Consider the following 121,896-nt stretch of genomic DNA (forward strand, 5'->3'; position numbering starts at 1 on the left):
GATCACCCATCCTGATAGCATTCATAAACTTTCCCCTGCCTTTATACTTGAAATCTTCCCTTTTCTCTTGAATCTTCTCTGACAAATTAGAAAAGCAACTAAATTCTGCCTGACCCCGTTCATTGCTGAAATACACAGCTCCCACATCTGTCACGTTTATCACCATCCAATATATTCTTTTCTTACACAGAACATTAAGGTGTCTTGTAAAATTTATTTATGAGGTTCTCCCATGTTCCTCGTCTCTGCCTTTGTATGTCTCCAGCTGTTAAGTGTTTTCTGTTTAATACCCCTGGAAAACAGAGTAGAATTACATAACTCATGCTTTAGTTGGCAGTTTCTACAAGCCATTGTAAGTGGGTTAATACACGCCATTTTAGATGATTGTGACACAACACTTAAGGGCTGAAAGAGTGGGAAGAGAAGAAACAATGACATCACAGGAAATGAAGAGAATGAAGAGTTTCAGTCCAGCACTCAGCACGGCATGAAGTAAGGAGATGCGGATGGTGGCTGTCGGGAGGCTGGCATTCTGAGCACATCTGTGTCACCAGCAGGCCCGTGACATTGGTCATATCAGGGACTCAGCTTTCTCCTTCATGGAATGAAGGGTTTGGACCAGAGGCTCCAGTTCGAGGTGTCTCCCAGCTTAGAATGCTCCTTGAGTCAAAAGTAGCCTGGGAATGACTGGGACATTGGAAACAGACTTGGTCACGTGGAATATTTCACAGAATCTCACCCCTACCACTGCTTCCCCAGCTAGCAGTGTTTGTGATGAACACATTAACTTTGCTAAGGACAAGACTGAAACAATATTTTAAGAACCAACAAAACCTAGTTCAGAGTGAGTCATTGGTCCTGACTATAGTGGCTCAACTGACCACAAAAGTTTGTGAATAATCTATATGGTGTCCTTAAGACATCTGCACAAACCTTTTATTTCCAGTGCTTTGAACAGAAATAAACAGTCTTTAATCCAAAGTCTAAATTCCACAAAACAGATGAAAATTTAAAGTATAAGCACGGACTCCCTGGCTGAGTGTCTCTTGCCTGTGTGCCCATGTGAGTGGTCAGTTAAATGCCTGGTCTCCATTATATAAGTAGTAGGAAATCTTTGCATATAAAAATAGGGCAAGTTGTGCTAAAGTAAAACTCGTGTTCTGGAACTCTTAATGTGCACGTAATTGTAATTACTGCTTAGGCTTGCAAGCTAAATGATTTGCTAATGGCAACTAAAATGTGACATGCCCCCAGAAGAAATAATTGATTCATAACTTGGGAGGGTCCGAGTCAATTGTCCTCAGCCAAACGCTTACATATTTTTTCTTTCTCTCCCTAAACCTTGCTTCTGCAGTGAAGAATAGGGATAGTGTTGTTGTGAGGACTAAAGGAAACTAGGGCATAGCACTGTAAACCCTTCAGAGTTCCCGGCACCGTTGCAATTACGCATTTGTTTATATCATCACTTGCCTGCTCTCTCCCTGCTAGACTGTAAGTTCCAGGAGGGCAGGGGTTTTGTCACCTTTCGCTCAGAGCCTGGCATGTAGCAGGGAGTCAACATAAATCTTTTGAATAAAACATGTAAATCATTTAGAGTCACTGGAGTCAAATCCCCGGGCTTGGCTCCTGTGTTCTTGGACAAGTAGCTCTTCGGCCTGTGCCTTCGTTTCCTCGTCTATAAAGGAGGATAGTGATGGTATCTACTTGATTGAATAACTGTGAGAGTCGAGTGGGATTATATACGCAAAGATCTTAGAACAGTGTCTGGTACATAGAGAAAAATCATTAAATGTTAATGATTTTTAATCATTAAAAATCGATGATAGTTGATGTGTCATAAGCACTTCATAAATGACAGTTCTTATTATTTACTATCATTTTTGAAACAGTGTTTGCCCTTTGAAATAGCAGTTATATGGAGGTCCTCAGTTACGTGTTCTACTATACTAGGACGGCTGCTTTCCCTTTGTATGCTATGCCAGGCACAAGTGTGGACACAGCATGTCAAAGGAAACACCAAAATGATGTTCACAATGGTACATGGGTCTCTAGGGTCCAGGGAAAAGTGACAAAATGTTTTCCCACCTCTGTATGTTACAGGATCCCTCTCCCACCTCCTGGTACCCTCCCCTCATCTCTACTTCGCCGGTTGTCCCAGGAAGTCCCCAGCTTGCAAATCAACCTCCCATCACCTCTACCTCCCATCACCTCAACCTCCCATCTGTCTCTACCCATCACCGTTAAAGGATGCTTTACAGCAATCTATTCTCTTGTGGAAATAATTTATTGCCAGAAAGTAAATGTTAAAAGCCTATATTTTTATATTCAGGGCAGGAAGGGAAAATAAGAAAAAAGACTAATTCTAGATCTTGCCTTTACTAACTGAGTCACTTCTGGTAAGTTACTTGATTGATTGTGTCTCAGAATAGTATAAGTTAGACGGGAATAATCAATATGTGATCTACCTCTGGGCTTATGAAAATTAAATGAGATAAGCGTGCAAAGGACTTAGTTCCAATTAAGACAGGAGAGTTTCTAAATTGTGAAAAGAACAAATTTTGCCACCCTTCCAACTCCAGTCATTCTGAGTGTCCAAATTGATCTGGGAGATCTAGCGAGGGTTTTTTTCCTTTCCCTAGGGACTCCACTTTTAAATGGTGGGGCTACTTCCTATCCTAGGACAAAGGAGAGGTGGAGAAGGACACACACACACTTTCTTTTCTTTTTTGTCCTCTGACCTTTTCTCTAATATGTAAGTAAAATTTGAATAATGCTATAATTCCATTCCAGTATTTTCTATATACTCTTCTTTAACTGAATAAGGTAATCAACTCTTATCCTTACCCTCTTCCCTAATTTTCTGAATTTAATGACTCTAGATTTGAATTTTACAGCATTTCAGGAACAGGTTTTTTCCCATATAATTTGAGGTTCAATTTCATTTATTTGAGAATTGATTGTTGTTAAAAATCTAATTGTTTTCAATAAGCAAAATCACTTTGACCCATTTTATATATATATTTTTTACAATTAAGGAGCATTCACTTTAGTATTCATAGTTCTTTGAAGTATAACACTACGCATTACTATTTCTTGTTTAAACACGGTCTAGCAAGATCAATAGTTACTTGTAAAAAAAAAACATGGGAGAGGGATTAGCATGACATTTAAAGAAGGCAGTATTCCAAAGAACGTAATTGTAAAACATGACAACAGTATCATAGATCTCCTCAATGCAAAAGCACAATTAATATTAAGAAATATATGCATAATCTGATCCATTTAATTCTGATAGGTAGAGTATATAAAAACATTGCTAACCTATAGTAAATGGTTGAGATGATGGGGTAGATGATCTGAAAAATAAAGTGAAAAGCTCAGAGCATTTTATAAAGCTTGCCAAAGCAAACCTAGTTCTAAAGAAAAACATTCAGGCAAATTCCCAAGTTCAGGTCTTAATATACCTTTTATCCTATTAGAAGCCATTCCTTTGCTGAGCATTGAAAAGACAAGATCTGAGAGGTGCTTGATTATTCCACAGGGTGCTAAGGCCTTTTTAAAAAGGTACTCAAAGACCTAAGCAAATATTACCTCTGAATTTTGTAAATATTTTTTGCCTTACTTATTTGTCTGAGCAAAATCGTATGTCCTACTAACAACCCTAACTAGATACAACTTTTAACCTAAAGAAAAAAAAAATTGGAAAGTAAAAATGTGCTTTGGGATTTAGTTAGAATTGAAAATCCATTTCCTTTCTGTGTAGTAATGACTTTTATGGGGCTTTATAACAATAGGGTTGGTTTAAAATATTTAAAGCCATGGAGAATAATTGGACAGTCTCATACCACGCTTTATACAATATTCTTTGTGTTAAAATAATTTCCCTTAAGCCCCTTCCTCTTCCCATCGTCTCCCTACCTCCTTTGTCAGGAGTGAACTAATCAGAGAGAAACTGCTTGACTGTGTAGCCCTGAGAGTTTGATTCCGAGAGGACAGATGCTGGTCTCCCAGTTCTGGAACTTTCTACCTGTGTGACCTTGGACTAGTGACTTAACCTTCTGAAGCCCAGTCTACTCATCTGCAGCAGGGTACCCACTTCCCAAGGTTGTTGTCAGAATTCAATCAGATGGTGGGGATTTTGCTAGCAGGAGAATGCTTTCCTTCACTGCCCCCAGCTGCAGTTAACTTTCACTCTGACGTAATGTTGCTATCGGTCAAAAATAAAACGGGCCTTGGTCGCAGCATGAGGACTTCTTAGTCGCGGCATGCGAAGACACGGCGCAGCCAAAATTAAAAAAGAAAAAATTGGTGAATGTTAGTGTACATAAATTTTTTAAAAATAAAATGAGGGACCTCCCTGGTGGCGCAGTGGTTAAGAATCCACCTGCCAATGTAGGGGACACAGGTTCGAGCCCTGGTCTGGGAAGATCCCACATGTCACGGAGCAACTAAGCCTGTGCACCACAACTACTGAGCCCACGTACCACAACTACTGCAGCCCACGCACCTAGAGCCCGTGCTCCGTAATAAAAGCCGCCGCAATGGGAAGCCCGTGCACTGCAACAAAGAGTAGCCCCTGCTCACCGCAACTAGAGAAAGCCCACGCACAGCAATGAAGACCCAACATAGCCAAAAATTAATTAATTTTTAAAAAATTTAAAAAATGAGCCTTGGGACATGGATAAATGGATGGGGTCAGAATACAGATTCCAAATTCCACTGTCACCACGGAGAAGGAACAGAAGGCAGGGCCTTTGAATCCCTACACCTTATATACATAGTAAGCACTAGATGCGGGTATTTTTGAATGGTCTTCTGGTAGATTCGATAGAAATAAGGTACCCTGACTAGCATGAAGCTGGTGAAGTTAAAAGATGGTAAAGAATGATGGGTTAAGAGCAAAGGATGGGAATCAAGCACGCTGGGATCAGATCCTAGCTTTGGAGTAACTTTGGACAAAGATGCTAATTTCTCTGAATCTGCATTTAAATCTATTTAAATCTGATCATTCTTCTCCCTCTCCATCCCCCGCCCCACTCACATTCCCAGTCACACAAAACAGTGACAGCTACCCCTCTAGATAGCTTCACCTTGCCGTTAGGATGAAGTGCCAAGCACGGCCCACGAGATCTGGTCCCTCTCACCCTTCTATCCCTGCTTCTCTTAGCTCCAGCAATAGTGCTCTTTTTCAGTCCCCTCGAAAGTGCTGTCTGGCCCTGTCTTGCCCCTGTGTGATCCAACAACATCTTGTCTCATCTGCCTGGAAGGATTTCATCCCCAGCACCAGTACCTCCTCCCCCATTAAGTGAATAACCCTGAATGTCTAGGCTTAAACATCATTTTCTGAGTGAGATTTAACCTCCCACCCCACCCTAGGTTAGGGCTCCTCCTGTGCTCTTTGTTTCCCTCTTTCTTCAGTCTTGCTGCACTGTGATATCTCTTCCCACCGCATTAGACTCCATGAGATATCCGTGTACAGGTAGAGGGTGGATCCAGCGTAGAGCAGGGAGCATTGGGTTTACCTTGTTCTCTACTGCAGTCCCAGAGTCCAGCCCAGTGGCTGCTTGTAACACACACTGACTGGATGCGTGAAGGACTGAGTATCAGGAGACTGAGATCTCCTCCCAGACTTGTGAGGGCTAAAGGAGATGATGTCTGTATCAAGTTCAGAACCACTCTTGGCACCTGGTAAATATCTCAGCCATTGTTGGCTATTATCATTAATAGAAATGTTTAAGGGATGAATTTGTTTCATTTCTGAATTCTTTGGTGGGCACTTCTCCAGATGGGAGAGTTAAAGGAAGATAAGCAAGCTGCCCATTGGTACCCATTCTTCTAAATACAATTGGAGAGTTTTAGAGCAGAACAAGATGAAACAATGTGCCAAACCAAAACTGGAGCCAGGACAGAAAAGGGCTTTGATGTGATGGATCGAGTGTAATTGTATGTTTGCCTGCACCTCGGGTCTGGCTATGCTCCAGGTGCAAACATCCATAACCCAGTCCATCAACCAGATGTTACCAGTTTGGAGAGTTTTTTTTTTAAACAGAAATAGGATCTATGCCTATAGAAACCTACATGTTAGCACCTGGAAAATGACTGTAGTCAATATCATATAAAAATACAATTTGCAAAAGATAATTATGGAATCCACAAGACTCTTATACCTGAGTCTTAAACTTGAGTAATAAAAGGTGAATACTGTACCTCTAGCTGGAATTTAAAGATAGGATTTTCATAATGGAGACCAGATTATATAAAATTTGATGTAATAAAGTTGTATCTTCTTTTATTAAAAATTATAAATAAGTGTGAGACTTCTTTTATTTTCAACTGACCAGGCCTCTTAAGTTACAAACTTTGCTGAAGTCTAACATGGGTAGGATAGATGCTGATGATTCTTAGTATTGGAAGAAACTTCATGATTCAAAAAAATGAAGTCATAATGTTGGTATGTCATGTATCAGGACTGATGTTTTAAAGGGGAACTTTTAATTCCATCTTCTATGACTGGTCCAAAATTTCATGAGTATGTTGCAGGGGAAATGAAGGAACATTTGGAAAGGGGGAGAAAAATCTATCTGCTACCTCTTCTAAACTATTAGCTCTCTACTACTAGTAGCCTGAGACTGGCTTTTCTCTGAGCATCCCTAATTGAGCTTCTGTTAATAGACTTGGAATATAAGTTAGGGATATGTTTGGCTGCAAGTAATAGAAAACCCAAACAATAGTAATTCAACAAATAGGGGATTCTTTTTCACACATTACAAAAATCCAGAGTTAGGTGATTGCTGGCACTGTTTGCAGCTCACAATGCCATGAGGGACCCAAGTCATTCTATGTTTCTGCTCTGCTATCCTTATAGCCTCATGTTTCAAGACGTTCCAAGATGTTTGCCATAGTTCAGACGTCACATGTGCTTTGAAAGCAGGAAGAGAGTGTTATCTCTGTCTCCTTTTAACAGGAAATCAGAGGCTTTATCAGAACTCCCAGGCAAATATCTACTTGTGTTTTATGGGCTGGGAAAGAGAATATTTAGCTGGACAAGTGTTTAGTGAGGAAAAAGAGGGAAGTGGATATTGGATAAGAAACTGACAGTGATGCTACACTTGGCTTGGTCTTCACACTATCCTGGTTGCCGATGGGAGGTGGGGAAGGGCACTGACACTCCTGTGTGATCTGTCATGCTCTCTTAGTAGGGCTGGGTGAATAAGTGAAGATTGGACAGGCCATTTGGAAGCAGGGAGCTTCCAAATCTGAGCTCAGCTAGCAAAGGAACTCACTAATAATATTTTGCTTGTCTAATATTTTAGACTTTCAAATTCATGATGTTGGGCTTCCCCGGTGGCACAGTCGTTAAGAATCCTGCCAATGCAGGGGATATGGCCCTGATCCGGGAAGATCCCACATGCCACAGAGCAACTAAGCCCGTGTGCCACAACTACTGAGCCTTTGCTCTAGAGCCCACGAGCCACAACTACTGAAGCCCCCGTGCCTAGAGCCCATGCTCCGCAACAAAGAGGAGCCACCACAAGGAGAAGCCCGCGCACCGCAAGGAAGAGTAGCCCCTGCTCGCCGCAACCAGAGAAAACATGTGCACGGCAACAAAGACCCAGCGCAGCCAAAAATAAATAAAAATAAATAAATTTAAATAAAAATGATGATGTTATTTCGATTAAGGTAGATAGCCATTCTGAGCTGAGCTAGATGCTTTACTACACAGAAGACGAGTGACTAAGTAACCATTCACGATGGTTCCTAGGTGACTCTGTGTGACTGTGTGTCCCCGTACTCTAGAAAATAGCTGGATCTTCCTGATGTCCAGCGTGGCATCTCTTGCCAAGTCGGAAAGAGATCTGAAAATTCCCATTCCATTCCATTTGCGGAAGATACCACAGCATTTCTTCTTCCGACCCTAATGGGAAGCACATGGAGATCACTGAACATTGGGAGCTCTTTTTTGCTCAAATTATGTTTTTTAAGCAAGGGCTATGATAAAGTAACCTCTAAACATGACCCTGGCAAAAGTCAGTAGCCTTGCTTATTCTGGCCACGTTCCTGGTGCAATCCAGGGTTCTGGGAAGATTTACTTTAATTACAACCTCTTTCACCCTTTTTCTCTCCCTCTTACACTCATGATCTCTTACATAAAATGTGTTAGAGTTACCAAAACTGAAAATTTCATTCTTGAGCTAAATTAGGTAAATGTAATTTGCACTTGGCTTCCTTTCTCTCAGAAGATCTGGTCAAATTAGCATGTTGTACTGTTTTTCTAAGACACACATAGCTTAAATTCTCTTTCTGTAGTTTTTACGTCTCAGTAAAATTTTTGTTTTTGGTGGCAAGGATAATAAAGAGACATTGTATCTTCTAAATTTCTGTAGCCATACAGTGTCCTATGAAGAATATTTTTTAAAGACTTTTTTCTTAGGATACTAATAAATTCTCATAAGAATTCGTTCATTTCCAAAATGTTTTCCACAGAGCTTATATATAAAAGTTAAAATTCATATTAATTAAATCAAAACATAAGAAACACTACATTCTTCATGAATCATGAAAATATTATCACACATTAAAACACCAGATCGAAAAAGGGTTTTCAATTGTACTGTATTACTTAGCACAAAATGTGTAAGCCATAATTTTTGCCTTCAGTTCAACAGCCACTCAGTGTAACAAACATTAATTGAGCACCTTATGTATGTGCAAAGGCACTCTGCTCTGATTAAGAACTGGACACCACAATACCTGCTGTCAAAAGACTCATTCCATTAAGAGGAAACAGATGCATAAACAAATAATTACAATGCGATGTGATAAAACACAATGATAAAAAGATATACAGGGACAGGATTTAGCCCCGTTGGTGGATGCTAAAGAGAGGGCATTGGAGAGAGTTCAGAAGGAAGGCGATGCCTGATGCAAAGGCATCTTTCATCAATCAAGGCATTCTTGATCGCAGGAGAGGATTCTGGGCAGAGGGAAGCCAAGTAGGACTCTGTAGTAAAAGTGCAGGTAAGGAGAACCCAAACTGAGACAGTGCTGGAGGAGAGAGATGGCGGGAGATGAGTTTGCAATACTTAGGAGGTTAAACTGAATATCTTAGCAATTTGATTTAGTATCTTCCCAGAAGGTTACCAGAGATGATACTTATTGATGGTTCATCAAGATGGTTTTTACTGGTATAGTCTTTTCAATAGATAACTGGATTTGAAACAAAGTTTTGACAAATACTATATAGGCATAATCTGTTTTCATTTGAATATTACATGTATATAAATTTCTAAGACTATATGCAGAAATAGTATCTTTCCAAGGCATTTTTTCTTGGTACATAGCAATGGACTAAGAGCAAAATAAGAAAATGACATAATATTTGGTGGGCATGGAGGAGAAAAAACACACTGGCTTCTCACTGGTCAAGTCTTGTTTCTGCCTGCATGAAGGAGTTCCTTAGTTGCTTGGCCATTTACCACTGCATATTAGCAGAAAAGCTTAACCAGCCTTGCCTATAAATGGCCAAGCAACAAACTGCCTCATTCATTCATTCTGTTGACATGTTCTGAGTCCTCGGAGGCTTAGAGCCAGGGATAGAGAAATCAAGAAGTTGTAGCCTTTGCCCATGAGAGAAAGGGGGATGTAAACAGATACTCTTAGTATGGTCTGACAAGCACTTTATTAAAAGTGGGAGTGGAGTCCTGTGAGGATGCTGGGAAGTGAACTAACTTCCTGGTGCAGGGACATGTGATGGCATTTCAAATATAGGGAACGACGGGAGACTATATTATTGTTTCTAATTATTTGTTTCATGTCCCTAGTATAGGGAGAGATATACAGGGACAGGAGAGGTTTATACTTCCCCGCCCCAATTAAGGTCACACTTGGCCACGTGACTTACTTTGGCCAATAAAATTTGAGTAGAAGTGTTTTGTGCCACTTCTGAGCAAACCCTTAAAATCCATCATGACATTCCAAAGAAACTCCTTTCTCTTTGCCACACGATAAAACCATTTCCAGAAAGGGACTGCTCATTTAGTGTGGATCTCAGAGTAAAGAAGACTCCTGGAGTAGAGCTGAAGCTACCCTGAAGACAATATGTAATGTAAGTAAGAAATAAACCTGTGTCGTTGAAAAACCTCTGAGACCTGGGGATGGTTGTTATAGCATCATAACTTAGGAGAGCTGACTAACACAGAAGCAGAACATGCAAAGGTGCAGAATTATCCCTGGGTATGGAGTGTTTGAGGAATGGTGAGAAGTTTAGTGTAGACTCAGCGTTTAAAGCCTAGGTGGCCAGAAATAAACCCAAAATGGTAGTTAGGAAGAGATTTTTGAAGGGTCTTAGAGGTCCTGCTAAGAAAGTTGAATGCTATTCTTTAAATGGTGGAAAGCCAGTAGAAGTTAAGGAGTGACGTGATAAGATTTGCTTTTTAGGAAGATGAGTCTAATGAGAGTGGAAAAATACTGTTACCAGTGAAATTAGCTAAAAAGTTGTTATGATACTAGAAACTAGCATTTATTGTGTATTTACTCTGTGCCAGGCATTTTGTATGTATTTACCAAAGCAATCTTCACAACAACCCCACTTGGTAGGTACTGCAATGATCCTTCCCTGTAGAAGAGGAAATTGAAGCACGGAGAGGTTAAATAACTTGGCTTGGTCAGTCTACAAGAAGCAGTTAGAGCCAGAGTTCCATCCCAAGCTGTCCGGGTGCCAGAATCCAGACTCTTCACCGTGACACCACACACTCAGAATCCAGGCAGATGGGGGCCAGCATCTGAGCCAAGGCTGTACTTGGAGACAGAGAGGAAGTCTCAAGTCTCATACTTCTGAGATTGCACAGAATGTGGGCATGAGTTGGAGCTCTGGGTAGAAGAAATGGGGAGGTCAGAGATAACGTCCCATTTTATACTCAGGAGACTAAATAGGTAGTGAAACAATGAATGGAAACAGGGAATACAAGAACAAGTTTGGGAGGAAAATGAAGAGTTTTGTTTGGGATACATTCATTGTGAGGCCGATATGCAGCAACAGGTGGAGATGATTCGTCAGCACTTAGAATATGGTACCAAAGCAGAGGAGCAAGGTGGAGACAGATCCAGGTGGGGCAGAAGGCCAAGAGAGTGGACTCATCCATCTTGGCAGGTGTAGAGTGAGTTGAGAGAAGGGCAAGGGAAGAATCAGAAGAACCCAATAATTTAAGGAGTAGATCAGGAGGAAGAGCCAGGGGAAGACTGAGAGGCAGTGATACAGGAGAGAAAAGCATCAGAGAACAGAGGATGCGTTTTCATAAAGGTGTTCACCAACAGTGAACACCATAAAAGTGTTAACACTGGAAAAATTGGGAGATGGCCACAACCATCTCTGCTTGTGTCATATGCTCCAGCCAGGCAATGACTGAGAAACAAGAACCTCCACTTACACAGCAGCAAAAACCTCATACGTCACCAGCATCCCAGTGGAGGTGCAAGGATGCATTGGGTGGAGGTAGAGAGAAAGCAGGAAATGATCTCCCCCATCATGACACTCATAGAATTGAGTACTTTTATGCTTATTAATAGCTGCAGAAATGCTTATGATCTTTTAAAATGACAGGTTCCCGCAAATGGAAAAAAAGTGCATTGCTTCAATTTACAGGAATTGCCTAATTCCAAACACGGTAATGAGAAATATTTAAAAGTAAAATCTTTTCTGGAACACTCTCATCATACCTGGAAGAACCGGCTTATTAGATTCACTCCTTAAGTGCTCTCCAGTAACGCTACTAAATTTCAACAGCCTGTAACTAGTTGGAATAACATGAAGGATATTTGCATAGACTTAGTAAAATACTAAGGTTTTTTTGATGACTTAGTAAAATACCAGAATTTTTTAAACGCATGAATAGCTTGAAGCTACACAGAAGTTACTACACAATATTTGGCTAGGAACATCCCACATGCATGCTTTGTAGTAGAGGACGAAGAAAATGTTATTTTTTCTACCACACCAATGACGTCTTTGTCCAGTGAACTTCAGATTGTTGAGGTGTGTTGAGATGGTGTTCAAAAAGGCATCCATGGAAAGAAAGCTTGGAAACATGGGGTTAAATGATCTTAACTTTTTTTTTTCCATTGCAGGACTTCTGCGAGTCTTTAGCAGCTCCAGGGAGGGCTCGAGTAAGCAGCAGTCCCCAGACTTACCCGACCATAGATCCCCCCATTATTTTTTTCAAGAACACATGAAATTCTTTATCAAATGTCCTATGTGGTGGATTATATTTCTGTTCAAAATGTTTGCTGTTCCTCCCTTTAGTATCCTCTTCTATAGGATTATCCTTCCCTACTCCACTGAACACAGGAATGGTGATGTGACCTGCTTTGGTCAATGGAATATGGCTGCAAGTAACGTGTGTCACTTCCAAGCAGAGACTTTAAGAGCCAGCCTGCAGTCACCCTCTTCTCTTTACCTTCCATTACAAGACCGACTCAACTATGTCCTAGAGAAAGGTTGTTCCAATAGCCCTGAGTTCTGGAATGTCCTGTGTTGGAAATGGAAATGCATAAGAAATAAACCCTTCAAGTTGTAAGCCATTAATATTTTAGGTTATTTGTTACCACAGTGATGTTAGCCTGAGCTGACCACATCTGGCCTCTAAGCATTTATAAATTACCTGAAACTTACTGCTTTTTATAGGTGCGCCCATTCAGTTTCAGTCTTACCAATGATGAGATGTTCTTTGAATTATTCTTTAGGTTCAGACAGTAACACTTGAAGTTTTATTAAATATTTTATATATATATATATATATATATATATAAAATATATATATGCAATAAGACTTAAAGCAAACGGTGCTCAAACTCTTGTATGCCTAGAAAATTACCTGGAATTTCATCCAAAATGAACATTTTGAGACCTAATTCCCAGAGATTGTGATTCAGTGGCCCTGGAATGTGTCCAGGGAATCTGAATTTTAAACCAGTCTCCCAAGATATTACCAGTGCAGGTGGTCTGTCAGCCACAATTGAGTGTGTTGCTCTAAAGCCACTCATTTAATTACCAGTTGTATGATAACATGTGTTTAAAGAAATGCCATTTCAATTTAAAGAGGCACCATAGAGACTCCTCTTTTGTATTACTAGATGCATGTATAATTAGTTTCATCACATTTTAGTTTATATGCATTATATTTCATTATATTTTACTGAAAAATATTTTGTGCACAAAATGCTACTCTGTGCTTGAATGCCTGTAATATTCAAAAAGCCTGACTCTAGGTAACCCTTGACTCTTCCAAAGAAATCAATCTGCTTGAAAAAATTAAGTTCTGTTACCTATGAAGATCAAGCACTTTCAAGTTGCAAGTGACAGAAACCGAATTCAAACCGCCTGAAGCGAACCAAATTTATTGGTTACAGAACTAAAATGTTCATGGTGTTGAGGGAATGAAGTTTAGTTGCTGGTTGAGCATGGTGGACATGTTGGAACTGGAGACCAGACCTGCCTTTGGGAAGGTGTTGGGAGTGGGAGATGTTGCAGGTAAAAGGGCAAAATGAGGGTAGTGTGTAGGTCCTCGTGGGAGGAAGACCCACCAGGCAGGGCACTACCTGGAGGGTCTGGGGACGGGGGCAGGGGGGAGTCTAGGCAGGTGATTTGCACCAGAGAAGTTTGGCAGGATGTGATCAGGTAGAAGTCCTGGAAGTTGGACAGGGAATGACCAGCAGGTAAGGAATAGGGAGGTAGACAGAGTAAAGAATGTGAGCCAGAATCAGGGTTTCACTTATAGTTGGATCTAGATGCTCAAAAGATAGCTTCAAGTACCTGGGGGTTTTTTTATTTTTGTTTTTGTTTTTTTTCCATCTCTCAGCTCTGCTTTCCTCTGTGTTAGCTTCACTCTCAGGCAGATTCTCCCATGAGGAACAAGATGGTGGCCACCAATTTAGTAATCCCCAAACTGGGTCTCATTGGTCTGGCTTGGGTCAAGGCCAATCTTTGACCCAGTCATTGTGGCCAGAAGTGCCCTATTGGGCCATGTGTTCATCTCTGGAGACAGGAATGGGTTACAGCTATTGAATCACAAATGTTCCCCCAAAGAAAAAAGTTCCTGCTATTCCCAGCAGGAAGGGGATAATGAAAACCGGGCAGGGAAAATTAAATCTGTCTACCATAGACTTGATGATACTTCTCCTGCTCTGGATCAGCAGTCTGACAGGGAAGGGAACTCACACACTGGATTTTCCTTTCCCCCAAAGGGGATTTTTTTTTTCTAAAATGAATAAAGCAAGCAATTTTATTCCAAAGTGTTTGATTTAAGCAACCTGTGCCTATTCCTTCTTGGGAAAATATCAGAAAGGAACCCAATGTTACAGACTGCAGTTAGGTCTAAGTGCAGTCATAGGAACCTGTGTTTTCTACTTCAAGGTTGCGTGTTAATGAATTTTTTCCACTAGATATGTTGAGCCGACATACCTAATTAATTTTGCTTGAAATTCACAATTATTTAGTTTGATGGAGGCCAGATTTTCTATAGATGCATAAAGTTTAAGGGGAAAAAATGCTGGCAACCTCTTCTCCCTTTAAGTCAATTACCAAAGGCTGAGATCAGAGCTGTTTGCTACAGAGTTCTCAAAATATCACAGAGAAAAGCAGTTCAGTCTTTATTATGACCTTTACTGACTCACTTATGAGTATTAACCAAGATGCTCTGCATCAAGTCTCTTGACAAAAACAGGTTTTGGATTTTGCTGTGTCTTTCTATTTATAGCTTGTATTTTCACTTATTCATTATCAGGGAACAATGTTAAGGTAAGGAAGTTTATAAGTAAAGTTGTTTCTCCATTACCCTTTTCCTTTTACCTAAAGAAAGCTTCCTCTGCTTGTCCCCCTGGTATAATTAGGCTCCCTTTCTCTTATTTTTGTTTGTATACTGTGTTAGTATGTTGCCTTGTATACAACGAGTGTTCAATAAATGTCACTAATTAATGACTCAACACAGGATCAACATGTTTTGCATTATGCCACCATTCACTGAAGCACTGTGGAGACGTTTCTGAGGCAATTTGGAACTCTGCCAAGATCTAGATATTTGGGCATTTTACCAGAGACTTGGGAAATTCCAAACATGAGATTTTTTAAAAAAAATATCGCTTCCTTTTTTTAAAAAATGAAAACATAACACTTTTATTTGTTAATGCTCAAAACATAAAGGGAGCACAATTAATAAAATGACATGTATTTAGGAAGACTATTAAACTCTATCTAGATGTTGACAACCTTAGCACTCAAGATTTCAACATCTGACTGCAGAGAAGTAGCTGCAACGTGTATAATCCATACATAACTTGTGTGATCACAGAGATTGAGCCGTTTCTGCCCTTTCTCACGTCACATTTCCTCCTCTGCAGGCCTGATACAGTAACAAGGGTATTTATCATTTTCAGATCAGTGTAGAAAACAGAGAACCAGCCAGAAAAGCAGACTCTTGTCCCGCCCCCGCAGCCTCCTGGCCATTGTGAGGGGGATAGATGGCTGTCCTCCCGCATAGCGCTCAAGCACTGAAAAGTTCAAGGGCATGGAGGGCTTATGTCTGTCAGCTCCTTCCTTTGGTAGCTTGTAGGAAAACTGTTAGAAGTCATCATGGGAAGAGAGAGGAGGGAGGAGGGAGAGTGGGTTGGCGGGATCTCATGGCCAGATGTCCAGAAACCAAATCATAATCATCTTTTCAACTAGTGTCCTTGAATTCCTTGAGCTATTCATGATTCTTATAACCTCGAGTATCTGTTTATGTCATCAGTGTCCGTTCAAATCATGGATTCCATGGACAGGTTGATAAATGATCTTCAATTTTATCACAGGCAAACGCATTATGGTTCCAGCAATGGTTTTGTTTGTGTGAGCACTTAGGGAATGTGTCCACAGATCTATTTCTAGGTAAAAATTTAGTTTTAAGAGTGCTGCCTTGCCAAGTTTTACAGGTTTCTACTTTGGGTATATGCCCCAAATGCCTCCCCCCAACAGGCATGCAAGTGAACCAGAGGTAGAAATATTATGTGTCTGGTTACTTGATTCTTGCTTATCACAGGCAACTAACTACTAACTACTAACACCAATGCCTAACTAGCACCCAGATCAAGAAACAGAACGTCATCGGTGTCATGAAAACCATCACCATTTCCTACAATCTCCAATCATTACTCTTCCAAGAGTAGCCACCATCCTGACTTGTAATACTATAAATATAGTATAAATACTATAAATTAGTTTGCCAGTTTTTGAACTTTTTATAAATAGAATCATATAATACGTACTTGACTTTTTTCCCTCAACATTATGTTTGTAAGATTCAGTATTCACATACTGTCACGTAAAGTTGAAGTCCACGCTAACGTTATTGTGATGTCTGCCAAGGAAACTGTCTGTTGTCATGTTAACGCAACAAAAACGATGACCAACCTTGACTCCAAGTTCTCCTTCACTTGAGGCATCTTGACTCTTGGCATTTACAGTTGTTCGATTACTGAACGGTATCAGATTTCTATGGCTCTGAGTGCTGGCTCGCATTACAGTTAAGTGGAAGCAAGAAAACTCCGGCAGCCTTTCATGGAAAGAAAGGCCTGCCACAATTTCAGGTTTTGTGGTAAACAAACAGAGAAACGAGAGATGTCATCTCTTGAGTTTTCCAAGATTTTGACAGAAGGAAGTTGTGGAGTTGGGGACATCGGTAGGTCATGTCAGAACGGGGGATCAGACCCATCTCTACCTCTGGGAAGGTGGTAGGTGAGGGTGTTGCTGGGAGAAGAGGAGGGATGAGGACAGTGTGCAGGTTCAGGGCAGGGAAGGAGAGGCAACAGAGGGTCCCAACACCCAGAGAATCTAGGGACAGGAAGGTGGTGATCCAGACAAGTAGCCTGCACTAGGAAGGTGGATGTGAGGGATGAGGAGGTGAATATCCTGGCAGGTGGGCTAAGCATGACCAGAGGTGGTGGGAAGGAAGGAAGTAGTCACAATCAAGAGTGCTAGTCAACCAAAGTCATGGTGCCATCTGGAGTTAAGGGGTAGACCCTAATCTTGGGGGATGGGGGTTACAAGAAGAACAGTAAGACAGAAGAAGCACAGTGATTAAATCCTAAAGCACTCTGGATGTCATTTGAATGTCAGACACTGAACTGGGCTCTAGATTGTATTCATTTATTTATTTATTCATTCATTTATTCAACAAGTTTTAATTGAGCATCTACTATGTGTCAGGCACTGTTCGAGGCATGGGATAGAGCAGTGAAGAAAACAAAATTCTTGCCCCTTTGGATCTTATATTTTCATAAGGGAGACAGGCATCAAACAAAATAAATAAACTTTTTGCCAGGTTATCAGGCAATAAGTGCTCTGGAGAAAGATAAACCCAGGTGGAGAGACAGGGAGTATGGAGGATTCAAATTTTAAATAAAGAGGCCAGGGAAAGCCTCACTGAGAAGGTGACCTTTGGGCATATCCTTGAAGGAGGTGAGGGGGTGAGCCCACAGATGCCTGGAGGGGACTATTACAGGCAGAGGAAACAGCTGGTGCAGAAGTGAGTGAGAGCGTGTCTGGTGTATTCAGAGGACAGCAAGGAGGCCAGATGGCTGGATTTGTACAAGTGAGGGACAGAAAGGAAGTTGAGAGAGAAAGCCGGTGAGGGATGTAGGTGAGGAAATCATCTAAGCCATTTTAAGCCGGTCGTTCTCAACTGGGGTCAATTTGTTTCCCAGGGGACATTTGGGAATGTCTGGAGACATTTTGGGTTGACACCACTGGGGGCTTTTTTTTTTTTCCAAGTGAGACTTTAAACAATTCAAAGTGAGCTCTTTATATGCACAGGAAGCTCCCATCTGGGCAAATAGTGGCCAGCAGGTTGGACACTAGCATTAGATTTCAAAATAGTCTCTGTAAATTGAAGTAGTCAGAAACAAACAAATATGAAGTTGTTTCATAAAACCTGTTATTGAAGTCTATTATACATAAAGAACAGTGTACACATTATAAATGCACATACTGATGCATTTCCACAAGCAAAACACCAATACCTAACTAGCACCCAGATCAAGAAACAGAACGTCATTGGTGTCATGAAAACCTTCACCATTTCCTCCAATCTCCAATCATTACTCTTCCAAGAGTAGCCACCATCCTGACTTGTAATACTACAAATTAGTTTGCCAGTGTTTGAACGTTTTATAAATAGAATCATATAATACATACTTGACTTTTTTCCCTCAACATTATGTTTGTAAGATTCACCCATACTGTCACGTAAAGTTGTAGATTGTTCATTCTCATTGTCATATAATATGCCATTGTGTGAAGATAAAATAGTTAGTCTATTCTACTTGGATGGGCATTTGGATAATTTCCAGTTTCAGGTTATTACGAGTAGCGCTCTATGAAAATTCCAGTACATGCCTTTTAGTGAACACATGTACACATCTCTGGTGGGTATACATCTAGGAGTGGAATTGCAGGGTTGTAGGAGAGAAAAGATGTCTTAATAAGATGAAATGTAGCATATTATAGCTAGACCAGTAAACAAGTTGTATAAATATGATAGGGAAGATTTGGATTAGTTCAAGAATGAAAGAAAAAGCCCAGAGCCCAGGATAGAAAACACTGCGACAGCAAGGATGCAAAGTAGAATGTAGTTGAAGCTACAGAGAACAATGTGTGTAGATAGGCATGTAACTTGCAGAAATCAAGTGGCAGCCATGTGGGGTAGTAAGGGGCTTGGGTAGGAGTCAGAAAGACTTGAGTGTGAACCTCGCTGTACCAAATATGACTGTGTGACTTGGGTGCATCACTTGACAGCTCGAAGCTTTGACTTTTCCATTGCAGGAAATACAGGCTGTTGAGAAGATTAAATTCATTCATTCAATACCTATTGAGTGAATACCTACCTATGTGCAGGGTACTGGGGACTCAGCGGTGAACAAAAAAGAAGGGTCCTTGTCCTCATTGATTGTACTGGGAATAATACACTGAACGATGATCAGTTAATTACAATTATGGTAAGTTCAATGAAGGGATCCAACCTAGTCTGGGGGTCAGGGAGGCTTCTCTGAGGCCAAGCAGACATGAGCCAGGACAAGGGTTGGGGTGAGAATTGCAGGCAGATGAAACAGCACAAGGGAAATCTAAGGAGGGAAGAAGCTTGGCAGGTGTGAGGAAAAGAGCCAGTGAGTGTGCAGACAGAAGGCACACGGAGGAGCAGGGAGAGATGAGATGGGGGGCAGGCAGACTTTTTAAGTGATGAAATTTATAACAATTGATTTTTTTTTTTTTTTTTTTGCGGTACACGGGCCTCTCACTGTTGTGGCCTCTCCCGTTGCGGAGCACAGGCTCCGGACGCGCAGGCTCAGCGGCCATGGCTCACCGGCCCAGCCGCTCCGCGGCACGTGGGATCTTCCCGGACCGGGGCACGAACCCGTTTCCCCTGCATCGGCAGGCAGACTCTCAACCGCTGCGCCACCAGGGAAGCCCAACAATTGATTTTTAAAGGTTTTAAACTGAAAGTAAGGAGAGAGCTGGGAAATTGACAAAATCGGATAAGTGCAAAGATACAGATTGATTTGTGCATTTCCATATTTATCCATGAATTCATTTACATTTATGGGATGTGGGACTACAAAGTGAATCTCATAGTGTATGAAATTATTTGAGTATCCATAACTATTAAATGGATGAATACATAAATAGTAATTTATGAAGTTAACACAACTTGAAAAAAATCTGTTTAATATTGTTTAATTCTTTTTGCGCTGATATTAACTTAGTTTGAGTAGATCTCCACTCTAGTAACAGTAGCTAATATTTATTGCGTTACTGTGTACCAACTTCCATTCTAAGCAGGAAGTAACAAGTATATATTCTCATTTAATCCTCATCCCAACAGTCCAGGGAGGTATGTTTTATTACTATCCGCGTTTTACTGATGGGGAAGTAGACACTGAAAGGAACACTGACCCACTTGCCTGAAATCACCCAGTTAGTAAGCACAGAGGCAGGATTCACACTCAGGCAGTCTGATTCCAGCCCAAAAGCTCTCAATGACTACTCTTTATAGCTTCCAGAAAGAGGTCACAAACATGCCAACACGAACATCTGGTCGGTTGGATTGCTCCACTTCTCATTGTAAATTAACAAATTAACATTGTGCAGTACACATTCATCTCTGGCGAGTTGATTAGCATGACTCGATTCCCTAGGGCTTCATCCCCTCATAGTGGACTAAGAAGGCTGAGCGTTCAGACTTGCCAATCCAGCTGTGGATCCATGACTGCACCTCAGGAGAGTGATAGGTGTAGAGATTGGGGAGGGTCCAAATCCTGCTGGCCTTGGAGGCCATGGAAGTGTTTCACATTGTTCTCTTAGTGCAGAAGGAAGCAATATGATTGGTTAGGAGGTGGCTGAAATAGTCTGGGTGAGAGATGCTGGCCAGTGTGATGGCAGTCAAAATGGAGATGAAGTGAGGGATTCTAAATAAAAGGACTCACAAAATGCTTGGCATGTAGTAGGCACAGTGTAAGGGGTGGATATTGTTAACAATGAAGGCAAGATCATTTCAATCTAGCAGGCCAAATTTCATGGATCGGAAATTGTTGTCTAAAGCCTGGCATTGAGAAAGATGTCGTACCTCTTTCAGATCTGCATGGAAAGAGTTCTTTGATGGATTGGAGATGTCTGCCATGAGAGCTGGATCAGCAGCTGGTAGCACATATGCAGAGGAGTGCTTTAATAACGACCTTCAAGTACAGATAAGATTCTTACACTGATGATTTTGAGTCATTTTTCTCTATAAAAATAATATTAAAATATAACATGAAATATTATATGATATGAAAGATAGGCTTAAACTATAAAAGGATTTCTTTTTAATTAAAAAAAAGCAGTACCTAATGGATGGTGGATTATAGAGGCTTACAGAATTGACCTTGGGTTCAGAAATATTCACGGACAATGCACTGCAAACAGAGGGTTCCAGAGGCAAATTAATTTGACTTAGGTCAAATACTTTATCCCCTTGTGGAGATCCATGATGCATGTCAGCAAGTTAAAGGTTCAGGAAATGAAGCACACTGCAAGAAACCTCTTTAATGCTCTTGCACCAGAATTTTCCAAATTGATGTGACCGTGGAAATTTTTTTTCATCTAACGCTTATTAACATTAACAGAGAAACATGATAACATCTGCACTGATATTGTGTTATAATAACATGATGCTGTGCTACAAAAAATTTGGAATGCCATCTTTTTTGGTCCTGGATTTTGTGGAGCTCAATCAGTGGGAGAAAGAGAGAGAGGGAGGAAGAGACCAGTCTGCAGCATTTGCTTGTTTTTAGAGAACCATTCTCACTTAATAAGAATTGGTTGTATATATGGTCGTATGTTGATTGTATATTGATTGTATATGTATGACTTTGCGACTGACAATATTTAACCTTTGGCTGATAAAGGTCAGTTCCTAGCCTGAACCCATGTTCTGAAGTCCCTTGAATTTGAATGACCCAGCAGACACACAGATTCCACAGATGTGGGCCAGTCTCAGAACACTAGGGCTGATTCATTTTAAAAGTTTCCAACTTTCAGTTCACTGCTTGGTACATAAAAGGCACTCCACAAATATCTTTTGAGTAAATGAATGAATACGTAACTGAATAATAATGGACACTATTTGTTCTCACAAGAAAAGCTAAGTATGAAACTACTAGGTATTGTACCAAATCAAGGAGAAATTTTCAATTAAACAATAAGTCTGAGAAATAAACAACGTTTCTTTTTTTGTTCTATGGAGAATTAGCAAGTTAGATCTACTTTTGTTTGAGTTATACATACTGAAGAAAGTAGTGTCGTTGGGCAAAAACTAGTTAATGTTATTGAGTAACTTTGTCCTTTAATAACTGGGATATGTTTATATTATCAATTAGACAAGTCACATAATCTCCTTGTTTTCTTGTCTCCTGGACTAGGTGATCTCTAAAGATCTTTTCAGTTCAAAAGTGTCTGTGAATCTGTTCACTTAAAAATGTTATGCCTTGCGCTTGCAACATTGGAAAAGTGCATAATATTCATTATAAAACCAGGTCTGAGTCCAGATTGAAAGAGCCCCAGGAAAGCAGAGAATTCCAGAATATTTTGCAAGAATATCCTCACTCATTAAAGGAATGTTCATAAGAGGAAAACAAGAGCTCTGTTAACAGATTTCCCTGCAGAAGAGCTGTGTGAAGGCCCCTTCACTAAATATATCATGCTTAGAGAGGCCAACGGTCTCCTCTGTGGCTGTCTTGATGAGCACGGGTAAGCACGGGTCAACAAGGGCACTGGTGTGACACAGACCCTATTATAAGCCAACACTTATATGTGCTTATTAGGTAGCAGCCACTGTTCTAAATGCTCTAGTTATGCTAATTCGTTTAATCCTGACAACAACCCTATGAAGTAGGTGTAATGATTATGAAAATGAGGATTTTACAGATGGGTAAACTGGGGCATAAAAGGTTAAATTTGCCCGGGATTATGGACCTAGTAAGTGATGGAGCCATATTTGAACCCAGGTAGTAGAGATCTAGAAGTCCTGCTTGACCACTCTGCTCTACTGCCATCTCAGGATATTGTCTAGCCTTTGATGAAAGCTGAAATAGTCCAAGTCACCCCACATTTATGGAGAGCCCACTCTGCTAAATGCTGCTGGGGACTGAGGGGGGTGAAATGATGAGGACTTCATTACTGTGCTTACCCAGCTAAGAAATAAGCAACTCTGTCCCGGCAGAATGGAATGAATTACTAGAATAGAAATTCTGGGGAAAGAAGAAGGTAGAATTTGAGTGAGCCCTGAAGGATGTAATTTTGATAAAGTGGGAGGAGAACATTTCAGGTTCAAGCAACAGCATGGATTATATGGTGTGCCAAATGGGCTTGTCTGCATAGATTGTGAGATGGGCAGTAGGGAGATGATGGGTGGCTTTTAGAAGGTTCTGAACACTGTGCTAAGGAGACTAAATGTAATTCTATAGGCAACAAGGAGCAATTTGGCTTTTTTTGTTGGAGTATAATTCTGGAGATAACATGGTGGATATAGCCTAAGCAGGAGGAATGAGAAATTAAATCAGGGCAGTTTCAGTAACAAATGTAAAAAGGGATGGTGTAGTGGATATTGTGATATAGTGCCCAGACCCCTCTTCAGGAACAAAGGTCTTACTCTCTAAGTCACCGGGAATGCTGCCATCAGAGAGCCCTCAGCTGTCAAGACCCTTTATCCAAGGTCATGCCCTCTTGCCGGGATGACCGACATCCAGTGACTGATTGCTGCAGGGGTATAAAGGCCCCTACCCCTCACTCCAGCTGGGGACAGCTCTGAAGGATCATCCCAGCTTCAGAACTCCTTGCATTGCAGTTGAACTTTTTTCTCTGCCCAATCCTGCCTCCTTCCTTTTCTCTTCGAAAGGCTGTTATCCCAAGAGCACTCCCTAATCAACCTCCTCCTTCCTGCCTTAAGTCTTCATCCTGGGAAACTCAACCTGCTTCCAATGGCTGCATGGTGCTTTGCAGGAACAAAACCCACAGTTGGGCATCTCTGCGGGTATGAAGCAAGTGAAAGAGAAGGCAAGTCAAAGATGCCCAAACAAGGTAGCTAGAAGAATCACGGTCTAAGCTATCATGGTGTCTCCACTGGACAACTGTAAAAGGCCCATTAATGACCTCCCTGTTTCTCTTCTTGACCATCACAGGGATGACCCACTCTTCACACATATGCCAGAGGGATCACATACAGAAGAAAATAAAAAGTCCTTATCCTCCCTACAATGCACCCCCTAACCTGGCCCCCTGATGCCTCTCCAACCTCTCCATGCTTCCCACGCTACCCACGTTCCAGCCACCCTGGCCTCTTTGCATTTCTGGAACATTCAGCCATGCACATATTGGTCCCCAGATATTCCCTAGGTTCCATCTCTCATTTAATTTATACCTCTTTGTTCAAAAACTCCTTCTCTGGGAAGCCTCCCCAGTTACCCCATTTAGAATAGCAACCTCTGTCATTTTCTATCCCTCAAACCCACTTTATTTTTTTTCCAAAGTACTTATTTCAAGTTGACATTGACATTGCATTATTTACCTATTTGATGGTGTGTTTTTTGCTCTAGAATGAGAGCTCCATGAGGACAAGAATTGTGTCCTTCTCTGTTATATCTCTGGCCAGGAACATAATTTGTGTATAAGTTAATGAAAACCAGGGACATAGGAGGAGTGTACTTTCAGTAGAAAGAAAAATGAGTTTCATTTTGAATATGTTGAATCTGAACAGTCTTCAGAATAGTCACATCAGAAGTTTAGAAGACAGTTACCAATTCAGGTTTCTAGGTAAAGACAGAGAAGTGGAAGTTCCTCAGAGTGTCCAGTACCCCGTAAAGTGAATGGGGGAGAATAAGCTAGAACAGCAGTTCCCAAGTTGCTCTGGGGAATATTAGTCTCATGAGAGGCTCTTTGAAAAAAAGAATAGCATGGCCATATTCTTTCAATGGAACAGAACCCAATCCAAACAGATGTAATAAAAGAAAAATAAATAAATAAGCAAAGAAAGAGACAGAGACAGAGAGAGAGACAGAGAAAGGAAGGAAGGGGAAGGGGACTTAATGGCTCACGTAACTGCAAAGTCCAGAGGCTCAGGCTGGTCCAGATCCAGGGACTCAAAGAGCAATACCAGAACTTGGTCTCTCTTCACCTCTCAGCTCTGTCCTTGTCTTCTCTGAGTTACTGCACTCTCAGCCAGCCTCCTTTGAAATGGACCAAATGGCAAGTAGATCACGAGAATTGGTTCCAATTCCTTCAGTCAGCAAACCCAGCTAAACACACTGCCTCTTCCACAACAGTTTCCCCCCACCAAAAAAAAAATTCAAGGAATCAGACCTAAGGAGCTGCTGGCTTGAGTCATGCACCCAGAGGGATGTGTTCTGATTCTGAGTCTGGTATGTATCTGATATGGTGAGCTAGAGGCCCCTACAACTCAGCTCTGTACATCTCTTCCCAACTCCACATTCAGTAATTTCACTTGGTAGCTTGAAACTGGCCACGGTGGTATTTACACCATGGAAATTGGCAAATGCTATAAATCAAGGCTTTTTTTCTGTGGAGAATTGGTTGTTAAATACTTACCAGCACATCACTCATCTTATGACCATTTCTAAAGCAAGGCAATGGGAAATGAACCCCCAGAACTGAAGGACTAAGGATGGGGTAGGGGTGGCTCTCTAATGGGAAATCAGGATATTGTTACAGAAAGATGGGAGAATGAATGTTGGGCGGTGTCCTCTACACCGTATATTATGTTATATTGTATTATCACATTGCTTCACATCACATTATATTATAATTGGAGATCTGTAATGAACTAATGGCTCTACAATGGCCTATAATCTAAAAAGCTGTTTGACTTTATTTAACCCATTGTCACCCAAACTTCTCTGATTAGGGAGTCCCTTTTCTCATAAAACTCGGATTAACTTCTTAACATCTTTGGAAACTAGTGAGCCAGAGTATAGAGACAGCAGATAAGGGAACTAAGAATAAAAATAATATTAACATGTAGATCTATTGCTGTGTTAGTGGCTGGGAAAAACAAAACAATTCTTTTGTTTCCCTCTCCCTTGAATAGCAATTAGAAAATACCTAAAGTAAAGAAAGCGTTGATTTAAAGCCAGCTAAGATGTATGCATATTTTATTTTGACTTTTAGCCAATAAAAAAGGTTTAAAATCAAAGGAACAACAAATTTCCTATATATTTTAGGCTGGATAGTACATGTTAATTTCTAATACTTTTGTGAGCTGTAATTAACCTTGGGTCTTTGAGAAATCAGATGTTAAGGTTTTAAGCATTTAAGTATGAAACTTAATCTAGTGATACGATAGGAACAAAAAATGAAAAACAGAGAGCAATAGAAAACTATTTATATTTAACTAATAGGAAATTGATTACCCTCTGACTATGTTTTGAAAGGGTCTTACAACGCAAACTTCATGAGGATAAGGGCTCTGTTTGTTTTGCTCACTGCTGTATCCTTAGCACTTGTATGTAGTAAGCGGCTCAATGAATATGTATTGAATATTGAATTTAAAAATCTAAAATTGATGACAGAGGAATGTCTTTATCCCATCTTATGTTTCCTCATAAACCTGCCCGTCACGCATCCCTTCATTTAGGATTGATCTTCCTTCCACAGATCTCCACGGCCATCTAAAAGATTTTATGTTTTTTCATGCTCTCTCCCCAACCCCTTTTTTGCCCTACATTGCAAACTTAGTAAGGGTTGCATTTCTACCATTTGCAGGAAAGGAATCGTCATTGATCAATCTTCACTCATATTTATTATACTGAAAACTGTATTTGTGAATTATTGATATTCTTTGTTCTTTAACTGAAATTTCTTATTTCCTAAAGATGGACAAATGTACTGAAAATCCAGGGTTCAATAAATATAATTCTTGTGTAATTCTAAGAAACTCCTAGCAAAACTGCTGTGTGTAAAGATGTTGTCGTACGGCAGAAGCAAAACCTACACTCTCTTTAAATCCGTTGGAAGCATCTGGGGATGCTCTGGCTGTTGGGGTTTTGAATACAGAGACACTTTCATTTGGAGGGAAGCCGTAACCCCACAGAGGTAAACGGTAGTGTGAAAATCTGATCGTGGGGTCTCAGTGCAGAGGGGAGAAGCTTGGGGACAGTGGGATGGGTCAGGCCCTGCAGACACAGTCCTGTACGAGATGGCAGAATGCAAATAATACCCAGAAGAAATAGCACATCATCTATCTCACTGAGTAATAAAATCCGAAACAGAGATGTAATGAGAGAAAGAGTTAGATTCATGCCGACAGAGGCAGAGGAGAGGAGCAAATTGCGCTAAGGAGAGACTGGAGAACATTCAGACCAGGCCTTCAGGTTGAGAAGGGCTCTGTATAGCACTCGGTCAAAGCTCAACTTTGTCAGAACCTCACCTACAGCAGCAACAAATTGTAGGTGAGATCCTAGTGAAGCTCCTGAAACTAGAAGCGGCAAAAGGGTTAGCAGTCAGACTGGCACCGATAGTGGAACACAGCGTCCAGTAATTAGGAGTGTAGGTTTTGGAGGCAGACTGCGGGGGCTTGAATGACACGGTTGTCAACGTCCCTGTGGCCTCCTTTGTAAATGGGGTGACAACCCTCCCTGCAACTCACAGGGTTGCAGAGAGGATGGAGTGAGTTGGTACACGGTACCTGGCACTCTGTAAGTGCTCAATAAATGCTCATTGCTGGTATCTAGCAAGTAAGTGTTCTGAACCCTACTTTTAGCCAGTGTCTTCTAAATCACTATAATGACTTTCGAATTAGACTGGAATTCAAATCTTTATTATTTTACTTCTTTGAGCTTCGGTCTCTTCACCTGGAAGTGGGACTAATACCTAGAACACAAAGAAAGTGCCCAGAGCTGAGACTATTCATGTTAATCACCAATCAATACTCATCTCTCAACTTGAGGGTCACAGGTACACCTGTTTCTCTTTCCTAGCGTTAAGAAAAAAATCTAGCGAGCTTAGATTAATCGATGTAGTCCAGGTTAGGCCTATCTAGGTGGGTAGAATGAGATTCTATGAGCACTCGGGTTTGAATTGGATGGTATCTTAATTTAGGTAGCGTTAAGGTTTCTGTCAGCTCTTTGAGTGTAAGATTCTGTGATTAAACAACCAGAAAACCCAGATTTCTTGGGCATGTCACAGAAAAGAATCTCAGAGCTGCAGACTTCTTTGAGAGTGGTGTCCTCAGTTACCTTAAGTTCCAGCAGGGAAATCATCAACAGCAATGTCGCTGTTGGCCGGAGCTGCCACAGGGATGGCCACTTCTGTTTTCCAATATGAGACCCAGTCGGTGTACCAGATTAGGTGCCCAAAGGAAACTCCAGGGACATTGCAGTTATTAAAATTAATTATTTAACTGACTTGTTATTTTTCAGCTACCCGATGTTAGAGACCTTCAGTTAATTCTGCTGGCAAATGTGTAACCATTGAAAATTCTCCACAGTCAGAAACTGGAAGCAAAAACTCACTCTCTTTCGGTTTTAGATTTTTTGGTCTTGTACAGTACATTGAAGGCTGTGGATTAAGTGCACTAGTTAGAATAATACATTCAAGGATTTAAGGAATCTGGGTCTGATTTCGAACCACTCCACTACCTCTGGCTTGACCGCAGCTCAATTCCTTAATCTTTTGGCTTCTTTTTCCATCTGTGCAAGATGCCGCTGGCAACACACTGAGTGCAGTAGCTGCAGGAACAAATTAAATAATGGGCCTAATATCGCCACCGAGATTGGAGTAAATAGCTCTTTTGTGGGATCCATTAGCTCAACTGAGAATATGAGCACAGGATTCTGGGTCTATGATGGACTATAAGGAATAATAGCATCAATTTGAATGTCTTGTGTTGCCCCTCAGTGATTCTAGACAACACATAAAGAATATAGGGAAAGAAAGAGAAAAGCAAGGACAGAGGAGAGAGCTTGGTAAGTCAAAAGGAAGAGATAAAAGTTGAAGGGATGGAGGACCGAGAGATAAGACGTGTGATGTGAGTGGACACATATGCAGAAAAGAGAAGATGGGAGACGCAGGAAGAGAAACAGGAAAGTGACTGAGTGAGTGGACGGCAAGGATTTGAAATGAAGTTTCAATCAGACAGCAGTTCATTGGGACCTAAAGGGAGGGATGGAGAAGGGGGCAGAGCAGAGGGGGCAGGCAGGGTTTATTCCAGAAAGAGAGGATTTGCTAGTGGCATCCTCTCCTGCCTTCAGTGGCTCTCTCCACACTCCTGGTATTCCCTCCCCAACCCTAGGCTCCGGCTCTGGGAGTTAGCCTTAACAGCTTAAGACTTTTAACCTCTCAGAAGTATGAGAATTTTAACAGGATTCTTGAGGTGACAGGTCTTAGGACCCAGGGAGTTAACTAAATGTTAGTCTCTCGGGGGAAAGGACCCCCCTTACTCAGTGTTTCTCAAATCAAACAATTTCTAATTCCTAACCTTTACCCATTGAGGATAACAGGATTTATAACCACCTCCCTACTACATGTAGCCCCAAACAGGCTCATCTACCTGCTTTGATAGATTTAGAAGTGGTAATAATGATACTATCTGTAGCTAATATTTACTGCTGACTTTTTGTCAGGCACATACACCATGCATTCTTCCAAGAGGGATTTGAGGTGGTATACCATGAAAGACATTATAAGAGGGGAGGAAAAACTATTATGTACACCCCTTGCCTGAGGAAAACTATAGAATATTCAACGCAGCACGGTAAGAGGTTTTATAGAAATTAACTCATTTGTCCTCTCTGCCACCCTCTGATAGGTACTTATAATTAGTCCTTTTTATAAAGAAAGAAACTGGGAAAACCAAGATTTGATATTATGTCCTTTGCTTGCCTTCGTAGGGCAGAATAAAAAAAATAATAACTCTATAGGAGTCTCACTACTTACTTTCAACAATAGCAATTTCAAAGTTATTCACCAGAAAAAATATATCAGCTCTGCCTGTCATCAAAAGATGGCCAAAACCAGTGATGCGTTGTCCAGTGTCCCTGTTAACTTAGACGTTTGAATATCCATCATATAAGGACCCTTATGACAAATTCCTCTCCAAGCTTGAGCTAGAAAAGACTTTCTCCTAAATAAATTCTGCTTTATGATTCCTTGCACTTGACAATGAGAGTTACAAAAACCTTCATTTCCCCTATTTCATTTGGCTATGGGGAAACCTGGAGCTAAGTTTTGTGCTAAGTTTTAAGGTTGGTTTGTTTTTGTTTTTTTGTTTAATATTTGTCTTTCATTGTAAACCACCTTAAGTCTCTTTGAAAGAAGGCACAGTATAAATAAGCAAAAGACAAAATGCAATCCTGTTGTGGCCATGATGGGGATATAATAATTTACCAAAATAGTTTACATAACACCCCTGAAATCTTTCTATTTGAAAGAGAATATTTTAAACAGAATCCGGGGAAGATAATATCTTTCATGGTGTCTATCGCATTTTTCATGCCCCTCAAATAACATTCCAAACCACTTTGGGTAAAGAACATAACATCTAGAGAAAATTAGATGATTATTCTCATGTATCTTCCTGTCATATATCTAATTAAAGTTTTGTATCTTGTCCAAAACTGCGCTCTAAAATAAACCAATTTAAATCTACATTTATTAGTCAGGCTTAAAATGAAGCACAGCTTCACTCATTTCAACTATTCGCTGGCTAATAACTATGCTTAATTTGTAGATTTTTATTTGTTTCCAAAATTGCTTCCAGGAACAAAGCCATATCTTGTCCCACTGATTGGTAAACAGTAGGCATGTTAGATCACACATCCCAAGAAGCCTGCGTATGGGCCAAGATATGAGTAATTTAATAACAAAATCCCATCATCTTACATTTGCTGCTTTTGTGAGTGATTGATCCTTTCAAAGGATAAAGCCTTTCATTTCCAGAATTTTCATTACAGGTGTGATTATGATTTTTCTTTCACTTAAAGATTTTTTTTTATATTTAAGCATTTCAAATGAAATCTTATTTACAAAAAAATTTTTTTTAATGAATAAAACAGAAATGCAGGGAGAAAAGAAAAGCCAATAGCTAGAAAGAAGAGCACAAATCTTGGGCATAAAATAATTAACAAAGAAATCAGCAGCTCTGCTTATCCAGCAAGTAGTTTAAGTTCAACATTTTTGCTGCTTCATTCCCATTCAATTTTAGCTTATTATATAATCTACCTTCTTACTTCTAATTATGTAATCATTTCCATTTCATTCTTCATTTGTTCAACAAACATTGAATGAGAACTGTCAGACTCTTCATATTATACAACATAAACTTCAAATGAAACAACTTTATGTTCTGATACTTAGTTTGCAACATCTTAGGTTTTTTTGTAAAAAAAAAAGTAATTATTATATAAAATAGTATTTACAACATAGACTGGTCTATGACAAGGGAAATAAAAATGGTGTCAATCCGTGGCAGGCGAAATTGAGTTGAAATTCCTTTAAGAATCCACAGTGATTAATTCACCTTTTAAACAATAGTTAAGGAAATTTTACTACTATCAACTCAGATAGCAGGACCATATCAAGTACTGCACACTGAGTTTCTGGTCATAATCCGAAAATTACTAACATATTTTTAAAGCCCCGGTTTTGTTATGGAAATATAAAATCCATTATTTCTCATGAAAAGTGTGTCTAACACCGCTTTTCAAACCAGACCTCAGACCTCAGCATGGTGCGGGAACCGAGATGCTCCTTAGAAGCTGTGGCAAGTTCCTGAGTTTCCTAACCTATGAAATGAGGGTATACGTTGGAGGCAATTAGCTAATCAAAGCATAAGCTTTAAGGCATCTTTCCAGCCCCACATCCAAGACCCTGGCAGGAGACCTAGCAATACATTCAGGTGGTCATGTTTTCGTACAGCTGGCCAAAGTAAGATATTTTAAGCACCATCAGCTGAGATTGAGGTCTCTTTCTATTTGGATGTTCCCTTTGTTACTTTCCCTTGGGTTGGGTAGTGCTGGAGCAGCTTGAGTGTGCTATATTGTTTTGTTTTTCGTTTTCCTTTGGGAGGACCACCCAAGTTGTGTAAATTTCTCATAAAACCTGCATCAACCCCTAGGTGTGATAACAGTACCTATTTTACAGGTGTGTTGTGCAGATCAAATGAGGCGACAGATGGTGCCAGACACAGTGTGTATCCAATAGATGCTAGGCATTATTATTCCCCCAAATGTTTCTATGTCTCTCTCTCTTTTTTTTCTTTGTATCTTTTTCTCTTTATATATATATATATATATATATATATATATATAAAACAAAGTCACAGAAGTTAGCGTTCTATGTAATATGCTTAAAATTAACTACAATTTTTTCCTATGAAAGGAATTTCTCAACTCCATGTAGGGGCTGCATCACGATTTTCTTAGACCCTAGGCACTTGTGCCTTTGTTGAACCCCTTCATCCATTAAAAAATTTAAAAATAAGATAAGTTTCCCAAACCACCAAGGACTCAAGAACCAGGGTAACGGAAAAAGCAACGTTGTACATCTTAAACAGGGGTTCCAGTACACATAGTAGAAGACTGTTTTGCAAACTAGGTCTTAGGGATAATAGGAAACATTTAGTTTTGGCGTTCAGAATATGAACACAGATGAAGCTGGCCCTTAGAAGACTAGTGGGGACCATGTCTTACTGTGAAACACATATTTTCATTTAGGGAGCCTACTTTTCAATCAATGTACTTGCTGGTGTTTTGCGCCCATTTTAGTTACATTATCAACAGGGAAATGTTATCTCAGAAAATAAGCTTCGTTTTGCTAATTTAGAGATTGCTCTGGAATTTCATCCAAAGGTCTCTAAAAAACACGTTGGCCTTGGTGCTGGTGCATCAAATAAATCACAAATGAAACAAACAAGCTGGCTTCCTATTGAAGGTGTGTCTGCAGAGCCCTGTGACTCTGCGTGCCAGGGGCTCCATCTGGCACATTTCTGAACGTTGCAAAATTAATTGTGTCGAAGAGAACATCATCAAACGCGTCCGGCATAGAGAGTAAACATCTTCAAACCACGATTCTGCGCCATCAAACGCTCCCCAGCTAATTACATTTGGTGCATTACTCTGGAAGAAAATCGAGGCCAAGTGAAACTGCGGAAATGGGAACAATGCAAGGAGGAAAAATCTCACCCCATTAAGGGATCCGTTTTTTCTCCGCACAAATAAGCCCACCACGCCTTGGAGGCAAGACTAGATGGCTCCAGGATACTCTCAGAATGCTCCCGCGGGCCCCCTCGGGCTGAGGGAGCCCTGCATCGGGGAGGAGGAAAGTGGCCTGAGTGGCAGCGCCCCAGCCATGGGGGCATTTTAGGTAACTCATAAAATCTAAGCCATCGCTCCCCCTACCCCCGCCCAGGCGTAGAGGCTGGTTTTCGTGTGCCCTTACAAAGGAAGCTAAAACACGGCCCCGCGTCGTCCTGTCCTCTATGCAATGTCTGCAAAGCGCACTGACAGCGTTTTGGGAGCTGCTCTCCGCACAGGGCCGCCGCGCGCTAGGCAGGCTTTCCCTGAGCATTTGCACCAGCTGGGCCGCTCCTCTCCCCGACTCTTCCATGACCTCCCGAGATTGGCCTCGCGACTGGACTCTCCGCGGAAGCACCTCCCTCGGTGCTCGGCCCCCGCGCGCGGCCGCTCCCCTCCTGCTCCCAGGGGCGGCCCCGCGGCGAGCGCCGGACGCGCGCGGCCCCGCCGCGGGGGGCGGTGGCGGGGGCGCGCGGAAGGCTTCCGGCGGGGGCGCGCGGGCGGCGGGGCGGGGCCGGGGCCGGGGGCGGGGCCGGGGCAGCAGCGCCCCCCGCCGAGCGGCGTGCAGGCACCGCCCCCGCGCGCCGCAGTCCCCGCTGGAGCGTCTCGCCACTGGCCGTGGCCGTTACTGTTGCCTCCGCGCGGCTCTGGCGGCGGCGGCGGCTCTCGGGGCTCGCGGAGGGCAGCGGGCCGACCCTCGCCCGTGGCCGCCTGGTGCAGCCCAGCGCTGGGACCGGGGAGGCAAGACGGCGGCGGCGGAGGCGGCGGGTTGTGCCCGGCCCCCCTCCTCTACGCCTCCAGACCCCGCGCGACTGCGGACTCCTGGCAGCCCCCGGGCGGCGGCCGAGGCGGCCAAGCTGACGGCCGGGGATGGCGAGATAGCGGCGCGGGAGCGGCTTGTGAGTACGGAGAGCGGGTGGGCGCGGCGCAAGGCGCGGGTAGTGGGAGCCGCGGAGCCTGGAGCCCAGTCCCGTGGGCGCGTCGCCGCGAGCGCCCGGCGGCCCGCGGGGGGCGGGGGGCAGCGCTCCGGCCGGCTTCGGCCCGGGTGTCGGGGAGCGTCCGAGAGGAGTGACCGGGAGCGGGGGGTGGGGCGCGCCAGGTCGCGCCGCTCTCCAAGCACCCTTGGGCCACCCTCGGCTCCCAGAGGACGCCGACTCCCCGGCTGCGAACTTCTACCCCACGTAGGGCAGCGAGTTCTGAGGCCACAGCCTACCTGGGGGATGGGAAGGAGCTTGAATTTTTATTTTTGTTAAGGAATGTAATCAACCAAGTGATTTCGTGACCCCGTGCCTCAACTTTTCATTAAACTAGTTCTCTGTCCCTTCCGTATTCATGGTGTATTTGATTCACCTGTATTTTATGTGCTTGTATCCGAAGGCACTATACTGATGAAAACCAGTTAAAGAGTTGGCGATCAAAGTTAGGCTTCGTAAAGGATGACACTTTTAATGCGTCATTTCAAAAGACAGAGCTGGAATCCTGAGTTGTGTCTGACAGAAAACTCTGTGCTTCAAATGCTGTGAATTTACGCCTTGAATAACATGATTCTGGCCTCCACCGTCCGCGTCCCCACCTTTGGCTACCAGAAATATATGAGGTGTTTTATTTGCGGTTGGTTACCTGTGTGCTCCTTTTTGTATGGGTGTGTTATTGCAGTCAAATATTGATACAGCATATATACTGATACCGAATGGTGTTTGTATGGAAATGAATTTTTTTGCATTTTTTTAATGTGTTCTTTTAAGATACATTTTTCAACAGAAAGGTTTCAGTTTAAAGTTTGCCTTCTGATTTGTTCGTTTTCAGTTTCAGATTTGTCTTTAAAAAAAAATTTGCTTGGAGTAAAATTAAGTGACTTAAAAGTATCATTTAGTCAGGGGTCCCAAAATGATTCTTAAGTTAAATTTAAAGCAAATTCCCCTCCCCAGAAGAGAAAAATTAAAGCGTTCGTTTAGTGCAAATGATGCTTGCCCCTTCCCTTAAATGCTGATTTTGCCACAGCTCTGAACTCACATTTCACTAGTATCGGAGGGTTCCTCGTCTAAGCCTGGCAGGGGAAAGGAAACCTAAGTATAGCGTGTGTTTTTAAAAACACTGTGCTCTTATTTGTTTTTTACGTTGACTTTCTGTTTTAGAGCCAAGGGGAAACTGTTGATTTGGAGGCTTCATTAGGTAGGTACAAGCTCGATTTAGATTTCCCTTCCAAGGGTTGAACTGAGGCTTATTTGCTTTGTAATAGGTGAGATCACAAGTGCTCCTCTCTAGTTAGTGGAGACTGGGATTCTTTTCTGGGAAATAAGGATCAGGAACTTCGCTGTTGAAGAGAACAAACTTTTGTGATTTTTGAAAGCTTTTGCTTATTGATGGTCCTCACTGAACAATATGTTGGCAATAGTATAAATTATTATGACATCAAGATTTATCATATTAATTTGTGGGACAGGCAACCTGTGCACACTGTAGAAGATTCAGTATGTATAAAAAGCTATAGAGTGGGAAGTATACCTCTCTCCCCACCTCCAGGCCTCATTGCACCCTGTTCTCCCCAGGACCCAGGGTTACTAACTCCTGTGTATATCTTTCCAGATAAAGCCTATGCTAGTATAAACATTTTGTATGTGTTCTTTTTATTTGTGTTTCCACAAATGAGGATGCATTGTATACTCTGTTCTGCACCAGCTCCCTGCCCTCCCCTCTCTGCGGAGTACTAAATCTTGGCAGTCTCTACATCAGTACCTAAGAGATGTCTCATTCTCTAACAGCTGCTGAGTACTCCATTAAGGATGAAACGTAATTTATTTAACCTCTTCTTCATTGCGGTAGGTTGTTTCTACTATTTTGCTGTAGAATTATTGTAAAACATTAGTTTTTGAGGTTTTTAAGTGGATTTCAATTATTCCCAAAGACCCAAAGGCAGTAGTAACTTACTTCTTTGCATCATGTCCAGGAAATATATGCCCCTTCTCTCCAGTGTACACCCTTTCCTTTTATATAATTTCAAAGCAGTCCATAAGGATCTTTGGTGTCTTTGTGGTGAAGCATGAGACATCAAGGCCAGTTACTAAGGTCATACTCCTTGATTAACACCTTAGCTCTTTGTTTCAACAAAAGAAATAAAAGAATAGATGTAAGTTGTTAAGAATAATCTGTAAGAGGGCTTCCTGGTGGCGCAGTGGTTGAGACTCCGCCTGCCGATGCAGGGGACACGGGTTCGTGCCCCGGTCCGGGAAGATCCCACGTGCCGCGGAGTGGCTGGGCCCATGCGCCACGGCTGCTGAGCCTGCGCGTCCGGAGCCTGTGCTCCGCAATGGGAGAGTCCACAACAGTGAGAGGCCCGCGTACCGCAAAAAAAAAAAAAAAGAATAATCTGTAAGAAAAATTCTTAAGAGTTTGAATATTTTGAACATGGAGAAAAGGCTTGTAACTTTGATTAAGTTGAAGATAAAGGCAGTTTATCAGTTGTAAAACTTGTTTGCCATTAGGCACTAACATCCCTGCCTTCTGTAGATTATCACCAGTATCTCATATTTTAATGTTGCTATAGTATGGTTATAAATTGTACACTTTGGGAGAAGGTTATTCATAACTTTTAAGAGGGACTATGCTTTTAGAAAATATTTGGCCCTTTTAAATTAAAATTTGAGGTCTCTTAAGAGTGCTTTTAAAACAGAGTAAATTGTAGAAGTAAGACTAATGCTAGCTAGCACTTGAGCCAAATACAGTATATAATTTGAATATTAGCCAATGTTAAGCTTTATATTTCCATTATGCTTATTTCTGAGAATGATTTTAGGACTAATGTAAGAAACTGTAATAATCCTTTTTTTTTTAACTGACCAAACAAACCTTTTCACATTTAAGGTGTTTTCTTTTTCCTTTGTTATTCAGTACCTGTCGTTGTGCTACAAAACTGCTAATATTGCATCTGTTATATTCCAGGCAACTTTCTAGCAACTAAGAATATAGCAGTGCACAGGACAGACAGATCCCCTTCTAATGAGTTCACATCTTAGTGAGGGAGGTGGATAAAAAGCAGAGAAGCAATAAAGGCAATAACATTAGAGAGTGATAAGTGCTGGAAAAGTGGTAAAATAGGTTTGCTCTGGCAAACAGGGGCAGGGTAGGGGCTGCTGTTTTAGACTGAGTGGCCCTGGAAGCCTCTCTGAGGTGGAGAGATTTGAACTGAGAGTTGAGTGTGTTTTTGGAGAATGGTGACTTCAGGCAGAGGGAACAGCACATGCAAAGGCCCTGCAGTGGGGCTGAGCCTTGCACGCCAGAGGAACAGAGGGCTGCCTGTGTGGCTGGAATTTATGATGAAAAAGTGGCTGGCAGGAGAGAGAAGTCACTGGGATTAGTGTCCTGGGTATTTGCATATGTCAAGGAACATTTATAGAAGTGGGAAGGAGACCTTGGGTGGTGGAGTTCCTCCACCTGCTGGAAGCTCCAGGAGGGCAGGCACTGATCTGCTTGTTCCTCATTGCTTCCCCCGTGCCAGGAACAGCCTTGGTCAGAATGGGCTGTGAATATTTATAGAATTAATGAATAATTAGAGAGTTTAAGAAATAATCTTGCCTGGTTTTGGTCAAAATACCTAGATTTGGGAGTCTTCTAGTTGAGTTTTCCATCTTGGCTCTGGCCCTTGACGTTACCAAATCTGGTCTACTGTTAACACATCCTCTCAAATTGTTGCTTTAAGTCAGTTGCATTTGATTTCTATTCCCTGAAATTAGAGTATGAAGCCTTAAAAGCATGCCTAATTTTCCAGGACATTATAGTGATTTCTGAGTAATTTAGTTAAAAGTTCCATCTTTGATTTTAGTAGATTAGCCATTTGCCTAAGGGTAAAAATTTCAGAGATACCTTTTTTGGTATAGTGAATGTTTGAATCCTTTTGGGCAGATGACAGACTAATGAGCACATAAAATGTATGTATTTTATGCAGGTACTTTTATTCTCACAGGAAGAATGTGTGTGTGTTCTATTTTAGGGAGTATCAGGAACTGTGGTATTTCCTCTTCCCAACTTCTAATCTGTTTGTCATTCTGAATATATGTTCCTTTATATTAACTGAAAGCTTGGGAAATGAGTTTTGTGCCAAGCAATTGTTGTAGATGCCTAATTAGAATCTGTTGTTTTTTTCTGAACTGTGACTTTTGAGGTCCTGTTCCATATCAGGAGTTGTGATCTTGCAGAATGAGGGGGGTTGATTTTTTATTTCCTATCCTAATTGGTTGATACCTGAACCCAATAAGTTGTTCCCATATAAGATAATTTTATCTTCCAGCATTCTCTCTTAAGCTCTGTGCACATGCTATGTAAAGGATGGATTCTGTGACTTTAAAATCTTAAATCAAGTTACCTTTGTTTTTCGTCACTCTCCTTGCAGTGAAAGGTCTTCAGGCAAATTGCGGAAGCCCACAAGCATCTGTTTTATAGGTCACTGGTACATTGAGGCTTAGATGCTTGAGTTAAAGTACTTTTATTACTACCTTTACCTTTCCTTTGTGAACTATAGAGATGCAGCAGGTCCAGATTTGTCTTACATTGCCTAAAGTTTACGACACATACACATTCCTCACCAGTCCTTGCTGCTGCTGCTGCTGCTCGTGTGAGCAAAGGTTGTGCTTATCAAATACTGTTTTATGCGTTTATGTTGGAAGTTGAAGAAAACCTTCTGGTGGGTGAATTTTTCACGTACTTTTGCAGAGAGGTGAGAAAATCTTGCCTCTACCCATTCTTCTGGTTTGTAGGGCAGGTACAGAGGAAGACTTGGAATCAGTACGTGCCGGTAGCTGAGAATCTGTATCTGTATTATTAAGTGGCAGTATCCTGGAAGACCACAAGAAGGCGCTAATACTCCCATAAAGTGTGTGGCTCTTCCCTAAGGGTGACTTGGGATACTGCGGCCCCTTGCCTTCTTCTCACTGCTTGCAGGAGCAGCCTTCTCCAAGGAAACGCTGGATCGGAGGACAGTTGAAACAGCGGTGGTGGGAGCATGGGGTGGAAAATAACAAGGGGTGGCAGAAGTAATGCTTCCCATTTCTCATATTGAAAATGCTGGTGGGGCAGTGAATTGTAGACATTCTGTAGACAGAATGTGCCTTTGACTTGGGGATGAGGGTAAGCTGGAGAGAGGTGAGACTCCACCATCACGACTTAGTGCTGCAGCTGCCAGCGTGCCACCTTAAAGCTGGGTGCCAGCCTTCCCAGTCCCAGGCTTGGAGACCTGCCGCCACACCAGTGGGTCCTGTTTCATGTTTCATGCTGTAGTATTTATAGTGCAGTTCAAAAGCGAAGGAGGCAAGAACATCTTAGGATCCTTTTCAAACACGCAGTTAAAATTGGGAGCATAAGTCTTCATCTAACACGAACCTTATCCTGTATCATTCCTTGAAGTTACCGGGATCACCAGAGTTTTACTGTAGATGTAAAATTTGGGAGGAGAGGGCTGAGAGCTTCATTCTGATTTCTAAGGAAGGACTATATATAGTCCTGTATATAACTTAAAATGCAAAGCATTTACGAGTAATAGGAGCTTAAGCATTCAGACAAAACCAGAGAAGGTATAGAATTTAAGGGGCAGAAGGGGCCTTGGATCATCTGGTCAACTTTAAGTTTACTGATAAACCAAGCCCCACAGGTGTTCTAATTTGCCTAAGAATCCAGTAGTTCCAGACTGGTGTTTGTGACCACGATTTGCTGATTCCTAACTGCAGGGTTCTGAGCTCCCCTCTGGAACAGCAGGAAATTTGTGGGGTTCACTGCTGTGTCTCCATAGAACAGTGCCCAGCCCAGATATTTGTTGAATAAATGAATACATAAGAGAATTTTGAGTACTTAAGATTGCACATTAGCTGTAAGATAATACTTATAAAATTTGAAAGAATACATGATTTCACGAGTTTCTTTTCTTGTTAAACAATAGAGCATGTTGCTATTAAAGCCCAAACTATTAAGCCTAATATTAGCCAGATGGGCAAATGAAGATGTGTTTTACTTACCAGCTTGGCAATTTTCAGAGCCTGGTGTCACTAGATCTTGTAATGTTCATTCTGTTCAGTCTGCTGGGATCCGTGTCATTTAAGTTTTATATTTTGTATTTGAAAACATATGTACTTTAAAATTTAGCATTTGTTGTCTGAATTGTTTGCTATTTTTCTAGATATGTTTTATCAATAGTTTCACTATTTTTAAAACTTAGAGCCATATAGGGATTTGGTTGGTTACAAACAAATCTAGCTAACCATTAGGTTTTTGGGGATTGTCACTTTCCAATGCTGCTGGTGGGTGTTTCAATTGTTATAACTTTCCAGGAGGGCAATTTTGTTTATTACTCACCGAAAGCCTCAAAAATGTGCCATGTCCCTTAGTCAGGCATTTCCACCACTAGGAATTTAAACTAAGGAAAAAAAATAAAGTGTGTGCACAGAGACCAGTCTATAGCAGTGGTTCTCGCCTACGCGGTGCCTGTGGGCACCGTATTCCTGTCAGTAGCTTTCTCCCCGCACAGTGATTCTTCACTTGGCGGGAAGTCCACATAGTGGGGTGTCTCAAATTGCGAGGGGTGGGGTGCTCCCCCAAGCTTGGAAACTCATCTCCAGATTCTGGTGACCTCCACAAAAAGTACACCAAAAACCCAATCTTTAGTTTGCAAAAATGATTTTTGTAGCTTTCTTTATGATAGTTATAAGCTAGAAACAACTTAAATGCTCAATAATAGGGAGATGGATTACATAAATTGTGGTATATATCAATACTTGTAATGAAAAACCCTTTCTTCATTGACAGTGAGGTAAGAAGTATTTATTGATTTGGAAAGATACTCAAAATTTGTAAAGTGAAAAAGCAGATTGCAAAACAGCACTTGTAAGTGGATCTAAGGTTTTTTTGTTTGTTTTTGGCGAAAGAGGTAGAGAGAGCGAGCGAGTGAGCAGGAGTGTGCAGTTTTCTACCTGTTACGTAGGAAAATGCCGGGAAGACTATACACCAGATGTTAGGTGAGAATATCTCCTTGTGCTGAAATTACAGGTGACTACTATTTTTATTTTCCTGAATTTCCAACATAAGGAGCATATTATGTAATAAGGAGAATGAGAGCAGCTTCCTTTTTTCACTTACTGGTTAGGCAACCCACAGAACTTGGACAAGTTCTGTGTCTGATTTCTTACCTGTAAAAGGGAATAATAATATCCACCTCATCGTGCCTGCGAGTAGTATGTGTTAGATAAATGTTACCTTTCCCTCACTATTCTGTTATGATTAAGGCCAATATTCCTACTAATATAGGATTTCTAAGCAGAATAACATATCAACTGTTGTAAGAAGCACTTTATGACATTCTGACAAAATATTTCATTGCTTCTGGTCACTGAGAAGTATTTTGTTGAGTTATTATTTACTTTAAAACTGAAATGCTTTCCAGTGCCAAGAAATTTTATTTTGAATCAAAAGCTTTTTTTTTTCTTCTTTGTTTCCTTCTGTTATCGGTTTCCATAGTTCTGTATGATAAGTTCTCAAAAGTCAGGGTCCGATCTCTTTTCCTTTTATAGAGTTGTTAAAATGAAATGTGATTCATTCATTCAGCAACTATTAAGGGCCTTTTTTTCCCCAGGCAGCAGGTAGGCATCAGATATGCAGCAGTGGGCAGGGCAGACACGCCCCCACTACTTGCATGACAAGGAAAGTGACCAGAGCACTTCAGGGCCAGGAGGCACACCCACTCAGTAAAAGGTGTGTTACAGCAGCTGACAATCAAGTGGGCCTCATTTCCTCTCCTGCGATTTTAAAAGAAGCTATGTTGTGATGTTACTTTTCAGTGAACACAAATATTGCCTCTTGCTTGTTCTACCAAGTACAGGAGGAGCAGACTAGGTTATTTCACCTTGACATTTACTGATGATTTAGTGATGACTTGCATTATATATCTGTGAGAATATCCTGGGCTAATAGTATTAAAATTGCTACTCTATATCCTCTGTGAAGAATATGCCTTTTTGAGATTATCTAGTGTAAAATTACTGCTGTGGGTTCCTACTAATAAATTTAGGGTGGATAGAATTTATCGATACCCCATTTGAGAAATTCCAGCACGCGGTCTCACTGAAGATGAGGGCAGAAAGCCTGCAGTTTAAGATTTCCATTTGACGGTATATAAGAATACATTAATTTTGTAATGTGTTCCTTGTGTAGGGACAGTTTTGGCAGCAGCTGTAAATGTTTTGATATAAAGTACACCCTCAGTGTTCATGAGAAGTGTCTCGGGACCCTTATGACAAATACTGACCTTGCATTTTATTTCCCTGATACAGCCTAATAAAAGAAGACAGTTTCATAAATCATTTTTTCTTGTTCCTGTGTAGAAAGAATGTAGAAGTCATGTCACAGGTTGGAGCCACTAGCAAAGCCAACATTTTATTCTTTCTTTATCTCACATTTTTTCCATCTACACCATTGCTTTCCATGGCCTATTCCACTCCATTGGCCTCCGCTGGAACCAGCAATTAGCTTTCTTTTTTTTAGTGGTGGTGGGGGGATCTCTTTTCACAAAGAAGTACCCTTTATCTCTCTTGAGATGTACTAAGTATGTAATAGTAAAGGGAGAGCAACCAAACTGTGTTGACCTGCAGACCTTAGGCTGTTGTCTAGACGTAGAGTTTCGCTAACTTACTCTTTCTCAAATGCAAGCTTCAATAAAAGTACAGGTGACGCTGTTTTGGAACTTTTCAGCTCACTTACAAATAGTCAAAGTTGTGATTGCTGTACTCACGCATTCCATGGGCTGTATTGCTGGGATCAAAAACTCAAATGCTTACAGGGACAGAAGAGGTCACAGACATTGCTGAGTGGGTCTGATCTGCCTTTTGTCTTTATGCTTCTGATAAAAACATAAGGAATATTTTACCTCTTAATTCTGCTACAAGATAGACAACACTGATAGTCTAGATGAATGGCAACTGAAATTTGTCTCAGTTTTGGGGACCAATAAGGAAAGACACAGAGGAAGGTTGGATCTGGAGCAACCTTGAGCTGATGTGAGCTGAGTTTTGAAGGGCGAGTTGGTGTTTGCTAAATGGACAGGGAGGAATGGGGTGGGAAGGACATTCTGGGTAGAGGGTAAGGTGTGCAGTGACACAGAGGACAGCAGAGCCTGCCGTGTTTGTTGGGACTCGAGCACAGGGCCAGTGTGGGTCAGAGGGCAAAGGTAGGTGGGACTGACGTTAGGTGGCTTGGAACAGCAGAGAGCCTCATGCCATGCTGACAGCTGGCACCTTCTCCGTAGGCCAGGGAGAGCCATGGAAAATTTCAGGCATGTGAGACCGACGATTCAGAAGCGGGCCTCCAGCTTGTGTCATGGAGGCTTGGGAATCCGGAGACCAGGGAGCAACCTGGCAGGAGTGCAGAACAAGGGGAAGAAGCCCCAACAAGGCCCTAGCCAGGCTCGGCCCTGGAAGTTTGTCTTTACTTTCCTAATAATGTTGAGGCATTATTTCCCAATAGTGACACGTGCAGCAGTAATGACTCTGCTCTTTCCATGCTCAATCCATCATGCCCTTTTCTTAAAGCTTTTGATTAAACTCAAATGGTGAGAAAGCATTCAATGTGTTTAAAGCTATCAAACACAGATCTACTGATGCCTTACCCTTATGTTGCTAAAAGTTTGAGAGATCCTAAGTGTGGGTGGTTATAAAACAGCGAGTAGGTGAAGTGGGAGTGATGAAGTAGCCGCTTGAGCTAAAGATGTTGGTCAGAGGGCACAAACTTTCAGCCTCCAGACATTTGGCCTGGAGTTTGGATGAATGATGAGACTTAGATGGAGATGCTGCTCAGAGCCAGGTGACTCATGTGAGAGATGGACTGTGGGAGGCCCCTGCCAGAGGCCATGGCATTAATTAAGTACTGATGTGAACGACCTATGCCAGAGATGCTGATGAGGGCCTGCCAGAGCAGTGGGAATGGAAGTAGGGGTAGGTTCTAGGGCAGAGTCAAGGTGTGTTTTGGAGGTAGAACTGGTGAGTAGGTGGGAAGGGTGAGAAGGAGGATTAGTTGAGTGTGACCCAGGAGAGACTGGTGCCATGAATGGAGATGGGCTTGTCAAGGGGCAGGTTTGGAAGAGAAGGTGAGTTTATTTTGCACATGTGGAGTTTTTTGAGAAATCTGTGAAATATCTCAGTGGATATGTAGCATCAAAATATTTTGTCAGAGCAGAAGCAAGAAGAACTATAGTCCTGCAGCCCTGTGAAACTAAAACCACATTCACAGAAAGATAGACGAGATGAAAAGACAGAGGGCTATGTACCAGATGAAGGAACAAGATAAAACCCCAGAAAAACAACTAAATGAAGTGGATATAGGCAACCTTCCAGAAAAAGAATTCAGAACAATGATAGTGAAGATGATCCAGGACCTCGGAAAAAGAATGGAGGCAAAGATCGAGAAGGTGCAAGAAATGTTTAACAAAGACCTAGAAGAATTAAAGAACAAACAAACAGATGAACAATACAATAACTGAAATGAAAAATACACTAGAAGAAATCAGTAGCAGAATAAATGAGGCAGAAGAACAGATAAGTGACCTGGAAGACAGAATGGTGGACTTCACTGCTGCAGAACAGAATAAAGGAACAAGAATGAAAAGAAATGAAGACAGCCTAAGAGACGTCTGCGACAACATTAAGCACAACAACATTCGAATTATAGAGGTCCCAGAGGGAGAAGAGAGAGAGAAAAGACCGGAGAAAATATTGGAAGAGATTATAGTCGAAAACTTCCCTAACATAGGAAAGGAAACAGCCACACAAATCCAGGAAGGGCAGAGAGTCCCATACAGGATAAACCCAAGGAGCAACATGCCGAGACACATAGTAATCAAATTGGCAAAAATTAAAGACAAAGAAAAATTATTGAAAGCAGCAAGGGAAAAACAACAAATAACATACTAGGGAACTCGCATAAGGTTAACAGCTGATTTCTCAGCAGAAACTCTACAGGACAGAAGGAAGTGGCATGACATATTTAAAGTGATGAAAGGGAAGAACTTACAACCAAGGTTATTCTACCTGGCATGTTTCTCATTCAGATTTGATGGAGAAATCAAAAGCGTTACAGACAAGGAAAAGCTAAGAGAATTCACCACCAAACCAGCTCTACAGCAAATGCTAAAGGAACTTCTCTAAGTGGGAAACACAAGAGAAAAAAAGGACCTACAAAAACAAACCCAGGGCTTCCCTGGTGGTGCAGTGGTTGAGAGTCTGCCTGCTGATGCAGGGGACATGGCTTAGTGCCCCGGTCCGGGAAGATCCCACATGCCGCCGAGGGGCTGGGCCTGTCAGCCATGGCCACTGAGCCTGCGCGTCCAGAGCCTGTGCTCCACAATGGGAGAGGCCACAACAGTGAGAGGCCCGCGTACCACAAAAAAAAAAACAAAAAAACCCGAAAACAATTGAGAAAATGGCAATAGGAACATACATATGGATAATTACCTTAAACGTGAATGGATTAAATGCTCCAACCAAAAGACAGAGGCTCGCTGAATGGATACAAAAACAGGACCCGTATATATGCTGTCTACAAGGCACCCACTTCAGACCTAGGGACACATACAGACGGAAAGTGAGGGGATGGAAAAGGGTATTCCATGCAAATAGAAATCAAAAGGAAGCTGGAGTAGCAATACTCATATCAGATAAAATAAACTTTAAAATAAAGAATGTTGCAAGAAACAAAGAAGGATACTATATAATGATCAGGGGATCAACCCAAGAAAAACATATAACAATTATAAATATATATGCACCCAACATATGAGCACCTCAATAAATAAGGCAACAGCTAATAGCTACAAAAGAGGAAATTGACAGTAACACAATAATAGTGGGGGACCTCAACACCTCACTAACACCAATGGACAGATCATCCAAACAGAAAATTAATAAGTAAACAGAAGCTGTAAATGAAACGATAGACCAGATAGATTTAATTGATATTTATAGAATATTCCATCCAAAAACAGCATATTACACTTTCTTCTCAAGTGCACACGGAACATTCTCCAGGAGAGATCACATCTTTGGTCACAAATCAAGTCTTAGTAAATTTAAGAAAATTGAAATCATATCAAGCATCTTTTCTGACCACAATGCTATGAGATTAGAAATCAATTACATGGAAAAAAACGTAAAAAACACAAACACATGGAGGCTACAGAATACATTACTGAATAACCAAGAGATCACTGAAGAAATCAAAGAGGAAATCAAAAAGTACCTAGAGACAAATGACAATGAAAACACGATGATCCAAAACCTATGGGATGCAGCAAAAGCAGTTCTAAGAGGGAAGTTTATAGCAATATAATCCTACCTCAAGACACAACAAACATCTCAAATAAACAATCTAACCTTACACCTAAAGGAACTACAGAAAGAAGAACAAACAAAACCCAAAGTTAGCAGAAGGAAAGAACTCATAAAGATCAGAGCAGAAATAAATGAAATAGAAACAAAGAAAACAGTAGCAAAGATCAATAAAACTAAAAACTGGTTCTTTGAGAAGATAAACAAAATTGATAAACCATTAGCCAGATTCATCAAGAAAAAGAGGGAGAGGACTCAAATCAATAAAATTAGAAATGAAAAAGGAGAAGTTACAACAGACACCACAGAAATACAAAACATCCTAAGAGACTACTACAGGCAACTCTATGCCAATAACATGGACAACCTGGAAGAAATGGACAAATTCTTAGAAAGGTATAACCTTCCAAGACTGAAGCAGGAAGAAATAGAAAATATGAACAGACCAATCACAAGTAATGAAATTGAAACTGTGATTAAAAATCTTCCAACAAACAAAAGTCCAGGACCAGATGGCTTCACAGGTGAATTCTCTCAAACATTTAGAGAAGAGCTAACACCCATCCTTCTCAAACTCTTCCAAAAAATTGCAGAGGAAGGAACACTCCTAAACTCATTCTATGAGGCCACCATCACCCTGATAGCAAAACCAGAGAAAGATACTACAAAAAAAGAAAATTACAGACCAATATCACTGATGAATATAGATGGAAAAATCCTCAACAAAATACAAGCAAACAGAATCCAACAACACATTAAAAGGATCATATACCATGATCAAGTGGGATTTCTCCCAGGGATGCAAGGATTCTTCAATATACGCAAATCAATCAATGTGATACACCATATTAACAAATTGAAGAATAAAAACCATATGATCATCTCAATAGATGCAGAAAAAGCTTTTGACAAAATTCAACACCCATTTATGATAAATACTCTCCAGAAAGTGGGCATAGAGGGAACCTACCTCAATATAATGAAGGCCATATATGACAAACACACAGCAGATATCATTCTCAATGGTGCAACACTGAATGCATTTCTTCTACGATCAGGAACAAGACAAGGATGTCCACTCTCACCACTATTATTCAACATAGTTTTGGAAGTCCTAGCCATGGCAGTCAGAGAAAAAAAAGAAAAGGAATACATATTGGAAAAGAAGAAGTAGAACTATCACTGTTTGCAGATGACATGATACTATACATCGAAAATCCTAAAGATGTCACCAGAATACTACTAGGGCTAATCAATGAATTTGGTAAACTTGCAGGATACAAAATTAATGCACAGAAATCTCTTGCAATCATATACAATAATGATGAAAAATCTGAAAGAGAAATTAAGGAAACACCCCATTTACCACTGTAACAGAAAGAATAAAATACCTAGGAATAAACCTACCTAGGGAGACAAAAGACCTGTATGCGGAAAACTATAAGACACTGATGAAAGAAATTAAAGATGATACCAACAGATGGAGAGATATACCATGTTCTTGGATTGGAAGAATCAGTATTTTGAAAATGACTATATTACCCAAAGCAATCTACAGATTCAGTGCAATCCCTATCAAATTACCAATGGCAGTTTTTACAGAACTAGAACAAAAAATCTTCAAATTTGTATGGAGACACAAAAGACACCGAATAGCTAAAGCAGTCTGGAGGGAAAAAAACAGAGCTGGAGGAATCAGACTCCCTGACTTCAGACTATACTACAAAGCTACAATAATCAAGACAATATGGTACTGGCACAAAAACAGAAACATAGATCAATGGAACAGGATAGAAAGCCCAGAGATAAACCCACGCACCTATGGTCAACTAATCTATGACAAAGGAGGCAAGGATATACAGTGGAGAAAAGACAGTCTCTTCAATAAGTGGTGCTGGGAAAACTGGAGAGCTACATGTAAAAGAATGAAATTAGAACACTCACTAACACCATACACAAAAATAAACTCAAAATGGATTACAGACTTAAATGTAAGACTGGACACTATAAAACTCTTAGAGGAAAACATAGGAAGAACACTCTGACAAAAATCACAGCAAGATCTTTTTTTGATCCACCTTCTAGAGTAATGGAACTAAAAACAAAAGTAAACAAATGGGACCTAATGACACTTCAAAGCTTTTCCATAGCAAAGGAAAGCATAAACAAGACAAAAAGACAACCCTCAGAATGGGAGAAAATATTTGCAAACGAATCAATGGACAAAGGATTAATCTCCAAAATATATAAACAGCTCATGCAACTCAATAGTAGAAAAACAAACAACCCAATCCAAAAATGGTCAAAAGACCTAAATAGACATTTCTCCAAAGAGGACATACAGATGGCCAAGAAGCACATGGAAAGCTGCTCAACATCACTAATTAGTAGAGAAATGCAAATCAAAACTACAATGAGATATCACCTCACAGCAGTCAGAATGGGTATCATCAGAAATTCTACAAACAACAAATGCTGGAGAGGGTGTGGAGAACAGGGAACCCTCTTGCACTGTTGGTGGGAATGTAAATTGATACAGATACTATGGAGAACAGTATGCAGGTTCCTTAAAAAACTAAAAATAGAATTACCATATGATCCAGCAATCCCACTACTGGGCACGTACCCAGAGAAAACCATAATTCAAGAGGACACATGCACTGCAGCACTATTTATGATAGCCAGGACATGGAAGCAACCTAAATGCCCATCGAAGGACGAATGGATAAAGAAGAGGTGCTACATATATACAATGGAATATTACTCAGCCATAAAAAGGAATGAAGTTGGGTCATTTGTAGAGACGTGGCTGGATCTAGAGACTGTCATACTGAGTGAAGTAAGTCAGAAAGAGGAAAATAAATATCGTATATTAACACATATATGTGGAACCTAGAAAAATGGCACAGATGAACCGGTTTGCAGGGCAGAAATTGAGACACAGATGTAGAGAACAAACATATGGACACCAAGGGGGAAAGCGGCAGGGGGTCAGGATGGTGGTGTGATGAATTGGGGGATTGGGATTGACATGTATACACTGATGTGTATCAAATGGATAACTAATGAGAACCTGCTGTATTATTAAAAAACCAAAAACAACAACAACAACAACAAAAAACATTAATGAAACACTAAGGACACTATGAACCAAGAAAGTTTGGGGTATAAATTAGAGGACAGATCAAGTGCTTAGGGATTCCAGTATCATATTTTAGTCTGCCTTGTGCATGCAGGAGAATAATACTGAAATTCAACCTTTGCTATGTTATAAGAATCTAGCTTATGTTTTTCTGAATGTCCTAGGAATTTTTTGTACACTGTCATCCAGATTTTTTGTTTCTCGGGATCCTGACATTCCTCTCTGTCAGTTTTGGTCATCATTCCGGCGAGGACTTCCCTGTTCATTCAAGAGCCTGTTCCTTATCAACTTCAGCATGTCATAACAAATTGGAGCACATCACTCAGGTGCTTAAAACCCTTTGAAGGCCCCTGCTGCTCCAGCATCAAGTCCCTGCTCTGCCTGGTAGACCAGGCCCTTCCAGTGGCCACCAGTGGGCTGCCTCCATGCCCTCCACAGTACAGCTGAAGACCGGTGGCTCCCCAAACTTCCTCACTCCCACAGGCCTCAGGCCTCTCCTCAAACCACAGCTCCAGGGAATGGCTCTTTCCACCCACCAACACTCTCCACTTGCCAACGCTTCCCATCTTTCAGAGGCCCCTGGAAGCCCCACCCCACCGAAGAGGGACATCTATCCACTCATGTCTCACCTCAGCTCTGCTATAATAGGAGTGACTTCAACAGCCTTCAAGAAATGTCAACAAGTGTCTATCAGACAAATGAACTTGTTTCTTCCTTCTATCACAAGGGTGAAATTATAGTAAAGAAACGACCTGAAGAACATTCCTTCTTGTTCAGAAACATGTCAAGAGATTTTTAACATGAAAAAAAGCATGATTAAAGGTCACCTTCAAAAAGAACCAGGAACAGCTCCATTCCCCAGTCCACACTTCCCCACACTCTCTACTATCAAGGGTTATCTTTTTTTTTTTAATTTTAATCTCTTCCAACTGCTAGCCATAAATCTCATTTCCTTGCTTATGTAATCAAAATACATTTTCATGTTTATTGGTGATTTACAATGCTTTACACTGCTCATTCTGTCTTTTGTCTACCTTTTAAATTAGGCATTAATCTGTTCCTTACTGCTCAATTAGAAAGAAATATCACAATGTGCATATTAACTGTGTTATATACATTGCAAATATATTTCCCAGTTTGTTCTCTTACTTTCTAGCGAAGTCTCTGTTTGACTTTCATTAAGTCATATTTCTCAATTTTGTCCTTTATGGTTTCCGACCATAAACTTTTCTCATGTGAATATTTTATAAATTGTCACCTATATTGTCTTCAAGTACAATTAAGCCTTTTAACATTTTAAGGTTTAATCCATATAAAATTAATTCTGGTGAACAATATGAGTCAGGGGCCCAGCTTTCCCCTCTTCCCAACAAATGCTACCACTTGTCCCAACACTTTTTATTAAATAACACAATCCTTCCTCCACTGACTTGAGATGCCATTGGGACCCCATTACTTCTCAACATCCTTGGTGGAACTCCTTTAACCCACTGCTCCTTCACCCCACATTCCTTCACTGAACAGCATCCTCTACTTTTGTGGCTTTAACCATCACTTATAACTGACGACTTCTAAATACGTATTTCCAGGTATCTTCCCAGTTACTGTTTAACCATCTACTGGACAATTCCTTACTTATCTGCACAAATTCACTCAAATGAGGTCCTTCAGGAATGACAAAATATACAATTTTTAAATTTGTTTATTATTTTATTTTATCCAGCAGGTTCTCATTAGTTACCCATTTTATACATATTCGTGTATACATGTCAATCCCAATCTCCCAATTCATCACACCACCAAACCCCCACCCCTGCCATTTCCCCCCGCTGGTATCCATATGTTTGTTCTCTACATCTGTGTCTCAATTTCTGCCCTGCAAACCGGTTCATCTGTGCCATTTTTCTAGGTTCCACATATATGTGTTAATATACGATATTTATTTTCCTCTTTCTGACTTACTTCACTCAGTATGACAGTCTCTAGATCCAGCCACGTCTCTACGAATGACCCAACTTCGTTCCTTTTTATGGCTGAGTGATATTCCATTGTATATATGTAGCACATCTTCTTTATCCATTCGTCCTTCGATGGGCATTTAGGTTGCTTCCATGTCCTGGCTATTGTAAATAGTGCTGCAATGAACATTGGGTGCATGTGTCTTTTTGAATTATGGTTTTCTCTGGGTATATGTCCAGTAGTGGGATTGCAGGATCATATGGTAATTCTATTTTTAGTTTTTTAAGGAACCTCCATACTGTTCTCCATAGTATCTGTATCAATTTACATTCCCACCAAGTGCAAGAGGGTTCCCTCTTCGTCACACCCTCTCCAGCATTTGTTGTTTGTAGATTTTCTGATGATGCCCATTCTTCCTGGTGTGAAGTGATATCTCATGTAGTTTTGATTTGCATTTCTCTACTAATTAGTGATGTTGAGCAGCTTTCCATGTGCTTCTTGGCAAACTGTATGTCTTCTTTGGAGAAATGTCTATTTAGGTCTTCTGACCATTTTTGGATTGGGTTGTTTGTTTTTCTAGTATTGAACTGCATGAGCTGTTTATATACTTTGGAGATTAATCCTTTGTCCATTGATTTGTTTGCAAGTATTTTTCCCATTCTGAGGGTTCTCTTTTTGTCTTGTTTATGCTTTCCTTTGCTGTGGAAAAGCTTTGAAATGCCATTAGGGCCCATTTGTTTACTTTTGTTTTTATTTCCATTACTCTAGGAGGTGGATCAAAAAAGATCTCACTGTGATTTATGTCAAAGAGTGTTCTTCCTATGTTTTCCTCTAAGAGTTTTATAGTGTCCGGTCTTACATTTAGGTCTGTAATCCATTTTGAGTATATTTTTGTGTATGGTGTTAGTGAGTGTTCTAATTTCATTCTTTTACATATAGCGCTCCAGTTTTCCCGGCACCACTTATTGAAGAGACTGTCTTTTCTCCATTGTATATCCTTGCCTCCTTTGTCATAGATTAGTTGACCATAGGTGCGTGGGTTTAATCTCTGGGCTTTCTATCCTGTTCCATTGATCTATATTTCTGTTTTTGTGCCAGTACCATATTGTCTTGATTATTGTAGCTTTGTAGTATAGTCTGAAGTCAGGGAGTCTGATTCCTCCAGCTCCGTTTTTTTCCCTCCAGACTGCTTTAGCTATTCGGTGTCTTTTGTGTCTCCATACAAATTTGAAGATTTTTTGTTCTAGTTCTGTAAAAACTGCCATTGGTAATTTGATAGGGATTGCACTGAATCTGTAGATTGCTTTGGGTAATATAGTCATTTTCACAATATTGATTCTTCCAATCCAAGAACATGGTATATCTCTCCATCTGTTGGTTTCATCTTTAATTTCTTTCATCAGTGTCTTATAGTTTTCCGCATACAGGTCTTTTGTCTCCCTAGGTAGGTTTATTCCTAGGTATTTATTCTTTTTATTGCAGTGGTAAATGGGAGTGTTTCCTTAATATCTCTTTCATATTTTTCATCATTAATGTATACGAATGCAAGAGATTTCTGTGCATTAATTTTGTATCCTGCAAGTTTACCAAATTCATTGATTAGCCCTAGTAGTGTTCTGGTGACATCTTTAGGATTTTCGATGTATAGTATCATGTCATCTGCAAACAGAGATAGTTTTACTTCTTCTTTTCCAATATGTATTCCTTTTATTTCTTTTTTTTCTCTGACTGCCATGGCTAGGACTTCCAAAACTACGTTGAATAATAGTGGTGAGAGTGGACATCCTTGTCTTGTTCCTGATCGTAGAAGAAATGCATTCAGTGTTTCACCATTGAGAATGATGTCTGCTGTGTGTTTGTCATATATGGCCTTCATTATATTGAGGTAGGTTCCCTCTATGCCCACTTTCTGGAGAGTATTTATCATAAATGGGTGTTGAATTTTGTCAAAAGCTTTTTCTGCATCTATTGAGATGATCATATGGTTTTTATTCTTCAATTTGTTAATATGGTGTATCACATTGATTGATTTGCGTATATTGAAGAATCCTTGCATCCCTGGGAGAAATCCCACTTGATCATGGTATATGATCCTTTTAATGTGTTGTTGGATTCTGTTTGCTTGTATTTTGTTGAGGATTTTTGCATCTATATTCATCAATGATATTGGTCTGTAATTTTCTTTTTTTGTAGTATCTTTCTCTGGTTTTGCTATCAGGGTGATGGTGGCCTCATAGAATGAGTTTAGGAGTGTTCCTTTCTCTGCAATTTTTTGGAAGAGTTTGAGAAGGATGGGTGTTAGCTCTTCTCTAAATGTTTGAGAGAATTCACCTGTGAAGCCATCTGGTCCTGGACTTTTGTTTGTTGGAAGATTTTAATCACAGTTTCAATTTCATTACTTGTGATTGGTCTGTTCATATTTTCTATTTCTTCCTGCTTCAGTCTTGGAAGGTTATACCTTTCTAAGAATTTGTCCATTTCTTCCAGGTTGTCCATGTTATTGGCATAGAGTTGCCTGTAGTAGTCTCTTAGGATGTTTTGTATTTCTGTGGTGTCTGTTGTAACTTCTCCTTTTTCATTTCTAATTTTATTGATTTGAGTCCTCTCCCTCTTTTTCTTGATGAATCTGGCTAATGGTTTATCAATTTTGTTTATCTTCTCAAAGAACCAGTTTTTAGTTTTATTGATCTTTGCTACTGTTTTCTTTGTTTCTATTTCATTTATTTCTGCTCTGATCTTTATGAGTTCTTTCCTTCTGCTAACTTTGGGTTTTGCTTGTTCTTTTTTCTGTAGTTTCTTTAGGTGTAAGGTTAGATTGTTTATTTGAGATGTTTGTTGTGTCTTGAGGTAGGCTTGTATTGCTATAAACTTCCCTCTTAGAACTGCTTTTGCTGCATCCCATAGGTTCTGGATCATCGTGTTTTCATTGTCATTTGTCTCTAGGTACTTTTTGATTTCCTCTTTGATTTCTTCAGTGATCTCTTGGTTATTTAGTGATGTATCGTTTAGCCTCCATGTGTTTGTTTTTTTTATGTCTTTTTCCCTATAATTGATTTCTAATGTCATAGTGTTGTGGTCAGAAAAGATGCTCGATATGATTTCAGTTTTTTTAAGTTTACTGAGGCTTGATATGTGACCCAAGATATGATCTCTCCTGGAGAATGTTTCGTGTGCACTTGAGAAGAAAGTGTAATCTGCTGTTTCTAGATGGAATGTCCTATAAATATCAATTAAATCTATCTGGTCTATTGTGTCATTTAAAGCTTCTGTTTCCTTATTTATTTTCGTTTGGGGTGATCTGTCCATTGTTGTAAGTGAGGTGTTAAAGTCCCCCACTATTATTGTGTTACTGTCAATTTCCGCTTTTATAGCTCTTAGCAGTTGCTTTATGTATTGAGGTGCTCCTGTGTTGGGGGCATATATATTTATAATTGTTACATCTTCTTCTTGGATTGATCCCTTGGTCATTATGTAGTGTCCTTCCTTGTCTCTTGCAACATTTTTTATTTTAAAGTCTGTTTTATCTGAGTATTACTTCTGCAGCTTTCCTTTGATTTCCATTTGCATGGAATACCTTTTTCCACCCTCTCACTTTCACTCTGTATGTTTCCCTAGGTCTGAAGTGGGTGTCTTGTAGACAGCATATATATGGGTCTTGTTTTTGTATCCATTCAGCAAGCCTGTGTCTTTTGGTTGGAGCATTTAATCCATTCATGTTTAAGGTAATTATCGATATATATGTTCCTATTACCCTTTTCTTAATTGTTTTGGGTTTGTTTTTGTAGGTCCTTTTCTTCTCTTGTGTTTCCTACTTAGAGAAGTTCCTTTAGCATTTGCTGTAGAGCTGGTTTCGTGGTGCTGAATTCTCTTAGCTTTTGCTTGTCTGTAAAGCTTTTGATTTCTCCTTCGAATCTGAATGAGATCCTTGCCGGGTAGAGTAATCTTGGTTGTAGGTTCTTCCCTTTCATCACTTTAAGTATATCATGCCACTCCCTTCTGGGTTGTAGCGTTTCTGCTGAGAAATCAGGTGTTAACCTTATGGGAATTCCCTTGTTTGTTATTTGTCATTTTTCCCTTCCTGCCTTCAATAATTTTTCTTTGTCTTTAATTTTTACCAATTTGATTACTATGTGTCTCGGAGTGTGTTTCTCCTTGGGTTTATCCTGTATGGGACTCTCTAGCCTTCCTGAACTTGGGTGGCTGTTTCCTTTCCCATGTTAGGGAAGTTTTTGACTATAATCTCTTCAAATATTTTCTCTGGTCCCTTCTCTCTTTCTTCTTCTGGGACCCCTATAGTGAGAATGTTGTTGCGTTTATGTTGTCCCAGAGGTCTCTTAGGCTGTCTTCATTTCTTTTCGTTCTTTTTTCTTTATTCTGTTCCGCATCAGTGAATTCCACCACTCTGTCTTCCAGATCACTTATCCATTCTTCTGCCTCAGTTATTCTGCTGTTGTTTCCTTTTAGTGTAATTTTCATTTCAGTTATTGTATTGTTCATCTCTCTTTGCTTGTTCTTTAATTTTTCTAGGTGTTTGTTAAACATTTCTTGCATCTTCTCAATCTTTCTCTGCATTTTTTTCCAAGGTCCTGGATCATCTTCACTATCATTATTCTGAATTTTTTTTCTGGAAGTTTGCCTATCTCCACTTCATTTAGTTGTTTTTCTGGGGTTTTGTCTTGTTCCTTCATCTGGTACATAGCCTTCTGCCTTTTCATCTCGTCTATCTTTCTGTGAATGTGGTTTTAGTTCCACAGGCTGCAGGATTGTAGTTCTTCTTGTTTCTGCTGTCTGCCCTTTCTCATTTATGTTCTTATAGTACCCCCAGGTCAAAAGAAGTAACCTAACAGTTCTTTTTATGAAGTAGTAGGTCCAGTCAAATTAATGAGTATTTATGACCTGACACTTTAGTAGCAGTGTGAGAAAATAATGCATATCAACGTAAAGGAAATAATATCTTTATTTTATTCTTAAGAAGCCACGTATATGTTCCTGTTTGGGTACTGCACAGCTTCTCACACCTTGGAAACAGATTGGGCACTGCCACTCTTGTTTCCACCTCTACATTGATTTTTGGTTGGTACTTGTGTTTTATCATAGCATCCAGCAAGCCTTCCCTGCCACTTCACAAAGATATGACGTCATTGAGAGGAATGTGGCATGACCTAGTGTTGAAACCAAACTACCTTTAGCTATGGGTTCGCATAGTGTTGGATAGATGTCACTGTGTTTCCTCTGAAATTTTAAAATATGCTATGGTACCCCAGTTCATTTGCTTCTGTGCCTTGTGGCACCTTAGTGCATGGTTTGGGAATTACAGCTCGAACTTAGCTTCCCAGTGTTGGCAGTACTTGGGTTAGTGGTGAAGCCTGGCAATCAGAGCATAGTGTGCAGACATATACATATTCATTTACATCTTGGTGTTCACTCACCTGTCAGCCAGCTTGAGCTTCGAGTGCTGAGGACCAGGATCTGTACTTGGACACTGATGGGGTGCGGGGAAGGGGGAAGTGCCTTACAGTGAACAGGGAGACAGCATTTCCTCTTAAGGAGCTTATAGTCTGTTGGAGGAATTACAGAATTGGAAAGAGATCAGCAAACTTTCTAGTAGGGGCCAGGTCGTCAGTATTTTAGGTTTGCTGACCTTGCAGTCTCTGGGGAATCTGTTCAGTCCCAACATGAGGATGTGAAAGCAGCCTTGGGCAGTATGTAAACAAATGGGTGTGGCTCTGTTCTAGTAAAACTTTATTTACAAAAGCAGAGGTGGGTCGAATCTGGCCCACAGGTCACAGTTTGTGCAACCTCTGTAATAGAGATGTAATTAAAGTGTCCTGGAAGCAGAAGAAGGAGCATCAGACCTTTGGGGAACGGGAGGGTATCACAAAGGTGATAATGAGCTCTTCCTGACTCCCACCAGCAGTCTCCCAGGTGAATTGAGGAGAGGGTGGCAGAAAGGAGTACAGAAGGAACTCCAGGCAGAAGGGAAAACGTGCAAATGTAAAGAGTCATGAAGGGGTCCAGCAGCTTGGAGAATGGAATCAATTTTAGTGTAACCTGGAATGAGATTGGAGGGGAGGCACAGGGCTTCTTTCCTGGGTTAAAAGTTTCATGGATCATTTTTCTCATTTTTGGTTTTCTGCCTCATTTTTTTGGTGAATCATGTCCTCTAGTAGTCTCCAGAGAATGGCTGCAAGGAAGAAATATCTTTGGAGATCTGGCATGTCTTTATAAAATGTATTTTATTCTCTCACTTAATTAATAGTTTGAGTATAGAAGTCAAGCGTGAAAGTGATTTTCACTTGGCTTTTGGAAGACGTTCTCTTTAGCTTTCAGTGCTAAGAAGTCTGTGTTTTCCTCTCCTCCCTGCCTCCCCTCTCCTCCCCCAGAGTGTTTACTGACCACACACCCAGTATCTCCTGTACACCCGTGGCCCGCTCTGGAGATAGTGCCGTCACCTTCCCCGTGTGACAGTAGAGGGTTCGTGGGGCTCACAGGGCAGTCGCAGAGTCCTGGCTCAGGGAGCTGCTCCCACGTTGCGCTCATTCCTGGGCCCTGGGTGGGACCTCCCCCTCCCCCTCCCTGGAAGCTTTTCAGAGCTTCTTTTACACAGTTATTATGGGTGCTGTACTGTGGAAGGAGTCTTTTTAAATTCATTGTGCTGGGTACTTGGTGGCATCTTTGAGGACTAGATTTTTTCAGTTGAATATGGATTCTGTCTATGTTCTTGTTATTGCAGTTGTCTCTTAATCGGTCTCCTTTAAACACCACTTCCTTCAAGCTTCCCTCTTCCTTCAAACCTTTACGTCTCCCTACACAGTCTGGTCTCCATCTGCCTTCCCAAACTGAGCTTTCCAGTCCGGCCAGGTTGGGGTTTTCCATAGGTACATCTCTCATTTTACTTAAATCCCCACACTTCACTTTAATAATACAATAGAGTCTACCTACCTGCAACGTTTCTGTTCCTGGAGAGCATTCCTCAGAGGGCAGTGCTTGAGGAACTTAAGCTCTTGTGAGTAGGAGGATAGGAGTGGGGAGTGGAATTAGGAGAGTGGTTGCTGGTCAGAGTTTTTTAATGATTTTTATGTTCCCTAACAGGAAACAGTGAGGAAAAAAAAAAAAGGGACACTATGGAGGTGGGACTCGGCAGTAGGACACTGTCTGCTTTCCCACCTGGTTGCTCGGGGTGGCCACCCAGGCACCTCCTCTCCTATAGGCTCAGCGAACTACTTGCACATTTATTTTGCTGTGCTGTGATTAAGCAGCTTTTCTCCTTCCAGTGTTTCATTCCTCTGTGTGTTAATGGCAAGGGAGTTACCTCACTGTGGCGACAAGAATAGAGGCTCGGAATGAAGATGCTTTGGGTCGTCTTTGCTCACCCCTCTGTGCCTGAGCAGGTGTTTCTCAAGCCCCCTTCCAGGCCGGAGTAGATTCTCACCAGCAGAACGCGCTCACTCACTCTCTGTCATGTTCCTGCTCCCTCTCTGCCCACCTGTCTCCCCTCCACCCCCCGAAAAGAGAAAACAAGCGTAACAACTAAACAAAATACATCAGGACTGCAGCTTCTGACGCTCCTCTGCCTTCAGCTTCACTTTTCTCCACTCTTTTTTCTAACTACTGTATCCTCAGCAGAAAAGTCCAGAACCTCACGTAGCCTAGAGGCAGAACTGTCAAAGCCGATGAGAAAGCAAACAGAGCACCTGTGTGCCCACTTTCAAGGGAGGGACCACGCTTATGTGGTTGGTGGCTGAGCCCCGGCCGCTCAGACGCCTAAGACAGAGGGCAGGATACACGCAAAGACACAAGAACTAACAAGCAGAAGACAGATTTTTTTCTTTGTGTTCAACAATTTTATACGTTGGTTCTGCATGATCAGTTTCCCTAAACTGAAGGATTTATTGACATTTTTGAATCCTTTAAAATAATTACATTGAGCAGGATATGAACCTGGTAGCCCTTGGGCAGGATGCAGCCTGAAGGCGTATTTTGTTTGGCCTTTAGAATGTATAAAAATATGAGTTAGTTGCTTATGTTTACAGATTTGAGTATTTCATGTAAAATCCCAGATTTCTACCTAGTCTTGAAAAAGGAAAATCTGGCAAAGCAAGGCCCATTGCTGCCACCTTTAGAGCAGGTGGCTGTCCCCACCAAGGACACAGGGCTCTGGTTGGCACCTGCCTGAGTAGTTTCTTCCCTGTCTCACCCCTTTAGAAATTTACATTTGCATTCTTCTGATGTCAAAAGACAGCTACTCTAATTTTGAAAATTAGCTCCTGAAATTTGATAAAAATGTGCTTTCCTCTAAAGAATAAGCCATTGGTGGGAAAAAAGTAAGTTCTGACAATGCATCTATCAGGAGGGAGCAGGGACAAGTTTTATGGGTCCCTGCTTTCCTGGAGGTGCACGGGAGGGCTCTGTTCATGTATTGTTCCGGCCTCAAATAAGTCCATTTGATAGAGGAGTCAGATCTATTACAAGCATAATATAATATGGCCTAATGACTTGCTCAAAGTTTTCTGTGTAAATGTTATAACAAGAAAGTCCTCTTTATCATCTTGCCTGTTTTTAGGTAAGCTGGCCTTGGCGACAGTGCCACTGATTGTTCTGTTCCCAAGCACCCCACCCTGACCCTCGCAGACCTGCTCAGTCATGTCCCTCATGGGTGGGGCTGGCACTGTTGGCACAGTGCTGCTGGCACTGCTGACCTTGTGCTTGTGCCTGCCAACAGGAACAGAATATCCCAGCGTAACTTGGGGAGGTCTCTCCTAGGTACTCTGGGCAGAGCTTGCCTCCGTGCCACTCCGGTTGAGGCTGAAGCTGGGGAGGTTGGCGGGGGGTGGATTAAGTGATCCGCACTCAGTCACACCGCTAATTAGTAACGGAGCCAGGATGAGAGCCTTAGTCCGCAGTACCCAGTCCCTAGCTCATCCTCAGCTGCCCTCATCCCCCGCCTGCCACTTCATGGGACACACTCCTCTTTTCTAGACAACTGTAAACTTGTAGTGAGGGATTGTCTCATTTCAAGATAATGTTTAGACAGTCAGTGAATATGGTTTCTGATTATTTTGGTCATGGTTTGGTCTCCTTTATTAAGTTATTCCTGTACACGCCACGTAATTCTATAACTTTAGCAATTGGCATTTTAGACTTTCCATGAATACATTTTCATTTTAATAAGTAAGCTCTGTGAAACTGTGATTGACTAGGAAATTATTCATCCAGAAAATAATTGTGAACACTTTTGAAATGTATGCTTGTGCCTCGTGTATGTTTGGTCATGATCATTTGTGCTATTGGGATTCACTTCCCAGGTTTGTGACAGTGCTCAGCAGTAGCCAGGCAGCCATCTTGCTGTTTGCTTTCACTAAGAAGCATGTTTCTTGAATCCTCTTGTGGGGTTCCAGTTATCTAGATGTTCGATCACCTTTCCTTTTTCAAGTTCCTGTTTCTCATATCTCTTCTCACATTTTCTATTTCTGTCTTTTGTGTATTCTGAAAGATTACTCAATGTTTTATCTGTCATTAGAAATCTTTTACTATCAGTCAGTGTATGTAATGTGTAAGAGTTATTTTTATTTCTGATTATTCCTTTTTCATTGCATCCTCTTCTTGTTTTTATGACTGTGCCATGCCCGCTCAGAGAGTACTATTTAGAGGTGATTTTCTTTTTGTTTTTCTTTTTGTTTTTTACTTTTCCTATTTCTCACATTATCCCTATTTCCTCTGGGAGTAATCTTTATTTTCCTTTTGGTGATCCTGTTTATCCTGAATTTCCCTTCAATGATTTAGGCTTTCTTATATGTTTTATGATCCTTAGTTGTCTATTCCAATATAAAAATGAGGCAATATTAGGTCTGACAAGGAGTTTTCAGCACATTCGGAGGACTTGTTGTCTGGCAAGCTTCATTCAACAACAGTGGATGCGAACATCATTACTCGGAGGAATCCCTCAGGGTCAGGTGTGGAAGGCTTTCCTCTTTGACACCCATGTCTTTGTTAGCTGCTCTGTGTCCTCAACAATTCTTTTATGTTCTGTAGGAGAACATTTCTGTTGGGAGTGGGGTGTAGGAGCGTGTCAGAGTTGACTTCTATAAACAAAGCTTGGAATCCTTGAGCTTCAGCCCATGAATCACTGCATCTTCCTTCATGCACGCACAGAGGATTTAAGTGGCACCATATCCATCCAGTATTGTTTTTCCACCAAATCTAGTAGTCATGTTTGCCTTCTCTCTTCTCCCTATACCTCATATAATACACAAAGTACACTTACAGCACGTATATGTTGTTGGCACTATTCCAAGTGCTTTGCATATATTTACTCATTTAATCTTCACAACAAACTTATGAGAAAAATACAGTTATCATCCCTGCTTTACAGATGGGGAAACCAAGGCACAGAGCGGTTAAGGTTACACAGTAGGTGCAAAAGCTGCAATTCAGAGCCTGTGTTTTTAACCACCACTCTGTCCTGCCTATAATGGATTGATAAGACCCTCCATCTCTTGTACAGATCCTGAATCTGACCACCTATCACCACCTCCACTCTTGAAAACCTTAGCAGAGGGTCCTCACCACTGATTATTTCATTTGGACTCCGGTTCCTCTGCCTCTCTTCTCCCCTAGAGTCCGTTCTCCATGTAGCAGCTAGAGAAATCTTCCCAAAGTACAGATCGGTTCATGGATCTCCCCTGATTAAAACACTCCAGCGGCTGCTGCTCATCTCGACCTGTTAAAGCCCTTATCCTTTTGATGACCAAAGGCCCTCTGTGGCCTGGCCAGCCCACCTCCTGTCAGCCCCTCTTCCTGACCTTTGAACCTGGTAAGCTGTCCTTGTCTTAGGTCCTTGTATTTGCTCTTGCTACTCTTTCCCTGATCTTACCATGTCAGTCTTCTCATCAGTCAGATCCCAGCTCAGATGCTAGACCTTCACTCACACACTGTCATGCACATTGACTTACTCGAGTTTTTAAAGTTCGTATCAGGACCTTACTTGTTTATGTATGTGTCTCTAGAACTAACGTCTAAGCTCCTTGAGGGCAGGGACTTCGTCTAGCTCGGTGTTGCACCTTTGGTGCCTGGAGCAGGGCCTGGCACTCGCCAGGCTGATGGGTATGTTGGGCTGACCAATGCCTCCCTCCGCTGAAGCCCCTCCCTACCACCCGCCAGATGCAGTCACCGCTCGTCTGCGCGCTCTCAGTTTTCAACAGAAATGTGTTGAAATCTCTCGTCTACTGATAGTCCCTTCCCCATTATAGTTGTTGAAGTGTTTGTTACACTTTAGTCATTTGTATGTCATTGTCAATATTTTTGTCACATCTGCAATCCCCCATATGTGATTAATGACCCTAATTTTTTCTTTAAAGTATTTAAATTTATGTAAAATAGAAACTTAATATCACAGTGTACATGGAAAAGAAAACCAACATTACTTGTCATGAAGAAGTGACTATAAAAGTTAATATATACTAATTAAAATTAAAAATGCCATCTCACATATCACTTAAAATTGTCAAAACCTCAGTTTTATGCACTGCTATTCTATACTCTAGCAGTACTGGAGTGTTGATAAAATGTGCTCAGTTACAATCTTGAATTTGAAGCCTATCCTGACCCTATAATGGATCCTGGAGCAACAGCTGTGTCCGATTGTCACATCTCCTAAAGCCAGGGTAGCTGAGTCTGGTGTCTCCATGGCTTTAATGTGCAGCATGTTTTGGTATTTGTCAGTATCCATTTTCAGTGTTGATGTGCACAGGATAAGGAGTGTCCTTGGACCAGTTTGAACACCATTTGAAATTCTTCTCCTCATGCAGAACTGACTACATTGCACAGATGATGGACATTTCCTTATGTTTGAAACGACCATCCCGGATGGGGGACAGTAAAAGAATGAGGATGACTTCAAATTTCCAGTGGCTCTTATTAACAGTTCTTCTTCTATATTTAATGAATCAAGTAAACAGCCAGAAAAGAAGTAAGTGCATCAGAGTCAGAGAAAATGAACTGATTGCAATGTCATTACTGTTTTGCTTAAGAAGCGATCTTGAGACTTTATTGAACGCTTCAGGTTGTGGTTAAAATCCATTTCTATGTCATTTTTTTTTCATGTACTTCTAGTTTCTTTTAAAAAGGCCCATAAAGATAGATCTAAATATTCTTTCCCCATTAAAAAATTAAGGTATAACTTATATACAGTAAAATTCACCCTTTTAGGATAAAGTTCTGTGAGTTTTGACAGATGCATACAGACATGTATCCACCTGCACAGTCAAGATACAGACCAGTCCGTCATTCCAGAAAATGCCCCTGCTCCTCTGCTGACAGCCCGCCATCCCCACATCCAGCCAGCACTCGTCTATTTTCTGTCTGTAATTTTGCCTTTCAGAATGTCACATAAATTAAATCCAGATATCTGCTTTAAGAAATATATGATTTGTTTTCATTTTATTTAAAAACGTTAAGAATGTTTGTAGGTGTTATCTAGCTTACTCTATAAAGAGCATTTTCATCCTTCTGCCTCTGAGTTTAGTTTTTATATTATTTCCATAATTAAAGAGATCTTCTCTTTTCCCCCCAAATTACTACTAAATAACTTTATTATGATTACTAATGATTTCTAATGTGTTTCTAATGTTTTTGTTTTCTGTCTTACATAAATAGCTTTATAATTCATTGCTGTAGTGAATATGATACCAATCACATGTAAAAATTAAAGAAAAAACCTTTTTAATAGACATTTATATAGAGAATTTGAGATAGAATACCTTTTTCACACTCTTAATTGCTTTTCCCCTCCCTCCCTCTTTTCCTTCCTTCCTTTTGTTCTCTCTCTTTGCCTCCCTCAAGTCCTCTCCTTTCTTTCTTTTCACTGTCTTTTTAGAATGACAGTTTTTCATTGTATAGTGCTTATGTATTCCATGATCTAATGTTATTTTATAGATGTGAGTAAATACTATTAGGACTGTAATCTTCTGAATTATTTGTTACTTTTCAGTTGTTTAGGCCTGCACAAAATATATATTTTTCAGAGACTCATGTGAGTTTATTACTGTTTATGTGATGTGCTTCATAAAAATCTAAAGATTGGCTATGAGATTTCTGTGTAGGTGGCAGGCTGGTAACAAGCTGTGAAGCACTAGTAGTTAGGAGTGCTTAGAAGCTGTGTTTGTGGCATAGGAGGTACATAGTTTTTACTTAAAGTCTTAGAGTTTTGTTTTGTTTTTTAAATTTTACTTTTTTGCAAATGGGGTCACTGGAGACTAAAATTCTCCCAGGCGCTCTCTTGGTCCCTTCATTGAATCCATATAGCCACTCTATTTATCTTAGTTGTCTGGAAGTGGAATTTTTGAGAGAGGCCTAACCCCTAAGTGGTCTAGTGGTTGACCCACTTTCATCAGTTTACTCACTAGCTTTTTTAAACCAAAGCTACAAAAAGAAATATAAAACCAGTCACCTCCTGTGACTGCAGGTTCATCTCTGCATAAAGAACATGGGCCTTCTGCAGACACATATGCTTGTACTTATGGCTGGGGATGGTTTCACTTGTTGACTTTTACAGTGCAGTTAAATTAATAAGCATTTTGTGTGCGTGTGCGTGTGTGTGTGCGTATGTGTGTGTTTTGTTTCTCCTTCTCCAGGGACTCCTCGTGATTTGAAGTGTATAACTAACAATTTACAAGTGTGGGACTGCTCTTGGAGAGCACCCTCTGGAGCAGGCCATGGTGCTGCTTATGAAGTTTGCTTTGAAAACGGGTAATGGAAATACTTTGGTTAATTTATAGTTATAATCTGAAGGTTCTTTGTCTTTAATTTTAGAATATAAAGATTTTATTCTGGAAATTTTTAAAAGAAATTTTAAATCTTAGCTCTCTATTTTCTAAAAATCTGAATCTTACTTCAGTCAGGATGGAAACAAACCCTTCTCCTGGCCACAACTTTGATTCTTTTATCGTGTGAATGTTGAGTATGGGAAACACTTCTCATGGGCTGTGGGTTCTGATCGTCTGTGGGGAAGTTTTACTGGTCTATCCTAAACCAGTGCCTACCTGTATCAATGAAGTTCAAGTTTGACTCTGCCTAACAGAAAATGTCAGTAATAGACAGGCACTTTCTGTCATGTGAAAGGTCTGGAGTAGGCAGTTCAAGGCCAACGTGGGTGCACATGGCCATGAGAGGCCCAGGTTCCTCTTTTTCATGCTACTCAGCCATCTTGAGGGTGTGATCTCTTGCTTCAAGATGATGCTTCAGGAGTGGCTGTCATGTCTGCCTTCCAGAAAGCAGGAAGGAAATGGTTTGCTTTAGGAAGACTTCTAAGAAGTCCTGTACAACACCTCTGCTTACATCTCATTGGCAGAACTTAGTGCAGTGGCTAAACTTATTTGCATAAGAGGCTAGGTGATGTGTTCTCATAGCTGATGGCAATGTACTCGGATAAACCTGGGGCAGTGTTACTAAGGAAAGGGGGGAAGTGGACATTAGGAGGCAAGTGGTAGGTTCCGTCACACTGCCTTACCCTCTCAGGTAATCTTGGAGTGGCTGCAAGTCCCGGAGCTTGGAGTGGAAGCCTTCGGGCTGTCTGGAAGTCAGAGCACTCTCCTTGCTCCTCCCTAATCCGGGCAGGGCTCTGAGTTGTTTAGCAACGCCAGAGAAGTTCAGTGCAGAGCTCCAAGCACCAGTGTGCTGATAAGTGGTCCTAATGTAAATTGACATAAATGTGGATTTAAATACACTCAGATTTTTTTCCCAGTCAGTGTACATTTGTTGAACATTAGTCTAAGTGTGATGGTAATTTATCAGCCAGGACGAGCTTGGTTTTATTGCAGAAACAACCCTTGAATCTTATGTCCTTATTTTCTGCAGTGAAAATAAAGGATTACTCCTGCTTGTGTTTTGTGTCTATCTTGAGGTCAGCTGGCATCTCTGCCCCTTTTCCCTCCCTCAGGGCCACAGGCCAGGGGGCCCTCATCTCCCAGTGCACCAGGACGGGAGGGGAGCAGAGCCTGCCTGGCTTTTAGAGCCTTCCTGGCTTTTAGAAACTGACTTTCACTCACTTTCTCTACAACTAATATCACATGGCTGTGCCTTGTTTCAGAGGAGCAGGGAAATGCAATCCTCCTGTGAATCCAGAAAGGGAGAATCCGAAAAATCTGGTAAATAGCACTACTGACCACTGCAGAATCCACAGAGAAGAAGTTATCCGGGCTCCAGGAGTTCACGAGAAGCAGAGCATAATGAGGCTGTGGATTAAGCGCTGATGCTAATTGTCTGTGATGGTCTGAGGGAGCATTGACTAAGGAGTGTGAGGTCCAGAGAGGCTGTCAGAAGCGTGGTGGTGGAGTAGGAATACTCAGTTTTCTCAGCAGAAACAGGACAGAAAGCCATTCCAACCTGAGAGAATATTGGGTACAATGGTATCAATGTATGAAAAAGGATGATTTAGAGAATTCGGGTGGTTTTCTGTTGCTGGCACGTAAAGAAACCACACACGTGAGGTTAGCCGACCCTTTCAAGTCCTCAGTCCTAAATTCACTTAGGAATGTGAAGAGGCCTGTGCGGGGCAGGGCGGTGATGCAGGAGACACCCAAAGTCCTTTTGCTTGAATTAAAATTTTACGGGAAATTAGAAATGTATGTGAATAACAAAGCGTGTAAACATGCCCTATAAAGATACAGAGGGCCGTGGAACCACAGAAGAAAAACTCACTTTTGTCTGAGAGGTAATGGGTGGGAACTAGAAGCACTTTGAAAGCGGAGCTGATGAGAACATGAGAACGTTTTGTACGAGTGAACCGTGAGGCAAAACAGAGGAGCAGACAAGCTGGTTGAAGTCTCAGTGATGGGGACCCTGTAGTGGTCGGTCCAGAAGGGGACTGTGGGGGGCAGGATGTGTGCAAAGGCAGGGTTGGGCGGGGTTTGAAGGCCATGCTAAAGCCCTAAGTTTCTTGATAGAATCGTCTCTGCTTACTCTCTTGACTTTCTGATACAGTCTGGTTATTTTTCCTACCACCACATTGATGGACTTACCATTTACCTCGCTTTTTTGCAGTCTTAAAATGCGATGTAACCTGTCATATCTTTGTATACAAAAGAACAAAGTATTTTCCACTGAATTTTGTGTTAATCAAGTTTTTATGAAAATTGCGCTCCATTTTATCTGCTAATTAAAATTTGATTTCTTATATTGCAGGTCCCATTCTTGTTATCGATTGGAGAAAAATATTAAAATCCCAGCTCTTTTACCTGGTGATCATGAAATAACAATAAACCCTTTACATGATTTTGGAAGTTTTATAAGTAAATTCACACTAAATGAAAAAAATGTTTGTAAGTATTTGAAAAGAAAATTGATTTGAAAATAACTCAGAATGGTGCCTTTGTTAGTATTGTGCTGCTTTATAATTGACAGGAATTTACCATTCTTTTATATATTTTGTTAAACTAATATTCTCATTTACCCTGCGACCATACTTCCAATTGTGGAGCATAGCCAAGATCAAGATGGAAGCAAACTCTTCCTCTGGTCAGTCAAATAGACGTCACACAAGTTAAGGTCCTTCCCACGGTTGGTTTCTCTTCTCCTACCCCTCTACTTCGTTGATTCCTGCATGCCTTTCAGAATTCCTCAGCCATCCTTAGGAAATAGTCTTTGACCATCCCCTCCCAGAGGAGACCCCATTCCTTTCTTAACATTCCTTTAGGCAGTCTGTATTTCTCTTTTGTGGTATTTCTCACAATTGCATAAATAATTTATTATATAATTAGGTGCTTCCTGTGTATTTCCTCTACAAGAAAACAGGTTCCCTGAGGGCAGAGACTTTGTATTCTACACCTAGTGTCTAGTCCAGTGCCTTGCACATAGCAGGCATTTTTTATAGATGTGTTGACCGAATGCCTAGGACATATGCTACAAGCTGGGTGGAAGCATGAAATAAATCCAGGCTCTTGGAGATGGAAATTTTGCCATGCAATGAGACCTTAAAAACTCCAGTGGTCTTGACTCTCTTAATGGTGGGGTAGGCAGGTTTGTTGCCTTCTGACAACTATTATGGGATGGCATCATAATGATATTACAGTGAGTCTTATAAGGATGACTTATTTTGAAGCAAGGGAAAGAAAATATAAGCAACTTGGTGATCTCTCCAATTTTACAGGCAAGGTGCATGTTTGGAGTGGTCTGTGTCTGACATAGCACAGATTTTGAAAGGATAATAGCAAAGCATGCTGTCCAGGAACTTAGAACCGGTCTCATTTTCTGGCTGAAGTATTGTCTGGGTAAAGTGCTACATAGGGCTGTTTTCAAGATAGAGAAGAGCCATGTTTGTTATTTTCTTTCTGTAGTTGTATGTGAGATACATGTGAGATGGTTTTGTGCAGATCAGCCATGATCCCAATACCCGGGAAGAAATATTGTTAATACTTACATGTGTTCTATGTGTGTGTGTGTGTGTGTGTGTGTGTGTGTGTGTATAAACAGTAAAGTTTATATTACTTTATTATAGGCTTATCAGAAGATATAGATTTTCAAGTTATTATGTAAATAAATCTACATTATAGCTGCCTAGTATTCCATTGACTGGAGGTACCATAATTACTTTGTCATTGATTTTTTTTAGCAAATTGTATTTTATTTTATTTTTAGCAAATTATATATTTTATTAAAATTTTTTTTACTTATACTATTTTATTATAATCAATTACCACATCATTTTAAATAGAAGCCTTGTTAAAATTGAACTAGATTGATGTCTTTTTTTTTTCAGTTATACATATACATGTATCTATTCTTTTAAAAATTCTTTTCCCATTTAGGTTGTTGCATAATATTGAGCAGAGTTCCCTGTGCTATACAGTAGGTCATCCTACTGTTGGTTATCCATTTAAAATACAGCAGTGTGTACCTGTCAATTTCAAACCGGGGCGGGGCGGGGGGCGGGAAGTGTGGGGGGAGGGATAGCTAGGGAGTTTGGGATTGTCATTGATTATTAACATTGAGATTTTTATTTCTAGTCTTTCAGCATTATTACCAATGCTTTAATGAACATTTTTTGCACATATATGTTGCTGAATTTGTGTGATGATTTTCTTAGGCTAAATTTCCTAGAATTGGGAATGCTACATTAAAGACATCCGCTTTTTATGACTCTTGATGTCCGCTACCAGTTGCTCCCCCCACATTTTGAATCTTTTTGCATTCCCACAGACATCATATTAGAGCATGCCTGCTTGTCTGCATCCTTGCCAGGACTGGGTATTGTCTGTCTGTCTTAGATTTGCGATTTCAATCTGATGGCCCCCAAATTATAGCGCTGTTGTTTTTATATTTCTGTGATTACTTTTTAAAATTATCATTTTTATTCTTTTCTGAACTGTTTATATCCTTTGTAAATTTTCTCTCATGTTGAAATTCATCTTTTTCCTCGTTAGTTCACAAGAGCTTTCTGTATAGTATGGTTATTACTTCTGTCCTATTTGCTACAAATACTTTTGCAAGTTTAAAATTTAAACTTTGTGGTGTTTTTTTCATACCACCGATTTTCATTTTTATATAATAGAATCTCTTGATATTTTTCTTCATGAGTTTTTGGTTTTGTTATCATGCTTAAATCTTTCATCCATCTGGAATTATTTTGTACTAAGGTATGAGGGAATCTAACTTAATTTTATTCCAGATTTTCAAAAATTTCCCCAGGACTCTGTCAGAGAGCCAGTTTGTGCTGTCTGCTTTTTCAGTAGGGATTGCGAAGGTTCTGTCTGGGAAGCTACTTGAAGATAAGTGTCAGAATTCGAAAGGCAAATCAGGACAGACTCTAGGTGACTTACTGGATTAATAGTTCACTGTTTTTGCATGGCGTGTAATTTGTTGACAGCATTTTTAATAATAATGGGCCTCATTGTGATTTGAATATTAGATTAACAGTATCCCAACACTAAGATATTACTACTGCTACTCAAATAAGAAAAATACTGATAAGAAAATGAAAAGCAAATTAGATGAATATAAGAGAGGGAGGTGGGTCCATCAGCAAACCTTTGAACACCTGTCATATGCAAGAGATGCTGTGAAATGATAGTGGAGCTGTGCATTAGAAGATTTGGGTTCTTTGGCAGTTTGCTACTAAATAAAAGTATGAGAAAGTAAGTTTTCTTCAAATCTTAAGATGCTTTCAAAAGTATACGTATAAAGCAAAGAAGATGTTTAACACATATACATATATCTAATAAGCTTCTTTTTTTAAATTTTATTTATTTTTGGCTGTGTTGGGTCTTTGTTGCTGCACGTGGGCTTTCTCTAGTTGTGGCAAGCGGGGGCTACTCTTTGTTGCGGTGCACAGGCTTCTCTTGTTGTGGAGCACGGGCTCTAGGTGCGCAGGCTTCAGTAGTTGCAGCATGCGGGCTCAGTAGTTGTGGCATGCAGGCTTCTAGAGCACGCAGACTTCAGTAGTTGTGACACACGGTCTCAGTAGTTGTGGCTCACGGGCTCTAGAGTGCAGGCTCGGTAGTTGTGGTGCATGGGCTTAGTTGCTCCGCAGCATGTGGGATCTTCCCGGACCAGGGATTGAACCTATGTCCCCTGCATTGGCAGGCGGATTCTTAACCACTGTGCCACTGGGAAAGTCCCCTCTAATAAGCTTCTAATTGACAAGGGAAAGCACAAAAATAAGTCTTTGTAAGATTTTTAATCTCTAAGTTTCTTAAAATAACCTAAAAATTTGCATCTGTATGAGGCAGAATAAATAACGTGGATCCTATAAAAGAGCTGGGAAAGCTCCCATCTTCTGATGTTCTAAGGCAGAAGGGGCATGGAGGTTATGGGTAAAGATAAACCAGCTTTATTTAAAAAATAAACAAGACTGATGAAATTTTTTCTAGCTGCAAAGTTTGTAGTTTCTAGAAAGCAAGCTAACATTGTCCTCAAGTGTATTTTAGCTGGAGAAAAATGCAGATGACAGTTCGTGGGAGCTTAGGGGAACTTCCCTGGCATACAGTGAAGAAGTATACTATGAAGTCGTGAAAAAACTGTGTTTAATATTTTCATTTGTAATTATGGCTGTTACTGTCTTTAGCTGGAAATATTAGGTATGACTTGGGTTTTGAAGAATAGCCCACTGCTATTTAGATAAAATGTTAATTATGTGTACTTTTCAGGGAGGGAAGCATTTTAATAGATGAGTGTTGCCTTAATAAAGTACTCTCATGTTTAATAATTTTAAGTTACTACGTTGTGACATCTTGGAACATTTGAAGGATCCGTGTTCTTGGCAGCCTCTGCTCTGTGTGGTTGCCCTGCCACCTTGAACTTGTCCCTCCTGGCACTGTATCAGCTTGTTACTCCTCATTTGCTCCTTCTTTTTTAAAAGCAGTTTCCCACTTAAACTTCTCGTGTAAAGCATCCTCCACTGTCCTTATGTAGCTGAGTAACTGTTGACTGCTGCATATTTTAGGCTTTAATCCACATGTTCTGTTTCCTGTGTGACCCTAAACATTTTACGTAAATCCAGTGTAGAGCACTGTGATCAGTACATTTTAAGTAAGTTTAGTAAAAACTTATTTTTAAGTTCCAAGACTAAGTTATATTACACATAATTTATATTATATTGGTCTGCTTTGCCATTTTTGTTCTTCAGAACATTCAGCCACCCTCTCTCTGTCAGCTCCCGCAGTTGTGCTGGAAGTGACTTTACTTAATGGTCCTTGAACTTCGTGGGGCAGCACTAGGATAGATATGGGCCCTGAGAGCCTGTGACTCTGGATTTCTTTCAACTTACCTTCACCTTACTGTCATTTGAGGAGAACACAGGCAAGAAAGAGCCCTTCATACCAGAAAGCCTGAATTTCATAGAACAGAACAGGCTCATACCTTGTGTGTTTTCCACTGATCCCCACATTTTTCATTAATATACTCATTCCCTATAGGTAGGAAGACTTGAAGATTTTGAAGAATACCTTACTCTTTCGGCTACCTTTTTGTTTTGTTTTTTTTAAGTTTACCAGTTTCTCCCTGTGAGAGGCTCTATCCTTGAGCATGGTTTTTCTCTTTACCTTTTGTACTACAGCTTCAGAGCCTACTGCCCTGCCAGCCTTCTTTCTCAGGAATTGACGGTACCGTCACCAGCATCAAAAGACCACCAGTGGTCTTTTCTCAGCCTTCCTCTCTGAACTCTGTTTTCCTGGGCCTGGACGACAACCCATTTCTTTTGATTTCAGTGATGCCAGATTTTCTCTGGTTTCCTTCTGCTTCTATGTCATTCCCTCTCGGGATTCTTGCTGGGGTCTCTGGCTCCTTGAAGGTGTGACTGTCACTAGCTCTCAAACAAGCTTTGGCTGTTTTGTGTCGGTGTGTTATGTTCATTTCTGAGCTGCACTCAGCGAGTTCCTCTTGAGTCTGTGTGCACTCTCTGATTGGTCCCCATTCTCACTTACTGTCTGCACGTCCCCCCTCCATTGATGGTCTTTTTTTCCCCAACACTTAGTCATCCATGGCCAGACTCCCACATCTCTTCACAATTGTCCCTGGTTCCTTTTGCCTTTCTTCCTGCTTTCTGGGCTAGTGACTTGAAGAAATCTTAGATGTTTTCATGTCTTGGTTATTACTAATCCTTCATTTCTTTGACCCAGTCATTTCTTTGAAATGCCCATTAGATTTTGTCCTTTCTTTTCCATATATGGCATCCTGAGCCACATCCTTATTACTATAGCCAGGCTTTCTCCAGCTGTCTTCTGCTTTATCACCTTATCTCTTTCTCAATCACCTGCAGACCTGTTGCACACCACTGCAAACTAGCCTTTCTGAAGGACTTCCCAGATCCTGCCAAGTACTTCTTAGAACCTTGTTGGCTTCCTCAACTCAATGCTTTGGTCACTACCACGGTCTTGCTGCTGTTTACTGCTGCCTATGCCAGTAGTAGCTCATTGCATCCTCAAGTGGGTAACTTTCCCTAGCATGCAGGCTGTGACTGGAGATGAGTGGGGAAGGGTGCAGAGAAAACAGATGGAAAGGTTTACCAAGGCCAGCTCTCCATAATCTATACAAAGGGAGCTTTTTCACTTCTCTCCAATGTTGTCTGCTTGGAGATTTCAGACCCAGTGACACTGGAGTGTTGTGGGAACTCAGTTGCTGTTTGTATTAGAAGATGTATTATGGATTTGAAACAGCGGGCTGGTAAATAATTTTCTCAGATTTGGCTGATGAACAGCTGGGAGCTGCTTATACAAATAAATACATATATTTATTCTCTTTTTTCAGTAGGAGGTGCAAGAATTTAATCCTTAATTGTTTTTTGATCAAGAAGTAGAGTTTAACATTAGTTGATTAATGGGATTATAATATGAAAAATAGTTACTTATTTGACTAAGTTTTATCTTTTGTTTCCTTTTTTTAAGCCTTCATTCCAGATGTTCCAGAGATCGTGGATTTGTCTGCTGATTTCTCAACTTCTACATTACACCTAAAGTGGAATGACAAGGGTTCTGTTTTTCCACATCACTCAAATGTCATCTGGGAAATCAAAGTTCTACGTAAAAAGAATATGGAAATCGTAAAATCAGTAAGTTTGAACAAAAATAGCTTTTTTCCTGTGACATTAAAGAACTGAATACTTTTTTATAATTTTAAAGTGGCAACAGTGAACCTTTAGATTATTAAAGAAGTAAATCAGATATCCTTTGGGGGTTCAGTAAAAACTGTATGCTATGCCTGAAAAACTCACTAAATTAATGAAATAATGTGTAACCATTATAGGAAGTTTAGGAAATTAAGGGAGAATTAATCCATGATTCTGCCACTTGAACATAGTAAACAATATCTTTGTGTATTCCTGTCAAACCTTTTTTATATGCATGTTTTTACATAAATGAAATTAAAAATATACATATAATTTAATTTACGTATTACTATAAATTATCTAACACCACAGACATAAAAATAAATGTTTTGCAACATATTTAGCCATAGTAATTGTTGAGAAATCTATAAGTATAAATCTATAAGTTTGTATAAATCTGTAAGTTTGAATAAATCTATAAGTTTGAATTTATCTGAATCCAAAATAACATTCTTATATTTAATAGTACATGGTTTTTTTTCCTCTAATTTTAAAATCTTGTTTATGAATAGTTTCCTAATGATCCATCTTTAGTTTATTATTAATCTAAGGAATAGTGAGATATAGCAGTGAAAAGTATTGACAGCTAGTACATGGGAATTCCCTCTTTCATCCTTTTACTCTTTTCCTCTTTAATGCACTTGAAATATGCCTAGTTATAGACTTAAGAATTAGAAGACCATGATTTTACAGTTTATTTGCCTAAGTACATAGATAAAATAGTAAAGATAATAAATAGTATTATTCTGTATTTCATAGTCACTGTATTATTTTTCCTTTTTGACAACCTATGTATTACATCCTGAAAGAGTAGCAGCCATAATTGTAGTTACCTTGTTTCCAATGCTTCTGGCATTCCCCTTTCCGGCACTATTGTGAAAGCTCTCTATATGTTAATAGTTTGCATCTTCACAATAGGCCCCTGGGGGAGGCTCTGTTAGCATCACCCCCATTTTACAGATGAAGATACAGAGTCACAGGAATACATTAAGTGGAGGAGCCAGGAATCAAACCCAGACAGTTGATTCCAGAGTCTGTGCTCTTCCTTAACCAGTACCATCTGTATTGTATTACATAATCAGTATACTTATTTTCATCTAAGATGCCCTCCCTTTCCTTTTCACCTATACAAATTGAATACACATTTCAAGACCCAGGTCAAATCCTATCCCTTATTTTAAAGCCCATTCTAATTACCTCAGTGTAAAAATGCTCTCTCTTTTCTTGAGTTTTAATGGCAATTCTTGTGTGTCAGTCTGATTTGCAGCTAACTTTGATATAGCTCTACCATTATTGTCTTAAAACTATTACTTATTTAAAATTGTATTGTGTAGCATTTTTTATGGCCTAACATTTTATATTCTGCGTTACTGCTTACTGGCTTAGGATGACTTCTCAAAACCTCCTTTTTCTTATTTGTAAAATGGTGCTAATATTTGCTGTAGTAAATGATATGATATTTATAAAGCTACTAAACAGCTATTAGTTGTTATTACTTCCTTTGGGAGCTAGATGGTTTGTTTGTTTTTTTAACTGACTTAGGGATGCTGGAGTAAGAGGGATACTCTTTGACATGTAAGTGAAATCAAACATAAATGAATAGAAATATTCTTCTAAGATCATGTAACTCATCGCCACAAGATGTGTAACAAGACAGCAATGGCAAGATAGTAATTCCCTACTTTTTGGAATATGATCTTTGGAGAAAAATGTTTCTATGGGGAAAAATAGCAAGAGGCAAGAAAAATAGAGCTAGAACAAATTAATTTTAAAAAGTTACTCCTGTCCATAGTAAAATATGACATTTTTATTTATAATTATATTATTAGTATTAGTATTTAAGGTAGAATTGCTTATAATCAGTCATTTTATGGCAGGTTATAATGCTATTATTTTGTAATAGCTTAAAGATCATTAAAGATCATGAAACACTATAAATGTGAGTTTCATTTATAAGTTTAATTTATAGTGTTTCATTTATAACTTGACATTTTCTGCCCGCAGCCTCACAAACAGCTGTGGAAGCTTTGCACTGCGCAAGCCAGGATGTGAATGATGCCTGGGAGTTATGCAGCCCTCTCTCCTCCTCTCATTTTTCTCTCTTGTAAACAAGGAATTCTTTTAGCTGATTCTTTTATTATTTGTCTCCATTTTTCCAGATAGCCTGCTTATGTTGCTGTTATTATTTGTTTAGTTTTTTGAGCAATGTTTTATTAATTTCCCACAATGGAAAATGAGAATTTAGTCCTGTCTCACTTCCCAGCCCAGGGACACGCACTCGCATGTATGTGCACTCACATGCGTGTGCACGCACACGCACGCTCTCTCTCTCTCCACTTCTTATTTTTTTCCAATATCATTATGTTATAATTTTTGGTAGACCAGTATTCATTATTTGGATTACAGTAATGTAAACACTATTTATAACTGAACCAAATAGTGTTTACTATTCTTTTCCTTTTTCTTGTACATCTTCTCGTATTGTCTTGTACTTACAGTTTTTATTTGTCTGCTTCATTAATTCAATCCTAAATTCTTTCTAGGTTGTGTAAATCTGTCGAAATGTTCAAACAAACATCAGTTTTGTCTTTCTGAATACATCTCTCTGAGGGCCTTCTGACTTACTTCCTGACCCTTTTCATGTAAGAGCTCATGTGGATGCTGCCAAATATTTGTATAGCACAAAGTGTGGCAAATAGCTGAGTATTCTGAGGTTTCTCAGGAGCTCCAGCAGCCTCCACTCCCAGTAGCCAACCCTTGGTTTGAAGAGATTAATACCTGGGTATACCTATAACCCATTCAAGACAAACCTCTATGTTTTTCAACACATTTGTTAGGAAGCTATGGTTCATCCTCATTCAGAGGATTCCTTTTATAGTTGTCTTATGATGGATCCTCTTTTTCCTGAATTCCTTGTTTCCTCATTTTGGTGGAAGCATAAATTCTAGTAGTTATTTGCTATTTTTTGTAGATACTCTCTGCTAACTGCAGTGGTAGCTTACAGATATATTTTATTTAAAAAAAATTAAATTAGTTGCCAGGAAAATTTAAAAGACTGTCAATTCCAAATATTGATAAGATGCAGAAGGATTGAAACTTTCATACCCTTCTGGTGGGAATGTAAAATGCTACTTGATGAATACATTGAGATACTACATTTCTGAAGATGTCTATTCTGCATTCACTCATGATTGCTAGTTTAGCTGGGTAAAAAGATCCTAGGTTGGAAAATTTTCTCAAGATTTTGAAGGCATTGTTCCATTTGCTTCTCATTGTAGATCTATCTTCATCTGTTGTGCTGTACACTCATTAGGACCCTTTCAGTCTGAAAACACATGCCTGTCAGCTTGGGAAATTCTTATTTTATGTCTTTGATTTCCTCATCTCTTTTTTCTCCTTTTTTTCTTAGAACTTCTGTTCTTTAGAAATTGTACCTTTCTGACCTTTCCTCTAATTATCTTATCATTCTTACATTCCATCAGTATTTTGCTCTATTTTCTGAGCAATTTTTCCTAAAGTTTATCTTGCACTTTTGAATTTCTATTAATATACTTTTTAATATACAAGAGATCCCTTTTCTTAGTCCTTTTTTTAAAAAAATTTATCATGTTCTTGTTTCATGGATGCAATATCTCTTCTTATCTTTGAGGTTATCAGTGATTTAAAATTTTTTTTCTTTCTGTGCATTCTGTTTTTTCACATTGCTTTTTCGTTGTTGTTGTTTTGATCTTTGACTTTCACATTAGAACTTTTTCTCCCCTTTCTGGTCATCTGGTTGCTGCTCATATTTAAGTGAGTGGTTCTTGAAAAATAAAACAAGTCTAATTGGAACTTTTGTTTGCCTGGGTGGGACTTGTTGGCTAGGCCACCACTGTATGTGATTAGGATGGGCTGTCAAGCTGGAAAAATCTTAATATTATTTTAGGTTTTTATCTTGACCTGTTCATATGCTCCTTAGAAAAGTTTGCTTAGACTCTTACCTGGTGAGTATGTACCTGGCCATCAGTATCCTGGGGGCTGAGTAGGGAAGAAGGCAGGAGTGCCCCAGCCTTTAGAATGCGTAGTTAGTTACCATTGCCCATCTGCTTTCCAGTATCCAGAATCTTACCAGTATTGTTTCTTCAATTTTTTGCCCTTGTGCATCTGTGCCTTAAAAAAAAAAAAAAATCTTGTACTTTTGTTCTAGAGGAATTTCATGAAGTAAAGAGAAGGAAGTACATTTATTTAATCTGTTGTCTTTAACCAGAAGTCCCAAGGTCTCTTTTAGTATATCCTCATATATTTGGTTGAAATCTTGCCCATTTTCCACAATTGAAATTAAGCTTTCTATATTATTATAAGTTGCATATTTAAAAATAAAATTTGAAATATATGACACTTATATAAAAAAATAATCCAGTCTAAAATAATAGTTTATTTTGTTGAAATGCTCTCCTCTCTTTGACTTTAACCCTTGGAGATAAAAAAAGCATTAACTGTTTTTTGTCCATGGAAAATGGGACCATTTTAGGCAATGGTGTATTTTCTCATGAACTGTATTGAATGTTTTGGACTATTAACATCTTGTGTAATAATGAAGTAGGCCCTAAAGTTGAAGAAGTAAACATAAATGAATCATAATTATTATTACTACAACTCTCCTTTTATGCCTTATAGAAAACAGATAGTTTTACAAAAGAGCAAAGCTTTGATTTACTTAGCTGGTAATTGTATACAGTCTGTTGTGTTTTTTTTAACCCTAAGAGAGAGCAGGACATAGTACTTGGAAATAGAATTTTGTGTTTGTGTTCATTTTATAGGTGACCCACAATACAACCCTGAATGGCAGAGATACAATTCATCACTGGAGCTGGACCTCAGACATGCCCTTGGAGTGCGCCACTCACTATGTGGGAATTAGATGCTACATTGATGATCCTCAGTTCTCTGGTCGCAAAGAGTGGAGCGACTGGAGCCCACTGAAGAACATCTCTTGTAAGTGCATATTTAAAGGATTTTCATTTCAGATGAATTAGATTAGTCTTGCTTAAGGGTAGGGTTTAGCTCACGGTTTTAGTTCTCTGAACCCCATTTGGATGCATGAGGGTCACTGGGGGATCTTCCAAGTCTTCTGACCCAGAACATTTTGATTCAAAAACTCTGAGATAGGCTTCAGAAATCTGTATTTTTAAAGAACATACTGAGTGATTAGATAAACATCCAGGTTTAAAAATCACTTCGAATAGACATTGGGAGAACATTTAAAAATTTTATGTAGGCGGTAATGAGATCAAGTCCATATTTTTAAAATAGAGCTCCCAATTTCTTGCCCATAGAGCAGACTGCTGTGAGCTGCAGTTACTGCAGAGAACATGGGAATCCGCAAGTATAGGACTTGCCTGGCAGTCCAGTGGTTAAGACTCCGAGCTTGCAATGAAGGGGGCGCAAGTTTGACCCCTGGTCGGGGAGCTAAGATCCCGCATGCCAAAAAAATAAAATAAAATTAACAGTGTGAATCTGCAGGTATATCAAAAATCATCTGTACATTGAATAAAACTCAGGCAGGTATAATGTTGGCAGTGTGAGAGAGGGCCTAGAAAATTGTTGACAATAAAATAAAGTGCTTTAAAAGGCTGGTAATCATTGTAGATTATTTACTCTAGTGACAATATGGAGAAATGGATCAGAGGGAGGAAGGACTGGAAGCAGGCAGATTAATAAGGAGAATCTTGTAGTTCAGCAAAAGACAGTGAAGGTATAAAATAGGACACCTGGGTTTAGAAATGAAAAGAGGGAAGAAGTATGAAAACACTGAAGAGACCGAATTAGAATTAGCGACTATGCTTTTGGTAGGGGAGAAATAGAGCCGAAGATGACTATTAGTTTGGGCAGCTGGGTAGCTGGTGATGCTGTCCAATGAGACAGAAACTATATGAACAAACTAGGTGGGAAAGATAAATTTCAATTTTAATGTGTTGAGCTTGAGGTAGCTGTGAAGTGCCTGGGAGCAATTTCTCATTGTCAGTTGGGAATACAAATTCGGCATCCAGGTGATTAGTTCGAATTGGAGATATACAGTTGACCCTTGAACAACTGGGTAACCCTCAGGGGCTCCGACCCTCCCTGTAGTGGAAAATCCACACATAATTTATAGTTAGCCCTCCATACCCGTGGAACCTCCGTATGTGTGGTTCCACATCCGAGGATTCAACCAACCGCAAATCCTGTAGTACTGTAGTATTTACTATTGAAAAAAATCCACACGTAAGTGAACCCATGCAGTTCAAACCCGTGTTGTTCAAGGGTCAACTGTGTACTTGAGAATCGTTAACATACGTGATGTGAAAATTTTTAAATCTTGGAGGTTAACATAACTCAAGGAAAGGGGCATGAAGACCAAGGACACATCTCTTAGAAGCTTGTATGAGGAGGGGAGGATGGAAGAAAATGAGGCCAGCAAAACAAACAGCAGCCAGAGGGTTAAGAGTAGCAAAAGTAAGTAGTCTACACCCCAAGAGAGAAGGGAGTTTTGAGAAGGAAGACTTTAGGCAACATACCAGATGCTGTGGAAGTTGAAGGAAAGATTACTAAGACGTGGCCACTGGATTGAGCAGTTAGGCTGTGGAGCCATTTAGTAAAGTGGCCAGAGTAGAAGCCAGATTGCAGTAGATTAAAGAGTGAGTAGGTAGAAAGGAGACTAAAGATAATATTTTTAAATTGGCTATTTAGGAAAATAAAAACAAAAGGGTGGCTTTAACCTACAGAGTTGGGATTTTTTTTAGAAAGTGCTTTTTAGGATGTGGAGTATTTAACCATGCATGTAAGCTGATGGAAATTAGGACATCTGATCTAAATACATAGAATAATTTCAAAGGAATGGAATTATTTAACGTGTACCTTTTTCTTGGTGTGGATTTTTCACATGTGGATAAACCCACTTAATTTGAACGTTTAGACTTCTTAGATATTAACCTGTGACCTTACACGGCAACCTGCAGTCCCCTCTACTCCCCCCGCCATCACCCCGTCATAAGTAAATAAAACCACACACATTTTTATTTCTTGTGTATGTCTTGCTCCTTTGAAACCTGGGGGGGGGGGGGGCGTACCTTATCTTTGGGCCACCATAATTACAAAGTACCTAACTGTGTTTTATGTACACTGGGCTAATTTATGTAAAAAACTTCTAAAGTATTTATAATTCCTTTTGCTCTTTCTAGGGTCTCCTGATTCTCAGACTAAGGTTTTTCCTCAAGACAGAGTGCTACTTGTAGGCTCAGATATAACAGTATGTTGTGTGACTCAAGAAAAAGTGTTATCAGCACAGATTGGCAGCACATATTGTCCCCTTATCCATCTTGATGGGGAAAATGTTGCAATCAAGATCCGTAATATTTCTGCTTCCGAAAGTAGTGGAACAAATGTGGTTTTCTCCGTAGAAGATAACATGTTTGGAACAGTTATTTTTGCAGGATGTAAGTATATAATTTTTTTTTAAGAAAAGAGTTCCTATTAATCTGTGTTGGTCCTCTTTGAAAGCCTTAATGCTTTTTCGGGGGGATGATTTTATTTCTTTCTTATTTTTTTATTCTTTGATGCAAATGACATATGAGGGTACCAGCATTTTTGCTTGTTTTAAGGTGAGTTCTAAGCTTGTTTTCTACATACCTGTATCTATATAATTTGTAGCTTTTGTAATAAAGATTTGAAACATTCATCTACTAATTTTTAGTTTAAATTCTTAGTTAACAGCTTTGTTGAGTCAAGGGCAGGTAGTATATAATATTTCTTACTCCTACATCATTTAGGAATTTTTTCATATAAATTAATTTCCCACCTAATTAAAGCATACCTTTTTTTAAAGTACCTGAATTAAAGAAATTGTAAGGATTTTACACAAAATCTTTCAAAAGCATAACCTACACTTCTCTGATGAGAGGAGGGTGGCTGCAGGACATGGGGGGAGGAAGAGTCCCCCTCTCCCTGTGTTCTGTGTCTGATGTACTCTCCGTAATGCAGGGGCATCTTTTAACATGGTCACTTCTACATTCCATGACGTTTCCAAAAGTTGTTGTGGGTGGACTGCCCTACCTATATGGCTTGTGTTGTGCATCCACAGATACTTTTTTTTTTTTTTTTTTTTTTTGCGGTACGCGGGCCTCTCACCGTTGTGAGCGGCTGTGGCTCACGGGCCCAGCCGCTCCGCGGCATGTGGGACCTTCCCGGACCAGGGCACGAACCCATGTCCCCTGCATTGGCAGGCGGACTCTCAACCACTGCACCACCAGGGAAGCCCCACAGATACTTTTGTATTTAGAGTTTTTCTGTCCCCTCCCCTGTGGTAACTGTAATGTTATAATGCACTGAAGGCTTTGCCTCCAGCAGTGCTTCCCTTCCTGCTCACATTCGGAACTTAAAGTTTCTAGTGGTCCAAGGGTCTCATGAATAAAATGTGTGAAATGTAGTGAATGGATTTTGTCATTTTCTTTTGCTCACTCAGTGATTTTTCTTATGCTTTTTTTTCCCTTACAATTGTCAGTTATGCTGTGGATCAGCCGCTTTCAGTCACTTTTCTACTTCCATAGAAATTTATGATAAATTACATTCAGTTGCTGATAGATTCCCAAGGGAAGGGGATTAGGTGCCCTTCTCAGCTTGATGGCTGTAACCTTACTCTCTTTTTGCCTTCCAGTAAGGCATTTTGGAATTCAAGTGAGAGGATATATTCAAATTTAAATTTTAGAAATTTAAAAAATTAAATTTTCTTTCCTAAATGGAATTTTAGGAAGTGATGTGCAACATTCCTCACAAATGATCATGGAGTCTAAGTAAAGAACCAGTGTAGCGAAACTGCTTGATAAGTGATACCAAAAAGTGAGATACTCACTTAAAAGAATGAAATAAAAAATTAAAACTTAGAAGATGAGAATATTCACTGTTTTTATTGTTTCTAACAATGTTCTAATCTTTTATCATAGTGCTATTTAGTTCATAATTTAGCTTTCATTTATAACATTTGGAGGTTGAAATATTGATCAATATTTGTCATTTCAGGAGCAACAGTAACATTTCACTTCAGAGGGAGCTCTTTAGAAACTTGCAGCAAGGGCAGACTGTGGTGTGAGTTAGGGATCAAGATTTACTTTCCTTTCCCTTATGGGTAGCCTGTTATCCCATTCTTTACTGAAAAGGCTGAAAATGTTAGAATCAGCTTGTCAGTTTTCCCCTACATACACACATACACATTCAAACGTGCCAGGATTTTGATTGATATTACATTAAATCTATCAATTTAGGAGGATTTTTATTCTTACAATTTGAGTCTTCCAAACCATGAACATGGTATAGCCTTCCATTTATTTAGATTTTCTTTGATTTATTTTAGTGATATGAGGTCTTTTATATCTTTTGGTAAATTTATTCCTAGGTGTTTGATGTTTTCTGGTGCTATTAAAAATTGATGTTTTTAAATTGCGTTTTCTATAGACTGCTATATAGAAAGACAATTGATTTATACTGAGCTTTTACCTAGCTTCAATTGATTCTTTTGTAAGTGAATTTCTTTGAAAAGAAAGTCAGTATATTTCAAGTACTGCCTTCTCATATTTTTTTCTCCTTCAATTTTTCCTTCTACTTCTGTCTAGTTTGCTCCTGTTATTTGGATTTTAAGTATTTCAACTTAATATATCTGCCAGATCCTAAAATAATCAGCATTTTAAATATCCTCAAAATTTGGAGTATGTGAATTTAATAAAACGACCAAAAGTTTGTCCTTAAGTTTAAAACAGTTTTCAAAATAAATATGTCAGTGTTAGTTTTATTATCCAGTTGGTAAACTTTCTTATAAATACTCATTACTTCTCTTAATGTTACCTAAGATACTTGAAGGATGTAATGCTTATCTCTGGGGAAAGTGTGAAATTTTCTAAGTCTTATTTGATAAACTAAGGACTATTTTAAAAATTCAGGTTTTTAAAAATAAAGTCATCTTTTAGACTTTTTCAATGAGTAGATAGTCGTTTAACAAAACTTACCTCCATGGAAGATAGTTTGGATAAATATGACAGTAGGAAATATCAGTTTCTGTATATGCTTGGTTAAGTAAGATTACAGAAATATCACTTTCTATAATCAGTGTCAGACTGTAGAATTTTATTTATCACTCTGTCTCACAAAACAAAAACAAAACTTTTTTTCTTATTCTAGTCTTGCCCCTACAAAAACAGAACAGTCTCATTAAAGAAGAAAAACAACAAAAGATCAGTAGTCACTTGGAATATAGGGATATGTAGAATTTTACCAAGAGTGACTTTGTAAATAATAGTCCTTATAACTTACTTAAGAACTCTGAAACTTGTACCATGGCTTATACTGACTTATGATTTGGTACTTCTTTTCAAATCACAGTATAAAGAGGATAGGTAATAATACTATTAACCTCTAGATTTTTCTGATTTAACTAGTTGGACAAAGGTTCCTTTGAGAGATTTGATGGACTCTGAAATGGGATTTAAGGGGAAAACATGATAGTTGATCTCTTCAGGTTGCTATTGGGGAGTTTCCAAATGAGCTAATGGTCACTCTTAAGTATATGTTAATCCCTCACTCCTAATGTAATATGAACTCTGAAACAACATGCTGTACAAAGAATGGTAATTCCTGCACCATTCAAAATGTAAGCAAATGATTTTTTAAGGAAATTGTCCAAAATGTAATTAACATTTATGAAACATAACGTTTTCAGAGAAAATATACATAATCAAAGTAACTACTTTTTTTTTTAATTAGATCCACCTGATATTCCTCAAAAACTGAACTGTGAGACATATGACTTAAAAGAGATTATATGCACTTGGAATCCAGGAAGACCGACGTTCTTGGTGGGCCCACGCAATACAAGTTACACTTTATTTGAAAGGTAAAGGTCTCTGGGAAAGGTTGTCAGAACAGTGAGGAGTACCTTGGAAGGATATTAAATGACATAAGAAGATGCTCTGTTTCATTTATGGGAACAAATATAAAACAAAATATGCTGTAGAAAATTGGGTATACTATAAATACTGCATTTTAAACACATGCAGACTCGATATCTTGTCTTTTTAAAAAAGTCTCTAGAAGGAAGAATCCTCAAATATGAACAGAGACTGTCTCTGGGTAGTGGGCTTAATGGCTGATTTTTTTCTTCTGTTTTCTGCCTTGTATATATTTTCTTCCCTGAGTTTGTAGTATATCTATAATTAGAAATACAGACTTTTTTAAAAAAACATTTATTAGAAATTTACCCGTTCATCTTTTCCTGCAATAAATCACTTGCCATTTTGAAATTATTTTAATATTCTTTAATGTTCTCTTAATTCAGTTTTTCAGGAAAATATGTTAGATTTAAAAGAGTTGAGTTGCCCACAAATGAAAGCTATCAGTTATTCTTTCAAATGCTTCCAAATCAAGAAATATACAATTTTACGTTGAATGCTCGAAATCCTCTGGGTCAATCAGAATCAACACTTTTAGTTAACATAACTGAAAAAGGTAAGCTGCTGCATAAACCAGTGTCTTAAAAATAACTTTAGAAGTGGTAAAATGTCTTGCGATTAATGAAAAGTGCTTCTAGGGATTTCTTTTTACTGATTATTTCCTTTATATTTACTTAATACTAATTTTGTAAATTTCATTTAAAAATCGTTATAATTTCAAGTTTCACTGTTTTATTAAATTCAAATAAAAATTTGAATTAATTGTTTCATAGAAATTGTAAGTGGCTTTATCTGATAGTTTTTGATTTCTGAAAATAGTTTTTTGCCCAATTTTTTTTTTCTTTTTTTTTTTTTTGTGGTACGCGGGCCTCTCACTGTTGTGGCCTCTCCCGCGGCGGAGCGCAGGCTCAGCGGCCATGGCTCACGGGCCTAGCTGCACGGCGCCATGTGGGATCTTCCCGGACCGGGGCACGAACCTGTGTCCCTTGCGTTGGCAGGTGGACTCTAAACCACTACACCACCAGGGAAGCCCTGCCCAATTTTTAAAACCTTTTTATTTTGAGATAGTTGTAGACTGACAGGTGGTTGTAAAAATAATTACAGTCCTTCATCTGACTTACTCAGTGGTAGCATGTTATGTAACTGTAGTACCATGTCCAAATTAGGCAGTTGACCCTTGTTCAACACTGAACCAGACTACTGACCTTGCTCAGTTTTCACCAGTTTTTATATGCATTTAATTATGTGTGTGTGTGTGTGTGTAGTTCTGTGCAGTCGGATCCACGTACAGATTCATGCAACCCACCAATACAGTTCAGATACAGAATTCTTCTGTCGCCCACAGGAACTACCTCCCACTGTCACTATAGCAATACCAACCACACCCCCATCAACACACACGGGCGCGTGCTAGAATCTCTGTTCCTGGAAAACAGCTAGTCTCTTCCTCATCGCTATTGTTTTGTTATTTTGGGAATGGTGTGTAAATGGAGTTGTACACTATTTAACCTTTAGAGGTTGGCATTTTTTACTAAGGATGATGTCCTTGAGATCCATCCAAGTATGTATCAGTAAATAGTTTGTTCCTTTTTACTGCCGATGATTTCTGGATTTTTACCAACCCTATTAATGTACAGCTCAAAATAGAAATAAAAGAGGCCTGTCTTTTTGGCACTCATTCCTGTGGTCATTCCATGTGTATCAACTCTGTGCCAGGCTCTGCAACACACAGAGCAGTGGCGTAGAGGCCTTCTCTTAGAGACAGTCAGGGGCATAAGGTTGCCTTACTTGTGAATATGTCACTTTTATCGATTATTCCTTCTCATCTTTTTTTGTTATGTCTTGATTTTTTCCATAAGGTCACAAAAGCTACATCTTAGACTTGCATGGCAGTTTTATATTTTTTTTTCTGCCCTCTGCCATTTCAGCCATATCTTCCACGTGATTCTTTCCCATCACTCAATTTGGTATATGCACTATCACCAGTGTAATGTGCAGTTTGCTTCACTGTACCTTTGTTCTTGCCAAGACCCCAGCCTGAAATGATTTTCTGCAACTGTTTTGCCAGTTTCATTCTGATTCATCCTTCAAAGCTCATCTTAAGTCCTATCTTCACTGTACATGTGCACTTACATCTGAATTCCTGTAGCAGTGAATATCTGTACCATGCATTTAGGACTTAATGTATATACTCTTGTTGATTTTCCTTCTTTCTGTTTGTCAGTCCCCAAGTAAATGAGGGGTTCCTTAAAGGTAGAGACTGACTTACTACCTTTTAGTATTTCTGATGCCAACTGAGAAACCTTGAGTGTGAATGGTTCTTAAACAATGCTGGCCTGGTGTCAGCAGTAAAGGTGAGATTTGTATTCCACACAACAATGGGTGGAACATTGTTGGTCAGCACTGATGACATCTCTTCTGTTTTTTGTTTTCTTTGACTCTCACTTGTCATATTAGAAAAGAGCTTTCAAAGTAATCTTTGAAAATTGTATTTACAGTTCATCCCCATATTCCTAGTTCAATCAAAGTGAAGGATATCAGTTCAACAGCTGTTACACTTTCCTGGCATTTACCGGGCAGCTTTGCAAAGATTAAACTGTTATGTCAAATTGAAATTAATAAAACTAACTCAGTACATGAAATGGTGAGTAAGAGTCTTCTATAAACTTCCTTTGAGATTATTTTGGATAAAATACTTAGTTTTCAAAAAGAATTAAGTAAATTGGTATGCACAAGCGCTCAGATTACTTATTATAGAGATTTACTAAGTGTGAAGACATTATATATCAATATCATAACAGCATTATATTTAGCACTTAAAAACAGTTATAATACCGGATATTATAGAACGTAAGTTTGACTTTTACTACTCAGAATATTTCCAGGTCTAGTATAGTACCTGGCATGTAACTGGTGCTCAATAAATTTGTGAATGAATTAGTAGTTTTTGCTGTAACCATTGGTGTTAGTTAATGGACTAATTGGCACCAAAGAGAAGGTGTGATTTTTAAAATTGCTAAGTGCAGCAATAGGAGCAAGTTATAATTGGGCGTTATAAGTCAAAACACGGCTTTTTAGTACATTTTACATACTTAGGTTGACTTTTATGCCGCACCATCTTGTAATTTGGGGTAGGTCCAAAATAAATGATGTACTTAAATAGTCACTTGGAAACTTAATGATAATTTCTAGAAAATCAGTCAAACTGCAAAACGTAACCCAGAAAGCGTCTTTGCAATAAGTAATTGGGAACTCAGAGACTTTCCTGAGACATGCAAATCCTCAAATTTGTTTAGAATTGCTTCATCTTAATTTATTTAGTTTAAATATTGAATAGTCTACATGTTTAGCACCACACTAGAGGTTCTAAGTGCCATATAAAAAAAGATGCATAAGATGATGCCTGCCTCCAGTCAGTTTCCAAATATCATCTGAATAATGTATTTAATCCTCAAGGTCATCTTAGACTACTAAGTTATATTAAGGTATATTGCATTACCATTAACCATTGACTGAATAGCATCTTCTCTGCATAATTAATTGACCATTATTACTTAGATCCAACATTTGGACTAAAAAGATACCTCAATTTTATTTTTTGCTGTTGCAGAACATAATTTCACTGATTTGGCATTTACATAAGAATTAAAATATAGTGGATGAACTGTCTTTGGTTTTATAGAGGTAAACTCTTACGACATTCAGTCAATTTATGTTACAAATTTGGGAGGCTTTCTTCTAAAAAAAGTATATGAGTGTATGTATGTATTCATATACATGTGATATTATATATATAATATATATATTTGTTTCTAATAGCGGAATGTCACAATGAAAGGAATAGAAAATTCAAGTTATCTTGCTGCTGTGGATAAGTTAAATCCATATACTATATATACTTTTCGGATTCGTTGTTGTACTGACCCCTTCTGGAAATGGAGCAAGTGGAGCAATGAAAAACAATATTTAACCACAGAAGCCAGTAAGTTAACTGAATGACATACGGCTAATTATTACTATGGATGCTGAAACTTTGTTTTTAAAAGAAAATGTCACCAAAGTGACTAAAAGCAGGAGAATGTTTAGATAAATTGTGTAACTATATAATGCCTGCTAGTAAAATATCATACAGACATTTTAAATGATGGTTTTTCGAGTTTTGTGATAATATGGAAAAATGCTTGGCATGTGTTATGTGAAAGGACTAGGCTACCCTATCCACAATATGATTGCAACTGTATTAAAATGATACATAGGAAACCAAACTTGAAACCATAGTAAGATTATGGAGTGATTTTTCTCACACTCTTTCCTCCTATTCCTGGAGTTTTCATAACCTATTTAGAGTATCTCTTTATTGAAAACAAGTTTTAATAAAGCTAATTTGGTGGAATTTGTATTTGTGACCTAGGCCTGAGAAATGGATGGGACTACAGGTTCTTGAACTTTAGTTTCTGTGGTACGCCCAGGTCAATATATCTATAAAATCAGGTAACTGGTTATCTAAGTATGATAATTTCTAAAGACAGAATGAGATACTATTCTTGATTAAGCAGATGTCAGCTTTAAAACAAAGCAAAAAATTTAGAAATAGGTGTAATTTTCAGAAATCATTAAACAAAAGATAGCAAAAGCTTTATTTGAACTATATAATATAGGGAATATAAACTTCTTCCAAAAAATTTAACAAACAGTAAGACAAAAAAGGACAGGTATTAACCCAGATTTTGTCTCTCTACATGAAGACTAGAAAGATGAGAGAGGATCCTTACAGTACATGTAAGAATTGTTTGGATCATGCTTGAGTCCAGGGAGAGAGTGTATTAGTTATCTATTGCTATGACACATTACCTCAGAACTCAGTGGCTTAGAATAGCAAACGTTTGTTATCTCACAGTGTCTGTGGATCAGAAATTTAGACAGCTTAGCTGAGGCTACAGTCAGGATGTGGGTAGGGGCTGCAGGCTTGATTGGGGCTAGAGGATTGCCTTTCAGGATGGTTCAGTCACATGCCTGTTGGCAGGAGGCCTCGGTTCCTCACCACGTGGGCCTCTCCGTAGGGCTGCTGGAGTGTCCTCAACATGGCAGCCAGCAAGTCCCAGACTTATTGATCAAAGAGAGAACAAGGCAGCCTCCACAATGTCTTTTCTGTCCTAGCCTCAGAAGGGACATACATCACATCTGCCGTACCCTACTTGTCACACAGGCCAACGCTGATACAGCGTGGGAGGGACCACACGAGGGCATGAATGTCAGGAAGCGAGACCAATATCATTGGTCATTTTGGAGACTGGCTGCTTTTGCTTTCAGTTGATGAGCTGTTGTTGCCAAGAGGAAACATTTTATTTATGCCTCATTAAGATGAAGGCATTAATTCATTTAACAAATACTTGTTGAGTATCCACCATGTGTCAGGAATTGTTCTAGTTACTAGGAATATAGCAGGGAATAAAACAGCAATCTCTGTCCATGGAGTTTATAGGATAAAGGATTAGAAATGAGTTTTAAAAATATGTATACAATAGCATATTGGGTGGCAGTGAGTGCCACAGAAAAAAATAAAACCTAGAGAGAGGGCTAGGGAATGAAGGCCAGGCGGTTGAGGAGGGAGGTTGCAATTTTAAATAGAGTAGCTGGAAGAGACTTCACTAATAGGTAACACTTGATCTGAGATATAAAGGAGGTGGTGAAGGAAGCTACGTGGTTAATTCAGAGAAGAAAAGTTCTAGGCAGAGGAAGAGAGGGCATAGGAAGTGCAGAAAGCCTGGGGCAGGTGTCCTTGGCATGTTTGAGGAGCAGCCAGGAAACCAGTGTGTAGCCAGAGCCAGCTTGAGTAAGGGGGGAGAGACGGATGTGAGATGGAGAGGCAGCCTTGGACCCATTTCTGAGGGACTTGAGGGTGATTTTAACGCATTGTAAGGGGCCTTGTGTTTTGTAGACATTTGGAGCTCAGCTTTTCCATTGCTCCATTTTCTAAGTGGAAGCCACTGACTTCTTCACATTTTTATTGAGAATTTCAAAAACCTAGACAAAAATTTCAAATACCACCATCCCACTTATTGATCTTATCAACTTACATAGTATGCATCTTCAAATACCAACTTTTAAATCTCTTTTCTAGTTCCTTCAAAGGGACCAGATACTTGGAGAGAGTGGAGTTCTGACGGAAAAAATTTAATAATATATTGGAAGGTAAATATCTAATTCTTCCTTGAATATTTAAATAACTTTATTATGCTGAACTACTTAACTTACATATGGTACCTGGGTTATCAGGCAGCCAGGATTTCCCAGACTGGCTTAGTGTACAGTATTGCTGAGAATGTAACCTGGCTTCTAAAAGCCCCAGATTCCACATCACTGCAGATGCACCACAGTCACTGTAGTGAGGATGTCTGTGTCAAGAGCTGAGCATTCTTTAGTTTGATTTTATGAGGCCTGTAAAGATTTCATGAATTCCATCTCTCTCACTTTAGTCAGAAATGCAGCCAGAAACCGCAAGTTAGGATCTCAAGTGTTTATGTTACATTTTCAATTCAATGACTAGGAAACCAACTTTATATATATATCATGTGTAATTTGTTGTCCCCTAAGTAAATTGCATTATCATATGACAATTATAAAGTTTTACATAGTTTTCTAAAATTCTAGATAAAATATGAATTGCATTATATTTTACTAGCTTTTCCTTACCAGAGCAGATGTTTTTGTTGCTATATTTTTTATCTGATTTATGAACATCAAAACCATGAACAATTGTCTTCTACACCAGATTTCATAGGAACAGTTATAACCAGATTCTTTTAAAACAGTGAATTTTGTTATTTAAATTTAAACTACTATTTTTATAAAAATTTGACATCTTTACAGCTTTAAGTAAAGTAAATCTTTGAAGTCTGTGAGCAAGTTGTGTACAAATTCCATTGCTTCGAGGTTGTCTGTATATGACTGTGCATCCCCTCTTACTCTTGATTAGCAAATCCCCTGGCTACTCTCAGTTGTCTGTCAGATTTCACAATAATATGGTAACCATTATATAAATTACTTCAATGTGAGAAAGTTTAGAATATTGTTCAAACGAGATAAATGTTTAACCAAGGATTAAAAATACTGAAGCAATTTGGATTCTAACTTCAGTGACTAGTTGATGGTTCTGCCATATTTGGTTGGAAAATTAAGTTGTTTTGGACATGTTGAGTTTTTTAAACATGTGCCACAAGGATATCTGAGTACAGTTCAGTAGAAGGTGGTTTGATGTAAGGCTCTGGAGCTCGGGAGAGGTCTGAGCTAAAGACATAGCTGTGAGTAAGCAGATAACTGGGATCACTCAGGGAGAGCATGCAGGGTAGAAAGAGGCCAAGAGTGGAACTGTAGGTGATGGCAGGATATAAAGGACCAGCAAAGGGAGATTGGGAAGGCCAGAGAGGCAGGAAGACCAGAAGAAAATAGCTTTTGCAGAAACCAGGGGAGGGGGATGTGTGAAGGAATGAATAGTATCAAATGAAACCCACAAGTCTTAGGATGGTAACATGTCCACTTTACCAGGCCATTGGAAAGCCATCGGGGAACTCTGTTGGAGCAGTGTCTTCAGCAGAGTATTAATGTCAGTGTCAGTCTGAATCAGAGGGTCCCATGCACTGTTATATGAATTGGAGCAATTATTTTAAAAAGCAGTTTAGCTATATAAATAAAGAAGTTTGAATGTGAGGGAGACCTTCAAGATGGCGGAGGTAAGATGTGGAGATCACCTTCCTCCCCACAAATACATCAGAAATACATCTACACGTGGAACAACTCCTACAGAACACCTACTGAACGCTGGCAGAAGACCTCAGACCTCCCAAAAGGCAAGAAACTCCCCACATACCTGGGAAGGGCAAAAGAAAAAAAGAAAAAACAGAGACAAAAGAATAGGGACGGGACCTGCACCTCTAGGAGGGAGCTGTGAAGGAGGGAAAGTTTCCACACACTAGGAAGCCCCTTCAGTGGCGGAGACAGGGGGTGGTGGGGGGGAAGCTTCGGAGCCACAGAGGAGAGTGCAGCAATGGGGGTGCAGAGGACAAAGAGGTGAGATTCCCACACCGAGGATCGGTGCCGAACAGCCTGAGAGGCTTGTCTGCTCACCCGCCGGGGTGGGCGGGGCTGGGAGCTGAAGCTCAGGCTTCGGAGGTCAGACCCCAGGGATAGGACTGGGGTTGGCTGCGTGAACACAGCCTGAAGGGGGCTAGTACACCACAGCTAGCCAGGAGGAAGTATGGGATAAAGTCTGGAAATGCCTAAGAGACAAGAGACCATTGTTTTGGGGTGGACAAGAAGAGGGGATTCAGAGCACCGCCTAAACAAGCTCCAGAGACGGGCATGAGCCACGGCTATCAGCGTGGACAACAGAGACAGGCATGAGACACTAAGGCTGCTGCTGCAGCCACCAAGAAGCATGTGAGCGGCGAGCACAGGTCACTCTCCACACCTCCCTTCTGGGGAGCCTGTGCAGCCCGCCACTGCCAGGGTCCCGTGATCCAGGGACAACTTCCCCGGGAGAATACACAGTGCGCCTCAGGCTGGTGCAACATCAGGAAGGCCTCTGCCGCTGCAGGCTCACCCCGCATTCCGTGCCCCTCCCTCTCCCAAGCCTGAGTGAGCCAGAGCCCCCTAATCAGCTGCTACTTTAACCTCGACCTGTCTGAGCTAAGAACAGATGACCTCAGGTGACCTACATGCAGAGGCGGGGCCAAGTCTAAAGCTGAACCCCAGGAGCTGTGTGAAAAAAGAAGACGAAGGGAAATCTCTCCCAGTAGTCTCAGGAGCAGCGGATTAAATCTCCACAATCAACTTGATGTACCATGCGTCTGTGGAATCCTGAGTAGTCAACGAATCATCGTGAAGTTGAGGCAGTGGACTTCGGGAACAATTGTAGACTTGGGGTTTGCTTTCTGCATCTAATTTGTTTCTGGTTTTATGTTTATCTTAGTTTAGTATTTAGAGTTTATTATCATTGGTAGATTTGTTTATTGATTTGGTTGCTCTCTTCCTTTTTTTTTAATATAGATACATATATTTTTTCCTTTTTCTCTTTTTGTGAGTGTGTATGTGTATGCTTCTTTGTGTGAATTTGTCTGTATAGCTTTGCTTTTACCATTTGTCCTAGGGGTGTGTCTGTCCGGTTTTTTTGTGTGTCCTTTGTTTTTGTATAGTTTCTAGCACTTATTATCATTGGTGGATTTGTTTTTGGTTGCTCCCTTCTTCCTTTCTTTCTTTTCTTTATTACTTTTAATTATTTGATTAATTTATTTATTTATACATTTATTTATTTATTTTTGGCTGCATTGGGTCTTTCTTTCTGTGCGTGGGCTTATCCCTAGTTGTGGCGAGCAGGGGCTACTCTTTGTTGCTGTGCGCAGGCTTCTCATTGCAGTGGCTTCTCTTCTTGCGGAGCATGGGCTCTAGGCACGCAGGCTTCAGTAACTGTGGCTCTCAGGCTCTGGAGTGCAGGTTCAGAAGTTGTGGCGCACGGGCTTAGGTGCTCCACGGCATGTGGGGTCTTCCTGGACCAGGGCTCGAACCTGTGTCCCCTGCATTGGCACGTGGATTATCAACCACTGCGCCACCAGGGAAGCCCAATTTTGGTTATTTTTAATAATTTTTTTTATTTTGTATTTTAATAACTTGATTTTATTTAATTTTATTTTTTTCTGTCTTTTTCTTCTCCCTTTTCTTCTGAGCTATGTGGCTGACAGGGTCTTGGTGCTCAGGCCAGGTGTCAGGCCTGAGCCTCTGAGGTGGGAGAGCCGAGTTCAGGACATTGGTCCACCAAGACCTCCCAGCTCCACGTAATACCAAATGGTGAAAGCTCTCCCAGAGATCTCCATCTCAACACTAAGACCCAGCTCCACTCAACGACCAGCAAGCTACAGTGCTGGACACCCTGTGCCAAGCAACTAGCAAGACAGGAACACAACCCCACCCATTAGCAGAGAGGCTGCCTAAAATCATAATAAGGTCACAGACACCCCAGAACACACCACTGGACGCAGTCCTGCACACCAGAAAGACAAGATCCAGCCTCATCCCCCAGAACACAGGCACCAGTCCCCTCCACCAGGAAGCCTACACAACCTACTGAACCAACCTTATCCAATGGGGGCAGACACCAAAAACAACAGGAACTACGAACCTGCAGCCTGCGAAAAGGAGACCCCAAACACAGTAAGTTAAGCAAAATGAGAAGACACAGAAATACACAGCAGATGAAGGAGCAAGGTAAATACCCACCAGGCCAAACAAATGAAGAGAAATAGGCAGTCTACCTGAAAAAGATTTCAGAGTAATGATAGTAAAGGTGATCCAAAATCGTGGAAATAGAATGGAGAAAACACAAGAAACGTTTCACAAGGACCTAGAAGAAGTAAAGAGCAAACAAACAATGATGAACAACACAATAAGCGAAGTTAAAAATTCTCTAGAAGGAATGAATAGCAGAATAACTGAGGCAGAACAAGGGATAAGTGACCTGGAAGATAAAATAGTGGAAATAACTACCGCAGAGCAGAATAAAGAAAACAGAACGAAAAGAATTGAGGACAGTCTCTGAGACCTCTGGGACAACATTAAATGCACCAACATTTGAACTATAGGGGTCCCAGAAGAAGAGAAAAAGGGACTGAGAAAATATTTGAAGAGATTATAGCTGAAAACTTCCCTAATATGGGAAAGGAAATAGTCATCAAGTCCAGGAGGTGCAGAGAGTCCCATACAGGATAAATCCAAGGAGAAACATGCCAAGACACGTATTAATCAAACTATCAAAAGTTAAATACAAAGAAAAAATATTAAAAGCATCAAGGGAAAAACAACAAATAACATACAAGGGAATCTGCATAAGGTTAACAGCTGATCTTTCAGCAGAAACTCTCCAAACCAGAAGGCATTGGCAGGACATATTTAAAGTGATGAAACGGAAAAACCTACAACCAAGATTACTCTACCCAGCAAGGATCTCATTCAGATTTGACGGAGAAATTAAGAGCTTTAGAGATAAGCAAAAGCTGAGAGAATTCAGCACCACCAAACCAGCTTTACAACAAATGCTAAAAGAAGTTCTCGAGTCAGGAAACACAAGAGAAGGAAATAACTTAAAATTACAAACCTAAAACAATTAACAAAATGGTAATAGGAACATACATATCGATAACTACCTTAAATGCAAATGGATTAAATGCTGCAACCAAAAGACATAGCCTGGCTGAATGGATACAAAAACAAGATCCGTATATGTGCTGTCTACAAGAGACCCACTTCAGACCTAGGGACACGTACAGACTGAAAGTGAGGAGATGGAAAAAGATATTCCATGCAAATGGAAATCAAAAGAAAGCTGGAGTAGCAATTCTCATATCAGACAAAATAGACTTTAAAATAAAGACTATTACAAGAGACAAAGAAGAACACTGCATAATGATCAAGGGATCAATCCAAGAAGAAGATATAACAATTGTAAATATTTATGCACCCATCCTAGGAGCACCTCAATACAAAAGGCAAATCCTAACAGCCATAAAAGGGGAAATCGACAGTAACACAATCATAGTAGGGGACTTTAACACCCCACTTTCACCAATGGACAGATCATCCAAAATGACAATAAATAAGGAAACAGAAGCTTTAAATGATACATTAAAAAGATGGACTTAATTGATATTTATAGGACATTCCATCCAAAAACAACAGAATACACTTTCTTCTCAAGTGCTCATGGAACATTCTCCAGGATAGATCATATCTTGGGTCACAAATGAAGCCTTGGTAAATTTCAGAAAATTGAAATCTTATCAAGTATCTTTTCCGACCACAACGCTATGAGACTACATATCAATTACAGGAAAAAATCTGTAAAAAATACAAACACATGGAGGCTAAACAATACACTACTAAATAACCAAGGATCACTGAAGAAACCAGAGGAAATCAAAAAATACCTAGAAACAAATGACAATGAAAACATGACAACGCAAAACCTATGGGATGCAGCAAAAGCAGTTCTGAGAGGGAAGTTTATAGCAATACAATCCTGCCTCAAGAAACAAGAAACATCTCAAATAAACAACCTAACCTTACACCTAAAGCAATTCGAGACAGAAGAACAAAGAAACCCCAAAGTTAGCAGAAGGAAAGAAATCATTAAGATCATATCAGAAATAAATGAAAAAGAAATGAAGAAAACAGTAGCAAAGCTCAATGAAATTAAAAGCTGGCTCTTTGAGAAGATGAACAAAATTGATAAACCATTAGCCAGACTCATCAAGCAAAAAAGGGAGAAGACGCAAATCAACAGAATTAGAAATGAAAAAGGAGAAGTAACAACTGACACTGCAGAAATACAAAGGATCATGAGAGATTACTACAAGCAACTATATGCCAGTAAAATGGACAACCTGGAAGAAATGGACAAATTCTTTGGAAAGCACAACCTTCTGAGACTAAACCAGGAAGAAATAGAAAATATGGGGGCTTCCCTGGTGGCACAGTGGTTGAGAATCTGCCTGCCAATGCAGGGGACACGGGTTCGAGCCCTGGTCTGGGAAGATCCCACATGCCGCAGAGCAACTAGGCCCGTGAGCCACAACTACTGAGCCTGTGCATCTGGAGCCTGTGCCCCGCAACAAGAGAGGCCACGACAGTGAAAGGCCTGCGCACCACGATGAAGAGTGGCCCCCGTTTGCCGCAACTAGAGAAAGCCCTTGCACAGAAACGAAGACCCAACACAGCCAAAAATAAATAAATAAATAAAAGCAGTTTCTTTAAAAAAAGAAAATATGAACACGACAAACACAAGCACTGAAATTGAAAATGTGATTAAAAATCTTCCAGCAGACAAAAGCCCAGGACCAGATGGCTTCAGGGGCGAATTCTATCACACATTTAGAGAAGAGCTAACACCTGTCCTTCTCAAACTCTTCCAAAATATTGCAGAGGGAGGAACACTCCCAAACTCATTCTACAAGGCCACCATCACCCTGATACCAAAACCAGACAAAGATGTCACAAAGAAAGAAAACGACAGGCCAATATCACTGATGAACATCGGTGCAAAAATCCTCAACAAAATACCAGCAAGCAGAATCCAACAGCACATTAAAGGGATCATACACCATGATCAAGTGGGGTTTATCCCAGGAGTGCAAGGATTCTTCAATAACGCAAATCAGTCAATGTGATAAAGCATATTAACAAATTGAAGGAGAAAAACCGTATGATCATCTCAATAGATGCAGAGAAAGCTTTTGACAAAATTCAACACCCATTTATGATAAAAAAAAATCCCTCCAGAAAGTAGGCATAGAGGGAACTTTCCTCAACATAATAAAGTCCATATATGACAAACCCACAGCCAACATCGTTCTCAATGGTGAAAAACTGAAACCGTTTCCTCTAAGATCAGGAACAAGACAAGGTTGTCCACTCTCACCACTATTATTCAACATAGGTTTGGAAGTTTTAGCCACAGAAATCAGAGAAGAAAGAGAAATAAAAGGAATACAAATCGGAAAAGAAGTAAAGCTGTCACTGTTTGCAGATGACATGATACTATACATAGAAAATCCTAAAGATGCTACCAGAAAACTACTAGAGCTAATCAATGAATTTGTTAAAGTAGCAGGATACAAAATTAATGGACAGAAATCTCTTGTATTCCTATACACCAATGATGAAAAGTCTGAAAGAGAAATTAAGGAAACACTCCCATTTACCATTGCAACAAAAAGAATAAAATACCTAGGAATAAACTTGCCTAAGGAGACAAAATTACCTGTATGCAGAAAGCTATAAGACACTGATGAAAGAAGTTAAAGATGATACAAACAGATGGAGAGATATACCATGTTCTTGGATTGGAAGAATCAACATTGTGAAAATGACTCTACTACCCAAAGCAGTCTACAGATTCATTGCAATCCCTATCAAACTACCTAGGGCATTTTTCACAGAACCAGAACAAAAAACTTCACAATTTGTGTGGAAACACAAAAGACCCCGAATAGCCAAAGCAATGCTGAGAAAGAAAAAATGGAGCTGGAGGAATCAGGCTCCCTGACTTCAGGCTATACTACAAAGGTACAGTAATCAAGAGAGTGTGGCATTGGCACAAAAACAGAAATATAGATCAATGGAACAGGATAGAAAGCCCAGAGATAAACCCAAACACATATGGTCACCTTATTTTTGATAAAGGAGGCAAGAACATACAATGGAGAAAAGACAGCCTCTTCAATAAGTGGTGCTGGGAAAGCTTGACCAGCTACATGTAAAAGAATGAAATTAGAACCCTCCCTAACACCATATACAAAAATAAACTTAAAATGGATTAAAGACCTAAATGTAAGTCCAGAGACTATAAAATTCTTAGAAGAAAACATAGGCAGAACACTCTATGACATAATCACAGCAAGATCCTTTTTGACCCACCTCCTAGAGAAATGGAAATTAAAACAAAAATGAACAAATGGGACCTAATGAAACTTAAAAGCTTTTGCACAGAAAAGGAAACCATAAACAAGATGTAAAGACAACCCTCAGAATGGGAGAAAATATTTGCAAATGAAGCAACTGACAAAAGATTAATCTCCAAAATTTACAGGCAGCTCATGCAGCTCAATATCAAAAAAACAAACAACCCAATCCAAAACTGGGCAGAAGACCTAAACAGACATTTCTCCAAGGAAGATATACAGATTGCCAACAAACACATGAAAGGATGCTCCACATCAATAATTATTAGAGAAATGCAAATCAAAACTACAATGAGGTATCACCTCACACCAGTCAGAATGGCCATCATCAGAAAATCTACAAAAAATAAATGCTGGAGAGGGTGTGGCGAAAACGGAACCCTCTTGCACTGTTGGTAGGAATGTAAATTGATACAGCCACTGTGGAGAACAGTATGGAGGTTCCTTAAAAAACTAAAAATAGAACTACTGTATTACCCAGCTATTCTATTGCTGGGCATATACCCTGAGAAAACCATAATTGAAAGAGTCATGTACCACAATGTTCATTGCAGCTCTATTTACCATAGCCAGGACACGGAAGCAACCTAAGTGTCCATTGACAGATGAATAGATAAAGAAGTTGTGGCACATATATACAATGGAGTATTACTAAGCCATAAAAAGAAATGAAATTGAGTTATTTGTAGTGAGGTGGATGGACCTAGAGTCTGTTATCCAGAGTGAAGTAAGTCAGAAAGAGAAAAACAAATACCGTATGCAAACACATCTGTATGGAATCTTAAAAAAAAAATAATGTTTCTGAATAACCTAGGGGCAGGAGAGGAATAAAGACACAGACGTTGAGAATGGACTTGAGGACATGGGGAAGGGTAAGCTGGGACGAAGTGAGAGAGTGGCATGGACATATATACACTACCAATTGTAAAATAGATAGCTAGTGGGAAGCAGCCGCATAGCACAGGGAGACCAGCTCGGTGCTTTGTGACCACCTGGAGGGGTGGGATTGGGAGGGTGGGAGGGAGAAGCAAGAGGGAGGAGATATGGGGATATATGTATATGTATAGGTGATTCATTTTGTTATAAAGCAGAAACTAACACCATTGTAAAGTAATTACACTCCAATAAAGATGTTAAACATTCAAACTTCTTTTTTTTTTTTTTTCCTTTTATCGAGTAAGTCCAATTTTGGGAACTCACATTAAAATATTAATTCTAGCCATGAAAAAAAATATGTTGCACCAAAAGATTCATTTTAGTATTGTGAAAAATTGGGAACAACTTAAATTTCACTTATTTAAGGAATTATTCAAGTAAAGTGATAAAAATGCTACATGAAATATAAAGCTATTAAAATGTATATAACTGTATTATGGACAAGTTTTTATTATAGAAGAGTGAAAAAATGTAAATTGTATAGTATGATTGAAACAATTTTAATAAAAATCTCCATCTAGGAAGACAACTTGAAGGAAATATCACAAGGTAAGTGTGTTTAAGAGATGGGAATATGGGAGATTTTTCTCGCTTTCTTCCAACTTTTTAGTATTTTCCACGTTTTCTATAATGAGCAAGTACTCCTTTAAAATGAGAAAGCAAAAACTGTTTAAAAAACATGATGCCATACTTCTTAATATTTTATTTTTTAAGTAGAAGAATGTTTCTCATCACCCCTTTTGGTTTACTTCTGAAAAATATGAGGCTAAATATTTTGTTACTTAATTTTTATATTTCTGTGTGCTCTTAACTGCTTACAGCAAGTGTAGTGTTTCTTCAGAATCACTTTCCTGATCTATCTCAGTGGATTTTAAATCTGTGTTGTGCACTGTTAACGACTTCATCTTTTCTAACATTACTTTGTTAAGATTAGCAGAGTGTCCAGTTTAGACTCGATGGCCTTGCCTTGTCACATAATCACTCCTCGCAGGTTTTTATAACAGAATTTATTTTTGTTTTTGTAGCCTTTACCCATTAATGAAGCTAATGGAAAAATACTCTCCTATAATGTATCATGTTCATCCGACGAGGGAACACAATCCCTTTCTGAAATTCCTGATCCTCAACATAAGGCAGAAATACAACTTGATAAAAGTGACTACATCATCAGTGTGGTGGCAAAAAATTCTGTGGGCTCATCGCCACCTTCTAAAATAGCTAGTATGGAAATTCCACATGGTGAGTACTTAAGATAAAAGTAGTATATAAGAACAAGAAATTAAGGTGCAACATTTGGAAGGTGTTGCTTGCTCTCATAAATGTCAGCTTTCTTCTCATATACGCTGCTGCTGCTGATGTGTAAGGAGGAACAGGCAGATTAATGTCACGTATTGACGTTGAGAGGCAGCAGTCATTAATATTGACTTGAAGCATCTACACGGATGGATAAAATAGTACTAAACCCAGTTACTTTAACACGTAATGTTGTAGAGTTATGGTAGTGGACATTACTCTTAGAAATATCTTAATAGTTTATTCAGATACCATTTTCACATATCTCCCCAAGACCATGACAGTTGATACTTAGCCAGCTGGGCTATTTTCAAACTGTCAGGCAGGAACAAATACTCATTTTAAATGGCACCTCTGTTGATAAGGCATTCTTTATTAATAGGAATCCTTTATTGATAAGAAATTCTTCTTAAAGTCTAAATTAGATCTTCAGTGTAAGCTTTAAGAAAACAACTGCAGTGTGATTTTAAAATTCCTTAGTGCCCCCCTGTAAATGTGATGGGTTACCAGTGACTAGTCCACTCCTCCTTAGCTGCCTTGACAGCTTTTTGAGTCACAAGTTTTCAGTGGCCACTCCTGCCTCTTCTAGTTAACTCCTTCTGAGTCATTCCCTGGTCCCCCTTGCTATCCCACACTAATATGGGAGCACCTTTCTATGACTACCCACTCGGAGAGGCAGAAAAATTGGTCCAGTTTGGGTCCTAAGTATCTTTCCAGTTCTTGCTTGAGGCAGTGTCTTACTGCTTGTTATGTAACTGGTTCTTCATTTCAGTCAGAAGGAAGGAATTGGGGACACACTGTACATTCTGAGACACACAATATCGTCCAGAGCCCAGATAGCAGTGCATACCGGAGAAGAGGGGTCTGCAGGTAGTGGTATGGAGTCAAAAGAAAGAAAAGGGAGAGAGATGTGAACGCCCATAGCAAGATAACCTGCTGATTTAAATTAGGTATTTAATGGCTCTCGCTATGTTATCTTTTAATTCAAGAACTATATTCCTACCTTTTCTGTGTGTCCATCAGGACACAGTAATTTACAGAACTAACAATGGTCTGGCTATCAGCTTTCAGACAGTTACTGCAGCTCGGAACAAATCATTGTTCCTTGAGGATTTCCCGAGCCAGAGGCCTTGCAGCCTCAGCGCAGGTTACCTTGTGGATTTTTAGTCACATTGAGTCAAGAAGCTGTCATATCCGAAGTCTTCTGTATTCCCAGCCAAGTTGTGGTCTTGTGTCTAGTAGTAGTTGCTTATGAATGCAAATTTTGTTCAAAAAACCTTTCCATGGCTTTTTACTGAACCCTTAAATATACATCAGTTAGAGAAATTACTTCTTTCCCCTATTTCTTGGAAAATTTCCCTCTCCCATTGGCCACGCTGTCCTAACCCATGCTAATTCCTCACCCCCAACCTTGGGCCTCCCTTCGCCTAGGCTGAGATCTGGCAGGATGAGGAAACCAAACCTCAGCATGGCCCCTTCTGCCAGCCTCTGCACCTCACCCATCCGTGCTCACGGATGCTTTCCCCTCTCTGCCCACACCGACCATCCCATCCCATCCCACCTCACCCCACAGCATTTCATCACTGTCCTGTCTCCACAATGCCTTCAGCCCACCCATGGGGGTAGCAGTCTCCCTTGAAAGGAAGAGAGGGGCTGGCCCACCCACTCATTCACTGCATGGCCTGTGCTCAGGGCTGGAGTTGCAGGCACAAGCCCCCGTCTGCTCTCGTGGAGCTCACACCCACAGTGGACGAGGAGACGGGGATTCTGACACCCACACGTGTTCTTCACCAGCCTCCCGCCTGCCTCTCCCCCTGCCCCCGAGCTGCCATGCCACCCTCTAGTGCCTGTATTCCCTCTGCCCCATCCTTCATGGCTCTTGATCCTCGTGTCCCGGCCCAGTTATGTCACTGCCTGATCCTAGGTGCTTTTTCATTGTTTTTTTTCCAGCTGCTGAGTTAATATATATGCACAGGTAATTGCCCTAGTTAAAACGAAAACAACAGAGCAGCACTTCTAAACTTTGCTAAAGGTTTATCTAGTTTAGCACTATTTTGCAATGTCTGCACGGTAAAGTGATTTTTATAACTCTTGCCCATTTTCATGAGATTTACCTTAAAACATGATTTTTAACACTGGTAAAATATCCTTCTTTCTTGAAGATGATCTCAAAATAGAGCAGGCTGTTGGAATGGGAAATGGGATTCTGCTCACTTGGAATTATGACCCCAACGTGACTTGTGACTATGTAATTAAATGGTGTAACTCATCTCGGTCTGAGCCCTGCCTCATGGACTGGAAAAAAGTCCCTTCAAACAGCACTGAAACTGTAATAGAATCTGGTGAGTGTCTCGCAATTAAAGTTCTTTAAAGATATTTTCAAAATTTACTTTTTATTGGGGTAGCGTTGGTTTATAACATTATGTAAGTTTTATGTGTACACCATTATGTTTCTACATCCGTATACACTGCAGCATGCTCCCTACCAAAAAAAAATATTTTTAAAAAGAGCAACATATGGAGCGACAAGTTGCAATGCAGTGACTGTTCCCCTCACCACTGGGCTGGGAGTGGATTGGTTTAACTTTTCTGGAAGGCAGTTTGTGGCAGTATGTGTGTGAAACGACTCATAGGCTTTGATCTAGTCATTACTTGTCTCGGGGTTTATTCTAAGAAATAATCCGAGAGCAGCACAGATTTACACCTGAGTGTTCAACACAGCATTATTTATAATTGTAATGATGTCACTCACCATCCTTTTGCCCTTGTTTGCCCAGGGCCCAGGTTACTGAGCACAAAGGACTTGAGAATAATCAGAATGGACTGGGGCAGGGTGGAGTGATGTGAAGAGGCGTCCCTTTAGATGGAATATCTGGGTTGTGAGTTTAAGCTGAGACCTGTAGGATGAAAAGGAGGACTTTTGATGCTGAGGCAGGTGAACAAAGGCCCTGTAGTGGCTCAGAAGACAAAGGCTCCGAGAAGTTGGGTAACTTGCCCAAGGTCACAAAACTAGTATGTGATCACACCAGGATTTAACTTTAAAGCAATTCAGAGCTTTAAGTGGCTGGGGATTTTGTCTTTTATTTGTTGCTGCTAGGACAGGGTGTGGACAAAACCTGCATGTTTCCTGTTCCTTTCTTATTCAGTCACCCACTCTTTCAACTATCCTCTCTCTTTTATGATCTCAAAACACATTCCTGATGCTCTAACCCCTCAGGCTCTTTTTCTTTTTCAGGCAGAAGAACCCTATAGAATTTTGGTATGCATAATCATAAGATAGAACTAGGTACAGGTTTGCTAACATACATGTGGTATAAAATCAGAACCTCAAGTATACTGGTCCCCCCAAGCAAAAGTTGCAGAGTGATTTTAGAGGTAACCATCTCACTTTTGAGCCTGAAGACCACTGGTGTTCTGAATCTGAGAGCAAGTGCTTTAACCACACTAGAATAATTGTATTCCACAAATTAAATGCAATCCCATAGGCTGCCATTTTCCCCCCAGGCAGTGTCTTTTTCCTTGATCACTGCAGGTGAGCTACTAAGTACCCTTCAAGGCTCTGTTCAAACATCACTTCCTGGTGGCTTTTTCTGATCTTCTTAGGCTCACTTGGTCCCTCATTGAAGGGGCCACAGGCTCTGTGATAGATCACTCTAGTCTAACCCAGGGTCTTACGGTTACCCCTCCTCATCTGTCCTGCCACCTCTCTGCCAACTGCTCCAGGCCAGGGGCCTTGTTATACATCCACCTCTGTGGTCCTAACACTTTACACGTTGCATTGTATCGAGGAGGCATTTAAAAGTGATTAACTTGGATCAAAGTTAAGGTGCTTCTCTTGTATGTCTTGTGGAGTTAAGTCAAGGGCACTAAATGCTGATGCTGTAAAGAGGAATAGACTCTATGGCCCATTTCCTTTAACACTGAAGTGTCCAACTGGAGTGGACATTTTAGTATCTGCTTCTTGGAACAAGGGAAGAGCAGTGGGTTCTTTCCAACCCACAAATAACACTAGTTAGGGAAGGGCTTTTTCAGAGGCATGACATGGGCCTGGGATTGGTTAGAAAACTGACCCTAGACCAAATCTGGGAAGAAGTTGTCATTGCTTAATTTGAAGGAACAAAATGAAAGCCTTGATTACCATTTTTTCCCTTCAAGGTGATGTCATGTTATAATACTAAACGTTTCATTACAACAGAAGTGAGTTTAATTTTTATTGAGTCAGTTTTCACTCTGAATATTTACCAATTTTGAAAATGTGGATTTTCTGTAACCTTTTTAAAATTAGTTTTAGAAATTTCAAAGTGAGTTATTGTAAATTTGATATTTCTAAAATAGCTATTCATAGTAATATGTGCTTAGGAACGTTTACTGGTTGTGTTCATCTTACAGATCAGTTTCGACCAGGTGTAAGATACAATTTTTTCGTGTACGTGTGCAGAAACCAAGGATATCAGTTGCTGCGCTCTGTAGCTGGATATGTAGAGGAGTTGGGTAAGTTACATGGGTGCGTCTCCTTGGAGTTCAAGGTAATATGAGAAATCATGAAACAACATCAGTTTTCAGATTGAATTCTAAAAACAGGTTGAATTGAGATGTTTATTAGTACAGGAAGAAAAATAATTTGTATGATAACTGTAAAATTATTTATAATTACTTATTTTTCATTTGTTTAATGTTTATGTTTCATAATTTTACTGTTGTCATTAAGAAAATTAAATCTTAATTTGGACGTCAAAAATACTTAATTTACACTTTTACAAAGTTTTAAGACTATTAACTTATTCAAGACTATCAGTAAAGAGGGGAAATGTGAGTAAAGCCTATTCCAGTAGCCATTTAAAGATTTTGCGTAGCTTACCTCCCTAGATATGTTTTATGTGTGAAAGTTCTGCCTTTGTATCTTCACAGCAAAAGTGCTTGTGATAATATCTGTGAAAGTTTATGATTAAATAAAGTTCTGATTACAAGTTTAGCTGTTTTTGAGGCTAGAAATCTCATTAAACCTTAATGTCTTGCTCTGTATTAGTAAACCCTCCTTTAGCTATTGACGTTTTTCCTTTTACAGCTCCAGTTGTTGCACCAAATTTTACTGTTGAGGATACGTCTGCAGATTCGATATTAGTGAAATGGGAAGAAATTCCTGTGGAAGAGCTTAGAGGCTTTTTAAGAGGGTATTTATTTTACTTTGAAAAAGGAGAGAGAGACACATCTAAGATGAGGGTTTTGGAATCGGGTAAGTAAATTACTAGAATAAGTATACTGTTTCTTAGAAGTTCTTTATTAACTACAAAAAAAAAAGAGGAGGAAAGAAAAAAAAGAAGTAAAGAAGCTACTGAGTAGTTTATTCAGACTTCCAGAATGCTCTGAAAAATAAGGAAGGGAAAATGCAGTCATTTGATGAATATGAGATTTTTAAGATTTTATTATGTGATCAATGGCATGTAGTCTTTCAGAAATCATTTATTCTGAGGCCTTTGATTGTGAGCCCCACAGGACAGAGAGCATCTCTCTAATCTTGCATGATCCATAACATAGCATCTTATGAAGGTTACTTTAAAAAAAAAAAAAAGGTCTGGGCTTCCCTGGTGGCGCAGTGGTTGAGAGTCCGCCTGCCGATGCAGGGGACACGGGTTCGCACCCCGGTCCGGGAAGATCCCACATGCCGCGGAGAGGCTGGGCCCGTGAGCCATGGCCACTGAGCCTGCGTGTCCAGAGCCTGTGCTCCGCAACGGGAGAGGCCACAACAGTGAGAAGCCCGCGTACCGCAAAAAAAAAAAAAAAAAAAGAGGTCTTCCTGTACTTATACTAATGGAGGAGAAAACTCAGGAACCTAAAGAATGGCTTCAGAGTCTCCTTTTATCTGACAAAGAGCCATCCACACAGTTAGCCACGACCTTAATGAGCTACGAAACTTAATTGATTTGATTGGGGATGTGTGTATCTATTAAATCTTTAAAAGTACAGTTAGTCCTTGACAAGTGGTAAGCGTATGTCCACAGACCTTTGAGAATCCTCAGATTTACAAATACAGAAATGTTTGTGCAGACTTTGGGCTTTAAACCCTAAATTACATTTCTGTTGGAAGCCAGATGATTTTTATTCATGGCTGAACAACACAAGCGTATCATCTCTTCAATTTGAAAGCTTTTATTTTCCTTAATGACCTTTCCTTGGAAAGAAACCATTTTAATTATAATATTTAATGCCTGACAAGTAGAGAACAACAACGCCACAGGGAGATGCTGACCAACTGGGCATTAGCTTAGTCATGTCCCGAGAGCAGCTGCGTAAACATGAGCCTCCCACAGACCACTAACCTTCAAAGTTGAGGGAAACCCTAAATATCAGATTCTGCAAACATCCAGACTCTAGTGTCATTTCCCTCAGGTGCTCAGAAATTTTACACTTGAACCAGTTCAAATTCTAACATGTAGACTTCTAGTTAGGGTGGATTGGTCACTAAAAGTTAGAGCAAAATAGAGAAAAAAGAACAACAATGCATAAAGCCACAAAGACACAGAGAACTGGAGAGGCACAAAAGAGATTTGGAAACGCTGGGTGTGGAAGTGGGCCGAGTGACCTAGAGGAGTGGAGGGCGGGGCAGTCTAGGTGGACCGTTGGGCATCAGTGAGAAGTAATTTGGTTCATCCTGCAGCGCCAGAAGTGGAGGCCAATGGTTAGGATGAATCTGGGCTGAACAGCGGGAGTTGATTGTAAGTCTGTAAGGAGCAGTTAGAACCCCCAAGTCCTACACCAGCTTCATGTAGCTCATGTGAGTGCTCTCTCCCCTGCATGAGAACAAGAGGTTTATTCTGGACCAGAGAGCTTCCAGACAAGGGACACTGTAGCAAACCCTGTGACTGTCCCTCTTCCTCCTTCCCACCTGCTTCATAGGACATCTTCAGCTAGGCGTTTTCTGGGCAGGAGATGAGAGGATTAGAGTAAGTGGTTCCTGAGGAAAGACATAAAAGGTGCTGATATTTGGGGGATTATCCCAATGAAAAGCCAGGAACCCACCTGGTCATTCCTCATCCATGATATAAGTGAAGCCCACCCCCCAGTAAACCCCACCTGTGTACACCAGGCTTCCATGAGCCTTTTAGTGGCTCACTCGCGAACATGACGAGCAGCCAGGGATAACGATGATTGAGAAAGCGTCTAACCTGAAAGACAGACACCAGGAGAAACCAGAGGAAATGGGTGCAATGTGGGAAAACAGAGAAATTTAAAACAAAACTATCCTTGGATAGTTGACGTATACCGTATTCATTGAAAAGACATGATGTTATAAAAAGGAACAAACAGAAGACAGTTAAGAATTCCTCAGAACTAAAAATGTGATCAAAGAAATTTTTAAGGAATTAAATACAAGTGGAGAAATTAAATGAAAAATGGGGAAATTCTTCTGAAAATGAGACAAAGGCAAAGGAGAAGACTTGGAGGTAAAAGATTAGAAAGTTGGAGTTTGAGTCAAAGACCTGCACTGTCCTCCTTTATAAGAGTTCTGTTAAGAGAGAAGAGTGGAATGGAGAGAGGGAAATTATCAAAGTAATAGCACAAGAAAAAAATGTCCCCAAACTGAAAGACCTCAGTATATACAGTAAAAGGTGCCATTAAACACACAGTAAAATAAATAGAGAAAAAGATCTATGCTGAAGTATGTCACCATGAATTTTCAGAGCACCTGATATATAGAGAAAAAATCCTAGAAACAATCAGAAAAGCATCTCTTGTGCAAGGATCAAGAATAAGAATGGTAGCAGGCCTCTCAACAGTGCACCAGATACTAGAAGGTACCGCAGCTACATCTTCAAAGTACTGAGTGAAAGTTATTTTCAACCTAAAATTCTGTACTCAGCCAATCTATCTACAGATACAGTAGTATCTGTACTACTATCTATGAGTGTAGAATGAAGACATCTTTAGACATGGAAGGCTGCACATATTACGTCCCCCATGTATCCCTTCTCCAGAAGCTCCTAGAAGAGTGTGTGTCAATACGAGGAAATAGTGGGGCAGGGAGTTCTAGGATGAGAGCACCTAGAAGACTTCCAGTCCAGAGCAGACGCCCCAGGAAGCAGCCTGGGGGGAGTGGGCAGCAGCTGGGGGAAGCAGCGGCCCTGGGATGTTGTTGTTTTGGACCACATGGAAACTTGGGTGGAATATTCATTGGAGGGTGTTGGACGAATCAGTAATTGGTACATTAAGCAAATAAGGAAGAAAAGCAGTTATAACAACAGAAAAATAAGAAAGGAAACATGATCATACCAAGTAGTTTGTCTTAGTAGTAATTTGTATTTATATGATCATTACAATGTGAACACTGAAGTTACCAAATTTTTTGATGTTTCTCTATGAATGATGTGGGCTCGAGGAGAGAATGGGTAGTGGTTGTGTGTTAGAGCTAATGTCTAATATTTAAAAATCAAGCACTGCCAATTTAAGTTTATTTCAAAATATGGAAGTCAGTACCCAAAGAGACGGGCAACTTGATTTTGAAGTGATTCTTCGTGGTGGGGAAAGATGCTGGCAGGGAACTGCTACTTTTGTTTTTAGCCATATAGTATGATATAGTTTTAAGCTATTAAACTGCATTGTTTTGGTTAAAATTTAAAAAATAATTTAACAATTTAAACAATTCTCCACATTTCCTTTCAAAATGGTTCAAGGGCGTCCTCTCTAATCTCTCATTTGAGAACTCAGATGCACTGCCTTGTTTCCTGTGTGGTTTGGAGCGATCTCTGTTGATTTATGATCTTGCTTCCTTGAGTTTCTCACTTTACTCACAGGCATGATCAGCCCGAGAGGCAGTGTCCCTGCCCCAGTGGGTTTTGGTTGTGGTGGGTTTTCATGCTGTTAGTAAAAGAAAAAAAGAGACTTTTATTGATTGCCTGCTATAGGCCAGGTATTATTCTAGAGAATATGCACGAAAACTTCACAGAGCCCTGAGAGCTAAGTCATGATATTCTATTTCATAGTTAGAGAAACTCAGGTTCAGAGGCGTTTAAATAATAGGTACAGATAACATAGCTACTACCTGGCAGAGGTAGAACTTGAACATGGCTCTGGCTGGCTCCATGGGCCTTGGCCCTGGAGGCGACCAGCATTCAGACTCGTTTAAAAAGGATGTGAATGTGACAGGTTTGAGTAACCATGTGATTAAAATGGTATAGAGATCAGTAATAATCTTCTTCACTTTAAAAATAGGTCGTTCTGACATAAAGGTTAAGAATATTACCGACATATCCCAGAAGACACTGAGAATTGCTGATCTTCAAGGTAAAACAAGTTACCATCTGGTCTTGCGAGCCTATACAGATGGAGGAATGGGGCCAGAGAAGAGCATGTTTGTGGTGACAAAGGAAAATTGTGAGTTAAATGTGGTCATCGAGTTGCTTTCCAAACTTAAGTGCATTGTGTTTCCAGTGATTTTTGTTTATATAGGAATGCCCCTTTTTAAAATTTCATATTTTGTTACACTTTTATAGTGGGTGGAAGGCAGTACTGAAAGGCCATGAGATGACTTCATATTTATTCTTACCAGTTATTGCCTAATGCGTACTTAAGAAATTAATGAATTAAGGGTACCTCTGAAGTCTAGAGTTCTAAATTCATGTTGAACTTATATAACGGTCAACTGATTTAAAATTTTTTTACCCGAAATATTCTGTGATTTTTGGCATATCCAGGGAAGAGTGTAAGAAATAGCCTTAAAAAAAAGCATAAAGCACAACACTCATAAATTTGAGATGGAAAGTAGAGAAAAGTGATGGACTTGACTAGCTTGTCAACAGCGAAGAACTTTCATTTGATCACGGGCTTATTCTCTAGCCCTGGGCTGGAGTTCATACATGCCCTTAAATAAAGGGCCATGTGGAGATGGTTCTCAGCTGGGGGTGATTGTGCCTCCTAGGGGACAGTTGGCAGTGTCTGGTGACATGTTTGGTTGGTGCTACTGGTATCTGGTCATTAGAAGCCCAAGGATGCTGTTAAACTTCCTACAATGCATGTGACAGCCTCCTCCCTGCAAAGCACACAAGAAAGAAGTATCTGCCTTAAAATGTCAGTAGTGCCAAGGTAGAGAAACACTGCTCTGAAGAATTTAAGTGTTAGTATAAAAATTATTACAATACTTTTTAAGGTTATATTTTAATAGTTTTTCAGTTTCCCTGGAGCAGTTTGGATTTTTTCTTCAAATAATCTACTGACTTAAATATCTTATAATGCGAATTTATTCTCTAGTTCATACTAAAAATGTTGATTTTAATATCTACAATATTCTCTTTTCAGCTGTGGCATTGATTATCGCCATTCTCATCCCAGTGGCAGTGGCTGTCATTGTCGGAGTGGTAACGAGTATCCTTTGCTATCGGAAACGAGAATGGTAATGATTTACCCTTGCTGTTATGTTCTTAAGGGCATGATTATTTAGTTTATGTGTTAAAAAATAAGTACAACTTTTTGGTGGAAACAAGGTAGTAAAAAATATTTGTATTGGTCAGAATTAATATTGGAATTAACATTAGGCAAGAACATGGCACATTATTTAAAGGTTTTAAAATTAACAAAGTAAAAGTATAAATTTTTCCCTACTATATTTACTAATTAAAGTAATAGCAGTTGTACTAAAAAATATTTATAGGCATAAATAGGTCAATAGCTATATGCAAGATTAAATGTAGTTTAATGATTGAGGTATCACTTGTCCTGGTGACCTATTTAGAAAATCTGGTCATTTATTCAACAAATAAGAATGACCCCTCCCATGTGAAAGGGGGACATAGTGGTGAATTAAAATAAGAATGGTCATTAGAATTATAGGATAGTGGGGAGGGTGGACGTGAAACCCATAAACATTTAATAAATATATGGGTACAGATTGTGAGTGGGTGCTAGGAAGGACACGGGCGGCTTGAGGAGAATAGTGGGGAATCACGTCACAGGAGGTGGTCAGGCTTCCCTGCAGCAGGGTCCCAAAGGGGAAGGAGAGGGAGAGAATGTGCCAGGCAGAGAGAATAGATTCTGTGAGGGCCCAGAAACTGGAAAGAGCTTGATCTTCTGGAGAAAGTGAGAAGTGTGTGTCTGGGTGCAGCAGCGGAGGGAGTGGTGTGAGCTGAGTGAAGTGAGGTAGGGTAAGCGCGGGGCTCGGGAGAGAGTGCCTCGTGGTCAGCCAGCAGGAGCTGTCCTGGGCTGGGCTTGTGGCGCCTGGCTATGTTCATGCATAGACTGTCCTCACTGGCCTTAAAAAGGCCATCATTCATGATAAAGAAGAGAATGTACTCTAGCAATCCTGGCTTATAAATCAAAATAGTAACAGTTTAGAACCGTAGAATACCCCTCTTGGTAACCATATTCTCGTTACCCAAAATCACATTTTAAAAATGATTTCAATACCAAAAAAAAGATAAAGTTAGGAGATAGTTTAGAAGTTAGAGCATTTCGGACTTACATTAACAACATTTCTTTTTCCTGCAGGAATTTCAAATAATAAAAGTTTTTTAACAGCTATAAATATGATAGGGCACTAAGCAAATTTCGTTTTTGTTTGTGTTTAGTTTTTGCTCAAGATTAATAGCCTTCCTTTTTCTGATAATCCAGAGCCTGTTTTGAGCAGTAGAGAACTACAGAATGCAAGCATGTTCCCAAGTAGTTGACTGTGCTGAATCCAGTCTGCAGTATGAATATTTTGGCCATGAGTAATGCCCGTATTTGACTTTTGACTTGATAGCACAATCACCATTTTAATTCTTTGCTTTCCATTTCCATAAGATACATAAGATACTGTAGTTCTAGGAATAGAAGTACTGTTTCTGCTTTTCAGATAGGAACCTCTCAGTGCATTATATTGAAAGCTCTAGTGACTGATCACGCTGAAAATGATCTTCCATTTTGATCTCAGATATTCATCAGAGTATTCATATGAAACGTCAAAATAAGCCTGATAACTTATTAACTTATTTATTGTCTAATTGATAATCTTATTATTAAATGTACTTAATCATCTTTATTTAAAGGATTAAAGAAACCTTCTACCCTGATATTCCAAATCCAGAAAATTGTAAAGCTTTACAGTTTCAAAAGAGTGTCTGTGAGGTAATCCTTTATTTTCTTACGTTTACCTTTGAAGTACTGACTTCCCTTTTTTAGTTTTTTGTGAAGAGTTTTTAACATGTCAGTGTCATCCAGAGTAAAATGTATTGAGAAAATAGCAGTGCTTGAACATCTGCTGAACTTCTAAAATTATTAGTTTTAAATTGTTTGTACATGGTCTTTTTTGCACTACTATTAAGACCAAGGAAAATACTGATATGTAGAAAAGAAAGTAGCTTTGCTCTAGTATGCACTACAGAATAGTAGAGACACATTTTTATGAGCAGCTGTGAAAAACAATATAAAATAATGCTGCTTTTTGTAGGAGAGGCATTGCAGCAGCGTTTCGTGGCATTCTAATCCCTGTTTTAAAACTTATTTCTAGGGAAACAGCGCTCTTAAAACATTGGAAATGAATCCTTGTACCCCAAATAATGTCGAGGTTCTGGAAACTCGATCAACAGTTCCTAAAATAGAAGATACAGAAATAATTTCTCCAGTAGCTGAGCGTCCAGAAGATAACACTGATGTGCAACCGGAAAACCATGTGGTTGTATCCTATTGTCCACCGGTCATTGAGGAAGAGATAGTGAACCCAGGAGCGGATGAAGCCGGAGGGGCCTCACAAGTCATTTACATTGACATTCAGTCCATGTACCAGCCTCAGGCAAAACCAGAGGAAGAACCCAAAAACGACCCTGTAGGGGGGACAGGCTATAAGCCACAAATGCACCTCCTCGTTACTTCTACTGTAGAAGATCTGGCTGCAGATGATGATTTAGACAAAACTGCAGGTTACAGACCTCAGGCAAATGTAAATACTTGGAACTTAGTATCTCCAGACTCACCTAGGTCCACAGACAGCAACAGTGAAATTGTCTCTTTTGGAAGTCCATGCTCCATTAACTCCCGACAATTTTTGATTCCTCCTAAAGATGAAGATTCTCCTAAATCTAATGGAGGAGGCTGGTCCTTCACAAACTTTTTTCAGAACAAACCGAACGATTAACAGTGTCTCCCTGTCACTTCAGTCTACCATCTCAATGAGCTCCTGTTGCCAGGTCAGCACTGGGCGCCTTGGAGGGATCCTGTGAAGTGTTGCTAAGCGAGGTGGACTTCACTCATGCAAGTTACACTGAAAGTGTTAATGTGCTTCTGATGTGGTCTCAAAGCCAAAACACAGTAACTCAGAAATTCAGTCCACACAACTCACAGTTTGGAGCTATTTGTGATTCGAGCCAAAGAATTCTCATGTTGCTTTACCTTTAGGAAGCATTTCAATAACGGATACTGCCTGGTCCATACGTGCAAAACAAATCCCACAGCAACTGTATTCTGTTCTGTTGTTCATCAGGTTTTCTCATGCATATACCTTATGGAATTATAAGCAGATTTGCAGGCAAGGGAGAAAAATGTCAGAGTAACAGATGAAGTTTATTTGCCTGACATTTGCTCCATTCTAGATGAAAAACAAGCACAGATTTTAAAACTTTTAACATTATTCTCTATCCACAGCATTTAAGAAAACTAATATAATTTTTAATGTATCAACAGCAACACCTGTTTAGTGTTTTGTTTGATAAAGTATGTTGATTTCTGTGCCTACTGTATAATGGTTACCAAACAGTTTTCTCAGGGGTACAAACTTGGAAAACAAGCGTGACACTGACCAGCTCAAATCAGAATCATGTTTTCTTGCTTTAGAAGATTTTTCACACCGTTCCATTAATTTTTAGCTTTTATGCTAGCTTCCCTTATTAGGTTGCCCTAATATTTAAAACTAAATTTCTAGGGCTATAGATCTTAAGTTTTTTTAAAAAAATTCATTGTTTTGTTTTTTGGTGACAGTGTCAGCTTTATAAATATAAGAGCAAATTCAGTATTCCTCATAAGCATGTAATTCCAGTGACTTACTATTTGAGACGACTACTAAGCAATATCTGGCGGCATTAGCCGTCTGTATAGTTCTGATTGGCCTCAGTCCCTCCTGAGAAGACCACGCTTTGAGCCCTGGTTGCCCAGGCAGTGACGACCTTTGACACCTTCTAGCAGGTGTTCCTCCTCACTGTGCATCTTAGCAGTTCCTCCCTCTTAAAGGGTCATCAGTCCAGACTATGTGATTCAGTCCTCAGATTTTTACATGTAAAACTAAAAAGATAATGCTTCTTATAGGGACAGTTACTCAAGGGCTATTTTATGTGGAATATCATAAGATGGCTTTGAATTCGTGGGCATACCCATATTAAAGGTGCAGCAGTTGCTCTGGGAGTCATCCAGAGTTGTGTCCTCACAGCATCCTCTGCCCATCACTGGTTTTCATAAGTGATGTCTAGAATGAATGTGGTTCTTGGAAAACCGAACTGAAAACCTAAAAAGTGTATATTTTCCCTGCCCTCAGGCTGTCTATGTATTTTGAGTTAAGGCCAAAGTTCTTGAGAATTTGGAAGATCTAAAGAAGTCAAGATATGCCTTTTTTTTTTTTTTTTTTTTTAATCATCTGAGGCTCTGTAATGTGTTTGCACATAGTGGATCAGTTATTTTTTTTCTAGCCCATAATGTATCGTAAAAACCATGTTGTGGAAAAAAGCCACAATAAGGGTGACAAGGGAGAAAGTCTGTTTAGGTACTCTGTTTATGAATCCTGGTTTTAATTGCTAGGATTCAATTAAATTCCTGAGCTTCTTGATATGTGAACATGTGGAGTGAAATACAATTAATTATGTATACAAATAGTGTAGTAAAACTACATAATAGCTCACAGAAATTTTCAACAATGAAAATTATATCAAACCAGAGCCACCTGTAAACAGTTCGCTCTGTCTTCTCATTTCTCCTGTTGGGCTCCTTCCCTTTGCTTCCACCCCAGACACTCAGACCTGGGCCTGCCTTCTCTTCCTGCAGAAGCTTGTCATTACCACACCCCTCTTGCCCCCAGCTCATGCCTTTTTCCCCATCAAAACTCACCAATCGTGTACCTCCTCTCTTTAGGATAAGTGTTGGCCAAGGTAGAAGTTTACCGATCTAAACTCCACTAACCTGAGGTAACGGGAAAAGGCCAGAAGAGATTGTTTGATCTCTGCCATTAATGCATATGCGTTTCAGCTGTGACCATCTGTATCCAGAGCCCTATCTAACCTACTTTATGACTCATTTGTTTGGCTAAAGGTGAATATCACCGGGGCTCTTGAGTCCTATCACTCCATCCAAGACTTCACAGCTTCTTCTGCAGGAAAAAGATTCAGAGTGCAGCTTACCTCTCCCCTGCCGCTGGAGATCCATACGCCAGATCACTGGGTTAATGAGAAGCAGAGTATCACTCTGTTAGTCTGGGCAGGCTCCTTATAACCTGTGATATGCTTAGAAGAGTGTGGTTTAGGTCTGAGGTCAAAACAGTTTTCCTTATCTTTTCTTGGTGAATTGAGGATTGCTAGACCTGCTCTACAGATGGGAAGGGATTACTTCCCAACCCCTGCCCAACCTGGGCTCATGGGGACAGGGCGAGAGGAGGGAGCTGGGGAGAGAGAAAACACCCTCTGTCACGTATCTCTGGTTGCTTGTGGCACTGGAGACCCTGGCAAACGTGCACTGTTTGTCCGTGCCAGGACCATGCACACGGGTGACAGGTGGTCTAATAGGGCCTTTCTCTGTCCAGTCACATTAGCTCCTCTCTCTGGGGGAGGGCTAACTAAAGGCTGCTTAGAAGGGGAGGCTAGATGTGTTCCCTCCAGCGCTTCCTGACTGGGAGAATAATTGGGAAACCCCTCTTTCCTGCTAAAGTTTCCAACTAGAGCCCAGTCATTGGTTAGAAAATTCTAAATGTCTGAAGCAGAAGTATATCCCATTATGTCTTGATCAGTGCTGTGTAAAGGATACATTTTCATATCTCCTACAAGCCAGTTAACTTATCAGCCAGTTTCAGATCAAGCTTCCCTTGTGAGGAATGGAGATTCTGGTGGTCATTTTGACTGCATTTCTCTTGCGAGTGGCCATCTTAAATAAACACTGTTTAACATAGAAGTATTCTTGGAAGACTTAGCTAGGCTTTGACATTAGACAGACCTTGTAAATTATGTATTGCACGGATTAGCATCCATATACGCTTGAAGTCTTCAGTGTGCTGAACCTGGAGAAGCCTGGACTGGACATTATGGCCCGAGGATCTGGATAGTTGAATTGGGTGTTTATGTGCTTAGGTGATAGAGGTGCTTTGTTCCTGCAGCTTAGACACAGAGGCAGCCATTCACGGAAAAGTTTCAGCCTCATTTTCCATACCAGCATTGCTTTCATGGTTCATGGATCTGAAGGATTGCATTTAGAACACCTACTCCTCTTGCCCTCTCGGAAACTGTGATAAAAGTCACATTCTTAAACCTTCATGCAACTTGTATTCTTGTTGGAAATTAGGCCTGTAATTTCTTAATTGTCTTCATACCGTCTATATTTAAAGAACATGACAGGCTTTTCTGTATTTGAATAATTAGATGTAGGTTAGTGAAGGAGACTAGGGAATATTTTCTTCCAAAATGAATTTGGAATCAATTTTATGATAGCTTGAAATGAAAGTACTCCCTAACCTGTCAATATGCAGAAAATGTTATCTCGAAGTTTTCTACTGCTCAGGCACATAACCAGATAAAACTTTTTTTTTTCTATTTAATTTTTACTGTTTTCTGTTTTGAACCGTGTTAAAATTTGTATATCTTTTATAAAATGCCTTTTTATCCTTATTTTGAAAGTATAAAATTGGGCATCTCAGAAGTCAAATGTAGGATCATTAGCTAATCAATGGAAGTTCAGTCAATTTTTTATTGACTGAGTTCCATCCCAGAATGTGCAGATTCAACAGAGTTTTCCTGAAAGGTGGTATGTGTCAAGATCTAGCTTGTGTAGATCTGAGACCATTGGCTTGAAGATTCAAATCTACTCTAGAAGTGACTCCACAGTTTGAGTGAAAACTGGAGAAAGACTCATGCAAAAGCATCACTAGGTATCTTTCTTATTCCAACCTAATTCTAAGTGTTCACAGTATCTTTTTACTTGATGGGTACACAACGTGGGACATGTTTGTACCAACCAGGTGTTTCTAGTAAATCAACAACACTGGTGTGTGAGCTTAACTGACTAGGATAAGCACTCATTCTCCTGATAAACTCTTTCTTCAAAGCATTATTGTAAACTGGTATTTCCTGCTGAAACAACGTTTCATGGTACCGTGCCCATCTTTATTTTTTATATCCAGAAGAAAATCTTTCACAAAAGAAAATGAGTTGTGACTAAACTTACTGGAAATGTAGCTTTTAGATATGACCTTAGAATATCATTGTTAATGGCTTGTTTTGAATTTGGTCTATTTATACCTCCGTGGAGTATGTACCAGGGCTATTAATATTTAAACCTCTTATTTCAATAGGGTGGTGAGATTTTTATTCCTTTTCAGTTAGTACTTTTGTCTTAACTATTACATGATCATATTCATGTTAATTATAATACAAAGGAACTATTTTTAATGCTGATAATGGATTAAAGAACAACATTCTGTCCATTGAAATGTCAGGCTTTATTGTATATGGTAAAATTTCAGGGGATGTGATTTGAATATATCCAAACCCTTATAATTATGATACTGAGTTATGACAGGATTCCATTAATTTTAACCATGGGTAGCATTTGTTTCTTCCTCTATTAAGAATGTTAATATTTTGGATTATACATGTCCATGTTATCAAGAGAATTTACCTGTGCAAGACAAATTCTAACTGTGCAACATTTTTATGAAAATGAAAAGTGATGTTTTTGAGAGGGAAACCCTCTGAATTTTTTTTCCTATGTGCAAGTGCCTAGTTGAAGAAACGTAGAAACAATAAATTCAAAAGCTCTTAAATACTAACCAAATACAAAACAGTAATAACTTATATTACTTTTTGGTTGCTATAACTGAATACCCTAAAAACTGAGAGATGTGAATGGGGGAAAAAATGACTGTTTAATTGATAAGGAATTGGTTTTTATTACACTTACATATATCTTCTAAGATTGCCTTTGCAGTAGCCAGTCAGAACTTTAAAACAAACAAAAACACTAACAATATAGACCTTATGCTGCACTTAAGCCAAAAATGCTTTGTGTACCTGACTGAACGGCTCACCTAAATGTACTGAATTTCCTTACACATTTAAAATGTACTTCCCTTAAGAATTACTCCATTTTAAATGGGTAACTTTCAATTTCTGAACTATTTTTCCTCAGCATTCCGGTGGTATATTATAAAAGATCGGAAGATTTCTAGGTGGTAATGCAATTTTCATTAAAAAACATGGACAAGTTAACAGTTAGGTTTAACCTTAACATTAGTATTTTTGTAGTTGATCGTAGAAAACAGTATTGAATAATGATTTTCATAATTTTTTTTTCAAATACTCTGTCCCCAGTTTGATTTTCAATACTTTTTCCCATTACTTGTGATATATCCTTCAATTTAATTTTTTCCTTCCAACATAATGTTTCAGAAAAATGTGAATACGTTATGAATACAGCACACAAAAAGAAACCCTATTCCATTCACTGTTGTGGAAGGGTAGGTATTACATGATACCCTGGGATTGGGATTTGTTTTATCCAATTATTTTCTCCAAAAGGAGCAAGGCATTTTCTTACATTTCAATTCAGAGTTGCTTGAAAAAGATAGGCTTGGATAGAGAGACATCCTAAATTTGAGATGGTGCCACCTTAAGGTATGTCCAAAGGTAAAGTCATTTTAGAACACTCAGTTTTCCTAGTAGGAGTATGTTACCTTTCTTTCTCTTTCATTAGCTGGCCACAAGTCAGAGGCCCTTATAACGCTAGGAAGTTACCATTTTTTACTTTCAAAATTGCATTATAGTGAATTACTGTTTACAAAATACACATACTGTGAACAGATATAAGTTTTTGTCTTTTATAAGGTTGTTTGTAGAATGAGTGTTTTTTTTTTAAAGGGGATGTTATATGTTAAATATTTTCAGTTTTTTATAAATACTAGTAACTGTTTACTAATTTTTGTTTGGTCAGGTGTGTGCAAATGTAGCTGAAAGATAGGGAGAAACTGCAAATCCAGAACTGTTTCATTTTTCATTTCTTGAAATGTTACCACTACAGACTTCTTTTTTTTAATCTGAATGATCAGTTGTGATGTTCTGTACCTAAAATCGTGCTTAATCATATCAGGAAACATTTAAATATGCATATGCAGGAAGCAAACTATAGATTGCAGTATATTTGTGTGATACTCAGTCTGATTCACAAAAGTCCGAGTTTAATATGGAATAAAACAACTCCACTTACAGAGACGACAACTGAAGTGTTTTCTACCTTATGAAAATTTGGAGATTATGTTGCTGTTAGAAGGAAAAATTTGGACATTTTATATTGCTGTAGAATTTCAGAATTTAGTTTCCATATCTTTTGGGAGACATGGTTAATAGCAAGAACATAGAATATAAGTAACCTATTACTAAGACACCTTAAATGTTAAACTAGTATGCTTGGCTGTTAACTCTAAAGATGTCACCTGTGTTTGTTTTTAAAACATGCATGTATTTAACAATTTTATCATAGTATTGTCATGGAAAAAATAAATATATTTTCTTACAACTTACACTGACAGATTTGGGCATTATTTTGGGTTTTTTTTTTTTTCCTCCTGTTTTAGGCACTTAGGAGAAGCGGCTCCTGCTTTGTTGTTGTTAATACTTTTGGTTCCATCTCGTAAGAATTATAGTGGTTATGAAGCAATCACATAGGGCTCTGACTAAATTTTTAATATTTTAATATATTGCTATGCCATTGATATAATCTCCCATAAGTTTTCTTAAATCTATATTCTATTTACCAGACAGGTTACCATAAAATAATCAGATAGTGGGGAGCCAACATTATAAAACACAGACTAAATAAATACTGGCCCTTAAAGTATGGTTTTTAATTGTTCTTCTCTGAGGATAACCTAAACATTTCTTGAAATTCTAGAAATATATCAAAATTTTATTATCAAGTTTTTGAATTTGGAAATATAGTCATTGATTCAGCAAAACCTCAGTAATTTTAAAGGATGAAGTGATCTTAAATAGAATTTCATAAGGGGAGAAATTAAGTCTTCAGTCTTATGTAGCCTACACTCACCCAGGGTAACAACTGATGTATTATGAAGAAACTGTAGACCAATTTTAAATTAACTGTG

The 121,896-nt window shown here is 39.7% G+C and overlaps 1 protein-coding gene across 1 annotated transcript; it reads left to right on the top strand.

Annotated features, from left to right (window-relative positions):
* Window positions 1-33,459: 33,459 nt before the first annotated feature.
* LIFR (LIF receptor subunit alpha) lies at window positions 33,460-121,314 on the top strand. Its single transcript, XM_004265979.2, has 20 exons — window positions 33,460-33,758; window positions 63,120-63,280; window positions 64,944-65,058; window positions 67,492-67,628; window positions 73,686-73,849; window positions 78,706-78,880; window positions 81,106-81,360; window positions 84,674-84,803; window positions 85,245-85,414; window positions 87,357-87,502; window positions 88,678-88,840; window positions 90,980-91,050; window positions 101,324-101,537; window positions 103,754-103,933; window positions 105,981-106,082; window positions 106,657-106,824; window positions 110,799-110,960; window positions 111,882-111,975; window positions 113,606-113,684; window positions 114,067-121,314. Exons 2-20 carry the CDS (start codon window positions 63,139-63,141, stop codon window positions 114,688-114,690), a joined length of 3,291 nt encoding a protein of 1,096 aa, XP_004266027.1. The 5' UTR covers window positions 33,460-33,758; window positions 63,120-63,138; the 3' UTR covers window positions 114,691-121,314.
* Window positions 121,315-121,896: the final 582 nt, after the last annotated feature.

This window comes from Orcinus orca, chromosome 3, assembly GCF_937001465.1.
Source record: "Orcinus orca chromosome 3, mOrcOrc1.1, whole genome shotgun sequence".
Taxonomy (NCBI): Eukaryota; Metazoa; Chordata; class Mammalia; order Artiodactyla; family Delphinidae; genus Orcinus; species Orcinus orca.

Coding starts and splice junctions, on each gene's coding strand:
- LIFR (XM_004265979.2), top strand. CDS start 63,139: ATGATGGACATTTCCTTATGTTTGAAACGACCATCCCGGATGGGGGAC. Junction 65,059..67,491: donor GAAGTTTGCTTTGAAAACGG/GTAATGGAAATA, acceptor CTTATATTGCAG/GTCCCATTCTTGTTATCGAT. Junction 101,538..103,753: donor TAGTATGGAAATTCCACATG/GTGAGTACTTAA, acceptor TCTTTCTTGAAG/ATGATCTCAAAATAGAGCAG.